General features: G+C 37.1%; 7 protein-coding genes and 1 long non-coding RNA gene across 29 annotated transcripts; 5 read left to right on the top strand and 3 right to left on the bottom strand.

Moving 5' to 3' along the window:
- Positions 1-6,948: 6,948 nt before the first annotated feature.
- Positions 6,949-12,097, top strand: LOC103415023 (agamous-like MADS-box protein AGL18). The gene is made up of 8 exons (XM_008353381.4): positions 6,949-7,300; positions 8,347-8,437; positions 8,558-8,625; positions 10,123-10,222; positions 10,404-10,445; positions 11,047-11,088; positions 11,218-11,369; positions 11,824-12,097. Exons 1-8 carry the CDS (start codon positions 7,083-7,085, stop codon positions 11,909-11,911), a joined length of 801 nt encoding a protein of 266 aa, XP_008351603.3. The 5' UTR covers positions 6,949-7,082; the 3' UTR covers positions 11,912-12,097.
- A 21,581-nt stretch (positions 12,098-33,678) lies between these two features.
- Positions 33,679-34,991, bottom strand: LOC103454433 (protein MIZU-KUSSEI 1-like). The gene has a single exon (XM_008394020.4). The coding sequence runs from the start codon at positions 34,778-34,780 to the stop codon at positions 33,941-33,943; it is 840 nt and encodes a 279-aa protein (XP_008392242.3). The 5' UTR covers positions 34,781-34,991; the 3' UTR covers positions 33,679-33,940.
- A 24,502-nt stretch (positions 34,992-59,493) lies between these two features.
- LOC139191583 (uncharacterized) lies at positions 59,494-62,075 on the top strand. Its single transcript, XR_011575665.1, has 5 exons — positions 59,494-59,670; positions 59,753-59,912; positions 60,018-60,086; positions 60,785-60,843; positions 61,885-62,075. It is a non-coding gene; the product is annotated as an uncharacterized lncRNA (long non-coding RNA).
- A 3,855-nt stretch (positions 62,076-65,930) lies between these two features.
- On the top strand, positions 65,931-75,130 carry LOC103415024 (short integuments 2, mitochondrial-like). Of its 2 annotated transcripts, none has more exons than XM_029092917.2 (7): positions 65,931-66,385; positions 66,481-66,558; positions 66,636-66,777; positions 66,896-66,966; positions 67,342-67,438; positions 67,886-68,103; positions 74,696-75,130. In XM_029092917.2, the coding sequence occupies exons 1-7, from the start codon at positions 66,104-66,106 to the stop codon at positions 74,945-74,947; spliced, it is 1,140 nt and encodes a 379-aa protein (XP_028948750.1). In that variant the 5' UTR covers positions 65,931-66,103; the 3' UTR covers positions 74,948-75,130. The 2 variants fall into 2 exon arrangements, with proteins under 2 accessions (XP_028948750.1, XP_028948751.1); XM_029092918.2 differs by having other exon boundaries at positions 65,951-66,385; positions 66,901-66,966; positions 67,382-67,438.
- Positions 75,131-79,014: 3,884 nt separating this feature from the next.
- On the top strand, positions 79,015-84,773 carry LOC103424357 (ABC transporter G family member 15-like). The gene is made up of 9 exons (XM_070812347.1): positions 79,015-79,670; positions 81,011-81,090; positions 81,289-81,750; positions 81,914-82,039; positions 82,120-82,251; positions 82,890-83,174; positions 83,376-83,648; positions 83,873-83,980; positions 84,156-84,773. The coding sequence occupies exons 1-9, from the start codon at positions 79,421-79,423 to the stop codon at positions 84,513-84,515; spliced, it is 2,076 nt and encodes a 691-aa protein (XP_070668448.1). The 5' UTR covers positions 79,015-79,420; the 3' UTR covers positions 84,516-84,773.
- Positions 84,774-88,687: 3,914 nt separating this feature from the next.
- On the bottom strand, positions 88,688-108,316 carry LOC103415032 (ATP-dependent RNA helicase FAL1-like). Of its 8 annotated transcripts, XM_070812104.1 has the most exons (11): positions 108,134-108,316; positions 107,956-108,017; positions 107,425-107,758; positions 106,918-107,153; positions 106,229-106,487; positions 105,923-106,094; positions 105,586-105,819; positions 105,307-105,346; positions 105,123-105,220; positions 102,211-102,331; positions 101,850-102,103 (listed from the first exon to the last, which is right to left on the bottom strand). In XM_070812104.1, exons 6-10 carry the CDS (start codon positions 106,016-106,018, stop codon positions 102,251-102,253), a joined length of 549 nt encoding a protein of 182 aa, XP_070668205.1. In that variant the 5' UTR covers positions 106,019-106,094; positions 106,229-106,487; positions 106,918-107,153; positions 107,425-107,758; positions 107,956-108,017; positions 108,134-108,316; the 3' UTR covers positions 101,850-102,103; positions 102,211-102,250. The 8 variants fall into 8 exon arrangements, 6 of the variants coding, with proteins under 6 accessions (XP_070668205.1, XP_017182227.3, XP_017182228.3 ...); XR_011575376.1 differs by lacking the exons at positions 101,850-102,103; positions 107,956-108,017; positions 108,134-108,316 and adding exons at positions 88,688-88,903; positions 89,772-89,848; positions 101,335-101,412 and having other exon boundaries at positions 106,918-107,580; XM_017326738.3 differs by lacking the exon at positions 106,918-107,153.
- A 5,920-nt stretch (positions 108,317-114,236) lies between these two features.
- On the top strand, positions 114,237-118,137 carry LOC103424358 (heat stress transcription factor B-3-like). Its single transcript, NM_001328864.1, is given in 2 exon segments — positions 114,237-114,458; positions 117,434-118,137. Coding segments are annotated over 2 exon segments (648 nt in total). The 5' UTR covers positions 114,237-114,299; the 3' UTR covers positions 117,923-118,137.
- A 14,901-nt stretch (positions 118,138-133,038) lies between these two features.
- LOC103415028 (pentatricopeptide repeat-containing protein At1g63330-like) lies at positions 133,039-141,285 on the bottom strand. 14 transcript variants are annotated; one of them, XM_070811901.1, is made up of 12 exons: positions 140,881-141,230; positions 137,491-140,019; positions 137,168-137,273; positions 136,979-137,020; positions 136,790-136,886; positions 136,327-136,405; positions 136,120-136,223; positions 135,025-135,171; positions 134,061-134,313; positions 133,676-133,792; positions 133,520-133,578; positions 133,039-133,435 (listed from the first exon to the last, which is right to left on the bottom strand). In XM_070811901.1, the coding sequence occupies exon 2, from the start codon at positions 139,713-139,715 to the stop codon at positions 137,571-137,573; it is 2,145 nt and encodes a 714-aa protein (XP_070668002.1). In that variant the 5' UTR covers positions 139,716-140,019; positions 140,881-141,230; the 3' UTR covers positions 133,039-133,435; positions 133,520-133,578; positions 133,676-133,792; positions 134,061-134,313; positions 135,025-135,171; positions 136,120-136,223; positions 136,327-136,405; positions 136,790-136,886; positions 136,979-137,020; positions 137,168-137,273; positions 137,491-137,570. The 14 variants fall into 14 exon arrangements, with proteins under 14 accessions (XP_070668002.1, XP_070668001.1, XP_070668003.1 ...); XM_070811900.1 differs by having other exon boundaries at positions 136,327-136,416; XM_070811902.1 differs by having other exon boundaries at positions 136,790-136,898.
- Positions 141,286-144,179: the final 2,894 nt, after the last annotated feature.

Below are 144,179 nucleotides of genomic sequence, written 5' to 3' on the forward strand. Positions count from 1 at the left end.
TGCATCTCCAATTTGTTGTATCAAGTTTGTTGATGCGCAAAACCGGAGGTCTTGGTACAACGTAAATCCGACTTTGAATCTGCATGAAATGTAAATAACACAAGATGTATCGTGGTTCACCTCAAAGTTTGGCCTACGTCTACACTGATTGTATTATATTTCTCTGAGAAGTGAGGGAGAGAGAGCTCTGAGAGTGAGAGCTTTGAGAGGGGTGAGGAGCCTTAGGAATTGGTCTCCCCCTAATTGTGAGGGTAAGAGGTCCTTTTATAGAATAAGGACTCCTCACTTATTACATATTTGCCCATTCCTTTATTACATAATTACATTTAAGTCCCCCGAGTATTTATACGAGGTCTAAATACGAGGCCCTAAATATGGTATAAACAGTAGTCCCCTAAGTCTTCAGTCAAGAAAGTCTTTTGGCTGAAGACTTGAAATGTAGTCCATGTGTAGGCTGAAATAACTAGATGTCGTCTAGAACTGATACTCGATATGAGGCGGTGCCCAATCTGAAATGATGCTCAACTAAAAGTAGCACGTGTTACGAGGCTGCTCGGCTTGTGGTTTATGTTGCCTTGGTTGGCTCGGCTTACGGTGCTTGAAAGTGAGGGAGTCTCTTTTATAGAATAAGGGCTCGCTCCTTAATACATGAATGATGGGCTAGAGTTGATGTTCTCTAATGATGGTGAGGGAGTCCCTTTTATAAAATAAGGGCTCGCTCCTCAATACATGAATGATGGGCTAGAGTCCCCCAAGTATTTTTCATGAGGCCCAGTTGAGGCCCAATATATGGTACATAATGTAGTCCCCTAAGTCTTCGGTCAATAGAGTTTGTTGGTTGGAGACTTCAAATTGAATCCATGTATGTGCCGAAGTGGCGGTTATTCGGAGGCGGTATTTGTATACCCTGCACTGAAGCTTTGTAGGAAGCTTTGCAAGTGAAGCTTTGAAGCTAGAGCTCAGTAAATGAAGCTTTTGAAGCTGGAGCTTTTGTAAATGAAGCTTTTGAAGCTAAAGCTCTGTAAATGAAGCTTTTGAAGCTAGAGCTTTGTAAATAAAGCTTTTGAAGCTGATCGACATGAGTGATGCTCATAAATGTTAACATGAGTGATGCTCATGAATGTTGACATGAATGATGGTCATGAATGTTTATGTATGATTGTCATGAGTGATGTTCATGAATGTTTATGTATGAATGACATGTGTAATGCTCATGTATAATTTGGAGTACTGGGCGTACTTTTGATCACTTGGTTGGTGGCATGAAGGAGAGTACGGGTTGTACATTTCATCACCTGGTTGGTGGCATTAATGGCTAGTTGCCAAATGATATTAGAGTACGGGTTGTACATTTCATCACCTGGTTGGTAGTAATAGCGGCAGGTTGCCGAATAATTTTGGAGTATTGGGTGTACTTTTGATCACCGGGTTAGTGCTAATAGCGGCAGGTTGCCGAATAATTTTGGAGTACTGGGCATACTTTTGGTCACCTGGTTGGTGATAATAGAGGGCCTGGCTTTTTTGGGCATATGGGCCTTCGCTCTCCACACAACATTCCAGCCCATTTATTTTGGGCTTTGTTGTTTTTTATACCATCTGATGGGGTTTTTACAGATGTCTCCGAAAGATAAAAAAAAAAAAATTAAATTATTTAGAAATAACAAAAGTAAATCACTTCATTTTGATGGGATGTTTATTCCTCACTTTTGTTTTCTCTTTTCTGCTTTGTTCCCCACTGCTTTTCTGCTTTTCTTGATCTCTGCACCCTTGTTGCTTTTGCCTTGCTTGAACCGACAAATATGGCTCATTGGTGACAACTTGCACCTCTTTTGCTTTTGTCTTTCTCTTTTGCTTTTGTTTCTACAGATGTCGTAGATGGCATCATTGTCAAGCAACACAAATACATCGGCGTGCTCCAGCAGAGAATAGGTTGAGAAAACGCTGTTGTAAGGCTCCACCACAGATGTAGAAACATGGGGAGAATGGTACATAGTGGATCCCATCTTGGATTTCTTTGGATTTCTTTGGATTTCTTTGGTGTAGATCCATCATTGAGTTCACCAGGCTTGCAGGTCCACACACCATACCTTGTCCGCATCAAACATTCTGTGGTTCCACTTCCAGACGCGCATAGTGCAATCGCCGGAGGCGAAGGCGAATACATCCGCCTGGCGGGGGTTCCATACGGCGGAGTAGATGCAGTATGCCTGTTCCTTGAAGGTTCGAATCGAGGCAGGTGATAGGAGCATATTTATGCGACTTAATTGGCTTGTTCTCGTGCTTTTACGTTGTGTTTCTTTAGTTATTTTAGTGTTTAAAGTCACTTTTGTGTGTTTTCAGATTCTAAGGCCAAAGTGTGCAAAATGATGTAATTTGGAGCCTTTTGGAGCAAAAGGAATGGACAAATTGAAGACTTGAAGAAATTAGGTTTCCTAATCACCGAAGGATTCCTAATTGAAGAAGGATTCCTAATTGAAGATGGATTCCTAATCACATGAGGATTCCTAGAAGAACAAGGATTCCTACTCCAACAAGGATTCCTACTTGAAGTAGGAAAGTTAAGCCAAGGTTTCCTATTTTGGTTTGACCTTTCCTAATTCTAAAAGTACTTGTGTTCCAGCCACTTTGAAGACTTCATATGCACTTGAAGACACAAAACAAAGGCCCTAGAACCCTTAGGGACCTTTGCCGCACCTTTCCCAATCTTCCATCCCCTTGTCGTGCAAGGAAGCCCTTCTCCCATCAGTTTTAGGACACTTAGACCTTCCTAAAGTCCTTGCCGCACACACCTTGCCCATTCCTCTTCCTTGCCGTGCAAGGGAGAGGGTTGTTTCCTGATTCCTTGCATTTAAACACATTCCTAATCTATTTTAACACCTTGTCGCACCTTTTAGCCTATTTCCTTTAAATTTCTGATTTGATTTCCTAATTCTAGAAGCTTTTGACTTAATTTCTGTTTACCTAAATAACCTAGGGTTTTAATTTCCAAAACCCTTTAAATAAACTCTCTTTTGCAGCCACAAAAGATCCATGCATTCACCATTCACGCCAGAAGTCATCCACCACTCTTTACCACATCCATACTTCACCATACATCATATTTTCTGCCCAGAAACAACCCTTGCCGTCCCCTACATCCATCCTAACCTTAATTCCATCCTTCTACATCATCCATAACTCCCCAAAGTCACCCCCAACCCTTGTGCCGCAGCAAAGGAGAGGAAGAAGAAGTGCTTGAAGGTTCTAGCTGTTCAACATTGAATCGTTGGAGTATTTAGGTGTTCTCTTTCTTATATTTACAATGTATAAATCTGTTTTCCTTTGTTTTGTGAACATGAAGAACTAAGCCTTTTTGGCTAGGGGGCTATTCAATACCATGATTATGCTTGCAAGATGAATTGATTACTTCTAATTGTTATTTCATGAATTGTGAATGCAATTTGCTTATCCGTTTGATTGATGACTTATTTTTGTGTGTTGATTAAGGTGGTCAACTTAGTTTTCATGCAGGAATTTGAAGCTAAAATATAAGGAAGCTTCACCTAATAGTTACAACCTTATATTTGCAAGTAGTGGAGGTCGCTTATAAACGATCGTGTTAAGTGAATTCTTGGTAAACGTTTCATGCTTTTCATAGTAACAATTGCCTCGTCAATGCTTATAGTTTTCATGAAGCTTAATGATCTTTGATTGTATCTTTATTGTGCTTTTCACGTAAGGGACTTTTAGAGAATGTTTTGAGTTGTTGCATGTGCATTCCCATCCAATTCAATAACTTAAGGAAGACTTGAAGGTTAAAAAAGTGCTATCACAGTTAACCTAAGGCGTTGAGATTCATGGTTTATTGAAAGAAGCAATTGGAAATCAAATTTGAATGCAAGTGTATCATGTGTGGAGAAGAACCCTCTAGTTACCCCATATCTCATCAATTCACCTAATTTTGTCTAAGAATCTGTTTACATTGTTCTTGTTTTAATTTACTTATTTTCGTCCAAAATCAACCCCACCTTATTTCCTTGAGTCATATTAGTTAGAACTGGTCTTAGATTATGTTTTTAAGCGTTTTAGGTCATTAGAAAACCAAATTTCGTCCAAGTTTGTGTTAGTATTCAAAACTGCCCAGAAAGTGTTTTTAAGGCAGTTTTGAGTGTTTTTGTGCTGTTTTGAGCCTTTTGGTTTGTTTTAGTGTTTTAAAGTTTAGTTTTGTATTCTTTGAGTCTAGTTTAGTGTTTTAAACTTTGTTTTACATATTTGAGTCAGTTTAGAGTGTTTTAGCAATCCCTCCTAATCCCCGGTTTAAGAACGATCCCTACTTATCCATACTACAATTGTCAACAAGAGGGTTTAATTTGTGTGTTTAGTTATTTTACGCATCAGTAGGGCGATCAACGGTCTAGAGCTTGGCAGTGTCGTCCCAGGAGGAGGTGAGGAAAGATTCAAGAAACATCAAACCGAAATAAGATGATCCCAGGAGGTATGTACAGAAGCGTACCACATCTCCTCTCCAAACGCTAAATCTAATAAATCGCCTCCCGGAACACCTTGGTGTTCAGCCTAACGCCGTCGCCGACGCCACCAAAATCCGATATCGAAATATTATCGTAGGGAAATCCTGAGGGAACCCATTTCTCGTGATTTCGAGCAACTACGAGGGCAATTGCGGGATTGAGATAAGCTCCAACGGGAAGGTTCCAATAGTTGAATTTTTGGTTGAGATGCAAAATGGGGTTCGCATTAATTAACTGAAAGCAAGAAACCTGCGGTTGAAGATTTTACTGGGGAGTGGTTGTGGGTTTTGAGAAGCTGATTTAACGGCTGAGAAGAGCTGTGAGGGTGGTGAGAATTCGGAATTAGAGGATTCTAGAACGGTGCTTTTTGTCTGTGAGTGATTGTCCAAGCCAAAATGGGGGACTCCCTCACCCTTCCTTGTGTTAGAGATTAAAAATGGAGGATTGTGTGGTTCTGCAGCAGGACCCACTCCACTTCGTCAATGTTCCCTCCAATGCGAGTACATCATCTTTAACCGCTTGCTGAACTTTGTTGAGATCAATGGAATATGCATTGGCGGTTGCTGATGGCTTTCCATTCGCAGGTTTGACATTACCTTTACGTTGCTCAGCCATTGACGACACTTCAGATATAGATTGTACAACCTTGGAAATTCCGCCTGCTCCTGCTGAGTGTGCTGATCAGCAGAAATTTGCGATGGATCGAAAAGATTTCGAAAACTTGTTCCCAACTAGTTTCTCAATCGCCCAAATGAAGCTCCCGATTGAATGAGGAGTAGGTAATCTTCTGGAGTCATCTTCTTGCTGTGGAAACTTGTCGTCTTCCTTTTGCTTGCACTCGTACGCACCATATCCATCTTCGCTTTGTTTCTGCTCCGTAGGTGGAAAATGGGGTCGCCAGGAGGAAAAGGAGTGTGCAGACATTTGGGGGTAGTTTATGGGTTTTTGTAACCGTTTGTTTGGGTTTTTCTAGGAAGTGGTTGGAAAAAAAAAACTGTGATATCTTTAAAATGAGATTTGGGTGTTTTGATTTGTTTGGTAGATGAAAATGGAGATCCGTAGGCGTTTTCGATTTTTTTTTGTGGATCCACGGTGGATAGTGGTTGTGATGAAAAAAAATGAGAAAGAACCGACATAGCTTTTCATGTTGATTTCCCACAGACGGCGCCAAATGTTGATGCACAAAACCAGAGGTCTTGGTACAACGTAAATCCGACCGTGAATCTGCATGAAATGTAAATAACACAAGATGTATCATGGTTCACCTCAAGGTTTGGGCTACGTCCACACTGATTGTATTATATTTCTCTGAGAAGTGAGGGAGAGAGAGCTCTGAGAGTGAAAGCTTTGAGAGGGGTGAGGAGCCTTAGGAATTGGCCTCCCCCTAATTGTGAGGGTGATGGGTCCTTTTATAGAATAAGGACTCCTCACTTATTACATATTTGCCCCTTCCTTTATTACATAATTACATTTAAGTTCCCCGAGTATTTATACGAAGTCTAAATACGAGGCCCTAAATATGGTATAAACAAAGTTCAACAAAGAAAAATCATGTAAATCAATTCAATAAAATAATAAACTAATCATAAAAAGAATGATTAAAACATAATACTCCCCTAATTGAAGATCAAACACTCTTTAGGGTAGCGTCAAGAGCGTGCTGATAACGTGTTGGATGTCTAATTTACTAAATCACTATAAAGGACAGAGAAAGAGGGTGCGGCAACTGTTGAGAAAAAAGAGAGAGATGTGTAATTCTGAAGTTTATTCCACCTCATTGTGCCTTCATTTATAGTAGTATGAAAGGTAAATTGCTTACCCTAATAGAATTACAACTCTAATATGATTATATCTAGTCTAAGATATATGGTAGAATCCTATTCTTAAACTAATAGGACTTCAACACACGCACAATTTTGATTGTATTTTTTGGAGTATGATTCTCTCCCCTCCAAATTTCCCTCCCCTTCTATTTGAACGGTCGCGATTAAAATACGTCAACATTTTGTGTTGAATTCTTTATAGAGAAAGAAAAACAAACAGGAAAGCGAGAAACAAGAGGAGAAAAAGGGAGGGTATTTGAAGGAGAAGAGAATCGTACTAAATATTTTTTCTATGTTTTGATAATCACTTATACTTGATATATATGTGCCCAATATCTTATATAAAAGGAAAAGGATAAGTGTGTAACTAATTCCATTAGCCTCCAAAGCTTGTTGGGAAACACTGCTGAAGTGGCAATACGTATATAACTTACTCCCCAAGTAATTAGATATATTTCTGGTTAGAGTCGGCAGAGAAAAAGGAAGTAATTTCTTCTCTGGCAAGGATTTTGCATGCCTTTTTAGGATGTTTGCCACCTTTAGTAATTCCATTCGTCACCGATTCATATTTTTGCATTCTAATTTGGTCCAATTTCCTTCCTTAGTTCCCTACCAAATCCATTCTCTATTTAAGAAACGTAATAATTGCATTATACATCCACAAGATACACGTTTCTTCTCTCTATATCTCATTCTTTTATTTATTTATTCTTTGGTGAAAAGACCTCGCACTTTGATAAGTCTGTAAACGATGAATACAGAAAATAGCACACCGGCAAGAAAACCTTTGGGCAGAGGGAGGATTGAGATCAAGAAGATTGAGAATCTGAGTAGCAGGCAAGTCACGTTCTCGAAACGGCGTAATGGGTTGCTCAAGAAGGCCAAAGAATTGTCAGTTCTTTGTGATGCTGAGGTTGCTGTCATCGTTTTCTCCAGCACCGGAAAACTTTATGAATTCTCAAGCACCAGGTTCGGTTATTGAATTTTATATATTTTTTACTTTTTGATTTTCTTTTATTCTGTTATGTATCACGGTTCAATATTGTTATCAATAGAAAAATCATAGGTTCGATGTGAGATTTGTCTACCTTTAATTTTCTCTTTAATCTTTTGTATGAACTTGTGTTCTTGTTTTTGTATTCATCAAGAACAATATTAAAACCCTTTAAATTCCCAGTCGTAAGTAGAAGATCTAGGGATGCACAATAAACAGTAGAAGATTTAGGTACTTGGAATTTACCAATATTTAAAAAAAAAAATTATTAAAAGCACTAGCGATTCTCAATTAATAATGCTTTAAATTAACACAACAAATACTCTCGAAAATTCCACGAATAAATGTTTTTGGTAATTCGAAAACTGCTCTCAAACACAAAAATTTCAAAACAATTTGGGAAGTTTTCACCCAAATTAGAAAAGTTTGAATTTTAGGGAGGAAAGATAAGGTTGAGGATGAAGTTTTCTGAAATTGGTAATTCACCAAGAGTAGAAATCTTAATCGAGTAAAAGACTGTTTGGCCAATTTATTTTGGGATATATATAAATCGTGCACGTAGATTGCAGAGGAAGATTGGGGTTTTGCTCCTCATTACCTATTTAATCTTTGTTTTATAAAAATCAAAGCCCATTAACATTGAGTAATGCACAATATGTTAATTAGAAAAAATGTTCCCTTCGTTTTGAACAAAAAAAAAGGGAAATGTTCTCTTGGTCATCTAGTGACCAAAGAATCTATAATTATACATTATTAGGTTTGACATTAGGGGTGAAGAATACTTGAGTTTGATATTAGGGGTGAAGAATACTTGAGTTTGATATTAGGGGGTGATGACTAAATGGATTTGCATTTAATGTATTAATCTCAATTCTTATATAATGATATCAAATTCAAGAATAGGTGATCATGACTCCTTAATCACCAAGTGACCAATAAAACAAGACACATATTTTGACTTACGGAAATATTACTTCTTATGATTGAAATTATTAATTACCGCCTCTTCTATTTCATGTAGCATGGACCACACTCTTTCAAGGTACAACAAGGGGGGCCTAATAGAGCATCCACAAAAAGAGCGCTCCGGTGACAATGAACCTGTAATGCAGGTTTGCGATGCATGCATGCCGCATATGTACATCAATTAGAAATTTAGAACAAACAGTGCTTAATTTTTTGTATTACTTTTACAAATAGAAATTTCTTACATCCTGATGTTGAACAAACAGGCAACCAACTCTAACTGTAATGTAAATGCACTACAGAATGAGATTGCAACACTACGCTTGACATGCACGTAAGTCATCTTTTGATCTTGTCACTTGCAGATACCTTACTGATTAAAATTAAGAATTAATACTACTTGAATGTTTCATGTTTAATAAAAAATGTCATGATTCTGTTATATATACTGAAGACATAGTATCATGTTGGATTAGTGTGATGTGCTACCAATTAGAATTTAAAACGGTGAACCTTGTTTGCCAGTACTATACAAAGGGAATGACTCATTTTACTCATTTACTAGTATGTATTGTATGATTTTGTGCATATGATATTTTTATGCTTTTATTAGCAATAGGATATAGTAGAATTTATTTTATATGCTGAAGCGACAGGTTTGGCATGTAGCAAAGGATATGTAGGAGTAATCTTTAGTTCATAACATATATGTAGGTTTACACAACTTATTAAATTGGTAAATACGTCTGGTTAGGGTGAGTAATATTCGAGGCAATCACGATTCACGACACACTAACACAAAATGCCACTGCCCTGGTCATGTTAGTATAACATTTGTTCTTATATTTGGAAAATAGTTTCTCATAGGGCTGCAAATTTGGGCGGGTTGGAAATTCTAATCTAGTCTTTACTATTCGGGATGGTTTCATGTGGGTTTAGTTGGGTTCAAGTTTTAATTAGGTTAATGTGTTTACTCGGGTTGGGTTTGACCAACTTTTTTTAGTTCAATTTTATTTTTGCATATTTTTTTTAATTTTAAACCAAATAATGTCAATCTTAAGTTAAAATTTCATTTACACATTATCATCCACACAAAAGTTAAAGTAAACAAGTTGGAGACTATTTCTACTGTTTTAACCATGCAAAGTTAAGATATATACCAAAGCTTCAACAAAAAAAATGTAAAGTAACACTATCATTCATTATCCATATGCAAACTGACAATAAACTTCAAGTATATTTATTTCAAATTTTATGCATAACTTATATAATATAAAGTGGGATGAAAAAAATATGTGCATGATCGAATTCAAACTCATAATCGAGTTGAGTTTGGCTTGATATGGGCTGGCAAGATATCAACTCACTTTAGGTTGACCCAACCCAAGTTGCACTCCTAGTTCAATATGCAAATTTGGTTGATTAGGTATGAGTGATCATTTAAATTTTATTGAAGCAAGTGGTGGATTATCTTTAGTGGTTACACCCTTTCTTTTCAACTCATCCCTCTCCCTTAATGTAAATTAGTGTAAAATATCATGTATACTAAAAAAAAACTAAATTTAACTGTAAATAAATTGTAGATAGAATATTTATGGAGTTTTTACATCTTAAATTCACATCTCTTTATTTGAATGTAAATTGTTTTTCTTTTTTGAACAAACGATATTGTCTACACTGAGTGGGGGAGTGGGCTAAGCTTCACAATGGCTAGTAATAATGTGATTTAAATTTTCTTTTGGTGAGAATCGAATCTAAAACCTCTCACTTACAAACGGCTTTGAATATAAACTCTTAAATTCGTGCTCCTGTGATATTTCTACTTGTACAGGCGGATGACGGGTAAGGAACTGGACGGCGTGAGTTTGAAAGACCTGCAGCGTCTAGAGGACCAACTAAGTGAGGGGATATTATGTGTCAAGGACAAGAAGGTAAACTTTTCGTAGCAAGTGAAAAGTATTCTTTAGTGCTTTGTTTATCTAGTGAGAAATGAAACGTTACCAAGATTTTCTCAAACTTTAACTCCTGCCAACCATTTTATTGTATTTTATTTGAAAAGACTATAAGTATTTCGATCCATAGGACTTGACTGAACATTTTCTACCATTGCAGGAGGAAATACTTATGGAGAAGCTCAAGAAGTCCAGATTACAGGTAAACTAACCACAGTAACCATCTCTGTTAAGCACGTTTCTTTTTCTTCCAATAATATTAGCTCCAGCATATTTAAGAACCCTAGACGTACGGATGCAAGATTCAGATGTCACAAATTCCCCTTCTTCATTATTCCTTGGCATTCTTGCATGACATGGAATAATATACATACATATACATATTGACATGCATCCTATACATTGGCCATGAAGGATTTCTATTTACCTGATGTTGCTCTTCCTGCCTTTAATTTTGATTGTATTGAAAACGGTTGTATTAGAGGTTTCATGCTTTAATGAATTTCTTTGCATCAAAAATAAAATAAAATAAAATAAAATCCACCTTACCTTGTAGAGCAAGGAACGATTGGTGGCATTCCATTAGACCTTCCAACATATAATCGACGTGGAATACGGTGCTTTTAGTTGTGCTTTCTTATTTTCTTTGTACTTTTTTCTTAAATCAAAAGATTTACAGAAATTTTCATAATTCAGGAAGATATATATTGGCCAAATATAAGTTTTTTTTTTTTTCTCCCTTCCTTTATAAACATCGTTAACTAATGTTTATTTTTTGTAATTAAAATTTGTATTATTCTCAGGAACAAAAGGCTATGGAAGAGAGCGAGAATCTGCGCAAAGAGGTTAGCATTAAACTTCATCCACATATAGACATATAGCGAAATCTTCTTCACAGAAAATAATATAAAACTGCTGCATCGTTTAATTTTTTTTTAATTTTTCACTAATTAATTTTATGATATATAAATTAGCTTGAGGAGATGCGGCAAAATAAGAGGTCGAATTGGCCAATTGTGGTTGCATCCCATCCTTTGGAGAGGAGGTTTTCCTGCACAAGCTCTAAAGCCGTTTCCAATTACGAAGCAGAAGAAAGTGACCATTCAGACACTTCTTTGCATTTAGGGTACGTATTTATGCTCTTCATTTCATTTCTTCATCCATATCCCACATTTCTCCTAAAAATATATTAGTTTCTTATTGCAAATATATTTTATTTTGACAAAGTATAATTTAACCTAAAATCTAATACACGAAAGGAAGAATTCAGATCTTTGGTATTAAAATTGCATTAGACTAAAAGGCTAGACATGTTTTTTTTTTATATTTTACTTGTTAGTAGGAAGGTCTCAAATGCAGCTTAATTGATGACGAGTTAAATACTGAACTGTTATGGGCCAATTGTGCGGCTTACCACAAGTCTCTATTCTTAAAATAAAATTTTATTATACAAAAAAAATATGTAACATTTTCTCTTTACAACAGAGCTCAAAATATCAAACTTTTACAAACTCTACTTGTTTAAAGTTCCAGAGAAATACATGATATTTATCTAGCAAACATTTCATTGGTTTTCTTAGGTTATCGTCAGATGTTCATCGCAAGAGGAAGGCAGCTAAGATTGAACACAATTCTAACGATTCAGGGAGTCAAGTGGCCTCAGACTAATACCGTTGAAAAGTTGCATGTTTTCCCATTCCAATTTTTCTCATTAGTTTAGACTTTCGTTGTTCTCCTTGTTAGTCTTGTAACTCTCCGTTCATGAGTTAAAAGTTTTTTCTTGAACCATATAGACATATATACAGATCATCAAAGATTCTACATAAAAATAATAAAGCGCTAACAACTTATATATATCCACTCCACAATGAGATCTCATGATTCAAACCGCACTTGAGTGCTACACGCACATATAACCAAAAGTATTAAACAGATATTGGAAAATAATAGCGTTTTTATGAAAAACAAAGAATTCTTTCTGGACACCCAAATTCATATGTTCATATACCCTTCACTTGTCCATCACTATAGCCCCACACATACTATGAACAACCAAGTTTTATATGAACAAAATATGGGTTGGGCCAGCTAATTAATCTAGTTTTTTAGGCTTCTTGCACTCATGTCAGAGCACGACATATTGTGAAGGGAGCTTAGCATATGCCCTATCATTAGTAGAAAAAACAGCTTGAACGACAAACAATACTTCGTCACACAAGAATACTTAGCGTGAAAAATACTTGTTGTCGTCGCATAAAGTCAACAAGAAAACACGGGGTAATTTTTTTTACGCGAAAAACTTGCACGACGAAAAGGGGGCATTTGTGCGACCAATGATTTGTCGCGCAAGTTCCTGTCAGTTTTGACCATTTACTGTAGCTCAATCAGAGGAATCAATACCGCATTTAATACAGATTCCTATAAATATGCGCTTTTGTTGTCCTTATTCTTCACAATTCTGTTCGTGTTGGGATGACGGATAAAAACAAGGATGAGAGTGTGCGCGATGCCAACCCACATGATTTGAGGGAACATTTTGAATTTGCGCATGCGATTGCTATAGCCATGGGGAATAATTGTCCCATTGCTAAGTGGCGTTCTTGGGAAGATGTGCCCGTAAATGTGAAGAAGGCTGTGATGGATGAACTATTAGTAAGTATATTGTTGATGGATCAATAATTAAGTTTGTAAAATTTTTAGTTATATGTTGGAATTAATTATTTGCATATATGTGTAACAATATAAGTATACTCTTGATGATGATATGAACGAACAATTGATGAAGTTGATGGATGATGCGTTGGAGAGAGGTTACAATCGGTGACGTTATGAAGTCTTGTGGAATGGACCAGGATCATCCAAATAGTAGTTTTAAATTTATGTTTTGTATGACAATATTTAAATTTAAGGTTTTTTTTTATAAGTTATGTATTTGAACTTAATTAGGTTTCAATTCCTGTTGGTTTTTTTTTATTGAGACCTAATGTAAGCACCCTATCCTCGATTTATATGTGTTTTCAATCTTCAATGAATATCATACTTATGCTAAAAATAATTGTATGGATTTAGGCATTAATTATTTATAGAATAAATATTTAAGGTATTAATTATTTATAGAATAATATTTCAAGTATTAATTATTTATAGAATAAATATTTCAAGTATTAATTATTTTTAGAATAAATATTTAAGGTATTAAATATTTTCTGAATATTTGTTTGTAATTATAAAGTTTATGTAAACATAGATATCTATGTTTATGTAAACTTTATAATTACAATCATTTCATTCATCGCACAATATATTGCGCGACGCTACTTTCGTCGCGTTAGACAGCTTTGCGCAACGAACATCATATATTTGTCATGCAAAGCACGGTCAGATTGCGTTCAAACCTTCCCATTTATTGTGCATTTATGACGCATTTTGCTCGACGAACATGGAGATTTGCGCAATGAATGGGTTCATCGCGCAAAGGTGTCCTAGTGCTATATAAACACAGTTTCAGAACACTATTTTTCAAAAAAAAAAAATTGTTTAAAAAATAATGGTCGATTCTGGAGAAGGTTCTAGCAAAAAGAAACTTGTAGTGTGATTAGAGAGGTATCAACGAAAGCAAGTGCCATACTTTGCGCGACGAATGTTTCTTTCTTTACTTTTTAATCTGGATTCAGCCATGTGCAAAGGCAAACTGCAAAAAAAATTGCAGATTGTGCCTCTGCACTCATCACTTCAATTTTGCTCGATCCGGCATTTGTCATTTCCATTTTCTCTCAATTTGATCATCTAATACTCCCTCTATCTTCTCTAGGTTGATCAAACTATCTCGGTGTGTCTGGTAAGCATTTTTTGTCGTTAGGGTAAAAGTATTAATGTAAATTCGTACTAACGCCATTAATTTCGTTGTCTATAGGGATATTGTGTGTGATTAGTGATTGGTGGAGAACGATTGGGAATGTATTTTCTTCGTTTTATTTTTTAAAAATATAAAATTAATTAAATTATGTTGAACTTAGTTTGTTATGTTTATATTGTGTTGTGAAATTATATTTATATTATTTTGTTAAATTTATACGTGACGTACAAATATGTGTTATGATGTACGGAGTTAATTGAAATTAACTTAGTACTTGTGTTTTATTTTTAGTAAAACTTAGTTTCCCATTCGAGGATTAGTTGGATTTCGCACATGGATGCGAAAGCATGACTGCAGTCCAATTAATTCTTGAATTGTCCCATTATTTGGACAGTTTGGGAATGCACAGTTATGACACGTAGTTTATGATTGAAGGATTAGGTTTCGGTTGTGGAGATTTCAATGTCATCTCTGTACGTTCTTCAAGTGGTACATAGGTATTTTATATCTACGTCGTACACCTGAAGAATTTGATGCGATAAAAGTTAAGCACTCAAATTAAACCCTCTTGTTGTCAAATTGTAGTATAAATGCAAGTAGCGATCGTTCTAAACCGGGGATTAGGATGGCTTGCTAAAACCTCTAAACTGACTCAAAAACGTAAAAACAAAGTTAAAAACGTTTGAATAGACTCAAAGGACTCAAAACAGGTTCACAAGACTCAAAACAACTTAAAAACACTCAAAACTGCCTAAAAACACCAACTAGGCAGTTTCTGACTCTAACACAACTTTGGACGACTTTAGTGTTTTGGCTTGAATCAAAACACTCAAAACACAAACAAAACAGATTTGAAACACTTTGAAACAAGAAAATAAAAGGGGGGTTTTGATTTGGACGAATTTGAAACAAAAAACAAGTATGAAAACTAGACAGATTATAAAAGGAATTTGAGAAATAAGATGATGGATGGATTAGTTAGAGGTCTGTTCTTCACACATGACACACTTGTACATGAATTGATTTCCAATTGCTTTTCAATAGATTATGATGCTCAACACCCGAGATTAACCGTGATGCACAAATTAACCCTCAAATTTTCCTTTACTCATTGGATTGGATGAATGCATGCAACAACCCAAATCATTCTCCATAAGTCCCCTACATGAATGCATAATAGAGATACAGTCAGATATCATTACGTTTCATGAAAATCATAAGTGTTGACGAGGCAATTGTAACTATGAATGCATGATACGTTTGCCAAGAATTCAATTAACGCGATTGTGACAAGCAACCTTCACTACTAATGAATATAAACTTGTAACGATTAGGTGAAACTCATTTATATTCTAGCATCTAATTCATGCATGAAAACTAAGTATGCATCCTTAATAAACATACAAGAATCAGTTATAAATAAAACAAAAAATTGAATTTCAATCACAACTTAACAAATCACAATTGGAAGAAATCAATTCATATCTCAAGCATGTTCATGGCTTCAAACTTCCCTCTAACTAAATAGGGGTTTAGCCACTCATGATTACAGCAAAATCAGAAAGTAATAACAAATTAAACATTGAAAACAAGAACAAAGTACACTTAAAACGCTCCAATCTGCAAGCATGAAATGCCAAGGCCCTTCTTCTTCCCTACCTTGCTGCGGAACAAGAGGCCAAGGATGTGTATGAATATATGAAAGGGTCAGAGATGGGTTTAGGTTAGATGGGGGTTGCGGCAAGGGAAGAAGGATGGCTGGAATTGTGTTTGGATGTGTAGAATGGTGAATAGGGTGCGGCTGATTATGTTTCTGAATGGTATGAGGGATATCTGCGACATAACCCTAAAATATGTATATATAGGCATCACAAAACCCTAGGGAAATCAGATTGGGACTTGGACTTAGCAGGAATTAAGGATTAAAGGCTTAGGGTGAGCATAAAGTTTGGAAAAGGAATTGTGGTCCAATTAATTTCTGAAAAGGATTTGTAGAACCCAAATCCCCAAGGAAAATGGCCTAACAAATCAGAATCCAAGGGGGGAAAGGCTTGAGAGGTGCGGCTGAGAGGATAAGGGCAAGGGAATGCCTTGCAAGGCAAGGAAAATGGGTTCTAGAAGGGTTTAGGTGCGGCAAGGGTGGAAAGTGAAAGGATAGGGCTTCTAGAACCTTTGGTTTGTATCTAGAATGCATATAAGGCCTTCAATGTTACTAGAACATTAGGGATATTTAGGATTAGGAAAGGTCAAACCAAAATAGGAAACTTTGGCTTAACTTTCCTACTTCAAGTAGGAATTCTTTTTGGAGTAGGAATCCTTTTTCAATTAGGAATCCTTCGTTGATTAGGAATCTTTCGTCTTCTAGGAATCCATCTTCAATTAGGAATCCTTACATCTTCAAGTCTTCAATTTCGTCCATTCCTTTTGCCCCAAGCATGTGTTATTCATTCCAAGCCCAATTTTGCTCCAAAATGCACCTTCTTGCATACTTTGTCCTTAGAACCTGAAAACACACGAAAATGGCTTAAAAGACTAAAAGAACTAAGAACTAACAATGTAAATGCACAAGAACAAGCTAACTAAGTCGCATAAATATGCTCCTATCAAATTCCCCCACACTTAACTTTTGCTAGTCCTCTAGCAAAACGAAACAAACACAACAAAACAAAGTAAACAAAACACACTCTAATCCTTCCAACATTTACCTTAGGGATTTCCAATGCACATGACACGTTAAAGATCATCATTCCCATAGATTTTAGTCATCTTCACACTTGAGCACATACTTAATCACAGTCATCACTTACTAGTTCACATTTAACTAATTAAAACGATGTTTTGAATGTATCAACATGCCTTAGAGAATTTGCTCAATTCCTTACAAGATACTCTCTATTTTCACTCACATTTTCTAACTACACACCCTACACTAGTTATATGTGAGAAGATTGATGTAAACATGAAAACTAGTACTCACATATGTGTAAAACAAATAAAGCAATTTTCTGGAGTTATTAAGCATGTTTAGATATGATCTCATGAATGGAATGCTACTACTTAGATGCGAGAACTAGTGACACCATATGCTCATACCCATTTCAAACTCCACAAATTGAAACACACAACACTCAAGATTGAAGTCAAGGGTTGTAACGGGGCTTGGGGTTAATGGCTAACAAAGAAAGGATAGGGATTACAAACGTTCTTAAAGTAATAGCAAGCAAAGTAATGAAATCGAGACTTGAAATTCACTTTAGAATGTAGAAATTAACATTTAAACACAAGGGGAATATTCATGCAACACTTAGGGCCGAATTCAACTTTTTGGACCCTTTTTTTCAACAACCAACATTTTTAAGCTCTTTTTCAAATATTTTCACTCTTTTTCATTCTTTTCACAACTTTTTTTTTTCTTTTTTCTTCTATTTTTCCACGAATTTTCTTTTCTTTTTCTTTTCTACCCGTGCCTCATTAAAGACTTTGGCACACACGCACACACAAGAATCACTTCCCCCACACTTGCTTTCTGCAATACATTAATAAAAAAGGAATTCATTTTAAGTCATGCTTTACTATGTTTCAAGAACAAGGGTATGTATGGTCCTAAACTAGGCTAGGTAAGAATAGTGTGGGTTAACATAAGTTTAACAAGGCTCAACGGGGTTAAACTTAAACACATAATAAAATAGGGGCACGACAATTTAGTTTTGGTGGTCACTACATAACTTCATCTTGAATATGTGTTATGCAAATCAATAGCATGCTTTGAATGAAATGGGCATGAGTTTTAGCGTTTGGAACTAAATGATGAAACGCCTTCTAAGCAGCAACTAAGCAAAGAATAATGAGATCATGCAACGACTTTAGAAAACAACAATGCACAGATTATTAACTCTCCAAAGAACGTTTAGGCTCAAGTCTCACAAGGTTGTAGCGTTAATTTGAGTTCCTTCCTTTAAGCATGTTACAAAAACTGATTTTTTCTTTATGTTGCATGTGAATTCATAAGTTATAACCACAACCAAGCATAAACCAAAGAGTAAATCAGACTTCTATCCATGTGTATAACTCTCTTTAATAGTCATGCAATTAAAAACCAAATCCTCATCATTGTGTTGGAAGTACCCTAAGACACAAACAAACACACAAAAACAACTCTTTTTGGGTTTTTCAAAACAATTTTTCAAATTATTATGAGATTTTTGGATTTTTATGTAAAACACACTAAAAAGCTTCAAAACACTTAAAAACAGTGAGAAACAACATTGGAAGTGATAGGTGAATAAAACCCACGAATTTGCATCAAAAACACTTATTTACCCCCCCCCACACTTAAATCAAACATTGTCCTCAATGTTTCAAACATAAACTCACAGAAAAACAATTAAACAAGCAACAAATAAACATGGAAAAATAAGGGCAGCAAGGAGAAAGGTTGAAAGAAAGCAAATCTGGATTTAGAGCCGAGTCTAGGTGTTCTTTTATTAGCATGGGTTGCCTCCCACGAAGCGCTTACTTTAACGTTGTGCAGCCGGACGACTACCATCTTTCAAGCATCTTTGGAGCCAACGGCATAGAGGGGTAGTTCCTCCACCACATGCTCCTCAAACAGGTTGTAATAGGGCTTCAAATGATGCCCATTCACCTTGAACTCGTGGCCGGTTTTCAAGCTTTAGACTTAAACTGCATCATGAGGAAAAACATTAGTAACAACAAAGGGTCCAATCCACTTAAAACGTAACTTACCAGGGAATAACCGAAGGCGAGAATCAAAGAGGAGCACTTTATGCCCCTTGGAGAATGTCTTTGTACGAAGCATCTTGTCATGATACGCCTTGGTCTTATCCTTGTAAATCCGGGCATTCTTGTAAGTTTCATGCCTAATCTCCTCGAGTTTATTCAATTCGAGCTTTCTATGAACTCCGGCGGCATCTAGATCCATGTTGAAGGTCTTCACAGCCTAATATGCCTTGTGCTCTAACTCGACGAGCAAATGACATGGTTTACCATAGATGAGCCGAAACGGGGACATGCCAAGGGGAGTTTTGTAGGCCGTACGATTAGCCTACAATGCATCGTCCAAGTGCAAGCTCCAATACCTCCTTGTTGGCCCCACGGTTTTCTCTAGAACTTGTTTGATCTCCCTATTTGAAACCTCGGCTTGCCCATTGGTTTGAGGATGATAAGGTGTTGAAACCTTATGCGTAACATTGTACTTCTTGAGCAAAGCTGAAGGAAATTTTGTGAAAAACATGTTCATTTGAGCAACATCTATGGCAGGCAATTAACAATTAAAGGCGGAATCATGCTTGTATGCATTCAAAAACAAAACATTACCTATGAAATTCAAAACCTAGTAGAAAGGTGAACCAAGACTCAACTCAAGAACAAAGTGAGTTGAGAAATCTTATACCTTTATTAATTCCTCTTTGCATAAGCAAAGGCTAATCACCCAAGGAGAGGGCCTTTATTCCTTGCTTCTTAGATCCATGGATTTCTTTGATGAGGATGGTTGAAAGGATTCTCCAAGTTCCCAAAGTCGAGAACCTCTAATTTTCCACACCAAGGATGGACTTGAAGAAGAGATAAGTGACCTTGGAGGAGGAAAGATTGCTAGCTAATCTCCTCCAAGGGGGCCGGCCTCCTAGAGAGAAGGGGAGAAACATGTTCTCTCCAATTTTCTCCAAAAGAAACCCTAAAAGAATTTTGGCTATAAAGTTCTTTATATAGTCCATTCAATTAAGTGACCTAGAGAACAAAAGGCCTTTCTTTCAAAATATGGTCGGCCATCTTATGGCTTTTGGGCTGTTTGGGCCCTCTTGAATCTTTATTCATTAAGTTGTCATACAACTTAAGTTAATGGGCTTGACATTCGAAGCCCATCGGGCCTTAAGGCCCAAAACTAACTCGAGGTCTAAAACGAACTTATTCGTTTGATTAATCATCATATTAATTAATCCTTGCCATAAATAATTAAACTATTTAATTATCCTTACTCATCTCCGTTGTTTCTTTAATCTCTACCTTACACGGTGTACGAACCATTAGGTTCCTTTTAGTGAGGCAGTGGGCGATTAGAACTCTTTCAAATCGATTGTGAATTGAAACTTACTTTCAATTCTCCCTTTAGTGATTATACACATTTAGGGCTTCCACAAACCATGAGTGACACCTAGCAGTATGTCATGGTTACCCAATCTAATCAGAAGAGGTGCAAAACCTATTCAGTTTAGGATTACAATGCAATACAGTCTTTCTCTAATACCATACTCTTGACCACATTGTTTGGTTTGATAGTTTATTCATGTCTACTATCCAATGTGATTCTCTTACTTATATGATTACCTTGAATGTGATTTGGAACGATTTCCTAAATTTCATTCATACTCTGGCCAGAGATTCTTAATCATATCATAGAGTATTCTCCCTCAAACAGTTTGAAGGTTAGAGATTCCTTGTTGCGCATTCACTTGCCTCCATGGCTAAGTGGCTTAACCCTAACTATGTCGTGGACACCCTCTGACGGAGTGACTTTGACATAGTCAAAGATCAAGAACCTAACCACAAGACAACTATGATGCCTCAGGTCAAAAGACTACTTTGCATTATCCCAACCATGAGTTCTCATGTGACATGAGTATGAGAACTCCTTGTTGATCGTGTTCAGTGGACTCATTCTCTATTGAGCACCTACATGCTTATCTTGGTGTCAGTCACACCAATGACTCGAGACCAGTCACTCTCCCTAAGAGAAGACATAACACGTACTGATCTTAACGGACTATCAATGCCCAATTGGTAATCCTATGATTAGGAATGTTTAGGATATGTATACGAAAGAGAATGGTCTTATGAATCTAACTTCTTTAGATCGCATTCTCCCAATTACATATGCCTTAGACTTATTGTTTAAGCGTATAAAATTTATATGAGACGGCTTCAAACAATAATCTTTGCCCTTTAAATTAAACTATATTAGTTTAACATGTGAAATGTCTGTAAAGTATCATCATATGATTGGTTTTAGGACACATTTCCAACAAAAGCCTCAATGGTTCGATTACAAAAATGGGAGCCTCCATCACTGATTAGAACTCTAGGCATTCCAAACCTAACAAAAATGTTAGTTTTCACGAAATCTCCAACCACCTTAGAATCGTTAGTACGGGTGGCTTTTGCTTCCACCCATTTCGAAACATAATCAATAGCTAGCAAGATATAAGTGAAACCATAAGATGGAGGGAAAGGACCCATAAAATCAATACCCCAAACGTCAAAAATTTCAAAAAAGGATAGGGGTTCTTGCGGCATTTGATCCTTGTACCTATATTTCCCGTTCTTTGGCACCGATCACACGTTAGACAATAAGTTCTAGCATCTTTAAACAAAGTGGGCCAATAAAATCCACATTCAAGAACCTTTAATGCGATTCTTTGAGTGCCAAAATGTCCACCATAAGCATAAGTATGACAAAATCTTAGAATTGAAAGAAATTCACAATCATGCACACATCTACACAAAATCTGATCAGAGCAAGACTTCCACAAATAGGGATCATCCCAAACATAGAATCGTGCATCTTTTCGAAGTTTATCACATTGGTGCTTGGTGAGAGTGCTTGGAACTTGTTTAGACGCTAAGTAATTCACTAGATCGGCATACCAAGGTTCACTTACCTCAATGGACAGCAGCTGCTCATCGGGGAAAGTTTCAGGGATAGGCATGGCATGCTCTTGCTCATCATGGACCATTCGGCTTAAGTGGTCAGCCACCACATTCTCGCTTCATTTCTTGTCTCGTATTTCGATGTCAAACTCTTGAAGAAGAAGCATCCAATGAATGAGCCTAGGTTTTGCTTCCTTCTTCGTTAGTAAGTACTTCAAAGCTGCATAATTAGTATAAACAATCACTTTAGTTCCAATTAAGTAAGATCAAAATTTATCTAAAGCAAAGACAACAGCTAGAAGTTTTTTTTCCATTGTGGAGTAGTTCAATTAGGCATCATTGAGAGTTCGAGAGGCATAGTATATAACATGCGGCTGCTTGTCTTTTCTTTGCCCCAAAACAGTGCCTAATGCATAGTCGGATGCATCGCACATAAGCTCGAAATGAAGGCTCCAATCGGGAGGAACAATGATACGGGCCGAAGTTAGCTTCTCCTTGAGTTGGTTGAATGTCGATTCACATTCCTCATCAAACTTGAAGGGCACATCTTTTTGAAGCAATCGGCACAGGGGGTTGGAAATCTTGGAAAAATCCTTGATGAAATGCCTATAGAACCCTGCATGGCCAAGAAACGAACGAACCTCTCTAATCGAAGTAGGAGAAGGTAAGTGACGTACAAGGTCTATTTTTGATTTATCTACTTCAATTCTTTTTTCTGAAACGATATGGCCTAAAACTATACCTTGTTTAACCATAAAATGAAATTTTTCCCAATTCAACACAAGGTTAGTTTCAACATATCGTTTCAAGATCAGGGTCAGATTATCCAAACAATTATCAAAAGAATCCCCAAATACACTAAAATCATCCATAAATACCTCAATGATCTTCTCAACATAATCGGAGAATATACTTACCATACATCTTTGGAAAGTGGCAGGTGCGTTGCATAGGCCGAATGGCATGTGACGATAAGCAAATTTTCCAAAGGGACATGTGAATGTGGTCTTCTATTGATCTTCCGGGGCTATCACAATTTGGTTATATACAGAATATCCATTAAGAAAACAATAAAAAACATGACCGGCTAACCTTTCAAGCATTTGGTCGATGAATGGCAAAGGAAAGTGATCTTTCCTTGTTGTGGCGTTTAGCTTCCTATAGTTAATACAAACTCGCCATCCAGTTTGAATTCGTGTAAGCACCAACTCGTTCTCTTCATTCTTGACAACAGTAACTCCAGACTTCTTGGGAACGACTTGAATTAGTGAAACCCAACTGCTATCAGACTCCACAATTTAAGAGCTTGATTATTTCCTTTTTCACAACTTCCATCATCGGAGGGTTGAGACGGCGTTGAGCCTCTCGGGATGGTTTAGTCCCTTCCTCAAGAAGTATATGGTGCATGCAAATGGTGGGGCTAATTCCCCTAATGTTGGCCAAGGTCCACCCTATGGCTGTTTTGTACTCTCGTAGCACCCTCACAAGCTTTTCTTCCTCATGTGCTGTGAGACTTGAAGAAACAATGACGGGCAATGTTTCATCATTTCCCAAAAACACATACTTCAAATGGTCCGGCAACGGCTTAAGTTCAAGAATAGGTGCCTGAACAATAGAATGTAACATCTTAGTAGAAACTGAACTTGAAATTGAGAGTGGAGCCTTACCATATTGTCGTGGAAGTGACTCAAGAGCAGCCACAACCTCCACAACTTCCTCATTAAAGGGCACGTCATTGGGTTCCTCAATCTGGCCGTAAGATTGTATTGCTCTAATGTTTTGGTTTTTTAGTTCTATGCCTTTCGTAATGGCTATTTCAAAGGCATCCTCGTTCAATTCCTGAAGATACTTCTACTCCAAATAATCAATGATATCAATCGAAAAACATGAATGGTCATCAACGAGATATCTCATAGTTTCAGAAATATTAAAATCGATAACTTCCTCATCGAATTCCATCATCAAAGTGCCCTTAAACACATCAATCTTTGTACGGGCTATCTTCATGAATAGCCTACCAAGGAGAATCGGCAGAGAGGTGGAATGGGTTGAATCTTCCATGTCTAAAACGTAAAAATCGGCCGGAAAGATCAAATGGTTCATCTGCACTAAAACATCCTCCAATACTCTTTTGGATAAACGTTAGAACGATTAGCCAATTTTATGATCACACCATCCTTTTTCAATTCACCCAAATTCATAGATTCGTAAATAGAATAAGGCATGACATTTATAGATGCACCTAAGTCAAGCATTGCATGTTCAAACCGAGTAGTGCCAATTATTCAAGGAATTGTGAAACTACCAGGATCTTTGCATTTAGTAGGTAGTTTACGTTGCAATACGGCTGAAACATTTTCACTTACCTTAACTATCTCTTTGTTCGACATTCTTCTCTTGGTTGTGCACAGCTCCTTGAGAAATTTGGCATATTTCGGGACTTGTTTAATTGCCTTAAGGAGTGGAATATGTACTTGCACTTTCCGGAATGTTTCTAGAATGTCCTTCTCATTCTCATCCTTCTTTGATTGCATGAATCTATGAGGAAAATGATCATTGGTCAGATTAGTATTTAGTGAATTTGAATTCAACTTACCTTGTTTGGCCGAATTAGGAATGATAAGGGCTTGCGGCAAGGGTTGTTTCACCCTTGCCGTAGGTGTGTTGGTGCTCCCTTCCTCATTTTACAGCTTTTCATCCTCTTTTTGGGCAGATTTGGGAGTGTTGGACTCACTTTCAACTTCTTTTCCACTAAGCAACATGATGGCTATGGCAGATTTGAATCCTCCATTCGGATTCACATTTGTTGAACTTGGTAACTTACCTTGTTCTTTACTGAATTGCCCCATGAATTCAACCATTTGTCCCATTTGTTTCTTCAAATCTTCCACCTCCTTGGCTTGATTTTGCATGCCATGAGCCACATTGGTTAGCAATTGAACAAGTTGATCATCATCCATAGGCGAACCTGTTCTAGATTGGGCTGGAAGTGGTTGATTTTGTTGATATGGCCGTGGGAACCCAGGGGGTTTTGCCGAAATCCCCCTTGTTGTGCAGGTTGTTGTGGCTCTCTCCACTTCATATTAGGGTGATCTTTCCATCCGGGGTTGTATGTGTTCGAGTATGGATCGTATTTAGTTTGATTCTGGCCTTGGAATCCAATAGCATTGGCAGATTCCCATCCACCATTCTCGATCAACTGAGGGCACTTCTCGGATGGATGCCCTTGGATGGAGTACACAGTGCAAACTTGATTTTCTTATGGTTTTGACCCAATTACAACCTGAGACACAAGAGAAGTAAGATTAGCTAATTGTGATTAAATTTCAAAAATTGTACTTACCTCATTCACACTATGTTGTCGTGGGCTTTCTCTTTGTCTAACACCCTCATATTGTTATGCATTGTGTGCTCGGTTTGCAATTAGAGTCTTGGTAGCCACCGGAGTCATGTCAACCAACGCACCACCAGCCGAGGCGTCTAGCATTTGACGTTCAATGGGGAGGAGTCCTTCGTAGAAGTATTGAATGAGCAGCTTCTCCTTCATTTGGTGTTGTGGACATGAAGAGACAAGAGTTTTAAAATGTTCATAATAAGTGGGAAACGATTCACCTTGATTTTGTTGGATGCCACTAATCCGTTTCCTCAAGAGAATGACTCTTGAAATTGGGAAAAATTTCTACAAGAATGCTCGTTTCATATTCTCCTAAGATGTAACCGTCCCAGGTGCTAGCTCATACAACCAATCTTTAGCTTTGTCCATTAGAGAGAATGGAAAAGCTTTCATCTTCAAGATGTTGCCATCGACATTCACTGGGGTCATGTTTGAACAAACTACTTCAAACTCCTTCACGTGCTTGTTTGGATCCTCCATGGACAGCCCATGGTACTTTGGTATTGGATGCATAGAGGCGTTGCATTGTCCACACCCGAGGCAGAAAGCTCTTCGATGGTTCGATTGTCCACTGCCATGTTTGGCACTTCCTCCACAACCTGTGCTATGGGGGTTTCTTCCTCCTCTACTACTTGTTCTTCGAACTCAGGTTCAAGAATAGGTGGATTGGGCACTTGTTGATTCCTATTCCTTCTCAAAGTTCGCTCAAAATAGTCGTCAAAGTCCATGATGTGCTCACGAATAGGTTGGGAACTTCGAGTCATAAACTAGTACCTAAAAACAAGAAAACAAAACAAGTCAGAAACTAGAATTAAAACAAACTAAACGAAAAGAAAATAACCAAGGGATTAGCAACGTTGCTAATCCTCGGCAACGGCGCCAAAATTTGATGCGATAAAAGTTAAGCACTCAAATTAAACCATCTTGTTGTCAAATTGTAGTATAAATGCAAGTAAGGATCGTTCTAAACCAGGGATTATGAGGGCTTGTTAAAATCTCTAAACTGACTCAAAAACATAAAAACAAAGTTAAAAATGTTTGAATAGACTCAAAGGACTGAAAACAGGTTCACAAGACTCAAAACAACTTAAAAACACTCAAAACTGCCTAAAAACACCAACTAGGCAGTTTCTTACTCTAACACAACTTTGGACGACTTTAGTGTTTTGGCTTGAATCAAAACACTCAAAAACAAAAACAAAACAGATTTGAAACACTTTGAAACAAGAAAATAAAATGGGGGTTTTGATTTGGACGAATTTGAAACAAACAAACAAGTATGAAAACTAAACAGATTATAAAACAAATTTGGGAAATAAGATGATGAATGGATTAGTTAGAGGTCCGTTCTTCACACTTGACACACTTGTACATGAATTGATTTCCAATTGCTTGTCAATAGATTATGATACTCAACACCCAAGATTAACCGTGATGCACAAATTAACCCTTAGATTTTCCTTTACTCATTGGATTGGATGAATGAATGCATGCAACAACCCAAATCATTCTCTAAAAGTCCCCTACATGAATGCATAATAGAGATACAATCAGAGATCATTACATTTCATGAAAATCATAAGTGTTGACGAGGCAATTGTAACTATGAATGCATGATACGTTTGCCAAGAATTCAATTAACGCGATTGTGACAAGCAACCTTCACTACTAATGAATATAAACTTGTAACGATTAGGTGAAACTCATTTATATTCTAGCACCTAATTCATGCATGAAAACTAAGTATGCATCCTTAATAAACATACAAGAATGATATAGGAGAACGATATAAAGAACGATATAGGACCACAAATATAAGAGAACGATATAGATTTGGCTAAAGTCTACTGAATGGTGATGCCCTACTTCGGCAGGGATGTACAAAAGGGCATACTCTGCTTTGGCAGTGATTAGGTAGGAATGTGGGAAAGTTAGTTGTCTTGATGAATGCGATACTACGTACACTAACTTTACACCTAAGTCACATCTCTAGCAATGACTTCAGGTCTATCGAACCTAATTAAGAGCATCGGCATGCCTTTCTTTATATGAATGGTACCAAATTACCATTTAAGAGACCTTATATTCTCCCTGTTCCGGAAGAATGTCGTTGAGTTTTAATGATATTCAAGAGAACAATGATCATGAATGAAATCACTAATAGAAAATAGAGTGGAATATCTTTGTACTACCTCCAAAAATGAGCCTGAAGCTTTGTTGTAGGGCCAATGAACTGTTTCCCAACTAGGAACACGCCACATGTGGCCGGCTTGGAGCTAGCTGATTCAAGCATTTTACTTGCTTTGGCACAACCTTGTGGGACACTTAGGTCGAACAATGATGCCACGACACATCTGCTTACTCGAAGTAAGGATCTTGTGCTTACAAACACACTTTGCCAAGCCTACTCATTGGGGAAATTGATTTCCTAAACCATCATTAGCAAAGATACGAAACGACTCTCTTTTCACAATGGATTCAAGGGAATATATGTGGACTAATTCAATAAAAATGGAGACCATAAAAATACTTATGGTTTTGGTTGATGAATCGACAAACTGGTCACATGTTTATCTACACACATTGCTGCTAAACCTCTTGGCCGATTTTAAGGGTTCATCACCCCACTTATCCTATAAAGTCTGGAAGATAATGCTTGAGAGTTTATATCGACAATTTTCGATAAGTATTGCATATCTTTTGGGTTTATAATTGGACATCGAATTCCCATGTTCACCCTAAAACAGCCTCGCACAGTGTTCATAAAGCGCAATTTAAATGATCGCCCAAATCTTGGTGAACGTACCAAGCTTTCGATTTCTGCCTTGGGCTATGCAATCTTGTACGCATCTATGTTGGTCCGTTTTGAGGCCCATTGCCAGCCAACCTTTTCAACGTTATAGTTGGTTATTGGGTACGAACCTAACACTTAATATTTACATGTTTTGTGTATGCATTCCATGTGCCAAGTTGCATCACCGCAACATAACAATATGGGTCCTCATAAAAGGTTATGAATCTTTGTCGATTACGATTCTCCTTTACACTAGCTTTTTGGTGCCCTTGCAAGCGATTTCTTTACCGCTCATTTGTGGATTGTCACTTCAATGAGATAGTTTTCCTTCTGTTAGAGGGAGATAAGAACGTCAACATTCTTATAGAACGGCGCGAATTTGCATGGACATTGCCCACTATGTCTCATCTCGATCCCCATACCGCATAAGTGTGATAAGTAAGTGCAATGAATTCTAGCTTTCAGAATGTTGCTCCAGACACATTCCTCTGATGTAGCTAAAGTGACGAGATCATATACTAGCTACAAACATGTCTACAAGGATAGACCTACTTAAAAAGCATCGAGTCAACATCCTCAAATGATGTGCCGTCCCTGTTGGACTGTTGGACCCTGGTACACTGGCGGATAGCTAATCAATATTTCTCGGCCTGAAGCACGACAAATCACTTGGTTCATCGGATTCACTTCCCTAGAAGATGAAGGTCAAGGCACAAAATGAATCTATACTTGATCGCTGTCTCAAAACATTTCTATCTCATGAGATTAATCCAGATTACTCTCGAGACTTGAAGTTCTTGGTCCAATATATTAGTTTGGATGAGATAATGGAATTGGAATGAGATTATCATCGATGATGTTTTCACTTATATGGTAGCTACCGACTTAAATGAAAATGATGATATCGAACCGTGTTTCGTTAATTAGTGACAATGTAGAACTGAATGGACAACTGAAATCACAATCTAGGTTAAATTCCTTACCAAAGTGTGTTTTGGTCATATTATTCCTTCATTGCCCAAGGTAACCCTGTTATGTTACAAGTGGGAAAGGAAGCATAATGAGATGAATGAAATAGTGCGATATGATGCACATCTTACCACACAAGGTTTCTCTAAAACGCTTTGTGATTGACAGCAACATTATGAAATGTGGTTAGTGTTTCTCCATAAGGATAGTAATACAGAGATTGACATGTAAGTTCCAGAATAATTACATGGACTGGTTCAAATAGTTCCAAACCACATAACACCCTCTTTACTTGTTTGAGGTGTTCACTTACGAATTGAAGCAATCTTACGGATGTGGTATTACCCATCTAAGTGATTATTTGATCAGTTAGGGATATGAATCATGCCTTTGCGTGTTAAACTATGAAGTCTTATTCCAAATTGCTAGAGTTGCAGTTTATGTCAGTGACATGAATCTCACTAAGACTCTAGAAGAGCTTGAGAAAACTACCTCGCACTTGAAGACATAATTTGAGATGAAGGATCTTGGAAAAACTCATTTATACCTTGAACTGAAGTTCCAGCATTGTTCTGACGGTACTTTGGTCTACTAATCAAACTACACCTCGAAGGTGTTACCTTTGAGTATACCTATGATCTTCCATACGCTATATGCAAATGAGACCCTTGAAGAGGTTATAGAATCCAAAATTCCATATCTAAGTTCAACTTTGCGCTTTGTTGTACTTAGCTCATTGTTTTAGATAGGACATCTCCTTCGCTGTTAATCTATTGGTAAAGATGCAACAATGCACCTACACGCAACCACTGAATTTGTATTAAAGACGTTTTTTCGCTATCCTGAAAGGTACTACAGATTTGGGCTAATCCCAACACATCTCGAGCAAATCTGACCCCATTGATCCTCAGAATGATGCTTGCCTTGTTTGTTATGCTGACGTAGTTTACTTATCAAAGCCATACAAGGCAAATCCCCAAATGACTATGTCTTTACCATTAGGGATATCGCAATATCTTGGAGGTCCAAATTTTGACTTTAGTTGAGAAATCTTTGAATTATTCCAAGACTCATCTTACTTCACTACGCCACACGTGAGACATGGTTGAGAGCTCTTGTTGAGCATATTCGAAGTACATGTTGTTTTCATCCATCGTTGAGTCCTAACGACGATCCATAAAGACTATGCTGCATGTATCAACCTGACCAATACATGATACATCAACGAAGTCAATGCCAAGACATATTGCGTCTACATCTACATCAGCAAAGCATCAGGAGATTGAAGTCATGCAAACTGATTCCAGACAACCTTGTCGACCTCTACAAGATGTCATTGCCTAAGTCAACCTTCCAGAAACTTGTCTGAGGAATTGGTATACCTAAATATTCATATGCAATGCTTGTAGTTCTCATTTGGAAGTTCTGTCAAACTCAGAGGGAGTATCCAGAAGTATACTCACTTGATCTTAATGTACTCTTTTTCCTTACGATTAGGAGCATTTTTCCTACTGGGTTTTCGCTACCTAATTAGATTTTGACGAGGCACCCATCCTGGGCTAGTCATACCCTTGTGAGCTCTTCTACTTGCATCTAGAAGACGTATAGTTTTGACTTATTGCAACTACTCACTTTTCTCCTTAGTCTATGAGTTTTTCTCCCACCTTGGGTTTTACGTTTTATGTATTCTTCCGTTGATCTGAGACTCGCATTCACTCATTGTGTCAACGGCTTCATCAACTGTACTTACTTAATCGCTACAGACCTGATGTGCTATTTAGTTGAGTATTTACACACTCAAGGAGGAGTGTTGCAGTCCTATTAGATTAGGATTGTAATTGTGTAAATCATAGTGTGTCTAGGGATATCTTGGAATATTCTCTAGGGTTATATATTATCTTATTAGAGTTGTAATCCTATTAGGGTAAGGATTTAACCTTCTATACTACTATAAATAAAGGCACAATGATGTGAGATAAAACACATCTCACAATTACACATCTCTCTCTTCTCTTTATGTGCCGCACCCCCCCCCCCTCTCTCTATGGCTTCTATAATTGTTCAGTAAATTATGCCTACAACATAAATTGTCTACTATGTCAACTAAACAAACGCTTTTTACAACCCAGATGATGGAATTGTGTAAAGTGGGGCACAAATGAAGAACACAAAGGATAAAGTGGGATAAAATATGGTATATGGAGTACTGAGAGTTTTGTGTTGTGCTTCTACTCCGTATCTTCATTTTCTAATCACAAAGCACTCTTTCAATTTACCTCTTGCATCGGATGTGGGGTTATACACATAAACACACGAAAGTAATTTTATTTACTTGAAAATATCGTTGTACACATGCATGAAGTACAAATCCATAAACAAATGAGAGTAAATTATACTTGATAATCCCACATATAGAGATGGACTACATTAATCTTAGGTCTGGATTAATCATCCCGTGGTACTTAATCTTAGGTCTCGATTAATCATCCCATGGTACTTCATTTGATCTAATTCTCATTGATTTTGATTGGTAAGTCTAGCTTATGTTGTAGTTGATTACTCTTGGTGAGAGGAGAAACAAATGACGTGTCATATTGTCATCTTTTGACTTTTTTTGGCGTGACGCTTCTTCATTGGTGTGTTCGGTTTTAAAAGATACGCATATCCTATTGGAGAGACTTTTTTTAATTAATCAATGATGCAATTAATTAGTTTGATTATTAGTTTCATTTGTAGAAATTAGCGGAATTAATAAATCAGTTTATCTTTTACGCCAAAATTTAATTTTCTGAATTTGTCAACTTTGTTTCTCATATGTGGACAGCCACCACTAATTGTAGGGACGTACAATAGTGGAGTGCACCTTGAAAATCGGATTTTGTTGGAGTCTAATTTAGTTAGAAATGCGATTGTGTAAATCCTATCGAGATTTTGTAGAATCTTTTAGATAGTTTTCTTATTGTAATGTAAGTCTAATTTAGTTGACTTCTAAGTCGCTAGTGCGGGATGCTCTTTTTCCTTTCGACCAGGTTGAAATTCCCGGCAAGGTTTTTATTGAGCCCTATTATGCACCATATTCCCAAGGCACAATAAGATGATAAATCACACATCAGAATTCACCAAATCTCTCTCTGCACCTCTGACGCCCCTCTCCTTCTCTCTATAACTCTTTAGTTAAATAGGCATACAACACCTTATCAGAAAGCTCTTGTTGTTGTGGTAGAGAGAGTTTGTCCATCTTATCAAGGTAATATTACGTTTCAATCATACTTATTATCATTAACCTTTTATTTATTGAATTGACCTGTATGCTATTAATTCAATTATTCTTTCTTTCAATGGCTATGTTGAATGTAGTACAACACATTTGAAGTGATATCTCAACTTTTGGAGAAGGATCTTCTACAACTAGGATTCAAAGACTTTATTTAGTTTTCAGCTAATCAGGTTCTTCTAAAACACATACTTGATTTTTTTATCAGGCCTTGTTTACAAAAAAACATTCCTCATGATGCATGAACCCAACCTATTATTTTATATTCCATCAACTGTAGGTTCATGCATCATGGTGAATGTTTTCATACAAACAAGACTTGGTATTTATCAAGTCTATGTTATAGAAGAACGTAATTGGCTAAAAATGAAATAAAGTCTTTGAATGCTAGTTGTAGGGAAATTCGGAATTTCATCTCCAATGCATTAATTGTATTAGGTTCAACATAAAAAGAGAAAATTGAATCAATAGTAAGTATATTGATTCAATAAAATAATTTTTTATTCATAATAATGATGATTGCTTTAGCGTAACATCAAGAGTGTGCTCATAATGTGTTGTAGGCCTCTTTAACTGAAGAATTATAGAGAGAGGGTGCGGCAAAGAGTAGAGAAAAGAAAGAATTGGTGAACTTTGCGATTTGTGTTATCTCACCTCATTGTGCCTTTATTTATAGTAATAGGAAAGGTAAATTCCTTACATTTTAGATATTACAACTGGAATAGGACACTATCTAAAATATAATGTAGAATCCCATAATAATTTACTAAGATTTACACAATCAAAATCCTAACTAAATTACAACTGCATTAAAATACACTGATCTGTCTCTCTTTTGAGAAATACAGTAACAAATAATTTAGTGTTCCTTGTAGGTTGTCCTCAAAGGCCTTATTTTTTTTTGTGGTGAGTATATATAGAAGTCGAATTCAAGATCTGAGTATCACTTTGATGAAGAAGATGAAGTCTCACGTTAAAATCAATTAATAATATAAAGAGTAATCTAATTATTTGTATATATGCAAAATTTCTTTTTTTTCTCGATATAAGATTTATACTTTTATACTCAACAATTACAACCCCAAATTTCACTAAATTGTTCTGCAAATAAAATAGTTTAGCGTGATCACCGACCACGGTTTCCGAGTCCAACACCATTCTCCTTCCTCAACAACATTTCCCCCCTCTTCATTTTCAAATTTAGTATTGGAAGTGCAAAACGAGAAGCGTGGCAATTAGTCATGCAATACTCTGTTAATTAAACAATTAGTCATGCAACACTTTGTTCATTTTAATACAAAACCTACATGCACGCACGCACGGAACCCACAGAAGGATACAAATAAAAAAGTTCCAGTTTTGTTTTGTTTTTTATTTTTCATTTTTATTTTTTTATAGTCTGATCTCAATTAACAGCTTAGACCAGAGAAAATTATCTACCCACCACCACCTTTTTCTAATGCCTAATATCATGTGAATGATATCAAGTCCAAGTGTATGTATACATACCAACTGTATATATATCAAGATAATTAGTAAGATACAAAATCACATGTTCTTACATTTTTAAAGCTGTAATATCACATAAAAGTAGTCACTAAGCTAGCATTCACTTTGCAAGTTGCGATTAAATCACCTAAAAACAATATATTTCCGACCACCAACAATTTAATTTCTTTTCCTTAAAACAATATATTTCTGTTTGCCAATAATTTAATTTCTTTTCCTTTTATTTTTCTTCACACTCATATTCTGAGTAAAAAGATACTGAGTTCAGGACCTCCATTACCCTCAGGGTTCAACATGTAAAAGGCCTCCGAGTCAAGGCTTCCCACAACTCGTTCAAACCTAGCTCTCATATAAAGCAACTCACCTTCAGACGCGCCACCCTTTTTTCCGTCGTCCAACACCGGAATCACGCCGGCTCCGACCGAAACACTCCGAACAGTGCTCAGCACGTGCCAGTCTGACTCTCCGCACGTGCGAGTCGCCGCATACCCACACTTCCTCCCATTACAATACATAGTCCATGAAGGCTCCTGAAACAGCTTCCGGCCATTCATAACTGCACGGGCGGAACCCTGTTGCTTTTCAGACTCGAGAGCAATGCGCACGAGCCCCGAAGACATCTCTTTAACGAGTGAAGACGTTGACATGGCTAGCTCGAGAAGCAAGACCGGCTCCGACCGGGGGTCCAGCTGAACGGCGAAGCTGACGTGACCACGGCGGTTTCCAAAGAGCGTGCCGGTGACTTTTCGGCCGAGGGAGGGGGTGACGGAGAGGTTGGAGGGGAGGGCGAGCCACTTGCATGTCGGGATAATGATGGGGAAGGAGAGGAAGCTGAGGAAAGAGCGGAGGAGGGAGGTGATCTTTGTTTGGGTTTTGGATAGGTGGTGGAAGGAGACTAGAGAGTGGTGTTTCGGAATCAAAAGGTTGTTGGGGACGTCGTCGTTTTGAAGATGGTTAAGTGGGAGAGTTGATGGTGAAGATCTGAAGTGGTTGGATGGGATGATCCTTCTTGAAGTGCTTCTTGATATGGAAGTAGTACTGGTGCTTCTGTGGAGGCTGAGCTCTTGGTGTTTCATGGTGACTTAAAAATTACAATTTGATATGATAAAAAATTGTCTGTAAGGTTTTGTAAGCTTGTACTTTCTAATTCTTTGAAGTATGAATACAAATCGAAATGTAAAAATATTTTTGAGAGATAAATTTAATTTAATCCTAACTTGCAGAGAAAGAATGAGAGGAATAGGGGGGAGGGGAGCGCGCTGTTCTTTTGAGAGAGAGAGAGAGAGAGAGAATATTGGCCGACAAGTGATGATAGTGTTCGGAGGTGGCCAATATAAAGGGAGACGATGGAGGCTTGTGATGATGATCACATCCTAGACTTTTTTTTTCAATAGTGTGTACCTCATGTGGACCTACAAACCACCACCTTATATATCTTCATAGCCACACCACTTTCAGCAACCTGCTTTTTTATGAATAAGAAAAGGATAATGTTAGAGATACTAAATTTGGAGATTAAATTTACAAATTAAATGATGTGTCACCATAGGAATGATCACGTTTATCAACACTTAAGTAATAAATCAATCATCAACTTTCATGTCCTTTAATTTTCAAAATTTAGTTTACAAATTTAGTTTCCCTAACATTACTCATAAGAAAAATAAAAAAATAAAAAAAGTGATTTCTCAATTTTATATTTATCAATTTTCTTTGTTCACAATTATTTGTAGCGACTGAAGGAAGTTGAACTTATGGAGCATCCCACCTCCAGGTTGAAGTAGTTGTTAGAATCAATTAATAGCTCTCCAAATCTTATGACTCCCATTGGAAGAGAACAACTGTCAGTATTTGGATACAATTCTTTTGTTTTCTTTTCGTTGGTTTCATTTTATATATTGATGGGTCCTTTCTTTTCTGTCGTGTCAATGAATACAATTCTTTTTTCAATTTATAATCGATTTATAACAAGCCTTTCGTTTTTTATAGAAAGCGACTAAAAGAAGTTTGAGCTTCACCTTAAACTCATTTAACATTAATGTCACAATAGAAGGAAGTCCAACATTTTATCAGCACATACAAGATTCTTAATTTTTTATGTGGAACAACACTATACATCCTAACAACAACCCAAATTTGATACTGGAATTTGAGTGCTGTCTACGATATTTTCTTGGTAGAATTGGACGATTTCATGGTCATCATATATATTATATTTCAAGATTTTATGCTTATATGTTTACCGATTAGATTAAAATCATGAAGATTAAGTGAGTTGAAAAAGTAATATTGCATTGAAAGGTTCTATATCTTCGTCTTTTCTCAAGGCATTTTTAGACAAAGATTTTGTTTTTTTTCTCTTTTCGGATGATAAATACTTCTTAGAATATGAAGTGTGAATCAAATCTATGCTTAAATTGAAATTGGTTAAGATATAACTTTCTTAAATTAGAAATAAAAAGTGGTCAAGTGATGAAACATTTTCTAAACTTATCTATATTCGAATGAATATATGCTCATGGAACCCACTAATTCCTTTATTTCTTTTAATTAAGTGGTAGTGGCCCAAGTTCATGGGACAGTCCTTAAACCCCAGAAGTTTATTATGCATTTGTCTCGTTTAGTATAGATCACCTTTAATTTTGAGAGGATTAGACGTGAATGAAAGTTCTTTCTTCTAATCTTATCATTTTGGCATGTGGTTCAATATCTTAGCGGATAGGTGTGGTAGGTTTCTACTTACGCATCCCGGGTTCGAAACTCTCTCATTTCCTATATTATTATAATAATTGCAAACCCTTCCTCTCCCCTTAAAATAATAAATTAAAAAAAAAGAATCTACCATTTGAGAAGGGATTGAAATGAATAAGTTTTCTTCAAGTTAGACACAATATTTTCATTTTTTTTCTTTAACAATGTCTTACTCATTCCAATCTAATCTTCTACACCAAACAAAACCTTATTTAAAATATAAGTAGGAAAAATTTATTTAAAATATAAGTAGGAAAAATTATACTTTGAAGAGTAGTGCAAGCAAAATGAATTTTTTTAGGGTACTTATAACGTGTCAGTTTTCTAAATGCTGTAGACATTTTGGAGAAGGGCTTATAAGCCTTGTATGATATCTGGTCAAAGGAAACTTCTCATATGTGATACAGAATATGTCTAAATCCAATGAACTTTCTTTCTTTGTATCATATCGTTTTTCAATCCGTTTTTGGTTTTGTGTAACTAATTCTTAATCTCTTGATGGTCAAATAGTGAAGATACTAACCCGTTGATATGTTTGCCCAAGTAGTGGAGAAGTAGAGGGTTCGTAGGTGAGCGTATATGTATAAGGAACCTCAACTATACAACTAATTAAAAGAAGATTCGTGTTGTAAAAAGCATTGGGGATGAAGGAGTCGACCCAAATTGTGAAGAACATGGAGGTGTGGAGGTGATTCTACACTGTATTGAGTTATAGGCTGCAGGAGGCCGGTAGGTAGAGTATAATTATTGTTCTAAAGATTCCCGCCTAATGCCGCTTAGGCTCCGTTTAGGCACTAGGCGGCTGGTCACCGTCCCGATTAATCTTTAGGCGTTTGAAAATTAAGTAAGTGGGCCTCGACCTGCTTAGGGGTCCACCTAGCCCACCTTGTTTGCCTAAATTAGTCTGTCTAGGTTGTGACTCTCACTTAGATAAAAAACTGATAAGTTTCATTTTGCATTTTATTTTGTCAATAAAATCTAAGACACTTGTTAAATACTTAGATGAACACTCATTATATGTTTGTTCCCCATGATTTAATATGTTTTAATACTTTATTTTTTTACTTCGGTTTTAGTGCAAATGAAGTGTAGATTTGTCAATAACATTTTTAATAAACTACTCCGAACTCTGATGCAAAGGAACAGGAACACTATCCTAATTATTAAATGACAATAGAAGAACTATTTAACCTCCTTACACCTAAAAAAAAAAAAAAACTTCTTAACCTAATAGTACGATTTTGCAATTTTGCACTCTCTTAATATCACTTGTGTTTAGAAAAGGTTTTATATTGATTCAATTTCAAAACAAGTTAGAGAACTATGTCAATTTTAGAGACCAATTTAATCTAAAAGAAAACCTTGAAAAAAAAAAAAACCAATCGTGAGATCAGATCATCTTCCATTTCTTCTCACATGAATATAAAAACAAAAATAAGAGAAAGACGAAAACTTCCAAATCAGAGTACTAAAATATAAACATGCACGGTCGTCAACGACGTAAACACCCTAACCAACATTTCGGCAAGCACCAGAGCCAATAGAAGCAATCGTTTCCAGCAAAATATCGAAAAGAACAGAGAACTACCCTATGAAAAATAATGTAAACAACTAAAAGAAAGTTATCATTTAGATGCTGAATCAGTACAATGATAATGTACATGGCCTTCATTGTATTTTTCCTCTATAAAACTCCATTTTTCAGTAGCCTGATACATACGATAAGCATTACGTAAGGGTGCATGCGATGGCAGTTTTTTTACTAAAATAAAGTGACCGAACTGAGGATGACGAGCATGACAATGAATTGTTGAGATTATTTTATCTCATATCGGAAAAATTAGAGACTTTGCATGTACTTATAAGTAATTGAGTTACTTTTTATATTCTCAATTTATTTTATCATAGAATATCAACTTTCTTCGTGGTATTAACATAAGTTGTTCCACATGTGAAGTCCAACAACAATATATGCTCCATGCCATGTGATTTGTATAATCAAAGTGCTAAGCTTGAAAATTTGCCACGCAACATGAGAATGCGTGTTAAGAGTATCAATCACATCGGAAATATAAGAGATCTTATTATGTATGCTTATAAATAACTGAACAATTCTTAATATTATTAATTAATTTTAATCAAATATGTTGTAAGGGAGGTCATAATGTCCCATCAAACTTCATCTTTCTTAAAAAGTTAAATCAAATATATATGTTGTGAGAGAGGACAATGTAGGCCTGTCAATTCTTAACACGACCCGATAACCCGACACGACACGAAATTAACAGGTGTTCGGGTCGACACGATAACGAATCGGGTCGTTATCGGGTAACCCGATAAGCACCTAGTAAGATAACAGATTGATTCGGGTATACACGTGGGTAACACGATACACGATAAGCAGAATATTAATTTAATAATTTTATAACCCTAAAAAATAATATAATTATATATATATATATATATATATTAAATTAACTATAATAATTATACCCCCAAAATATTAACTATAATAATTATATATATATAATTTTAAATTAAATTTTATACCCCTAAAAAACTATAATAATTATACGTACAAAATATATAGATTTAAATCTACTTAACAAATATATATATATATATATATATATATATATATATATATATATATATATATATATATATATATATATATATATATATATATATATATATATATACCATTGAACTTGATGAGATACAAATTATACGAAACTAATATCCAACCGTCAAACTTGTTTGTATATGCTTCGAGATCGCATCATTAAAAAATCGCAAAAAACTATATATATATATATATATATATATATATATATATATATATATATATATATATATATCATTGAACTTGATGAGATACGAATTATACGAAACTAATTTCAACGATCCAACCGTCAAACTTGTTTGTATATGCTTCGAGATTGCATCATTAAAAATTCGCAAAAAAAAAAAAACATTCAGATCAAGTAACCGAACAAAACTTTTCGACGGTTATAAAACGAAAAATCACGATTTAACTGTTATTTTAACTCCGATTTTTATGATTTTTTACAGCTACACTCCTTGACCCTATATGAATACAATGAATGAATTCGATCTTCAATTTAAAATATTTACACTAGTGGATACCACAAAATCTTATGTTATACTTAATGAAAGTATAAATAAAATCTTAAGTGTTAGTGAATCTATTGTTTTGATGGGATACGCATTCTATGAAATTAGTTTCAACGATCCAATCGTCAAACATGTTTGTATATACTTTGAGATCGCATATGCCAAAAATTGCAAAAAACAAACATTCAGAGATTAAGTAACTGAACAAAACTTTTTGACGGTTATAAAACGAAAATCACGATTTAACGGTTATTTTAACTCCGATTTTGATGATTTTTTACAGCTACTCCTTGACCCTATATGAATACAATGAATAAATTTGATCTTCAATTTAAAATATTTACACTAGTGGATACCACAAAATTTTATGTTATACTTAATGAAAGTACGAATAAACTCTTAAGTGTTAGTGAATCTATTGTTTTGATAGAATACGCATTCTACGAAACTAGTTCTAACGATCCAACTGTCAAACATGTTTGTATATACTTCGAGATCGCATACGCCAAAATTTGCAAAAAACAAACATTTAGAGATTAAGTAATTGAACAAAACTTTTCGACGGTTATAAAACGAAAAATCACGATTTAACGGTTATTTTAACTCCGATTTTGATGATTTTTTACAGCTACACTCCTTGACCCTATATGAATATAATGAATGAATTTGATCTTCAATTTAAAATATTTACACTAGTGGATACCACAAAATCTTATGTGAATAAACTCGTAAGTGTTAGTGAATCTATTGTTTTGATGAGATACACATTCTACGAAACTAGTTTCAACGATCCAACCGTCAAACATGTTTGTATATACTTCGAGATCGCATACACCAAAAATTGCAAAAAACAAACATTCAAATATTAAGTAACGGGATGAAATGTTTCGACGGTTATAAAAAGAAAAATCACGATTTAACGGTTATTTTAACTCCAATTTTGATGATTATTTACAGATACACTCCTTGACCCTATATGAATACAATGAATGAATTCAATCTTCAATTTAAAATATTTACACTAGTGGATACCACAAAATCTTATGTTATACTTAATGAAATTATGAATAAACTCTTAAATGTTAGTGAATCTATTGTTTTGATAAGATACACATTCTACGAAACTAATTTCAACGATCAACCGTCAAACATGTTTGTATATACTTCGAGATCGCATACGCCAAAAATTGCAAAAAACAAACATATAGAGATCAAGTAATCGGACAAAACCTTTCGACGGTTATAAAAACAAAATTCATGATTTAACGGTTATTTTAACTCTGATTTTGATGATTTTTTACAGCTACACTCCTTGACCCTATATGAATACAATGAATGAATTCGATCTTCAATTTAAAATATTTACATTAGTGGATACCACAAAATCTTATGTTATACTTAATGAAAGTATGAATAAACTCTTAAGTGTTAATAAATCTATTGTTTTGATGGGATACGCATTCTACGAAACTAGTTTCAACAATCCAACCGTCAAACATGTTTGTATATACTTCGAGATCGTATACGCCAAAAATTGTAAAAAAAACACCAGTCAGAGATCAAGTAACGGGACAAAACTTTTCGACGGTTATAAAACGAAAAATCACGATTTAACGGTTATTTTAACTCCGATTTTGATGATTTTTTACAGCTACACTCTTTGACCCTATATGAATACAATGAATGAATTCGATCTTCAATTTAAAAAAATTACACTAGTGGATACCACAAAATCTTATGTTATACTTAATAAAAGTATGAATAAACTATAATAATTATATATATTAATTTAACAATTTTATACCCCTAAAAACTAAAATAATTATATATATATATATATATATATATATTAAATTATGTGTTTTAATGTTTTGAAGTAATATTTATGTGGCAAAGTGTGGTATGTGCAAATTTAAGAAAAAAATATATTTTTCTTAACGGGTCATAATGGGTCGGGTCACTTTACCCGTTGGGTAAAGTGACCCGACCTGTTAAGGACCTGTTAAGATAACAGGTGTGACACGACACGACCCATTAAGATAACAGGTGTTATACAAAAATGACACGAACACGACAGACACGACCTGTTTGCCAGGCCTATGACAATGTCCCCGTCAATTTGGAAGCCAGACAATACTTTATATAAAGTATCTCTCCCTCAATACATGCGGGGTTTTTAATTAATCATCATTACTACAATTAAATATATCAACCAATTAAAATAGGGAACTTTAACAAAAGAAAAATTCGGTATTGTTCATTTTAATGAAAAATCACATTTTTACACTAAAAGTCAATCCAGGTATTGTTTGGGTTAATATTTAAACCTTGGGCTACAAGTGTTTGGGAGCCCAAAGATGCCAAATTAAAAGAAGACTTGCCTGAAGTCCGATATCAAGCCCAAAGACAAATAGGCACCTTTCCATTAATGCATATGTCATGTGCCTATGATTTAAATGTCAAGTGATGGGGACTAACTCACAATCAACCAAAAAACACTTTTCAGTGACAATACAAGTAAAAAGTTGATGACTCACTACCCTCCAAGTACTTTTGGGCAAGAGCAAAGTCACTGCAGTCGGGCTAATCGGCCTATAAAAGGAGGAAGACGCTTTAGAGACAAGGACACTCAACCAATCAAACAAGCAAACATACAAACTCTACTCTCAAGCCATATTTGCATCTAAAAGCTGTAATCAGCCCAGATCTCAGTCCTTTTCAAGATCATTCCCTACAAAAGTCATATTTTGTCTAGTTTAGAAGCTCTGCTATCACCCCTAGTGGCGTAGTATCGATTCCCTTATGTAAACTTGTTTCCCATCCATCTCTTTTTTAGCAAATAAACCCTATAAACTCAAAAGAGAAGTGATTGCAAGAAGTTTAACCTTGCCCGACAAGGTAAAATCTTGCTCAAAACTCTTTGTTTGTTTTACAAGTTAATAAATCTACTGCTTAATGTATTCTCCAACATGTATTCAAGTCATATCCATCTGTTTTCCTACTTTAAGAGTCATTTGTGTCTGAATCTGGTCACCTTAATGGATACGCCTTCATCTAAAACCAATCAAGAACCAAACAAATGACTTAAGGGATCTAAACTCCCCTCATTCGAATATACAAGACTATAAACTGAAAGTCCTTGTTCGCAAGGCAAGAAAAAGAACTTAAAGTGGACTTAACCCATCCACGACAATCCTTTGATAACAAGAAGTCCGAGTAACTTGGGGCGCACTATGCTAAGAGCCAAGGAGCCCTATCCGGAGAAATCTTCGCCCGAACATATATTATTCACTTTACCTCCTTTATTTTATCCTTATAGTTAAAACCCAAAGTTTTCAAGTCCTTTTCATTAGTTTTCTTATTAAAATAAGTATGACAGTTCCAAACTAGCAATGGTTGCCCCATGAATCATGACCTATACATTGGTGGCCTAACATTTTTTTTTTTAGAGTCAGAAGTTCGTCACAAAGTATTCATTGTGTACAGAATTAGCGTCATTACATTCATCGCATACATCAACACGAACTAATTATGTGTGTGAGATTTTTTTAAAAAGAGGTATGTGCAAGAATGACGATCCCACAGAAGGCAAGTGGAGGAATTTCACTTAAGACATGACTTCACAAGCCTAGAAGTCGGTGGCCTTGGGTTTATTGTTGTCTCAACCGAATTATAAACAATCATGAAAATGGAGAAATTTTTCATTGTGCCCTGTACACGAGTGATACACTATATGTTATTATCTAAGTAGAGAGAAGTTTGAAGTTGTTAAATTTTTAACAGAAGTATCTGGCTTGTATAGTGACACATTGTGTACAATTTTTCAACAGAAGTATCTCACTGCTTGTATAGTGACACATGATGTATCACCCCGTGTTCTGGACACTCTGAAAAATCTCCCATAGAAAGGAAAGTTAATGTCAATTTTTTTTTTATATTATAACAAATTTTCATATATTCTAATGCAATTTAACTTAGAGAGGTAATTAGGTCTTTGCATCAATAAAAGCCCTAAAAATCCAACAATTTGAAAATGGGTTGGTTTTACCCACTTCTACTATGAGCTCGTTTTAAATCAAACCACCTTTGAGCAATTGATTGTGAATCGGATGCATCTTATGCCCAAGCCCCCTTTGCCTTTTTCCAACCTCAAGCCTATAAATCTAGTTCTATATAATAGTGTTGTACGTGAAGTGAAAGATGATGTAAGTTGCTATGAAAAATTGGAAAAATCCTGTCTTCAGTTCTGGAGAAATTTGCAGAAAACAAAAAAAGTCTAAAAAATTATTGCTCCTAATTTTTCATATCTCAAAAACCCTACCGCAAGAATATCATCCATGGCTCCTTATTCTAGTACAAGTGACCATCATCTTGTTAGCAAGTATGGCAACCCTTGAGATCATCTTCTTCTACGTGGATGATCTGAATATGGGTATCGTTACTGAGATTCACTAGAATACGGTGGTGAAGCACTTGTCCAGCTGAGGTAATGGAACCAATTTTTCGCACAACTGTGGATGGTTGCAATAAACATTGAAATCATCCATGAACACGAGAAAGGGGTTAATAGGGATTGTTTGTGGTGGGGTGTGAATTCATGATGGACTGCTGACATATCTTTGGGAAAAAAAAAATTCAAATCACGGGTGTGGTTTTAAAAAAGAAGATGTGATGTGTGCTACTTTAGACTATATCCTTAACGAGTAAGCCTCTGGCGGGGCGTGTAGGAGAGATGAATCTCCATGATATGTGTGGATGCAAATTTTCGCCGTCTTCTCTTTTAACAAAAATGCACCTGCAAAATAATAACACCTAAGATTAAGGCCAAAAGCCTCGTGTGCATACGATGAATTGGGGGGCCTTTGGCCGAAGAATCTCTGATGCCAAAGTTAGAATTCTGAAAATAAAGTGTTTAGGAGTTTGTTGGAAGCAAATGACTTAGCATTTTAGTGCGATAATAAGGCTATTTATAGGGAAGTGACCGGCATGGCTATTTGGTTGTAGTCGGAATATGCGTCCAAGAAACTGAGCAACTGGTTCCTGGAAGTTGAATCTACTAATAAATTGATTCAAGGAATTGGATAAGGATCCTTCTGGCATGCTTTGTTAAGGTCAATGTAGTCCACACAAACTCTTCATTTGCCCATCTCTTTCTTCATCACTTGCACGACGTTGGCAAGCTATGCTGAATGTGCTACCTCTTCTATGAACCTGGCCTCCAGTAGCTTGTCGATTTCGACTTCAATGATCGTCACTCGTTCAAGTGAGAAATGTCTTCTCTTTTGGATTACTAGTTTGGCAACGGGATCGACGTGCAACTTGTGACAAGCTATCTTGGGGTCGATGTTGGCCATGTCGGAAGGTGACCATGCAAAGATGTCACGATTTTCCCTAAGGAAAGTTGTGAGTTCCTCTTTTTCCTTCGGGCTCAGACGTGAGCTGATTCTAGTAGTCTTCTCCAGCTATTAGGGATAAAAAGTAATGTGTTCGGCATCCTCTTCGAGTTTCCATCACATCTCGTCTACTATCGCGTTGATTTAGACACCATCTTCATGATCCACCTGATGTAATTGCTATTTGGTAGCTTCATCGTTCCTTTAGACCTTGGTAGCCTCTACGGAGGTAAATGTCTTCCTTTTTTACTCCTTCAGTACTTGCACAGTACATCTACAAAATTGGATTTTTTGATACTTGATGGAGGTTACGACATCCAGCTTTGTCAGCCAAGGTCACCCTAGAATCTCATTGTAGGGAGATGGATTGCGTACTATTATGAACATCTATTTTGAGACAATTGGCGGTGTTCTCACATCAAGTGTAATGTTACCGATGGCAGTCAAGTTGTGTTCGTTGAATCCGGTGAGTACCTCCACTCAGTGTATGATTTTGTTTTACAGGCCCATCTTCTAAGTTAATGAGAGCTAAAGTAGGTTGACTGCACTAATGAGAGCTGAAGTAGCTGAAGTGTAATGTCTTGATCCGTTGAATTCGAGGTCCTTGCGCTTGGCCTCTGGTTGCTTTTGTTCTTGTGTTGATTCTCGTCCTCATTCTTTTAAGCTACTGTCGATTCTTTTCAAGGCTGCTCAGTACCTTGTCTGCTAGTCGAGCGTAGTACCAAAGTGCATGCTTATCTGCCAGAGCGAATGAGTCTGCTAGAGTTAGATCTTTTTGTAGATATGTAAATTTCGTTGCATACAAATGATGCATCACAAAGCTCCACGTGGCATATGACTCATCACAAATGGACAACATGTGGCACAAATCAAGCAAATGAAGCTCAAAACTTCCCCAAAATTCGGCAAAATGGGGAAATATCCCTTAAAATCGGCTAAGGGTCCAAATTGCTCCTAAACCGAAAATAAAGCTAAAGCATCTTCACAAAACAAACAAAAATTGAAGATTACTTGCAAAATAGGCAACAAACCCTATAGATTTCGGCCAAGCAATGGAAAGTGGCTAAAATTAAGATATAAAACATGCCTCCCATGGACAAATCAATACACAAATCAAGGACAAATCCATCCAAAGGCATGGCTTTGAGAAGTCTATAAATACAATGTCCCAAGACACACAAAAGGGTCGACAATTTCTACATTCAAAGCTGCAAGTGTGGCACTTTGGGCGTCACAACCCGAAGCAAGGCAAGAGCTCTCTCTACCATGCCTTCCACCCCTACATCAACTATGTCGGAGGAGCAAGAGCACCCGAGGCACAAGCTTGTGATCACCCTGGCCTCGCTAAAGGCACCAAGGAAAAAAAGCTCGATAAGGTACTCCGAGTCATTGACTTCCGATGCTAACTCAAGCAGCAACTCGTATCCCGTAGCCATGCAAGTCATGATTACTGGTGCGATTTCAATCGAATAGTAGCTGGCACAAATGAATGAAGCAATCGCAAGGCTGACAAGGACCGTGGAGGAAAAAGACTTGTAGATTGCTACATTTGTCAACCGTCTGGAGGCGCAACACGACGAGAAAGCTGACTCGAAGGTTGATCCACCAAAGGAGGAAATTGACGAAAATGAAGAGCCTCTGATGGACAAAGTTGAGAAGAAGTTAGAAGTGGATTGAGCTGCGACACTCATGTGATCTCTCTCTATCTAAAAGCTACAAGAGATTATCACAAGCACGATCAAGGCGCAATATGAAGGAAGTTTGCATGATTCTGTGCTATACTTAAAGGCATACTCTAAAAAGATTGAAACCTTGATGATGCCAAAGGGTTATTAGCCACCCAAATTCATGCAATTCGATGGAAAAGGCAATCCTAAACAACATATTGCCCATTTCATTGAAACCTGCAACAATGCTGGGACGGATGGAAACTACCTCGTCAAGCAGTTTGTGCGCTCGCTAAGAGGTAATGTCTTTGACTGGTACACCAACCTTGAAAAGGAATTCCTCAACCACTTCTACAGCACGCGCCGCACAGTAAGCATGTTGGAGCTGACAAGTACGAAGCAGTGGAAGGATAAACATGTCGTCGACTACATCAATAGATGGCGTTCATTAAGTCTGGATTGCAAAGATCGACTTTCTAAAACCTCCTCCAATGAGATGTGCGTTCAAGGCATGCATTGGGGGCTACATTACATCCTCTAAGGCATAAAACCAAGAACCTTTGAAGAATTGGCAACTCGATCCCATGACATGAAGTTGAGTATTGTTGATCATAGGAAGAAAAAGCCGATCACCGACTTCAAAAAGGATAAGGTGTTCACTCTAAAGGTAGACAAGACTAGGAAAAAGCTTGCCAATGAAGCTTTTGCGATCCATACTACCCTCATCAAGACCTCCATCGCACCTATCAAGATCTTCTCCAAAAGTAAAATAAATTAGATGAAAGGTGAGCCTTCTCGCACCCAAGATAGATACAAAAACATCTTGAGAGAACTAGAGCAGAAGACGTACCCTTTTCCTGACTCTAACGTGGCTGTAATGCTAGGAGACTTGCTAGAAAAAAAGGTAATTGAGTTACCTGAATGCAAGCATCCCGAAGAAATGAACTGCGTTAACAATCCTAGGTACTACAAATATCATTATATCTTGAGTCATCCTGTTAGCAAGTGCTTCGTCCTCAAGGAGCTCATCATAAAGCTAGCACAATAAGGGTAAATTGAACTCGACCTGGAAAACACGGTCGCAACACACACTACCACGATTCTGTTTGGATACTTCGATCTTGTGCCTCTCCAAGTGATGCATGACCACTCCCGTCCATGTTCAAGCCACAGGCACCTTCCGTACAACCATCACTGGGGGCAAGCGACCAAAATGGGCCTACCGATGATGAAGAATGATGGACATTAATGACCTACCAAAGGACAAAGAAGCCAAGACCACAAGCCACAAGGCTAAAGGTGGAATAAGGGAGAAAGCACTGCCACCGCAACAGTAGGAAGCCCAAAAGAAATGTAAGAGCTGTTAACCCAACGTACGTTGGGGAACCTATGGAGCAAGAGCCATGCATTCCCGTCTCCTTGCACAAGTACTTCCCAAATGACTTCTTTCACCAGTGCACTACCGTTACTTGTCACATGGTTGAAGTAGAGACAAAAGAGCCTTCAAAAGGCAAAGCTATTGCCATCGAGGAAGAGAAGACCCTCACACCCAAAAGGTCTGCCAACATACTTTAGGATCGAGGAAACAAGACTATTGCCCAAGGAGATGCAAAAAGAACTAGTAACAGTCTTGGTGAGTCCTAAGAAAACAAGGACGAAGGCTTAAAACTTCATCCACATGAGTATATCACGTGTTGTGCCACCTATGACGCAATCAACTTCACTAACGAAGACTTGTTGCTGGGATTAAAGCCTTACAAATGTCTTTTCTTCGTCTCTGGGTACGTGGTGGAGCACAAAGTTAATCACATGCTTATGGATGATGGATCAGCCATAAACATCATGCCAAAGTCAGCAATGACTACAATCGGCATCAAGGTGGATAAACTATCCTGAAGTTTCCTTCTATTTCAAGGTTTTGATCAAGGAGGACAAAGAGCAATGGGCATGATCCGAGTAGAGATGACCATTGGCGAACTCCAATCAAGCACGCTATTCCATGTGATTGATGCAAGAACTTCCTACAGCTTGCTCTTAGGAAGGTCTTGGATCCACGAGAATGAAGTACTACCGTCCACTCTTCATTAATGCTTAAAATTCTACCAAGAATGAGTAAAAGTAATACAAGGCTACACCAAGCCATTCACCGAAGCCGAATCACACTTCGTGTTTGCCAAGTTCTACATGGATGAAGACTTAGTGCCCGAAGCATTTCCAAAAGAAATCAAATCCATAGGCAAAGCCGCACCTAAGAAACATGAGTGGCAAGCCATGCCCAAGAAGCAAGAATGGGAAGACGGGCCATCTTCAAACAAAGACGATGATGAGCTTGGCAAACCCACAACAACCAAAGGGAATGTGACGCCCTCAAAAGGACCAAACACACTGGTTTTCCAATACATCCTGATGTTGAGAAGAAAGAATAGGCAATCCCCGTTCGAAAATGGAACAAGCAAAACTGACACACAGTTGCATAAGGACAATGTAAAGCTACTCAAGACAAATGCAGTTTTACCACTAACATAACTAGGCAATGCTAAAGTTTCAAAACCATCACAACGTTTGGTAAAACCCTTGCCAAAGGGGGTGGAACCAAGCTCTGTTCCAACCAAAATGACCGAAGAAGGATTCGACCCAAACGCCTACAAACTCATGTCAAAGGCTGGGTACGATTTTTCCTTCCCTTCAAATCTTAGAAATAAGGTTTCAAACACCATAAACAACAAAGAATGTGACCTCACCGAGACTCAAAAGAGGTTGAAAGGGGCATGGTTACGAAGTTGACAACAACAAAGCTGGACTTGGCTTCACATAAAATACGCCCGTGAAGATTTCAAGAAAAGTGAAAAATGTTAGCACTTAACACATTAACGTGAGTGTTGAATAAAGTGAAAATGAGCCTAAACCCGCCCCTCGAACATTAATATTCGATAGGCTGAACCGTTCAAAACCCAGAATTTCGGCACTTGATCGCATTGGTGGTCAAAATCGAACCTCCATCTGCAAAAAGCTTAACACGTCAACACCCCAAAGCTCTGTTTTCGAAAGGTTGTCAAAACCCAAGAAACAAAGCAACACAGCTAGCCCTCTTCTACGACGATCGACCTTGGAAAGACTTGAAGAAACCAAGAAGCCTTCTAGAAAGAGGAAGACAACGCCCAAGGAAGAAAAGCTTAATGGTCTAGCAAAAAAAAAGATGACGTTTGAAGCTCCATTCCTTTAAAGATGATGTGGCAAGCAACCTTGGAAGTCAACACAAAAGGGAACTGAAGGTAAAGTAGCGCACCATCGTTTACACTGGCCAATCTTCACGCTAACAAGCCCAAGGAAACAACACTGAAGAGGAGGTTCAAGACGTTTTCCATATTATAATCCAAGAAGACAAAGAAGACGAAATCCCCAAGGAGGACGTGACTGCTGCTCTACCACAGCTCGAGGATGGGGGGCAAGCCACGATTGATGATCTCAAAGAACTCAACTTAGGCACAAACAAGGAATCGAAGCCTATCTTTGTAAATGCACCACTAAGTGTAGACGAGATTGAAAAGTACTATCAACTGTTCTTGGAGTACAAAGACGTCTTTGTTTGGACCTACAAAGAAATGCCCGACCTTAACCTACCATCGTCGTGCATCATCTTGCAGTCAAGCCCGGAACATGACCAATCAAGCAAACTCAAAGATGCTATCAATCCGAGCTCGTCCCATAAATTGATCTCCAACATCGTCATTGTCCTTAAGAAATCTGGACAAATACATGTTTGCATAGACTTTCGCAACCTTAATGATGTTTGCCTGAATGGCGACTTTCCCTTACCAATCATCAAAATCATGGTGGACACAACCAATAGCCACAAGGAACTGTCATTCATGGATGGCTTCTTTGGATACAACCAAATTAGCATAGCTCCTGAAGATGAGGAACCAACAGCCTTCCACACTCTAAAATGTATCTACTGCTACAAGGTAATGCCCTTTGGCTTAAAGAACGCTAAGGCTACATATCAACGCATAGTGCAAAAAATCATCAATGACATGCTACACAAAAATGTAGAATGTTACGTAGATGACGTAGTTATCAAGACCAATAAGAGATTCAATCACTTGAAGGATTTACGAATGATGTTCGAGAAACTACGGCACTACAACCTCAAGGTGAACCCATTGAAGTGTGCATTTGGCGTCACTTCTGGGAAGTTCTCAGCTTCATTATCAAGCACCGTGGCATTGAAATAGACCAGTCAAAGATCAAGGCCATTCAAAACATGCCTGAGCCAAGAAACTTACATGAGCTAAAAAGTCTACAAGGGTTGCTAGCCTTCATCAGACACTTCATCTCTAACCTTTCTAGACGTTGTCAACCCTTTAGGTGACTAACTAAATGGGTGTTGTTTCTCAATCCGTATTAGATCATCTATGTCCCAGCTAAAGCCATCAATGGACAAACGCTAGTAGACTTCCTTGCTGATCATCCAATCCCCGCTGATTGGAAAATCTCAAATGACTTGCCTGACGAAGAAGTGTTCTACATCGACATCTTTCAAACATGGACGATGTTCTTCGACGGATTCGCACGAGCAGACGGAGTGGGGGCAGGAGTAGTGTTCATGTCACCACAAAGACAAGTATTATCCTATTCCTTCCGACTAAACGAACTATGCTCCAACAACGTGCTAAGTACCAAGCTCATAATCAACGCTAGAAGTGTATGGCGACTCCAAGCTCATAATCAATCAACTCTTGACTAAATATGAAGTGAAGAAAGATGATCTCGTCCGATACTTCCAGTTAGCAACTTAACTACTACAAAACTTCAAGGACATGATGCTAGAACCTATGCTAAGAAAAAAAATCAAATGGCGGATGCTTTCACTAACTTAGCCTCAAGTATGGCGCTAGGATAAGATGAAGCTGTAGACGTGCCAGTTTGCAAAAGATGGGCAATCTCACTCGCCATTGAAATGCTACTAGATGACACAAACGTCATCTCAGTACTTTTAATCGACACTGAAAATTGGAGACAGCTGCTGATCAACTACTTGAAGCATGGAAAACTTTCGGACGATCATAGACACTGCTATGAAATACGTCGACGAGCACCTCGCTTCCTCTACTACAAAGGAACACTCTACCGATGCTTTTTGAAGGAATACTTCTAAGATGCCTAAGTGAGGAAGAAGCCAATCAAGCCATGGAAGAAGCACACTCAGGTGTATGTGGAGCGCATCAGTCTGGACCAAAGCTACACTTTCAACTCAAGAGAATGGGTTACTACTGGCCAAGCATGGTGAAGGATTGCCTGGAATACTCCAAAAAATGCCAAGTCTTCCAATTCCACACCAACTTCATACATCAACCGCCTGAGCCATTACACCCTACGGTTGCTTCATGGTCGTTTGATGCATAAGGATTTGACGTTATGTGACCAATCACACCGAAATCATCTACAGGAGAAGTCTACATCTTAGCTACAACTGACTACTTCTCCAAGTGGGCTGAAGTCGTACCACTGAGGGAAGTCCAGAAGGAAACTATTGTCCGTATCATCAAATAACATATCATCCACCGATATGGTGTGCCTCGCTACTTCATCACCGACAACAGAAAACAGTTCTCCAACTGACTCATGGATGAGCTCTGCAATCAAGCAGTACAGTCTTCCATGTATCAAGATCTGGCCAATAGTCTTGCAGAAGCATTTAACAAAACATTATGCAACCTCCTAAAGAAAGTATTTAGCCAAACAAAGAGAGACTGACACGAAAGAATAAGCGAAGCACTTTGGGTATATAGGACGACACATAAAATTCCTACCCAAGCTACGTCTTATTCTTTCATATATGGCATGGAAGTTGTTCTACCGCTCGAAAGTCAAATCCCCTCACTAAGGATGGATGTACAAGAAGGCTTAATTGAAGAGGAAAATGCAAAGTTACGATTTCAGGAGCTAGAAGCACTTGACGAAAGGAGGCTCGAAGCTCAACAAAATTTAGAATACTACCAAGCACGATTATCCAGGGCATTCAACAAGAAAGTCTGCCCAAGGTCTTTCCAAACTGGAGATCTTGTCTTGGCATTATGAAGGCCGATCATCATAACTCACAAAACAAAAAGCAAGTTCACATCAAAGTGGGATGGACCTTACATAATACAAAAGGTCTACACCAACGGCGCCTACCTAATCATGGCGAATATGGCTTAAAGATCGATCTCATCAATGGTAGATTCCTAAAGCACTACTACCCCTAAAGCAAACAAACAAAGCTTCTCGCCTGCATGAGCCTAAACTGCACACGGCATAAAGCTCATTACTTGTAGGCGAGCCTAAATTGCACACGGCACAAAGCTCCTTGCCTGCATGAGCCTAAACTGCACACGATGTAATGCTCCTCGCCTGCATGAGCCTAAACTGCACAGGACACAATGCTCATTGTTCGCACGAGCTTAAAAGGCGACACTCGACACTCCTTGTTTGCACGAGTTTAAAATGCGACACTCAACACTTCTTGTTCGCACGAGTTTAAAAAACGACACTCAATGCTTCTCGCCTGCATGAGCCTAAACTACACACAACACAAAGCTCTTTGTTCGTACGAGCTTAAAAGACGACACGCAATGCTCTTTGTTTGCACGAGCTTAAAAGGCTACGCTCAATGCTCTTTGTTCGCACGAGCTTAAAAGGCAACATTCAACGTTCCTAGCCTGCAAGAGCATAAACTGTGTACGACAAAACAAAAACAAAAACAAAAACAAAATCATTATCAAAAGCACCATAAAAAAAATCCATCACTCGTTTGAACTACGTCATGACTTTATCCCTCCTCAACAAAGGGTACTTAAGCAACTTGAAACTTCAAAACGTCAAGTATAGTCACATCACCAACAAAAAAAATGCAAACACTTTGAAGAATAAGGAACCACGAAACTCAGCTTCAACACTTGACCTAGCCACCACTTTTTGTTTCTTGCTTCTCCAAGTAACTAGATTACCACCCATAAAATTAAAGTATCTAGACGTAGATTGCCAGGTAGTGATAGAACATGCCCAATTTGCATCTGTGTACCCTTCGACATTCAAATGACCATTCTTGGAGAAAACCAAGTCTTTGCCAAGAGCCATCTTCAAGTACATCAAAATATGGATTACTGCATCCATATGAGCTTCATTAGGCAAGTGCATAAACTGACTTACCATATTAACCGTATAAGCAATGTCAGAGCAAGTGTGAAACAAATAAATTAATCTCCCCACAAGCCTCTGATATTGTTCCTTTTGCGTAGGAACTTGATATGGAAATAAGCCAAACGATGATTCTGCTCAATCGGAGTATTAGTAGGTTTGCAATCTAACACAATGATTCTGTTCAATCAGAGTATTAGCAGGTTTGCAATCTAACATACCTATTTCAGCTAATAAATCAAGAACATACTTTCATTGAGACAGAAAAATACCATGCTTGGATCGTGCAACCTCGATTCCAAGAAAATACTTCAATTCACTCAATTTTTTCATCTCAAACTTAGTAGCTAGGTACTTTTGAAGGCGTTGTATCTCTTTCTGATCATCACTAATCACTATCATGTCATCAACATAAATAATCAATGCAGTTAGCTTACCATTTTGTCGTTTTAGAAACAAAGTATGATCTGAATGACTCTGAAAATACTCAAACTTTTTCATTGAACTTGTAAACCTCCCAAACCACACTCTAGAAGATTGTTTCAAACCATACAAAGCCTTTCGCAATCTACACACAACACTTTTTTCAAGAGCTATTCCGATACCAAGTGGAAGATCCATATAAACTTCCTCCTCGAGATCACCATGAAGTAAAGATTCTTAACATCAAACTACAATAGAGGCCAATCCTGGTTTACTGCTAAGGACAAAAGAACACGCACAGTATTTAGTTTGGCAACAAGAGCAAAAGTCTCATGATAGTCAACCCTATAGGTTTAAGTATAACCTTTAGCAACTAGTAAGTTTGAGATGAATAACAACACTGTGATTATATTGAGTCATTTAGCTAAGCCACGAACAATAAGGGCACAAAAGATACATAGCGGAATTAAGACAATTTACTAGAACACTGTAGCTGATCATTATTCACGACACTGTAGCACGGCACAATTCGTGACACTGTAGCACGTCACTGTTCACTTCTTTTCTTTTCTTTTTTTTTTAACGAAGGAAATCACGACAAAAGTGGGCACAAAATTAAAGCACACACGTCACCAAGAGCGAACTACTTTGATGCCAAGTTAAATTAAACATGGTAATACAAAAATATATGACAATATTTGAGAATTTCTTCTATATGCATTAATCTCCAAAGTGGAGTATATATAGGAGTTACAATTGGTATTACATATGCATTTTGTCAATGTGGGACAACAGACTACTATTTACACTTTAACTAATATATGACTCGCAACACATATGGCATCCTACTTGTCACGCCATCAGAGTAACTTGCTTCAATCCAAACTAGGTAGCTCATCAGAGCAGCCTACTCCAATCCAGACTATATAGTGGGTCAAAATAACCTGGTTCTCCAGACTATCCTCTCATCCTGACTCTAATCGTCTGAGCGCCATGTGTTGTGACTGATATGATTTTTACCACCTGCAAAAGTAGGGATAAAAACACTTTAAATACTTGCAAGAGTACAAGGTAATCATAGTATATCAGCTCTAGCAAGGTCGTTCTCTACATGGATTGAATGAATAATTTATGTCAAATCAAATCTTAATTAATTACTTAAAACAAAGTTTTGGAAAAATGTGATTTTGTGATTTCAAATAATAAAAACGAATTTAATAGAAAATAATTAAATAAAGTCACAAAATAAAATAAACTAAAAGAAAATGGTTTTTAAAAATTAAATTGTAAAAGCCTAGGGTTCTGCGGTCACCTTAACAATCATATGTAGTTCTTCCCATTATTTATGAATTACACATGCATATTTGAAGGTTAGGTTTTCCTAATATATGCCTACTTGGACCCCCAACATAGAGCGTATATCAAACATGCAATTCGTCTATGGTATTTAGATCAAATCTAAACATGCATGACTCATTAATTTTTTGAAACCCTTTGAAAAACCATACAACCCTTAAGATGTGGTATTCATCCTAAGTGAACTTACACATATTAACCACAAGAAGCTTTCGTCAATTTCAAGGACCGACCTCAGATCAAAATTGCATCAAATTATTTTTTTTAAACATCCTAATGGTAGCTAAGCATTAAGACAATTAGATAGTTTCAATCGGTGATTAATAATTCAAACTTGCATGCATAATATCATAAGCAAATTGAAAAGAAACTACATATTCTTGTTAAGGCTCGGGGCTTTGCCCTAGCAAAAGAGAATTAGTTACGAACAATCATAATAAACAAAAATATTATTAAAAACATGGATAGAAAACACCTTGAAAATAAACTTGAATCGTCAAAAACTCCAAAGTAATGTGTTCTTCCCAATCCCCATTTTCCTTTTTCCAACTCCAAGCCTTCTAGATCTAGTTCTTACATCTAATCTTTGCCATACGTTATGTGAGAGATGATGAAAGCTGTTATGAAAATTGAGAGAACCTTTGTTGCGTAGAAATTTACAGTAGACAAAAACTTTTCAAGAATTATTGTTTCTAATTTTCCATATCTCAAAAACCCTACACAAAGATTATTAGACCTGACATTCGTGTCGTGTTTTCCGTGTTCGTGTCGTTTTCGTGTCATACCCGATATCTTAACGGGTCATGTCATGTAACACCCGTTAAAATAAACAGGTAAAATGATCCGACTCAAAACCGACCCGATAATATTAACAAGTAATATGACCCAATCCGTTACCTGTTATGGAAAATATATTTTAAACCAATAAATAATCAAATGAAAAACATAATACCAAATAAGTATATACATACCATATTATCACATTCAAAACATAAAAACGCATTTGTCTTTCAAGTATTACATATTTACATACCCAAAATAAGAGCATAATAAAAAATAAAAAAATACATTAGAACATTACAAAATATCAAATGTTCAAAAGATTTACAAAATTAAGGGAGTTATGTTTCAACGTTTGGAACCTTGCACATTTTCTTACAATCAAACTCTTCAATTTTCATCAATCACCATGGGAAATGATATTGGAACTTTGACTTGATATATTGTCTTCAAGAGTTATATTGATGATATTTTCAGTGAGGCTTTCTACATTAGCACTCTCTTCTCATTTATCTTATGGCTACTGTTTAAGTAAAGCCTTTAATAATTTTTTAATTAATGTAAAAGTGTGAAAAATATATATAAACGCTTGTAATGACAAGTTTTACAACTTTCGTGAAGGGCTTAACTTTGAAATGTTCCACTATAATCATATAAACCATAGATCAAAATTTAACTGTCGATTGTTGTTTACATTTATGCTCGTTTTTCTCACCAAATTTTGTTTTTTCAAATTTTGTTTTTTGAAAACATTATCTATTAGAGGATACAAGAATATGAACGGTTTGGATCGTTGATATTATGTTCAAAGTTTTACCGTTAGTGAAAATATTGTTTGGTGTTTATAACTAAAGTCTCTACAAACTATATAACATCGACTCATATTTCAATTTACCGTAAAAATTGAGACATGACATCAAAAATCTGAACCGTTCATCTTCCTACATCCCCCAGAAGATCATGTTTTCAAAAAAGAAAATTTTAAAAATGAAATTCAATATAAAGAATAAAGCTTAAACGACGATCGACGGTCAAATACAAATTTAAGGTTTATGGATTATAGTGTCGGATTTCGAAGTTGACCCCTTCACGAAAGTTGTAAAGCTTATCACTACGAGTAATTGTATATTTTTTTTTTACATTTCTTACACTTCTACAATAATTATTATTAATTTTATTACTTTTACACTCAAATAAAAAACACTATTCATGACGGTTTGGAGGGTTTTAAAAATCTAAACAATAATGTAAGTGTAACCATTGTCTACTCGTGGAGGAATGATGAATCACGAGTGTTTATATATTCTTTCACATTTTTCATACTTGTAGGGATGTCTTATTGCCTATACTAATACTATACTAGTTGATTTTAATTTTGGACAACAACATTTTAAGTAAAATTTATCTTATTAATGATAATAAGAAACTCTCATAATAAAAAAAAAAAAATAAATAAAACTTAATTTTTTTAAACTTATATAGAATAATAATACAAAAATATATATTTAATATAGAATATACCAATATATACAATATGGCTATTGTATTTTATAATAAATTTTTTAGTAATTAAACTTTAAAATTATAATTTATTTTTCTTAACGGGTAAAACGGGTTACCCACGTGTTACCCGCGTGTATACCCGTTAAGAACCCGTTATAATGACCCGATTAGTTATCATGTTGATCCGAAACCCATTATTTTCGTGTCGTGTAAGAAACTGCCGGGTCTAAAGATTATTATCATTGGATGCGTATTCTACTACAACTGATTATCATCTTGTTAGCAAGTAGGACAACCCTTGCCTTGATTTGTATTTCAAGGTAGAACTAGGGGATCAGGCATCCCATACATATCTAAAGCAAATTTCCCTCCGTAGCCTAGTCCCACTATCCCTCCCTTAAGCTCATCTACAACCTAGCAGACTGCATATAGATGGAAAGCACATGAAGACTTGTTCCACGCGACCTTGTTATGGGTTCACAGTCACCCCAAAACCCTAGCCTCCAACGTTGATGCTATCATCGGCGACTATCGTTTTGCGGTTGGTTGTTTGAGAGGTTTTGTTGAGGTTTTGTTGAGATTCTGCAACTTATTTTTTAAGTAATGCTAAATACTGTTTTTTTTGGAGACTGGAGAGAGAGAGTGATAGTCAGCAACTTATTTTTTTCCTTTAAACTTATATTTTCACGTGGACAACAAGGGCTCTTTCTTTCACGAATATATATATATATATATATATATTATCTAAACTAGACTTTTTTTTTTTTAGGAAAAAAAGATGGCTTTTTAGTCAAAATAGTCATTGAGATTTACATAACTCCTCACTTTGGTCCATGAGATTTGAAATCAATAGAATTGGTCCATCAATTTGTCCATAATTAATCATTTTGGTCATTCCATTAAAAATCTTCATAAAATAAGGATAAAATGACAAAAATGCCCTCAATTTTTGTCAAATCATTTTGGCCTATTGTTTATTAAATTGAGGGTAATTTTATCATTTTGATCCTTAATTAACATAATTTTTCACCAAATGATAGACCTGACATTTGTGTCGTGTTTTCTGTGTTTGTATCGTTTTCATGATATACCCAATATCTTAACAAGTCGTATCGTGTAACACCCATTAATGTAAACGGGTAATATGACCCGACTTGAAATCGATCCGTTAATATTATCAGGTAATATGATTCGACCCGTTACCCGTTAAAGAGATATATTTTAAATCAGTAAATAATGAAAATGAAAAACATAATTTGACCTAAAAAATGGAAATCATAATACTAAATTAGTATATGCATATCGAATTGTCACATAAATATTACTTCAAAACATAAAAAATAATAAAATAATAAAAAAACATTTGTCTTTCAAGTATTATGTCACAGCCCGTCCCGGAATTATTAATTCCGAGGACGTGAGATGACCAATGTGACCTTAAACGGGATTAAGGTGTGTAAATGTATGACATTTGTTTTACTTTAAGATCCTAAACTAGGGTTAGATTTATATTTGTATGTGTTAATTTGTGCTTGGACTTAGGTAGGGCCTCCTACCCTGAATTCCCTCCCTAAAACCCGTAACCTTTCTTCTCTCTTCTTCTTTCATTCCAGACTCTCTCTCTCTCTTATTCTTTTCTGAAAACTCTCTCATTCTCTCTCTTACTCTCGAACTCACGGCAACCACCAAGAACCACCACAATCTTGTACCAACGTTCCATTTAAGACCACCATCGTGATCCTGGGGACTTCACGAGCACGGGGATACCAATTTCAGGTGAGTTTCACTTCGAAAACCCTAGTTCTAAAGTTGCCGTGAGATGACACTGTTCATGAGCTTTGAATTGGTTACGTTTTAGGCTAAAACAAGATCACAGCGAGTTTAGTAAGGTCCCAAGGAAGCTCGGAGTGCTTCGTTGGAAGTTTTTGGACGTAAGAACACGGAGATCGACAAGTTCAAAGTTTGGCCGGAGCTTTCGAGGCGTTTTCCGGCGAATCCCCGGAGAGTTAGGAGTCGAGGTAGGTATCAATCTCTTTGTCTCGTCAAGTAATACAACTTTCCTTTTTGTTTCACTCAATTTCGTTGAGTATTGAAGAAGTTATACTCATTTGAAAAATACCCAGTTTCCGGCGACCTCCGAGGCTTTCGAGGCAGTTTCCGGCAAAACCACGGCGAACTAGGTGTTGTGCAAGGTACAATTCTCTTTGTCTCTTCAAGGGCTACAACTTTCGTTTTTGAATCACTTGATTTCGTTGAGAAATGACAAAGTTATGGCAATTTGAAAAACTGCCCGGAAAACGGCCGCCGGAAAAACCAGTCCGGCGACCCAAGGAAGAAGAAGGTGCTACAGTAAAAATAAAAAATAAAAATAAAATTATTTTAAAAATATGTCGACGTCCGTGACGTCGAGTAGATCACTGTGGTATATTCATATACCTAAATTGAACACCGTATGAGAAAGTTATTGAGGATTGTTGGTTAGGTGTTCAAATAACGTTTTATAGTTTTCACATTTAGGTGAAAATGTGAATTGATGATCCGACCGTTGGATCGTCACCAAAATTTGATACGTTGTAATACGTAATATTTGAGGATTATTGGAACTTACGGATTGGGAATCCGAGTTACGGATCTTCCGGAATTGGAATTGTAAGTCCATAATATAAAATGTTAACCGTCACTTAGTTTTGGAAATTGACGGAGATCCGACCGTTGGATGGTAATGAAATTTTAGGATGTTGTCCTAGAGGTATAATGTGGACCTCTGGAAGTTATGGATTTAAAATCTGAGTGGCAGATCTTCCGGATCGATCAACGTAGTGACGTATTTTATATAAGTTATGTATTCTATCGATATGAATTCTGAGCCTGGATTTGATTACTATTCTAGGCGGCGATCGTCATGACGCCTTGATGTGTGGTGCTAGGGAGTTGTTGGACGAACTCCAGGTGAGTGGGCAGTTTTGTTTTCCGTATATATATATACTTGACGTTTCCCAGAAATTGAATTGAAATGAAAATATGTTTAAAATGAAATGCATATGAGTTATGTGGAAAAACGGGAAGTGAAATACCATGCATAGAATTGATATGAAAAGTATATAGAAATGTGAGTTGAAATGCCATGCATGAATTAATATATGATGCATATGTATGAATTGGTGCGGTGGACGCACATGTAAGAATTGATTTATGATGCATATGTATGAATTGGTGCGGTGGACGCACAGGTAAGAATTGATTTATGATGCATATGTATGAATTGGTGCGGTGGACGCACAGGTAAGAATTGATTTATGATGCATATGTATGAAATGGTGCGGTGGACGCACAGATGAGTATTTAATTACTGTTATGATGATGATGATATATATTGAGCTCAAATCCTGCACCATGGTTTAGTGCTTATAGTATTCACCGCATCGCACGCTCGCCTTGGATCCAAGTAGATGCTAGTCGTACAGTCCACGCGGAGTGGGTACGACAGACCAGTCGCGAGAGTGTTAGTGAGATTCCGACTGGTGGGTGACCTTAGATTATGTGCACAGATGATTTATGAGAAGCACTAGAGCGTAACTTGCGTGCAGAAGGCCGGACGGGTCACAGAGGTGACTCCGGTAGAGTGATAATGATAGATTTTGAGCTCTAGGTTCAACCGTACAGGGCTATTAGAGGGCCTACGGTTGATTACTTTCTTGCACCTGATATGATTATGTTGATGCATTCATACCTTATTACTGTTGAGATGATGTGGCATGGCATAATTAATATGAGAAATGTTGAGATGACATGGCATGGCATGATTGATAAAGAGATAATGTTGAGATAGTAAAAATGAAGTTTTGAGAATATATATGTATATTTATATTTTACATTTCTGGGAAAGTATACAGGTTTTACGGAGAGGGGTTACAACGTTTTGAGAAATGTTTGGATTTGGAAAAGAATTGTTTTACTGACCCACTCAATTTTGATTTTGCGCCCCTCCAGGTTCAAGAATCACAAAGGTGTGGTGACTACGAGGAATTCGACGGTGTTCTGACAGATTGGACAAAATTAGGACTCACCTTCGGGTGTATCAATTTAAATTGTATCTTAAAGCTTCTGTACTGTGCAAATGGTTACGTCACTCTCACGTGACGGCCAGCATGCCCTCCTTCGGGACGGGGTGTGTCAATTACATACCCCAAAATAAAAGTTACTACAAAATACTAAATGTTCAAGGATATGCAAAATAAAGAGAGTTGCATTTCATGAGGGTTTCTATAGTTTTAAAAATTCAAACGATGATGTACCCATTCTCAAAGCGTAAAGGATGCGATCATGAACGTTGGCATATTTCTTTACATATTTTTCACTTTAATTTTTTTTAATATGTTTGGTATTTTTAAATTACTTGATATTTTTATTTTTAATGTGTTTTATAATTTTTTTAATCTCACTCTCTTTGCCTATAGTATACTTTAAAAATATATAAACAAATAAAACTTAATTTTTTAAAATTTATATAGAATAATAATACAATAGTACATATTTAATAGACAACATACACATATACACTATGGCTATTGTATTTTATAGTAAGTTTTTTTACTAGTTTGAAAAATTAAAATCATCAAAATACATTTTTTCTAACATGTTGAAACGGGTTATACACATGTCACCTATGTAAACCTATTAAGGATCCGTTATTAACAGGTTCTTATGATGTGACCATGATAACGACCTAATGAGTTATCGTGTTGACCCGAAACTCTTATTTTCGTGTCGTTTACGTGTTGTATGTAACAGGTCATGCAAGAAATTGTCAGGTCTACTAAAGGACCAAAATGATTGATGGTGGATAATCTCAGGGGACCACTTCTATTGATTTCAAATCTCAGAGACCAAAGAACGGATAACTACCCAATTTTTTAGTGTGTTTCAAATTAGTCTCACCTTTGAAAATATTTCAAATAACTACCTAACGTTTAAAAATTAGACATTTGTTGCCTTAAACTAATGAGTAAGGAAAAATGAGATATTTGTTGGGTCACCAATGTTAACTGATGACTTAACCAACATTAAGTGACGATTTTCTAACAATAAATGGTTAGGTGGACAAATACTAAGGTTGGTATTTACTAATTGTCATTTTTGGAGCTCTAATTCTTCAAATTGACTATTTTCAACCAAGTTAAGTCATAAATTTGCTCAGCTAAATTGCGTCAATTTGAAAATCAAAGCTTTATAGATGACTTGAGAATGAAACCCCCTTTAATAATGGGAAATTGCCAAAAATGACTCATTTTCTTAATCTTAAGACTGAAATAGGACAAATCGAATATGCACAGAGTATGCACACGCCATGTACAACAATAGGACAGAAATAGGAATTTTTTTCTATACCATGAAATGACCTAATTGCCCCTCCATATAAATGGATTACCTAGAAATTCCAACTCTCATTTCTCATTTTGTAGAGAAAGAAAAGGACAGAGAGAGAAACATCCAGTCCTCCTATGATGCGAAAAATTACTTGACACACAAATTAAACCCTCTTTTTGACAATTGTAGCAAAGTATGTAAGTAGGGATCGTTCTAAACCGGGGATTAGGAGGGCTTGCTAAAACCTCTAAACTGACTCAAAAACAAAAAGAAACAAAGTTAAAAATGTAAACAAAAGATTTTAAAACAAGAAAGTAAAAGGGGGATTTGAGTTTGGTGAAGTTGAAAGTAAAAACGAATAAACTAAAAACTTAAATAGATTTTAAACAAATTTGGGTTGAATGGATAATGGAAGGCTAGCTAAGGGGTTCTTCTCCACACATGTCTTGCTTGCATACAAAATGATTTCCAATTGCTCTTCGATAAGTTATGAATACTCAACGCCCCAAATTACCGTGAATTGCACTAATTAACTCTCAGTTTTTCAACAAGTTATTAGATTGGATGATTGCATACGACAACCCAAAACATTCCCTACAAGTTCCCTACATGAATTGCATAATAGAGATACAAGCAAGAATCATTAAGTTCTATGAAAAACATAAGCATTGACGAGGCACTCGTTACTATGATTTGCATGAAACTTATGCCAAGAATTTACTTAACGTGATTGTGACTAGCAACCTTCACTACTTGTGAATATAAGTTCATAACGATTAGGTGAAACTCCCTTATATTCTAGCGTCAAATTCATGCATGAAAATTAAGCGTGCACTCTCAACCAACATACACAAATTAGTTTTTATACGAACAGATAAGTAAATTGAATTCACAATTCAAGAAACGCAATTGGAAGTAATCAAATCATATAGCAAGCATAAACATGGTTTTGAATCCCCCCCTAGCCAAGGGGGGTTTAGTTCCTCATTATTACAAAACAAAGATAAACAAATTTAACCATTGAAAAACAAAGGGAAGAAAGCACCTAAACGTTCCAACGATCCATGTTGGATAGCAAGCGCGTCCAAGGACTTTTCTCCTTCTCCTTGCCGCCACAACAAGGTTGGAATGATGTTGAAGGGTTGGTTATTTGGAGGAATGGATGGGAAGGGGTTTAGATATGTAGGAGAGGCAAGGAAAGGCTTGAAGAATGGTTAATTTCTGGATGATTTGAATGAGGTTGCTGCCATGGTATTTATAGGAAGAGGATGGACATGTTTAATGCAAAAATCTGGTGGAATGAAGTAGGTAAGGCATGGCAAGGTGGAGAATTGTTGGTGAGGGTAGGTTTTGAGTCATCCACTCACATGTCATGGTGAGTTAAGCATTGCATCATCCACTCAAATGTCATGGTGAGTTAAGCATTACATCATCCACTCAAATGTCATAGTGAGATAGGCATTGCATCATCACTAAAAAATCTGGTGGAAGTAAAACAAAGGGAAGGCCACGGCATTGATGAATTTTATGGGGTATGCATGGTTTTGAGTGAAGTTTTGGCCAATCCTTCTAGAAATTTATCCCTTCTTGCAACTTGTATTTGTTTCACCAGAGTTTTAGCATGTTCCTAGCCTCTTTTTTTCTTCAAATTCGTCCATCCATCTTGCTCATATCATAAGTAATCCATTCCAAGCTCAAAACTGCTCCAAAATGCACTTTCTTGCTACCTTAACCCTTTGGACCTACAAACACACGAAAATGGCTTAAAGTACTAAAATAACTAAGAACTAATAATGTAAATGCAAGAAAACTAGTTAACTAAGTCGCATAAATATGCGTCTATCATCCTACACCCATAAATATCTTTCCAAGCTTCAATATTATTGAATATTGACTGAGCTGGGCACGCAACTCCTTTGTGTTGACGTTGGAAGCCAAGCACATGGGCGTCCTCCATGAAGGTCTCCAAGGAACAACTATGATTGTCCCACCAACATTCTCCACAATCTCATCTCTCTCTATATCCTATTATTTTTCTTAGCTCTTGTCTTATTGATGCAATGGGTTATTTTTTAGAATTCGAGTGTCACGGCAAAGATCGGAGCTTTCAATTTTTTAATTTGAGATTTTTTTTTACTATGAGAAATTAGGGTTCTTGATGCAATATTTGGAACGTGTATCGGTTTTGTTGTAGATGTGTATCATGCAATTAACGGTGTTGGGAGATATGTAAGGGCCTTGATTCTGGAAATCTCTCAAAAATCTATAGTTTACAAATATTTGACTTGAACCTAGATTCTGGAAATTCCATTAAAATTCATCTATTTCCAGCGACATGCACAAGACATGCACATGATATGCTTACAAATCTAAGTCAACCCAAAAACCCAGAGCTCACAGCTCTCTCTTCGAAATCAGAAAAATGACACATCATCTATGAGTTTGTACATTTTATATGTAGGTATTTTCGTCATTTCACTTTTGTGCATGAAGTTCATGGCCGATTTATCCTATTTCACTCCTAAAATTAAAAAAAATTGGTCATTTTTGGCAATTACCCTTTAATAATTGTCCACATCATCACACGAACCTAACAAATATCAAATTTTCAAAATATTAAATAATTATTTAAAATCTTTTAAAAGATTAGGACCAATTTAAAATCCCCCAGCGTTAAACGGCGATTTAAACCCTATGAACCATTGGCTTGAATAAACCTAGCTTAAACCCTATGAACCCTCCCTGAAACTCCCACTGAAACCCGCCCAGACTCGGAGACCGTCAACATTTCAGCAAAGTTTCCTCAATTCAGGGCTTGTAGAAACCAGAGAGAGATTTAGAAATGGGGTTAGGGTCAAAAGGGTTGGTGAAGAAGGGGATGATGGGGTTGGGAGAGATGGGTTTCAACACCGGAGGCGGAGCCATCAATTGGTTCCCAGGCCACATGGCTGCCGCCACACGGGCCATACGCGATCGCCTCAAGCTCGCCGACTTCGTTATCGAGGTCCGCGACGCTCGGATTCCACTGTCCTCTGCCAACCAAGACCTCCAGCCCCAACTCCGCGCCAAACGCTCCCTCATTGTCCTCAACAAGAAGGACCTCGCCAATACCAATATCATGCAAGTAATGTTAACATCAACTCGTTTTTTTTTTTTTTTGGTGTTGTTATAATCAAATTGTTGATGAATTTCGTGTTTGTATTGGTTTGATTGTTGTAGAAATGGACTCGGTTTTTCGAATCGTCCAAGCAAGATTGCCTTCCTATAAATGCACATAGCAGGAGTTCCGTTTCCAAGGTATTTTGATTTTTGGTTTGTGATTTTGATTTCTTTTTTGGGTTCTAAATCCTTAAATGTGCACTGGGTTATCGAAGCTTCTCGACCTGGTGGAGTATAAGCTGAAGGAAGCGATTTCGAGGGAACCTACTCTGCTTGTTATGGTGGTTGGTGTTCCTAATGTTGGGAAATCAGCTCTAATCAATAATATTCATCGGATTGCATCATCTCGCTTTCCCGGTAAGAGGTAGTTGTTGTGAATGCTATATTGGTGGTGGAAATGTGTTTAAGTTATTAATATCCCTGGAGTTCAGGCAATCCACATTGAAGAATGACAGTGGTCGGGTTTCTTTCATAGTTCAGGGGAAGATGAAGCGCGCTACAGTGGGTCCATTGCCTGGCGTTACTCAGGACATTGCTGGATTCAAGGTGAAGTAGTTTTTTCTCTTGATTTAGTTTTTCATATTCATTACACACCAAATTGAAAATGCAGACTAGCCGATGAATAATTTCTCTTTCAGTGTTTCGGAAACAAAAAAACTCTCTTGATCAAAAGAAAAACAGTCTAACAATGAATAATACCCACTTCTTTCTTATATTGAGTCTCTCAGCCGACTGTACACTTTCCGATATTTCTCATTTTAAACAAAATAATCAAGTGTCTCTGTTCTTAATTTTTTGTTTCTTTTGTCTTCTAATGCTTTTCTTGTAATTCTTTCTTCCCCTTTTTCCTCTATCTTGTTGATTTGAAATGGAAAATTCTCGTCCTTACTCCCTAGCTTTTTTTTAATTTCTTATGTACAGATTGCTCATCAGCCTAGCATATATGTTCTTGACACTCCAGGTGTTTTGGTTCCAAGTATCCCTGACATAGAGACGGGGTTAAAGCTAGCTCTAGCAGGTTTGTCCTTTCTCAAGTTTGTTGGCAATCACCTTCACATTCTCTCTTTTGAAACTTTCATCTTGTATCTTTGGTTCAGGGTCCATATATACGCTTAGGTGTATCCGGCTCATTGGATATGTAAATTGAATTTGTAATTTGTTAGCTTAGTTGTTTTTTTACTGTTGGCAAATGGAGAGAGGATCAAATCTTTGGACAATCTAAGCATAGGGTCAAACGCCTATTTATGCCGTTGAACATCCATGTTGAATGAAATTCTGATTAGCTAAATATAAGATTTTGAAGGGGGTTCAACTTCCATGTGTTGAAATAAGAATGAAGGTATCATGCTAATCTTGAATTGGGTTGAATAACTTCACTCAGAATTTTCTTAGGAACCAGGGGCATGATGTAGTTTGTTTGCTTCTGTCCATCTCAGTGAACCTTATTAGTCAAGTGAACATGCAGGATCTATTAAGGACTCAGTGGTAGGGGAGGATCGAATTGCTCAATACTTACTCGCAGTTCTAAATTCAAGAGGGACGCCTTTTCACTGGAAATACTCAAATACTAGGAGAATGGAAGGGATTCAATATGAAGCCGAGGGAAAAATTGGTTACAGCCTTAAGAACCTTCGACCTAATAGAAGGAAGGTGCCAAATAAGTCCGATGTGCTGTACATTGAGGTAACTGAGATTACTGTGGTCTTGTCTTTCCTTATATACAATGCGTAATGGTGGTAATGTCAAACTTAATATGCTTAGTCACTTTATTTGAACACTAACAGAAGAACATACTTTCTGAAACATACACAACAACAACAACAACAACAACAAAGTCTTTTCCCACTAAGTGGGGTCGGCTATATGAATCCTAGAACGCCATTGCGCTCGGTTTTGTGTCATGTCCTCCGTTAGATCCAAGTACTCTAAGTCTTTTCTTAGAGTCTCTTCCAAAGTTTTCCTAGGTCTTCCTCTACCCATTCGGCCCTGGACCTCTGTCCCGTAGTCACATCTTCGACCCGGAGCGTCAGTCGGCCTTCTTTGCACATGTCCAAATCACCGGAGCCGATTTTCTCTCATCTTTCCTACAATTTCGGCTACTCCTACTTTACCTCGGATATCCTCATTCCCAATCTTATCCTTTCTCGTGTGCCCACACCTCCCACGAAGCATCCTCATCTCCGCTACACCAATTTTGTGTACGTGTTGATGCTTCACCACCCAACATTCTGTGCCATACAACATCGCTGGCCTTATTGTCGTCCTATAAAATTTTCCTTTGAGCTTCAGTGGCCTACGACGGTCACACAACACGCCGGATGCACTCTTTCCATCCAGCTCGTATTCTATGGTTGAGATCTCCATCTAATTCTCCGTTCTCTTGCAAGATAGATCCTAGGTAGCGAAAACGGTCGCTTTTTGTGATCTTTGCTAGATTGCTCCGGTCATTAGTGTGGATAAGTATATAAATGGATAGAGATAGGAAAGCAAACACAAGATGTATGTGGTTCACCCAGATTGGCTACGTCCACGGAATAGAAGAGTTCTCATTAATTGTGAAGGGTTTACACAAGTACATAGGTTCAAGCTCTCCTTTAGTGAGTACAAGTGAATGATTTAGTACAAATGACATTAGGAAATATTGTGGGAGAATGATCTCGTAATCACGAAACTTCTAAGTATCGGAGTGTGGTGTCGTCTTGACTTGCCTTATCTGTCTCATAGGTAGATGTGGCATCTTCTCTGGAAGTACTCTTCCTCCATCCAGGGGTGGTATCTTTAACTGGTGGATATGCACAAGGTAATGTATCAATTTCACTTGAAGCTTACTTGTAGTTTCAGGCTTGGTCAAGCGCGATACAAACCATGTAGTAGGAGTCCCCCAAGTCGCCGAGTTAGGGGGTCTGCTGAAAGAGGTGACAGACAAGGTAAGCAATCAGAGCTCCGACTGATTGTTCACCTTCTCCCCATCTTGCAGCAGCATGAAGGATAAAGAGAAGAAAAATGAGAAAAGATGATATGAGATACTTTTGCTTTTGAAGAAGTAACTTTCCACAGGCTTATTCTTGAACTGGGCTGGAGGGTTTTCTGGTTTCCTCCAGAGTATTAAGGCCGACTGAAGAATTTGAGGGTCAAAACAAGTCCATCAAATCTAGAGTACGTTCCACCCTGCTGATATGGGATACTTTTGCTTTTGACAGAGTAATGGATGTATCGGCATGTGTGCTGTTACGCTTGTCTCCACATGCTTCCTTGTATCCTTCGCACTTGCCCTATCTGTTCCTCAAGCAGATGCGGAATCTTCCCTGGAAACATAAGATGTTGAAGATGAGTACTCGAGAGCAATGCCAGGTAAGTAATCAGGTAAGGGGTTCCAGGCAGTCAGTTCCTGGCTAGAAGCTTGATTCCAAGTGCTGACTGATTGCTCTTTTTCTCCTTGTCTTGCAGGTAAAAACAAGGCCAAAAGAAAAGACAGGGAAAAAGCATGATATGGGATACTCTTGCTTTTAACCCTGATGATATGAGATATTCTTGCTCTAGTATAGCTTGTTTGCAGAGGTATTATCGGGGGGAAAGAAAGCTGAATATTTCGAAAGGCTTCGTTGGGAGTGCCCTCTTAGATATGATGAAGGGTTGAGCATTTTTGCAGGTCTGCCTGTCCGTTGGGGATGGAGGTCGACATATATAGGAGTCTCCCTAACAAGTAGTAATGCTATTCCTTTACCCTGCTTGGTCATAGCACGGTAGTGGGAGCTGCCAGTTTCACATGTTTTAACTCTGTCAGAGCACTTTGAAAAGGTGGTCTGTGGTATCTGGCTCTCGAGATTCGGAGAACGATGCCTCTTCGATTTTTGAGAAAGTAATCATGCTGGGGGTCTGACTCTCGAGATTCGGAGAGCAGTGTCTTTTCGATTTTTGAGGAAGTAATCATGTTGGGAGTCTGGCTCTCGAGATTCGGAGGGCGGTGCCTCTTTGATTTTGGAGCAAGCAATCTTGTTGGGAGTGTTGTCTCGAATGTGAGTAAAGGTTGGGCATGTTTGCTAGTCTACCTTGCCACGAAGCACAAAGGTTGACACACAGGGACTTTCCAATTATCCAGCAATGGTACTGTTCCTTTACCCTCTCTTCGATTTTGAGAAAGTAGTCATGTTGGGAGTCTGGCTCTCGAGATTCGGAGGACGGTGCCTCTTCGATTTTGGAGCAAGCAATCTTGTTGGGAGTGTTTTCTCGAATGTGAGTAAAGGTTGGGCATGTTTGCTAGTCTACCTTGCCACGAAGCACAGAGGTTGACACACAGGGACTTTCCAATTATCCAGCAGTGGTACTGTTCCTTTACCCTTGTGGGTAATAATATGGTAGCTAGACCTTCAAAATTTATGTGTCTAAACTTTTGTTAGTGTTGTTTCTTTGCTATTCTTTTACCTTTCTTGGTCAGAGCGATGTAGTGGGAGCTGCAAGCTTCACGTGCTCAACTTTGGCAGAGAACTTTGGCAAAGTTATCTGTGGTACCCATGAGCTATTGTTGCGTGTGGGAAGTGGGTGATTGAACAGTAAAATTCATGTGCTTTCTACTTCACCAGAAGTCCTCGACAGAATGCCCATAATTTCTGCAAAGCTGAGTGTGCGTGTGACAGGTGCTGACAAGGCTAGAAAAGTAGGTGCCTCTTCGATTTCTGAGATCGGCCCTCGTGGTCTCTGAGTAGCCCAGCTTTTGAGAAAGCGAGCGCCTCTTCGATTGATTCGGAGAACGATGCCTCATCGATTTTGAGAAAGCAATCATGTTGGGGGTCTGGCGTGCCTCTTCGATTTTGGAGCAAGCAATCTTGTTGGGAGTGTTTTCTCGAATGTGAGTAAAGGTTGGGCATGTTTGCTAGTCTACCTTGCCACGAAGCACAGAGGTTGACACACAGGGACTTTCAAATTATCCAGCAATGGTACTGTTCCTTTACCCTCTCTTCGATTTTTAAGAAAGTAGTCATGTTGGGAGTCTGGCTCTCGAGATTCGGAGGATGGTGCCTCTTCGATTTTTGGAGCAAGCAATCTTATTGGGAGTGTTTTCTCGAATGTGAGTAAAGGTTGGGCATGTTTGCTAGTCTACCTTGCCACGAAGCACAGAGGTTGACACACAGGGACTTTCCAATTATCCAGCAGTGGTACTGTTCCTTTACCCTTGTGGGTAATAATATGGTAGCTAGACCTTCAAAATTTATGGGTCTAAACTTTGTTAGTGCTGTTTCTTTGCTATTCTTTTACCCTTCTTGGTCAGAGCGATGTAGTGGGAGCTGCAAGCTTCACGTGCTCAACTTTGGCAGAGAACTTTGGCAAAGTTATCTGTGGTACCCATGAGCTATTGTTGCGTGTGGGAAGTGGGTGATTGAACAGTAAGATTCATGTGTTTTCTACTTCCCCAGAAGTCTTTGACAGAATGCCCATAATTTCCGCAAAGCTGAGTGTGCGTGTGACAGGTGCTGACAAGGCTGGAAAAGTAGGTGCCTCTTCGATTTCTGAGAGCGGCCCTCGTGGTCTCTGGGGAGCCCAGCTTTTGAGAAAGCGAGCGCATCTTCGATTTCTGAGATCGGCCTTCGTGGTCTTTGAGCAGCCCAACTTTTGAGAAAGCAAACGCCTCTTCGATTTCTGAGATCAACCCTCGTGATCTCTAAGCAGCCCAGCTTTTGAGAAAGCAAACGCCTCTTCGATTTCTGAGCAGGCGCCTCTTCGATTTCTGAAGCTCCGTCGAGTACAGATTTTTATAGGGGCTGGCATTAAGTTCCAAAGCACACTTGAATCTCCACCAGTAGAAGCTTCATTCTTGCACTTCTAAGATCTTGATTTGTCCGACCTCTTCTCTCTTCAACACCTTTGAAAATGTCTGGCCCCTCCGACCGTCGTTTTGACTTGAACCTTGTTGAAGAGGCAGCCCCGCCTTCTCCAGACAACATATGGCGCCCATCCTTCGTCTCCCCTACTGGTCCTCTTACCGTTGGGGATTCCGTGATGAAGAATGATATGACCGCTGCGGTGGTGGCCAGGAACCTTCTCACTCCCAAAGATAACAGACTACTTTCCAAACGGTCTGATGAGTTAGCTGTTAAGGATTCGCTGGCTCTCAGTGTTCAGTGTGCAGGTTCTGTGTCTAATATGGCCCAACGCCTATTTGCTCGAACCCGCCAAGTTGAATCATTGGCGGCTGAAGTTATAAGTCTCAAACAGGAGATTAGAGGGCTCAAGCATGAGAATAAACAGTTGCACCGGCTCGCACATGACTATGCTACAAACATGAAGAGGAAGCTTGACCAGATGAAGGAAACTGATGGTCAGGTTTTACTTGATCATCAGAGATTTGTGGGTTTGTTCCAAAGGCATTTATTGCCTTCGTCTTCTGGGGCTGTACCGCGTAATGAAGCTCCAAATGATCAACCTCTGATGCCTCCTCCTTCTAGGGTTCTGTCCAGTACTGAGGCTCCAAATGATCCCCCTCCGGTGCCTTCTCTTTCTGGGACTCTACCGACTGCTGAGACTTCTCCTAAGCAACCTTTGTGAAGGCTCCCTCTTGTGTGTTTATTTTGACTCATGTATATGTACATATTTGTAGCTTATCGGGGATATCAATAAATAAGCTTTCCTTTATTTCAACGTATTGTGTTAAATACACCAAAGCCTTCTTCGCTAAGTTCTTTGAATTTTCTTTTGTTGAAGCTTGTATGTTGAAGCTTTCAGAGTGGAGCATGTAGGTTGGGGTAGTGTTCCCTTAATTTCCCGAGTGAGAAAACTTCTCGGTTGGAGACTTGGAAAATCCGAGTCACTGAGTGAGATCGGCTATATGAATCTTAGAACGCCATTGTGCTCGATCCTGTGTCATGTCCTTCGTTAGATCCAAGTACTCTAAGTCTTTTCTTAGAGTCTCTTCCAAAGTTTTCCTAGGTCTTCCTCTACCCCTTCGGCCCTGAACCTCTGTCCCATAGTCGCATCTTCTAATCGGAGCGTCAGTAGGCCTTCTTTGCACATGTCCAAACCACCGTAACCGATTTTCTCTCATCTTTCCTTCAATTTCGGCTACTCCTACTTTACCCCGGATATCCTCATTCCTAATCTTATCCTTTCTCGTGTGCCCACACATCCAACGAAGCATCCTCATCTCCGCTACACCCATTTTGTGTACGTGTTGATGTTTCACCGCCCAACATTCTGTGCCATACAGCATCACCGCCCAACTTTCTGAAACATACACGGATATATTTTTTTTTAATAAGCCTGGGACCAGTTTACTGACTAGGAGAAACCACATTGTAGATTAAGCACTAAAGCAAAGGTGTCTCACATCAAATCATGAACGTTTTGCTGTCATTTGTTTAAAAGTAGGCATTATAGGTGCAAGACAATACTCTGGTAGTTTTACCTGGATTAAACTGCTGAGGTAAAGGATTCTCACATTCATGTATGATACAATCTTCACTTGTTGGAGTCGCCACTAATACTAGCTCAATAGAGACTTGTTTTCTTTTGGTTTTTGGTTATGTCATTTGTAAAGGTACGGTCAATTCAAGATGCGGTTATTACAAGTTGAAGTTACTTGATGTTTGGTGCCACACCATTTGTGATTTGCAACTTAGGTTTGGATTTCTTAGTAGAAAGTAGATTGTTTGTTTCCCTGTGTTCTCTGCATTGTAATGCTTCTAATAGATTGGGTAATCATGAATATGGAAAAGAGAAGGGATAGTACACGATGTACTATGGACCTATGGTTTGATATGATGTCATGGAAAGTAAGGGGCAAGAAAGGTGTCCTTAACATGTTACGAGAAGCTTGGAGGTGAAGCCACTATTCTCCATAGGCTTGTCTAGACTCTGTTCCTTAACTTGTTACTTAGATGAGTAACTCATTTATGACCTTTCAAACGGGAAGTGACAACTAAATTTTTCATATTAAAGTCATCTGACTGACATTTCAAGTAAGGAAACAAATTGGGGAATTCCTATTGCAAGTAACTTTATTATAATTAGCATTTTTCCCCCGTTTAAAGCTTAAATTCGTAATTTGCAAGTATTGTCAGGAGTGTATATGAATTTTGAGCTTATCTTTTATTTTCTTTGGTCACTAACCCACTGATACTCTTACACTAGCAGTTAAGTTTTTCTCCCCAGATGTGTGGCTCATCAGTTTGCAGCTGACACTTTTTAAGTGTAGCTTAGATAAGAATCTCCGGCGTGATCAGCTAATATATTGTTATGATTTTATGTCTTCTAAAATTCTAGTATTGTTCATGTTGCTTTTCAGGATATGGTAACCGAAGTGCAACGTGCACTGTATTCAACTCTGTCAGAATTCAATGGCAACCCAGAAGATGAGAGCGACTTGGAGATACTTATTGAGCAGCAGTTTGAAGCACTGCAAACGGCCTTAAAGATACCTAATAAGGGGTCTGAAGCGCGTTTGATGGTATCAAAGAAATTTCTTACATTATTTAGGTCAGGCAAGTTGGGTACTTTCATCCTCGATGATGTCCCCGATGATAATCCGCCGTCATGAAAACATCTTATTTTACAATGACGGCCCTCATAGAGTTTTATTTCTCTCTTTTAACTCTTCATAGATACACTTGTACATGTGATCCCTTTTTAGCCAGAGACTTCTTTCTGCTGTAGTAAAACATGTATTATACTGAGTTACCTGTATCAGTGATCTCTCAATTTTATTCTGTTGTATTGACAAGACCGGTTTTGGTTGGATGGTTTTGGTGGACACTGTAAAGCGCAATTGCAATCCATGACAATCACCGTCCCACGACCATACCGGCATTGACTCTGCTGGTTAGATGGTTTTTACTGCCTTTTCTTTTCACCTAAAAAATCACTCCCCTTTTCTTTTGACAGCTCTCTTGCAACCCAAGATGAACATGGGTTCTTGAAACTCGACTTCAAATTACAGAATTTTTGGTTTTGTGTGCACATGTTGAGAACTTGACAGTATGAATCTTACATCGAGGAAGTAAATCATTGCATGAGAGAATGTTTGAATGATCTTGCTCGGTTACTCCTCTGGACATGTTTCAATTGGTTTTTCGTTGAATGCTCACGTCGCAACTTGATTAGCAGTTGTGATATACCCCAAGACATGGGCTCTAGATATGGTGTGGGACTTGAGATCAGAGAGCAGTTGGACTTAATTTATGAAAGACAGACAGGTGATAGATGATAGATGGACACCGAAACAAGTAACAGAGCAATTAAGTTAGGAAACGGCGTACAGTGCAACACGTATGGATATATATATAGAAAGGGGCCCTCTATGCTTTAGTGATGCATGATTGGTAATGCCAAATTTGATAGGGCTTATCCATTTTGTAACTTGTTTTTTTAACAAACGATACTATTTACATTAAGAGAGTGTGCTTAACCTCACAATAGGTTAGCAATAATGTGTTCAAATTTGTCTTTGATTAGAATTAAACTTGAGACATTTCACTTACAAGTACAGCAGAATACCGTACTAAATGGCTATCCATTTTGTATTTAAAGCACCCATGTGTCCTCAACCACAAGCCCCAAGTCTTCTGACGTAGTACTAAATGGCTATCCATTTTGTATTTAAAGCACCCATGTGTCCTCAACCACAAGCCCCAAGTCTTCTGTCACCATTGACAGGGCTATTCATTTTGTATTAAAAGCACCCATCTCTCCTCAACCCCAAACCCTAAGTCTTTATGTCACCATAGAGGGATGATTTTATAGCATTTAGCTTTAGTTTCAAAAAAATTTAGTTTTTTGAAAAACTGAAAACTTGTTTTCAAAACTCAAGAAAGTAGTTTTTATTTTTTTTTGGTTTTCAGATTAATTTTTATTGAAAATGAAAGTAATTATTAAATAAGTTTTTTTAATTCTAAGTTTAAAAAAATGAAGATGAAAATAAAAACAAAAAACAAAATAGTTATCAAACAACTCGAAGTGGCATATTTACTTTAAGAGAATAGGAATTAGAATTAATTTGATTCTAACTTGCATGTGTTTACTAAAATATGCTCATCAAGACTATTCTATTTTATAACTTTCTTTGTGTTTATTATCATATAGAAAAATCGAAAATAGTGTGGGTTTTACCTTAAATTCCGTAATCTCATATTCCCTTTCTTTGTTTCTCTTCCCTAATTCATGACTATTATAGCCTTTGCATGTAAATGAAAGAAGTATAATAAGCTTATCAAACCTTGTAATTTCTTGAGAGCACTTCCACCAGGGGTGAGATAGGCTGGCACACAGCCAAAAAAATGGCCTGGCACCTAGGGAAGTCTCTCCAGGCCAGCAGATTGCCTAGCACCCAGCCTAAGCTAGTCTCCAGGCTAGCCCAAAATTGATAGACCTTGGGACCACCCCATCTGACGCCATGCTGACACCAATGTGGCGTCGGAGGGTAATTCAAATTTCTTTTGCGCTAGGCGCGTGCAATACAGGCGCGCATGGGCGCAATTGGCCAACAAGTTTGCAGACGGGGGCCCGCATGCGCAGCACACTCAAACCTCAGCTAGGGAGGCCATGTGGCCCGGCCTACGTCGTTGGATTTCCAACGGCTAGTTTTTCTAGACCGTTGGATGTCCAATGGTAAAAAAATTTTGAATTTCAGTTTTGATCCGTACCGTCCAATCATAGATCAACGGTCCACGTTTTCCCCCCAACAATTAAAATTAAAAAAAAAAGGCCCAACGGTTAGAATTATAACCGTTGGCCATATGGCACCTTATAGGCTGTTGGATTTGAATATTTTTCAAATTCAACGGTCCAGATTAATTAACTAAATTAAAATTTATTAAAATTTATGAAAAAATACTGAATTTTTTTATATAAATACAGAAAAATTGTAAAAAAAAAAAATTCTTCTGTAAATACCTAACCCTCATCTTCCACCTTACACCACATTTCAATATTTTCTACACTTTCTACACTTTCTACATTTCAATATTTTCTACACTTTGAGAGAAAAAAATGACTTCGTGGAAGCTCATTGAAGATGTTACGTTGTGTGAATGTTTGGTTCACATAACTCATGACCCGATTATGGGTAATGAGATGGATAAGCGAGAAATGTGGAGTAAAATTACGAAAGTGTTTTGCAATATACATGGAAAAGACGCCAGAAGTAGTCAAGATCTTCAAGGTCGTTGGTAAAAACTCAACACATCATTTACTTGTTGGAAAAACGCCACCTCTCATGCTTCTGGTAATTTGCGTAGTGGGACAAGTTTAGTGGATCAGGTGTGCATCAATATTTTAATTTATTTATTTGTGTTATACTCACATTTTATAATATTGTCTTATCCCACATTTATAGACACTACAAGCATAAGCTCTCTACAATGCGAAGAACCACAACAAATTATTCAATAAATGGATTTGGCTATCTGACCCACAGCTTCCATGACACGGCGGGAATGTGAGGCCCTCTGCCTTCTATGTTCATCATCCTCATCCTCCTCCATTGCAAAAGCCTCATCTCCACCTCTACCTTCCTCAAGATTGATCAATTCTTCCTGTTGTGCAAACAATCCTTTCTATTGCTCCTCAAATTGTTTATGCACTCTCCTTGAAGAAGACATTGTAAAAAAAACTCAAGATTTGAAAACGATGAAGAAGGATTTTGAGCTAAAAAGTAGGATTGAGTTTGGTGTGAGGATGGATGTAGAGATGTAGGGTTTATACGGACAAAAAAAGAAAGGATGAAGTTCTGGACAATGCCACGTGGCACTACGTGATTGGTTGAAAATCTTGGCTAAATTATTGCAAACAGGAAGTGACACGTGGCACGTCAAGATTGGTTGAAAATCTTATCGAAAATCTATATACAAGATAGTACGTTCGGATAATGACACGTGGCGTAATAAGATTGGTTGAAAATCTTATCGTAATCTTGGCTAAATTATTATAAACAAATAGTAACACGTGGCGTGTCAGGATTGATTGCAAATCTTAGCGGAAATCTATTCTCAAAATAGTACGTTCGGATAATGACACGTGACGTGACGAGATTGGTTAAAAATCTTATCCGAAATTAAAACTATTTTATTTATTTATTCTTTTATAAAAAAAAATTAATATTTTAAATGGGTTAGGTGCCAGCGTATTTTGTAGGAATGGAGATCGTTTGTACCGGTGTATTTTTTTAGGGGTGGAGATGCATTTGGCCTATTACTGTTCATTGAGCTCTATCATTGTTCACTGAGTGGATAAATGCGCTGGATGCTAGCGTATTTGTGTTAGGGGTAGAATTGCTCTGAATGCTCTCTAAATTTGTTGCCTATTAATATTATGACAAACCTTAACTATTTCAGTAAATTAAAGAGATGGATAAGATAAAATTGAAAATGTGCTCTACATATTACCGTATTACCGTACGGTCCATACCCGTGTTCCACCTACATGATAAGAGAGAACGTGTTCTGAGTGTAGCTAGGGCCAAGGCCAGCCTTTAGGGTTGCCGGAGAACGTGACAACCGGTAATTTTTTTATTATTATATTTTATATATATATATATTAATGCTAGTTGCATGGTTGTTTCCGAATGCATGGGTTACTTTTAGTATTTTGTTAACTATATCAGTTATAGTTGTCTTTACATAAAGAAGTTTTTCAAAAGTTGATCAAATATGTCACAAGAAATATTGAATGAGTTAGTTTTTTTTATCAATTGAAAAAGAATTGGTTGAAAAAAGCTATGTAAGCTTAATTAGTATATTTACGTCTAAAAAGGTGAGACGTACAATATTTAAGTAATATATGTATATTTTTTTTCTTTTAATATTAATTTTTAATGATATTTAATGTAGAAACAGATTTTTTTTCATACTTTTTAACAAATTGCTTTTCACGCATCAATGTACAAAGGGTTGCCGCGGCCCGGGGCCGGCGGGGGGGGGGGGGTGTTAAAGAACTCTAGCCCCCATTTCGAAAGCTCTTATAAATGTAAGCAGGATATTTCTAGAGTTCTCAGTGAGCATTAAGCAGCACTGTAAAAATGGCAGAGGGGTCGAGTGATTATTATGGAGATCAGCGACTGAAAGAGAATAATAATAGTGGATCAGCTGCAGGTGCAGGAAAGTACTTGGTGTGGGAAGATATAACGGTGGCGGCGGCGAACTTGAAAAATGGTGCAACGTCGAGAAAGTTGCTAAATGGGATTAGTGGCTACGCTGAACCTGACCGGATGATGGCACTCATGGGTCCTTCTGGCTCTGGAAAATCAACCTTACTTGATGCCTTGGCTGGTATATATTCATACATCTCTCTCTCTCTCTCTCTCTCTCTCTCGATGACAAAATCCGAAAATATTGTTTTGTCGTAAAAAATGATGTTATTTGGCCAGGCATGCACATATGTTATCTTTCCTTTCAAAACAGCCCCGTCTTTTTGCATACCAAAATGCTTGTGTGCTGTCTCCGGACCAAAGTCTGAGTTTTCTGCCTTGTACCTTGAGTTAAACTAAAATATCATTTGAATTTTCCTGACCTGTGATACACACAAGTTGACTTAAGGCAATATGCTCATTTTTACAATCAAGTTTAAATTTTCTTCTTTGTAACTCAAATTAGATTGAAATATCACATGAATAAGGTCATTACAAGCGCCTCTAGTTAGCAAGATTTTTCATTGTTTTCAGAACACAAAGCGGCACACCATTTGTCACAAGGCTCTGTTGGTTGATTTGGTAAGCACCAAATATAATACATATAACACAAAGCAGAAACCAAATCAATTTTATAATTTTAGAGAGGTTATTATTAATTGAGGTGTCGTTAAAAATATATTATTATTTATTGACGCACACTTAATGAATATTGTATTTCCTAAATAGGATTCTTTGGGTAATAAGGATCTTATTTCTTGCACATATGTACTTGCAAACTCACAGCCGTGACATCAACTCTAAAAACTAAAGCATTGTTCCAAATAAGTTTAGATAAATATTTTAGTTCATCTTAAACTTTCATTTGTGATATTGCATATTTTTGTACTGATTGATAATTATTACTATGTGAAGGCGTGTTTCCTTACGATTGGACCAAAAAAAATTATAATTGTTACAATATGAAGTTTATTCTTATACATAACACGTCCCAAGTGGAGATCAAAATTTTTTATGACTTTAAAAAGGTTTTATTGTATCAAACTTCATGGATCATCATTGGTGATCTGGTCTCGCCTAATTTGTCAGTACACTTAGCTGATTCAACTTTTTTAATTGGGGGTCGAACTCAACTTTTAAGCCGGGTCAGCTCTTAATTCATACCATGTTTTTATACCACATTTGTATACCATTTTAGCTATACTATTTTCGTATACCACAATCATCATTTAATTAACTAGTTTTTTTTAATTATTTAAATAATGTGACTGTTCACATTAGTTTATTAATTTAAAAATCTGATTAATTCAAATGATGTGGCTGTTCACATCAAATGCCACCTAAAATGGTATGAAAATGTGGTACAAAAACATGATATGAATAGCATTACTCATTAATTATATGCCCAAAAGTTTGAACGGATTGCAATATTCTCTAAAAAATTTCTCATATGCCTGTGATGTTTCCCCTGGATATTATCAGGGAGGCTTCCGGCAAATGTCAAAGTGTCTGGGGATGTAGTACTGAATGGGAACAAAAGAAGCAGAAACTGCACAGATATTGTAAGTGTAACATTATATTGACTTAATAAATTGTTTTAGTCGTCTACGAGAGGTCAACTTAGGACATCCTCCAACAAAATAGAGATTGACTTTCACTAGATCAAATGAACACGCGACCTGCACATTTTCGTTTTTATAATTATATGAATTAAACAACCAATAATGTGTGTTAACTTTATCGTGCATGCAATATTTCAGTCATATGTAACTCAAGAAGATTTTTTCCTGGGATCACTTACAGTCAGAGAAACCCTAACATATTCAGCTCATATAAGGCTCCCGTGTAAAATGACTAAAGAGGAGAAGAATAGGGTGGTAGAAAACACTATCACAAAAATGGGGCTTCAAGATTGCGCTGGAAGCAACATCGGAAATTGGCATTTGAGAGGCTTAAGTAATGGAGAAAAGAGGAGACTCAGCATATGTATTGAAATACTTACACAACCTCATGTATTGTTGCTTGATGAACCCACCAGTGGCCTTGACAGCAGTTCTTCTTTCTTTGTAATATGGGCTTTGAGAAACATTGCTTGTGACGGAAGAATAGTCATTTGCTCTATTCACCAACCTAGTATCGATGTCTTCAATCTCTTCAATGATCTGCTCCTCTTAGCAGGAGGTGAAACTGTTTATTTTGGAGAAGCAAAGATGGCCATAAAGGTAAAAAATATTGGTTATTTTGGAGAACCAAAATATGGTCTTATTCTGAACCCTATCGTTTCCTTCGTAAGATATTGATCGACATTTGCATGATTTGGTGAACAAATTTCTTGGCTCTAGAATTCTTGCTTGCTAATGTTCTTACAATATTCTTATATTTCAGTTCTTTACTGATGCCGGATTTCCTTGTCCAACACAAAAAAATCCTCCAGACCACTTCCTTCGATGTATTAGTTCAGACTTTGACAAAGTTCTAGCAGCTCTTATGCTATCTCAAAGAATCAATTGTGTATGTGCACCCTTTTTGTCTTTTTCTTTAAAGAGGTTTAATTTTTGTAAGTTAAGATGTTTTTGTTATTTTCTTGGCAGGCATCTACAGACTCCTTAATTTCCCAAAAGAACTTGACAACAGATGAGATCAAAGGAAAGCTAATCAATGCGTACAAGTCGTCTGCATTTTCAACAGACGCAAGGAAAAGGATCCGAGAAATCTTGCTCACTGTATGCATGCACTTAACTCTAACTAATTACAAGAATAGCCAGCCCTGCTAAGAAAATATATAGAAGTTAATTACTGGACTGCTGTAGGAACGTGCAGTTTTTTGTTGTTGTGTGAATCGATGAACTGATTTTAGGAGTGCCTTCATGTTTTAATCTGAGTAAAACTCAAGCTTATATTGCCGACTTATTTGTTTAGGCGTAATTAGGCTTATTAGGTCTCATAAGGCTTAGTGAGTGACAATTGTCTTAATCTCATCGAAGTAAAGGATCGATGGCTAAGATTAGAACTTGAATTGTATCACTCTCTCTCCTCTCTAACGATTATATTTTGTCATGTACCGAGCTCACAAGTCAGCACTTTGGTTCAATGAAATTAGATTGCAGAGTCACATTCTCTGTGATCTTTAAATTCTCTCTTCTTCGAAGTTCTTTGAACATTTCTGAGTAATTTCATCATTCGTTTCTTCATCATTCTTCTATAAACATCATCAGAATCTGAATTTAACATTTCTTATACATGGTATTACTATCACGCGCAATAATTTCTCTTCTTAGTCATAAGTGAAAAAACATACATTGTACCTATTCACTCATACTTACTAATTCCTGACCATGTCCAACCACTCTTAACATTGCAGGAAAGACCTGCAGAACCATCAAACAAGGGAAGTAGTGCCATATGGTGGAAGCAGCTATGCACATTGATCAGTCGATCTTCAATAAACATGTCTAGAGATATTGGGTACTACTGGTTAAGGAGTGTGTTCTACATACTAATTGCAGTGAGTGCTGGCTCTTTCTTCTTCCACATTGGAACAAACAATCAAGCAATTGTGGCAAGAGGAAAGTGTGATGGTTTCATATATGGCCTCATGATTTGCCTGTCTATTGGAGGCATACCCTTTGTTATCGAAGAATTAAAGGTAGTGACTGATGAATTCTTATCGAAACTAGTAAAAGTTGTGACATGTTTTCTTGCCAGACGAATTTGTCATATGTTAATTAGACTGTGAATTTGGAATGTTAATAATGTGAGTTCTACTGTCCGACGACATAAATCTAGTAAGAGAGCATTACTCAGTAAAAGTTTATCCTGTCCTCTTAAAATTCTTATGCATGCGCAGGTATTTAGACAGGAAAGACTAGGTGGGCATTACGGGGAAGCTCTGTTTGTGCTTTCCAACTTCCTCTCCTCACTCCCTTTCGTGGTTGCCATGGCTTTCTCTTCTGGAACAATACTATACAACATGGTCAAATTTCACTCAGGATTCTCCCATTACTTATATTTTTGCATCAATCTTTTCTGCTGCATTGCTGTCACGGAAGGAACCGCATTGATTGTGGCTGCAGTGGTTCCAAACCTCTTGATGGGCATTGGAGCTGCAGCTGGCATAACTGTAAGCCATACCTCAATTCTCCCAGTCATAAAATCATAACAAGTTCTAGATAATGCTAGAGAAATCACATTTTACGGACGGGCAATACTAAAGATACTAATTACTTTCTCTTGGATCGGATATTCCTATCCGAGTTGCACTCCTACTGGTACTGCACAACATGATCCCTTTAGTATTATTCAATTGTAACTTGTACAACCATCTAATATGTTTTGTGCACATAGGTATTCATGATGATGCCATCTCTTCTTTTCCGGAGGCTGATTGACCTTCCAAAAATCTTTTGGCGATACCCAATGTCATACCTCAGCTACGCAGCATGGTCAATACAGGTACGAAGTATTAAATTTTTCAGAAATGCCACGGTTGGTCGTGCACGTGAATGATTCTTAATAGTTCATGCATGTACATCCCGCATCCCATTAACGATCTGAAACCGCTCACGCGTGCATGGGCAACTAAACTTAACAAAATCCTAAATCTTTTCCAAATGCATCTTAATTACAGGGTCAGTATAAGAATGACATGATTGGGCTGGAATTTGACCCTCTGGTGGCTGGAGATCCAAAGTTGAAAGGTGAGGATGTACTCCTTCACTTGTATGGGATAAGCCCTGATGTTTCCAAATGGTGGGACTTGGCTGCTTTGGCATGCTTGTTACTTTGTGTACGGATCATCTTTTACTTGGTGCTCAAGTACAAAGAAAGAGCCTCATTGTCTATACAGAGACTTTATGCCAAAGCAACATTCCAACACCATCCCAAAAGAGATTCATTGAAGAAGGAGCAATTTGTCTCCAATTCCAAGAGACACCGAACCCTAAATTCGTTATCTTCTCAAGAGGGTCTTGGATCACCACTTCCATAGTTTGATTGTGTCGTTTTATTTTGGATAGTGGCTTTCAAGTTTCAACCCAGTTTCTCTTTTTTTACTCATTCTCTTGTTTCAATCTCTTGATTCTCCTTTACTTTACTCAACTCAAGATTCAAACGACAGAAAAATGTAAGGAGTATGAGGAGAAAAAAAGAGTGCAAGAATCACTTCTCTTTCTTTTGTTTGCTTTTGTTTACTATGTGAACATCAAAATGACGATATCATGAAATAAGACGACAAATATTTGCCAAAGGAGCATTTTTGCATTGAAAATTTGAAAGAACCCTACTAAGCTTACAAAATGATGGAAATACAAGATCGGAAAATCAAATTCCGTAACGATGCATTGGCAACTCTGCATGTATGGAAATCTGCAAAGTCGTTGATTAATACATGATACAATAGTGTGTAAAATGAAGCCATCAGTGAACTAGCCTGTTTGGGAAGAACAAAATTGGACCACAAAATGAGGATATCAGGCAAACAAGAATCTTGAATCTTCTCATTTATTTGCTTGAATAAATCGTCTATACTCGCTCTTCATCATTTTAACCCTTCTACAAACAAGCATAGCAAAATTAGTGCCATGAAGATCCAACAACCTTGTAGATGTAAGTTATATGTTGCGAATGTAAGAATATGAGTATGAGATAGAGAAGTTTTGCATCGGCTATAGGTGTTCAGTTTGATAGAAAAGTCTTGTTGACAAAAGGAATGCTAATCCTTGGCAAAGAAGGATCTTGTATAACATTGAGATCAGTTCTTGTATAACAAGGAAATAAGTATTTGTTTAGGGAATCCTAATCTGTCAAGGTAAAGATTATATGTATATATATAGTGACCTCTCTTCTCACAGGAGATATGCTCATATTGGACTTAACCCTATTTAAAAGTCAAGTTCTAGACAATCTACAAGAGAAGAGAAGGTTCACTAGAAGCTTGGTGCTATGACTTCGGGTTCTGGAGTTGTTGTAGGTATGCCTTTCGTTTGGTTCTCATGCACATGAATTTTGGTTGGAGCTTTTAGACTGTAATTCATGTTTTGGTCTTGTATAGTAATTCTATTCTAACATGTGGTATCAGAGCCACAAGACACATAAAGCATGAGTTCAATATGAAAAGATCAAAGGTTTGTGTGTTTTTATTCTATTTAAAAAATAAATAAAAAATTAGAAAAAGGATGTCGAAGCCGGATTCTGGAGGTTGTAAAAGATGCGATGGTAGAAAACGACAAAATAACTCTATTAGATGAAAATTAAAAAATTTGACCATTGGAAACCCCAACCCATTGCTGAATGAGGGTTTTTCCCAGATTAGAGTCAGTTTTGATTCCATTCTTGAAATACGATCTGAGTTTTTTCCTTTAAGCATTAAGACCTTGTATTTTCAAATCCTAAATCGCTTCCGCTATTCCTTTTGTGAATTTGAAATCAATGATTAAAAGGTATGTTGTTAATTGCTTTTGATTCCCTCGAATGTCCTTGTATGCTGCAGTGCATATGAACAAGTTTTGTTGCTGCATTTTGTCGATTGCTGCAGAAAATTGTTGCAGAAACATATTAAAGATATCAGCTTTTAAATACAAATTTTGGATTTTGATTTAACTTTGATCATTTTAATATGTTTATCACATATATGAGACACCGTTATTTGGTGTCTAAGGATTATATGATTGCTGCAGCATATGAACTGAGTTCTAAATTATATCATTTACTCTATGTATGCTTATCAACAAATTGTTGTTAAGACTATATGTATGGGTCTGTGATTATAGTCATGATGTGCAATGGATGTTGAAATGAAATCAGGAACTAATTAGTTCGTGTTTGTGATTTCATGGTTGCTGCAACATCTGCAATATCACTAAGGACTACGAACTTGGCCAATATACCTATTCTCACCGGAGGAAGCTGTTGGAAAATATTAGGATTTTAGTTTATTTGAATATTTGGTTTTCTGGGCTTAGCCCGTTAACATTATGGTTTCGGTTTCTTATCTTTTTAGGTTAGGGTTAGTTTATTATAAATAGCATGCTTATTATTCAGTTTAGAATAAGTTATTCACAATGTAGTCTCTTAGGGTTTTGTAGCCGTTCCGGCATTCTCAGTTAGTTTAATAATATTCCTATTATTTTGTTAGTCTCGTTCGTTGCACACTCTGATATTCAACTTGGTATCAGAGCAGGTTTAATCTTTCGAGATTTAATCTGTTCTTAATAGGTATCCATGTTGTTTGTTTGATATTAGTTTTCAGTGTTAGTTTTGAAAAGAAAAAAATTGAACATGTTTGCTCGGAAGTCGCACCACCCCAGATCCCTGCATACCCGAAACACCAGCCACCAGCCTTCGTAGGTCTACCCCCGTCGTCCATATGTGAACCATTCCGCAATAGGCCATAGTTGCACCACTTGCTTGCCGCACCCACCATCACCTGCATGATCCTCCTCCGCTGCTGCAACAACTCGCATCTCCGCATCACTACCATGCCGCTTAATCAACCCTCACTCGACCCGCACTCAACCTGCACCAGTACCTGACCTGCCAATGTTGCTATGCATCCATGATTTCCCTGTTGTCACTTGTCAAAACCACCAAAGCTGCACCCTTGTCGTACCATCTTCGCAAGCCCATATCCCATGAACTTGTACTAGATCCAACTACAATCTGGGCATTTGTATCCGCCAGTCTAGAAACAAAATGAAAAGAGAAAAAGAAAAAAAAAACAGAATAAGAGAGAAAAAAGAAGGAAAAAGAAAAAATTGTTTGGAGTTTTTGAGGCCCCAGCACGGGCAAAAGAAAAAACATATGGTTTTCGTTTGTTTTAGGCCCGCATACTCTTTGGAATTGTTTTGTGACTGTCACTCAAGTGTTGAATTGTGACCACTCGAGTGATAGTATTTGTGTTTGTTTGATAGTTGCTAGAATTGAGATATGAAAATCTCGTCCGTTTATAGATGGGTTCTTTCCATACTCTTAACACTAGCCAATTTGAACCAGAACTAGTTTGCCAGTCAGAATCAAGAATCAAGTCAAGAATCAAGAATTAGTTTGCCAGTCAAGTCAAGTCAAGTCAAGTTCGTCAGTCAAGTCAAGTCAAGACAAGTTTGCATGCCTGCCAGTCCGCCTAACGGAGCCAGTCCGCATCTGCTTGTTTGCAAACCCATGTCGTATACCACCATGAGTTTGACGGGAGGTGTTGGAAAATATTAGGATTTTAGTTTATTTGAATATTTGGTTTTCTGGGCTTAGCCCGTTAACATTAGGGTTTCGGTTTCTTACCTTTTTAGGTTAGGGTTAGTTTATTATAAATAGCATGCTTGTTATTCAGTTTAGAATAAGTTATTCACAATGTAGTCTCTTAGGGTTTTGTAGTCGTTCTGGCATTCTCAGTTAGTTTAATAATATTCCTATTATTTTGTTAGTCTCGTTCGTTGCGCACTCTGATATTCAACTAAAGCAACTACAGGAAGTGGAGACGAGAGATTGGTCTCTTGTTGACTCTTAATGAGTTCGACATAGCTCTTGACATTCCCAAACCTGTTGCACCCCAAAACTTGAGGTGTGAGATTAAGTAAAAATAAATAGAACAAAGTGGTCGTTTAAGGATGCAAAACAATTTCATCTTAAGATTATGTTGACGAAAATTTAAATCCCCCAATTTCCATAAAGTTAAACTACAAAAGTCAATTTAAAGAAATAGAGTTAAAGGTCTCATGGTAATACAAACTACAAAAGCGACCTGAACCGTAAAATTCACCGAAAATAGCTCGTTCAACCAAAATGCGTGAAAATTTCCAGATCCAATGTAGACCCATGAAACTAAGTTGTGGCAAAATTTCATTGATTTTCGAGTTCGGGAAGTATAGGAAAATGTTAAAACTAAAACAGGAATGCTGCTGTTTTCCTGTAAGAACAATTTCAGCAGCTCCAAATTACTTTGCAAATAAAACTATCTATATTCCAAAGAACAAAAATCTGAATTTTTGCAACATACCACTTAGGTACACACCCACAGTTTTAAACATAACCAAGTTCATAGTGGTTCTTCAAGAGCCATTCATAAAACCTTACAGATTAAAATAAGTTCACAAAAGACCTTTAGGGCTTCTAACAAGAAAACATTTTCAGGCTATTTGAGGAAAATGTACATGAGCAAAACTATACAAGCCAAAAGACGAGTAGTTATATATAGATGGTTTTCATAGCCCAGGTAAGTAGAATCTCCAACCCACCGAGGTCGACATCATTTTAGTCTACTACGCCACAAAAGGATCATTTACAAACACTTTGGCAGCTCACCCAAAAGAAGTGTACACCTGGACTCCCGTCAACTAACCCACACTAGAGCTGCCAGTTGAAAATCAGCTAGTCAACTCTACACACCTGAAAGTACATGTGTAGAAAAACGGGGTGAGCATAAAATGCCCAGTAGGGGTAAGTCTGTAGTCATTTAAAATCTCTAGTGCATGCCAAAAGTAATAAAAGTGATTCAAAACAGTTTATTTTCACCACCACGTAATCCAACAATTTAAAATATGCTCAAAAATTTATGGAAAGTAACATATGACAGAGAAAACCAAAGGTTTCGGAGCATTAGCAGCTTGATAACAACGGTACAACACACAAGTTCAAAAATCACTTCTTTTGTCATAAGGATAACAAAGCCATTATCATTTAAAGAATCACTAGCACACCAAATCACAAAGATCTTCTTTTATCCCAAACAAGTGACAAGCAGACTGGAAAGAACCGTAATATACCTGGCCAATACACATATCACATGTATTTATCACTTTCGTAACTCATTCTCACAGCCCCACACATGGAGCTTTCCCCGGGGAACCTTGGGTCATTGTGCCCATAATCAAACAACTTCACGGGTCATTGTGCCCATTCATACATTTCTCAACATTTCAACTGCACAGGTATTATACTACTTTCCATCTACTTTCACAATTTGAACATTCGTATTGAGATGCTTCAGTATTTGGTATTGAGTAAAATAAGAGGCATGCACATCAAAACAAAATCTTGAAAAATCATTTCAATCACTTTAAACTCACCAAAGTTGTAGTAACGGAATTCGAATCATTAAGATCAAACCATAGTGAAATATTTTCTCCACTTCTTTCACATAATCGAAAAAGAAAACATTTTAAGTAAGCTTCAAATAATGTTCAAATGTCATCAATCCTTGATCAAGTAAAAATGAAAAACCAAAATATTTTATTTTTGATTAAAACTCCCCTACCTCAACACAATTTCTTGATATTCAACTTCCAGGGTGTTCGTCGACTTGTGTTGTCCCCTTGTCCTTCTCTTCCTTATCTATAAACAAGAAAAATCATTACACACCACTTATACAGATATCTAACAACATACTCTAATTCAAGGTTAATTGGGGACTTAAATCAAACACTTGGTGCTCAACTCTAAAACTATAACATGAACTATGATACCTTCATGTTCTTTTACTCCCACCCAAACTAATTCATGGGTTAACAAACCAAAAAAAATCAAATAGATCCCAAAGGTAAGAAATAGATACCTTAAATGGAGACAAAGGAAAGATCCTCACTTGTTCTAATCTTCACAAGCAAAGAAAACTAAACTCCTCTTCCTTAGATTTCCTTTTTGACAAGTGAAGAGCTAAAAGGGGTAAACCCCTTTCATTACTTTCGGCTGGAGGGAAGGTAAGAAGGAAAAATAGGGATTTCTAGAACCCATCCCTTTTTTTATATCCCAAACGTCAACTTTACCTTTTTTTTTCTTTATATATATATATATATATATATATATATATATATATATATATATATATATTTTTTTTTTTTTTTTTAATGGCCAAAGGCCAATTAATCTAACCTTAAATAAGGCAAAGCAATTTTTGCTAACAAAGACCACAAATGATTCACTCTTAATCCCCACTTAAAATTTTCGGGATATTACAAAGCCAATCCTAACTGATCAAAGTACTCGGGCTAAGAAAGCTGATGCAAAAAGATGGGTTAGAGCCAACAAAGTCGCACTTTCCATACTTGAAAGTGCCATGACAGATACTGTTCGAGGAGGGATCAAGAAGCATGAATTGTCTGTTGATTATTTGGGTGCAATTGAGAGGAAGTTCAAAGAATCTCAAAAGGTAGAAATCAGTCAGTACATAGCAATGCTTACCACATACAAAATTGAAGGCACAGGTTCCATCCGAGATCACATTATGAAAATGACTGATGCAGCTGAAAAGTTAATTTCTTTAGATGTTAACATTGGAGAGAAACAACTAGTTTTCATGATCCTTCAAGCTCTTCCAAGCAAATTTAGCCAAATAAAGGTGTCTTTTAACACTCAAGATAAGAATTAGGATGTTGATGAGCTAATAGCACAGTGTGTGCAAGAGAAGACTAGACAGAAACAAGAAAGAGCAAAGGATGTTGAAGCAGTAAACTTTGTGCAACCAGACAAAGGGAAAAAGGCTTTCAATTCGTTCTCCAGACACTCTGGTAAGAATTCCAATTATAAACCTACTTTTTTTTCAGCCAAATGCATCTGCTAAAGTAAAAGACTCAATTAGGGGATCTAACAATCTTAAAGTCAAAACTAAAAATATTGCCAAACTTAGATATTTCTTCTGCAAAACTAAGGGACATTAAAGGAAAGATTGTCAAGTTTTCAGTGATTATCTTAAAAGCAAGGGTGTAGAACATATCAATGTTTGTGTTGAGTCAAATTTGATTGAGATACCTGTGAATTCTTGGTGGTTTGACACTGGATGCTCAGTCCACATTAAAAATTCTTTAGAGGGCTTCATAATGTCAAAACAAACTGCATTTAAGAACTATAATGTCTTTGGGGGTGAAGGAACTAAGGTTGCAGTAGAAGCTATTGGAATGGTAAATTTAAGACTGTCTTCTGGTTTTATATTGAAATTAAAAGATGTGCTTTATGTGCCAAAGATAAGGAGAAATTTAATCTCTGCTTCTAGGATTATCAAAGATGGTTTTGCCTTTCTAGGTGATGATGAAAGCTTAAGAATTTTTTAAAAGAACCACCTAGGTTGTGTTTTGGGAAATGCTTATTTGAGAGACAACCTGTGGTGTTTGAATTGTTCCTTGGAGTCTAATAATCAACATGTTTTAAACACAAGCACTAAAAGGATGCACGACAATGATGATTCTTTCATACTTTGGCACAAAAGGTTAGGACACATATCCAAAGAAAGAGTTTTAAAATTGTCCAAAGCTCAGTTGATTCCTGAATTGAATTTTGATACTGCAACTGAATGTGTTGATTGTGTCAAGGGCAAGATGACTAATTTTAGGAAACTAGATGCTAAGAGAATGATTAGTTGGAAATTATACACACTGATATTTGTGGTCCTTTTCCAACCAAGAACATATGTGGAAATTCTTATTTTGTTAACTTCATTGATGATTTCTCAAGATTTTGTTATACTTATCTCATATGTGAGAAGTTATCAGTTCTTGATTGTTTTAAGGTCTACAAAACTAAAGTTGAAAAACAACTAGGAAAGGTCATTAAGATTGTTAGATCCGATAGAGGAGGAGAATACTTTGGCAGGTACACTGAGGCTGGACAAAAAAAGGGTCCATTTGCCCATTACCTTGAACAACAAGGTATTATGGCTCAATACACTACACCTAAGACACCACAACAAAATGGAGTTTCTGAGAAAAGGAATCGAACTTTGATTGGAATGGTAAGAAGCATGATGACAAGGTCAAAGTTGCCTGGTTTTGTTTGGGGAGAAGCATTAAAGACAAGAACTTACATGTTAAACAGAGTTCCTTCCAAAGCAGTTTCATCCACACCTTTCGAAATCTGGAATGAGAGGAAGCCCAGCTTTGATCATTTTCATGTTTGGGGATGTAAAGCTGAGGCTCGAATATATAATCCCAATGAGAAGAACTTGATGCAAGGACTGTCACATGCTACTTTATTGGTTATTCAGAAAAATCTAAAGGCTATAAGTTTTATTGTCCTCAAAGTCACACTCGAATTCAAGAAACTCATAATGCTAGGTTCTTTGAGGATCAAGATGTTGCAGAATTGTCACAAGGAAGATTTATCTTTGAAGAACATGATCATATTGAGGTTGCTTCTTTTAAAACCAATTATAGAGAAATTTTGATAACTCCCTCGTCTGCAATTCAGTTGGAAGAGAATTAGCCCAATCAAGACAGAATAGAGACATATCTCAGTTCACAAACGCAGACACAACAAGATCATATTTTCGGTTCTGAAGTTCAACAAAATCCAATAAATGAAGTTGTTCATAAACCAATAGTTCCATTGAGACAATCAACAAGAATCAGGAAAACTACAATGTCGAATGACTACGTTTATTTGCAGGAAAGTGAGTTTGACTTTTGCGATATAGATGATCCTCTTACATATTCTCAGGCCATGAAAAGTCCTCAACATGCATTATGGAACATTGCTATGAAGGAGGAATTAGAATCGATGTCACAGAATAAAGTATGGACATTGGTGGATTATAATCCCCAAATCAAGGCTATAGGATGCAAATGGGTCTATAAGACCAAGAGAGATGCTCATGGCAAAATTGAGAGGTACAAGGCTAGATTGGTTGCCAAGGGTTTCACTCATAGAGAAGTCGACTACAATGACACTTTTTCACCTGTTTCTTCCAAAGACTCTATGAGGATTATAATGGCATTAGTTGCACATTTTGATTTAGAGTTGCATCAAATGGATATGAAGACTGCTTTTCTCAATGGTGAACTCCAAGAAAACATATACATGTTACAACCTCCTGGATTTGTTGAAAAGGGGAAAGAAAACAAGGTCTGCAAGCTTAACAAGTCGATTTATAGACTGAAGCAAGCATTAAGATAGTGGTTTTTGAAATTCGATCAGGTTGTTACAAGATTTGGTTTCATGGAAAATAAATTAGATGATTGTATATACATCAAATGGTCAGGTTCATGCTTCATCATTTTAGTCCTATATGTTGATGATATTCTCCTAGCAAGTTCTAATATAAAGCTTCTTAATGATACCAAGGCCATACTAAGCAATAATTTTGAGATGAAGGATCTTGGAGAGGCACACTATGTGCTTGGCATTGAAATCATTCGAGACAGGTCTAAACTGTTACTTGGACTATCACAGAAGGGTTATATCGAAAGAGTATTGCTGAGGTTCAACATGGAAAACTGTAATAATGGTGAAGTGCTTGTGTATAAGGGAGACAAGTTCTCTAAATCTCAGTGTCCCAAGACATTGGTTGAGGTGGATAAAATGAAGAACAAGCCCTATGCCTCTTTAGTGGGGTAGTTTGATGTATACTACCATATGCACGAGACCAGATATAGCATTCATAGTAGGAATGTTAGGTAGGTTTCAAGCAAATCTAGGAGTCTCATTGGGTAGCTGCTAAAAAGGTTTTGAGGTACTTGCAAAGAACCAAGGGATATATGTTGGTTTATGGCAGAAAAGAGAATCTAGAGTTAGTTGGCTATACCGATTCAGATTTAGCTGGTGATGTAAATGACAGAAAATCTACAGGTAGCTATGTGTTTATGCTTAGTGGTGGTGCAGTTTCATGGAAAAGTGCAAAACAAACAATAATAGCCACATCTACTATGGAGGCAGAATTTGTAGCATGTTTTGAAGGGATGAAACAAGCTGTGGTCGATTTAAGGATTGTTGATTCTGTGCAAAGACCTGTTAAAATGTATTGTGATAATAACTCTGTTGTTTTTTTTGCTAAGAACAATAGAAGAACTTCAGCTTCTAGATTGATGGATGTGAAGTTTCTTAAAGTTCGAGAAAAGGTTAGGAAGGGAGCTATTCAAGTGGAACATTTAAGTACTAATGCAATGATAGCAGATCCTTTGACCAAGGCATTGCCAATTGGGGTTTTTAAATTTAAAGCTCATGTTTCTCGGATGGGGGTTCTTGAAACCTTTGACCAGTGGGAGTGATCTAGTGTTGCATATGGGCTGTTGCTGCTGTGAAGTTCAGAGAGCTGGTGCAGTGATACAAACAGGTTTATGTTTTTTTAATAAAGCTTGAAGCTAGTTTTGTTTTGGTTTATTTTATTCTCAAATTGAGACTTGTTTTAGTGGTCTGCTGTTTTTAAGAAATAAAATTTGAGATAGTTCATTTGATGCTTTTATGACAGTCTGCCTGTTTAAGCAGTTGACATTGAATTATTGATTCATGCATTGTTAGGGGCAATTATTTATCTTAAATTCTTGTTGTCAATGATGTGAAATAGTGGGAGCAAATTACTTTGCTCATTTGCTGATATTGATCTGGTTCACAATGTTAAAGATACAAATTGAATGTCCGTAACTCTTCAAAACTAATGTGCATTATGGTTGCAATAAAGTTACAGAGTTCTACATTTTGAGATGTATGTAAAATGGTTGTGATTGGGGATTTTTGTTAATAGGCTTAGTGATCACTTCTATCTAAAGAACAATTGAATAAGCTGAGCACTTGAAACTGTTCTCATACTCAAGTGGGAGAATGTAAGAATATGATTATGAGATAGAGAAGTTTTGGATCGGCTATAGGTGTTCAGTTTGATAGAAAAGTCTTGTTGACAAAAGGAATGCTAATCATTGGCAAAGAAGGATCTTGTATAGCATTGAGATCAGTTCTTGTATAACAAGGAAATAAGTATTTGTTGCCTATATGGATTTTAATAGGGAATCCTAATCTGTCAAGGTAAAGATTATATGTATATATATAGTGACCTCTCTTCTCACATGAGATATGCTCATATTGGATTTAATCCTATTTAAAAGTTGAGTTCTAGATAATCTGCAAGAGAAGAGAAGGTTCACTGGAAGCTTGGTGCTATGACTTCGGGTTCTGGAGTTGATGCAGGTATGCCTTTCTTTTGGTTCTCATACACATGAATTTTGGTTGGAGCTTTTAGACTGTAATTCATGTTTTGGTCTTGTATAGTAATTCTATTCTAACAGCGAATAGATCACAGAAAAGTGAAATTTTTTCCCAATATGTTATCTGTGAAGTTAGGAAATAATGGAGAGGATAATATAAAAAGAAAAGGAATTAGCCCTGGTTAGTTTATGGATTTTAGGATCATATAGAAAAGAAAAGAAAAGCAATATCTGTTGAGAATCGTGATATGTGATGAGCATGGCAGCAGGTTCATTGCTGCTTAAGCGATATATATAAAAATTGGGTTGTAGATGATGCACAATGTTTGTCACCGTATTTTCGGGTTTTAGGTCATAAATTTTACTAGGGTAAAGGGATATATGATCAAAATTTTCACCTGCAATTGGGAACTACGTATGCAATCGAATTCTGTACCTATTTCGGTATCTTCATCTAAATTTGCATTTGAATCGGCGTTTATTTCGACACCGGCTTGAAAATTAGCATCAATATATATATATATATGTATGTATGTATGTATGTATGTATGTATGTATGTATGTATATGTTAGTTTTTTCCCTTCTTGACCCCAAGACCCTTCTTGACCAACACGCAACGGCACAATGTAGTGTAATATGTATGTATATGTTAGTTTTTTCCCTTCTTGACCAACACACAACGGCACAATGTAGTGTAATTAGGATGAGGCTGACGAGCTGTTGGAATTAGCAATTTGTATATTTGTATGTTGCATCATAAGGTTTTGTAGCAGGGAAATGTTGGGATATCACATTTTTGTATCACATTGGTTACCATATTGTAAAACCTTCTATTCTGTGTGAATGGTTTTCATTAAGGAAAAGAGTAATAGGTACAAGAGACTTATACAGAAACATGGATCAGTCAAGATCTTGAAATTAAGGCCTATACAAGCCTATTACATGAGTTAGACTCATACATGAATGAAAAGCAATCAAAGATAACTTACAGTAACCAAGGAGATGGACTCCTTAAATCAAGAGATTGACAAACTTGCTTTACTCAACACATATGATATGGCAAGTGATGTGTACTTGAAACGTTAATTAATAAATTCTTCACAATGGCTAATGATTTTATGAATCACTTATCACATCATGTTGTACACCAATTATAATTTCTTTCCTCGTATTTACTACGTTTTTTTTTCCAAACTATTATTTACTATGTTTTTTTATTCCTTTTCTGCTTATTTATTGTTCATATTTATTCTTGTACTTCAATCTTTATAAATAAATCTTGCATCCAATTTGTAAGTAGGAGAAATTAGGTTTTCATCCTTACTTTTGCTGCTCCATTAATTAAAACCTCATTCCTTTTTAATTTTTGATCCAGATCCTTGGTATTAATAACATTATTCATTATTTCAATAATAAAATATTTTTTATTTCTAAATATATTCATTTAATGTTAAAAATGTTACAATTAGTATATTATATTTATGGCTAAATTTTTTATCATATATTTTTATTTTTAATTTGTACCCATTTTTAATTTGCAACCCTTTTTTAATTTGTACCAATTTTCTTTCCAGTTTTAATTTGTACCCATATATTAATTTCTTTTTGTGCCCATATTTTTTAAAGTTTTATTTGTATTTGTATCCATATTTATTTATTTATTTATTTGTACCCTTTTTTTTTGCTAAATGTACCCATGCTAATTATATGTCCCCATTCATGTAATTTTTTCAAAATTTTAATCTTAAAATGTACTCATTCTTAAATATACCAATTTGTAATATGTAACATGTACCATTTTTTTTATATAAAATCTATTCAATTTTTTTCTAATCCATTTTTAAACTTATATGAGTACATTCTTTTTTCTTTGATTCGAGAATGTATCCATGTTAAGGTTAATCAAAGAAATTTACTAATGTTATTAAGCCTAATATCCTTTTTTTTTTTTTTTGTGATTTTGAAGAATGTACCTGACACACCCCGTCCCGAAGGAGGGCATGCTGGCCGTCACGTGAGAGTGACGTAACCATTTGCACAGTACGGAAGCTTTAAGATACAATTTATAAGTTGATACACCCGAAGGTGAGTCCTAATTTTGTCCAATCTGTCAGAACACCGTCGAATTCCTCGTAGTCACCACACCTTTGTGATTCCTGAACCTGGAGGGGCGCAAAACCAAAATTGAGTGGGTCAGTAAAACAATTCTTTTCCAAATCCAAACATTTCTCAAAACGTTGTAACCCCTCTCCGTAAAACCTGTATACTTTCCCAGAAATGTAAAATATAAATATACATATATATTCTCAAAACTTCATTTTTACTATCTCAACATTATCTCTTTATCAATCATGCCATGCCATGTCATCTCAACATTTCTCATATTAATTATGCCATGCCACATCATCTCAACAGTAATAAGGTATGAATGCATCAACATAATCATATCAGGTGCAAGAAAGTAATCAACCGTAGGCCCTCTAATAGCCTTATACGGTTGAACCTAGAGCTCAAAATCTATCATTATCACTCTACCGGAGTCACCTCTGTGACCCGTCCGGCCTTCTGCACACAAGTTACGCTCTAGTGCTTCTCATAAATCATCTGTGCACATAATCTAAGGTCACCCACCAGTCGGAATCTCACTAACACTCTCGCGACTGGTCTGTCGTACCCACTCCGCGTGGACTGTACGACTAGCATCTACTTGGATCCAAGGCGAGCGTGCGATGCGGTGAATACTATAAGCACTAAACCATGGTGCAGGATTTGAGCTCAATATATATCATCATCATCATAACAGTAATTAAATACTCATCTGTGCGTCCACCGCACCATTTCATACATATGCATCATAAATCAATTCTTACCTGTGCGTCCACCGCACCAATTCATACATATGCATCATAAATCAATTCTTACATGTGCGTCCACCGCACCAATTCATACATATGCATCATATATTAATTCATGCATGGCATTTCAACTCACATTTCTATATACTTTTCATATCAATTCTATGCATGGTATTTCACTTCCCTTTTTTCCACATAACTCATATGCATTTCATTTTAAACATAATTTCATGCATTTTCAATTTCTGGGAAAACGTTAAGTATATATATATATATATACGGAAAACAAAACTGCCCACTCACCTGGAGTTCGTCCAACAACTCCCTAGCACCACACATCAAGGCGTCATGACGATCGCCGCCTAGAATAGTAATCAAATCCAACCTCAGAATTCATATCGATAGAATACATAACTTATATAAAATATGTCACTACGTTGATCGATCCGGAAGATCTGCCACTCAGATTTTAAATCCATAACTTCCAGAGGTCCACATTATACCTCTAGGACAACATTCTAAAATTTCATTACCATCCAACGGTCGGATCTCCGTCAATTTCCAAAACTAAGTGACGGTTAACATTTTATATTATGGACTTACAATTCCAATTCCGGAAGATCCGTAACTCGGATTCCCAATCCGTAAGTTCCAATAATCCTCAAATATTACGTATTACAACGTATCAAAGTTTGGTGACGATCCAACGGTCGGATCATCAATTCACATTTTCACCTAAATGTGAAAACTATAAAACGTTATTTGAACACCTAACCAACAATCCTCAATAACTTTCTCATACGGTGTTCAATTTAGGTATATGAATATACCACAGTGATCTACTCGACGTCACAGACGTCGACATATTTTTAAAATAATTTTATTTTTATTTTTTATTTTTACTGTAGCACCTTCTTCTTCCTTGGGTCGCCGGACTGGTTTTTCCGGCGGCCGTTTTCTGGGCAGTTTTTCAAATTGCCATAACTTTGTCATTTCTCAACGAAATCAAGTGATTCAAAAACGAAAGTTGTAGCCCTTGAATATACAAAGAGAATGGTACCTTGAAAAACACCTAGTTCGCCCTTTTTTGGCCGGAAACTGCCTCGAAAGCCTCGGAGGTCGCCGGAAACTGGGTATTTTTCAAATGAGTATAACTTCTTCAATACTCAACTAAATTGAGTGAAACAAAAAGGAAAGTTGTAGTACTTGACGAGACGAAGAGATTTATACCTACCTCGACTCCTAACTCGCCGGGGATTCGCCGGAAAAAGCCTCGAAAGCTCCGGCCAAACTTTGAACTTGTCGATCTCCGTGTTCTTACGTCCAAAAACTTCCAACGAAGCACTCCGAGCTTCCTTGGGAACTCACCAAGCTCGCTGTGATCTTTTTTTAGCCTAAATCGTAACCATTTAAAAGATCATGAACAGTACCATTTCACGGGAACTTTGAAACTAGGGTTTTCCGAAGCAAAACTTACTTGAAATGGATACCATCGTGATCGTGAAGTCTTCAGGGTTCCAATGGTGGTGTTAGATTCGTCGTTGGTATAGGTTTTAGGTGGTTTTGTGGTGGTCCGTGTGAGTTCGAAGGAGAGGGAGAGAGAACTGAGAGTAATCGTGAGGGAGGAGAGAGAGAGAGTGTGAAGGACAGTATACGGGAAATGGGGAGGGAAATAAGGAATGGGGATCCCACGTGGTCCTTTTCCATTCCCCAACTCTAAACCACAAAATTTTAACCTAAAAATCTAAGTTCCATCCTTATTAAATTTCATTTTATTTTCAAAACTTAGGAACTTAGATAATTATCAACTTGAGCTTCACATACTTAGTATTTCTTAAGGGCAATTTCGTCCATTCACAGCCACGAATGTAATATTTTGGAACGGGCTGTGACAGTACCCATGTTTTGATACAATAATTTTTTGGTTAATTTTGATGAATGTACCCATGTTTATACACACACACTAGTATATTTATATTTTAATATTTTTAATCCCACAAATTATGGTTTTTTATTTAAAATCTCATTAATACAAACAAATATAAATATAAATTTTTAATTTAAAAAATATAGTAACATACATAGAAATAAATTATCACATTAGTTTTAGGGACTTGATAAAAAATTGAAAACCAACAAGGTTTCACTCAAAGAATATTTATAGCTAGAGATTGCATCCAAAGTCTTCCTTGTAAGTATGAATTACGTTTTAGTATGATGTAGTTTTTCCACGTTATGTAATTATCTTAACAATTTGTAGCATTTTTCTTTGTCTTGGTTAATAAGATATAAGAGTTTAAACTTAGTTTTTTCTTCTTTTCCTGTCTTTGGATTTGTTGACAACGGAAAGCTCCTAGAAACCATTGTTTGTCCCTCTAAGAAAAATAATGGTGTAGCTCCCCTTTTGGCTATGTTTTCCTTGAAGATTATTGTCTGTTGTTTTAAAAAGCTAACTATGCCTCAAACCGCTTAGAAGAAATTAACAAAACATATTCGAACAGAACTGGTTTAAATACGTATTGCTCAAAAGTCAACATGTATACCAAGTGAATTCTATATGTTTTTTCTTTGGCGTTATATCAATATCCACGTAAAGTTAGAGAATTTTTTTTAACCCATATAATCTCATTATACACCCAATTTTATGCGTTTGCTTTGTTTCAGCATCTTAAATGTATAACAAAGATTGAAAAAGATAAATGTAAATTAGATAAAAGCTGAATAAAACACAGGAAAAAATATTGTTTAGCAAGGTGCTACCGCAAAGTTATATTCCTGTCCATCAATTAGGGTATTAAAAGTTGTAAACTGAGATTTCAATTTAAGCATTCTATATCACTGTGCATCATTCCTTTCCTAGTTTCTTTTAGGTCAATCTAAACCAATCAAAACAAATTATATATTAAATATGGTTTATTATCTCTCTTTGGAATTAAAAATATATGGTGTTATGCTAAATTGAATGAGAAAAAGAAACGAAAATGTTGAAGTTTATGATAGAAATTCAATTAGTAGAGCCAAGCTAGTGATTGTATGCATTTATACATTAGATGTACTCACAGATAAATAATGATCTTGGTATTTGCAAATGTGCGTATGCTGATCTTGAAGAAGAACTTGTAGTATTAGTCATGAAACCTGTAAAAGTACCAACAATTTGTTGGGGAAATATTATTTTGTTTTTTCTGTTAATCCAGATGAGGCAAACACATGCATAGGTTTAACAAATCAAAGACAAATCTACCTCATATTAGATCAAGGTTTAAAACTAAAACATGTCAAAAGTTGTCTCTTTGAAGAAAACCAAAGAGTTTTTTGGACCGTGAAAAGGGATTTTACACTATTGGATATCACAACCAGTTAGGTCAATAATGATACGGAATTTGCACAACATTGAGTGGCATATCAAAAGAAAGACAACATCAAAGCCAACAAAATAATGTTCCATAGCAAGAACAACATTTCCTAGTATCCTACCTAATCAACGCACATGGCTTGCGCTTCGAAAGGTGAGAATCTCTTGCCATTTTGGTGAGTTGAAGATACAATAGTTGCTCAGAGCATAACAATTTCGATTACTTAGAAATTAAAACGTAGTAATAATGTATTAATAAGTAGTGAATCATAAACTTGAGAACTCAGTGGCACATGTTTGGTTGCTGAGAAAAAAAAAAGGAAAATCTGAACAATCAACTAAAACCGACAAAGAAAGCTATCTAGCCAATTTGAATCGGGATTCGGGCACTAATTTCTGAAGCGATTAATGAGAATCTCCAAAGACCGTCCATTGCTAAGATCTTCAACCATAGGTCAAGTTAATTTTGGACACCTAAATAAATTAACGAAAAATAGGAAAATGGAAAATTAGAAATTAGTGTCTACTCAAAGAAATTGAATTCTGTATTCAAAATTTGGATAAAATTGGAATTATCTAACCTCTTATTTTTCTTGGTAGGGCGTGCCTGTAAGCTCCATCTCAAGTTCCTTCCCTCCATAATGCTTGCGTTTTGTAAAATGGAAGTTTTGAAAATAAATTGGCATTGGACATATTTATAAGCTGCAAAACCAAACCGTTAGGGTTTCGTTCAAATGAACACAAATTGAAAATAAAAACTCATATATAGCTGTTGTAGAATGTACAACCATAAAGTCTAAGATAATCCAGAATTTGAATAATGAAATCTTCAATTTTCTCAGATAGTGGCAGATTTTCCATCATTGATTTCAATAACCCCAAATTATTAATTTTTTTAATATAAAGGGAAAGTATGTCGGGTCACTTGCTTAGAAAGATCAATTACACTCGTGTAACTTTGATCCCATAAAAAAAGTGATCCTACTGAGATGACCCAATTAAGGCCGATTAGTCTTTGTAATGTGATTTATAAGATTTTCTCTAAGGTGCTCACTAATAGGTTGAAACCTATTCTCCCGGATATTATCTCACCATCGCAGAGTGCCTTTATACCTGGAAGATTAATATCTGATAACAGTATGGTTGCTTCGGAAATTGCACATTATATGCATCGGAAAAATAATGGATGGAACGGTGTTATGGCTTTGAAACTGGATATTAGCAAGGCCTATGATCGCATTGAATGGAATTTTTTGGAACAAATGATGAGGAAGATGGGTTTTGCAGACGAGTGGATACACTGGATAATGATGTGTGTTTCGACAGTCACTTATTCATTCAAACTGAATGGTGAGCCGGTGGGGCTAGTCTACCCAAAACGGGGAATTTGCCAGGGTGACCCTTTGTCACCTTTCTTATTTGTGTTGAGTGCTGAAGGATTATCGGCGTTGTTCGATTCATGGGAAGCTCAAGGCAGGATCCAGGGCGTTAAAGTTTGTATGGGGGCCTAAGTGTTCATCACCTATTGTTTGCGGATGATAGTTTCATATTTCCTAGAAGTTCTATTCATGAATGTTTGCAATTAAAGGAGTTATTATCTACGTATGAAAGGGCTTCGAGGGCATGCTATCAATCTGTCAAAAAGTAGCGTAGCATTTAGTAGGAATATCACAGAGATTGATTCCCAAGTACTAGCGGATTGTTTGGGGATGGAGCGTGTGGCTTTCCATGGCCGTTATCTTGGGCTTCCGATTTTCATCGGGAGGTCGAAAAAAGATACATTTGCTTATATTAAAGATCGGCTGTGGAAGAAATTGAATGGTTGGCGTGGATAGTTACTTAGTAGTGCGGGCAAGGAAATTTTAATTAAAGCAGTGGCACAGGCACAGGCACTACCTTTATACACAATGCAGACTTTCTTGTTACCCAAGTCTTTTTGTGATGAGCTAAATCAAATGGTGGCAAGGTTCTAGTGGGGACGAGAAATAGGTAAGCGGAGAATACATTGGGTGAAATGGCAGCGGCTATGTAAATCTAAAGGTGAAGGTGGCTTAGGTTTCAAAGATTTGAATGCATTTAATCTTGCTTTGCTTGCGAAACAAGCGTGGCGTATTCTTCACCAACCTAGTTCACTTGTCGCACGTATTTTCAAAGCGAGGTATTATCCAAATAATGAGTTTTTACAGGCGTCTGTTAAGCCTAATTCTTCCTATTGCTAGCGTAGTGTGGCTGCTTCCCGGTTCATTATTTTACAAGAAGCACGGTGGTGAGTGGGAGATGGTCTCCAAATACGTATTTGGGGTGATAATTGGTTGCCACAGGATAATATGTCTCGTGTTCTTAGTCCGGTACCGTGTGGGGTGCATCCATTTCTTACAGTACGATCTTTAATGGTGGAAGATGAGGGTGTGCGGTGGAATTCGGCATTAGTACGGGGGTGGTTTACGGAAGAGGAAGCTGCCCTCATTTTCATCATTCCATTGAGTTTATTTCATCCTCCAGATTCGTTAATTTGGGCTAAAACTTCTAATGGGTTATTCACAACGAAGAGTGCTTATTTTGTGGCTAGAGCATATCCAGGTTTGGGCGGTGAGGAGTCTACGGGTTTAATTGTTCGTGAGCGAACAAAATTTCTGTGGAAAGCATTACGGAGGGCTAAGGTTCCGGGGAAAGTGAAAATTTGTGTTTGGCGTGCTTGTATGAATGCATTGCCTACTACAGTGAATTTGAAGTCGAGACGTGTAATTATGGCGGCTACTTGTGGATACTGTGATCAAGCAAAGGAAACGATTGAACATGCTTTGTTAACATGTACACGAGCGGCACTTGTGTGGTTTGGTAGCCCGTAGGGAATTACATCTTTCCCTCGTAGTGAGTATGGCTTTCAAGGGTGGCTGGAGTGCATGGCGCAGGAATTCTCCAAAGAAAGTTTTGAGTTGCTTCTTATTCTAGTTTGGAGTATTTGGCGAGTACATAATGATTTTCTCTAGTCTGGTATTGAGGTTTCTCCATTGGATACCCATCTTAGGGCACAAACATGGCTGGCGGAATTTAGAAAGTGGAATGTAGTTGTTCATCAACCATCGTCCGTGCAAATAACTCGGTGGCAGCCCCCTAGTTCTGGTTGGATAAAGTGTAATTTTGATGCTGCTTGGGATGAAGAAGGTTCAATTAGGGGTTTTGTGATGGTAGTACGTGATGCTAAAGGTGGTTTTCTTGCGGTTCAGGTGAGCAGGGACGCATGAATCCGTTCTGCACTACATGCAGAGGCTGCTGCTGCACGAGCAGCATCTATGTTTTTATGCCGATGGAGCATGGAGCAAGTTCAGGTAGAGGGTGATCAGTAGCGGATCCAAGAAATAATGTTTGGGGGGTCAATAAGGATAGCGCGCGTAGCGCGCAATTTTTTTTTAACAGAAACGGCTATAAGTATAACCTGCGATACAAGATATGATACAAGAAATGTGGGAAACATACGCATTAACAAACTCACATGTATGGGCATCTCAGCTATGACCAGGTTGCTACTTTCTTCAAGACTTTTGAGAGTTACTACCTCACCCCCGACGACCATGTTGATTACAATCCCATCTGCACGTATTTGTACAAAGTTATCGCAAGAGAGCATACCCCATTAATATGCAACTAACAAAGTAGTACAACTTGGTAGGACGAACCTTCAGCCAAACAAGTTGTCATACGGCTTGTATATGTTTCCTGCACAGAGGATTGTAAGGAAGGAAGCATATATACATGAGAAAATAGAAGGGACGCAGTATGTAATGCATAAGGTAGCAAAACCACATGCAGTCCCATGTATACAACTGTTATAACATAGAATTCAATCATTAACGACCTTGAAATGGCACAACAAGAGTAACTGTCAGCATAAGTGGATGCGTGAAATTGCAGAACATCTAAGTCCCAATTCCCAAAAGGAAAAATGAGAACTGTACCTTCTTTGTCGGTAACTCATAATTTATAAGAACACGGGCAGCTATAGGTGACTCCCCAGAAGGAAGCAGCGGAAGGCATGCATCTGTTGCAACTATCATATGAGATTTTTGTTCATCTTTCACAGACTTATTATCAACTGCTGATTGAGCACTCACTTCTGGGTTCCATCTCATTGTTGCTTGCCGAAAATGCTCTAATATTAAAGAACGGTCTGCCTCAGCAAGGTCAGTGTACTGCGATACAAGATATGATGCACGGGCTATAAGTACAAACTTTATCAAGATTCCTTCAATGAGTTTTGAACTTTGAATAGAGATGAAGGTGGTTCTTTCAGACCTTTCGTCGAACACTTGGTGTGCAGCCAAGAGGTCTCACCAGCAACTCCAAGGGATTGCACCAGTAGCTCCAATGGATCTCTAAGGTTGTTTCCATGGCTTCCAAGGGGTCGTGCGACCCCTTTGACCCCACTGTGGATCCACCACTGAGGGTGATGCATTATTGGTTATTTCTGCAATCCAAAACAAAGGTGTAGCTCATAATGGCCATTATGGTCTTTTATTTGATGATACCAGGAAACTTTTGAATGAGTTCAGAGCGTGCAAAATTATATTTGGGCGAAGAGAGACCAATAAGGTGACCCACCATCTGGCGCGAATGGGTCTGACTGTTGACCATCCTGGGTCTGACTGTTGACCATCCTGTTTCTTGGTTTGAAGAGCCTCATGATGTAATCTCTAAACTCTTATTCGACGATAGTCTTATTAATTAGTTGGTGCGGAACATTTTTTTTCCCTTCGATCAGGTTGAAATCTCCGGCAGGATTTTTATTGAGGCCCAATATTATGCACCCTATCCTTATTTGTACGTTTTTCTTTTCAGTATTCAATGAATATCGCACTTTCTTCAAAAAAAAAAAAAAAAAATTAACTCTGCAATATCAAAAAAAAAAAAAAAAAAAACATAACTACGTATTGATCCTTATTCATAAATCTGAAAGGTTAAAAAAAACCATAAATATGTACTAATCTTATAACCAAATTGTTTGATGCATTGAAAAAACGGAGAGAATTAAAAGGTGGTGATTGTAAATATTGTAGCTTTGTTACAATTCTTAATACACTGAACTCCAGCACAATTTCTAATGGCAGAGTTTGGCTGCTTAGCTTCAATACCATTGCATTATTAAACATCCAAATATGGTAATAGTCATGTCTACATTTTTCCTCTAATCGACTACTTGTACATTCATGTAACATGAGAGTGGATCTTGTAAACTTTATATGTATATTCTCATCTCTACCTAGCATAAGGCTTTTTAAGAGCTCACTTACTTCAGGTTTCATCGGAATTCCGAAGTTAAGCGAGTTCGCGCAAGAGCAATCCCATGATGGGTGACCCATTAGGAAGTTCTTGTGTGAGTTCCCAAAAACAAAACTGTGAGGACGTGGTCGAGACCCAAAACGAACAATATCATGCTATGACAGAGTCGGGCCCGGGATGTGGTGGGAGTCCGGGCCGGATGTGACAATTCACAAGGTGTTGAGAGAATAACCTCGAAAATAAAGCACTACATATACAGAAAATATGTTCAGTAATAAAAGCAGTAAGAAACTAATGTAGTTTTCATGAAACTATTGTAATTTTTAGTTTCTAACTCATTCATTTGATCAATACCATCTGAATCAGTGTAATTTCGTCAAATTCTAATCCATAGGATTACTTGTGTGCCTAAAAACTGATCGACTCTTGACAACAACACATAAAAAATACTTGGGAAAACAAAGTTGTGTGCCTAAAGGCTTCGTTTTAAAAGACGGAGAAGAGCAAAGGAACTTTACCTTAGGAATGTTCTTGCCTCCGCTCAACCTTTTTACCCACCCTAAAAAATACTTGAAATCCAATCCACCTGCTAAAACACATCCCCAAAAAAGAAATAGCAACCTAATAAACTTAATTAGATATGATCATTTCACCACATAATTCAAATTAATTGGTGGACAAAATTAATTATTAAACTGAGTTAAAAATTAAATATAAAACCAATAATAATTGTGATTGTCCATTTTCTGCTCCTTGGGCTTTCCACTTGGAGTTCAAGATAGCACGAAACCACCAAAAAAACAACCATACAATTTCTAAGACCAGAGCACAAAACCAAGCAAACACCGCCACCTGCAACAGAAACAACATAGTAAAACAGAGTTCTAGAGAGAAAAAAACAGAGGACTTTAATTTTACATCGATCAAGCAATCGATCTAGACGAAAACCCCAAGATTTCCTAAAACGAAAAATCGAATTAGATGGAACAGCCACACACAAATCATCGAAAAAAACATAAGAAAAGATTTGAAAGAAAAAACTCACAGACCTTAATCAGAAGGGGTTTGCAAGGTTGTACACAAAAACCCTAAAATTCGCACACCAATTTTCCTGAAACAAAAAAACCCAATCCGATTAAACAACCACACCGAAAACACAAATTGTCTTCCCAATCAAAGAAAAGACAAAAAAAAAAGAAAAAGAAAAAAAAAGAGCAATGAAACCACCTGAAACAGTGCAATCAGCCGGAAAAAGAAACTCTTCACACGACACACAATCGACGCAGAGAGAGAAGCAGGGAACTACGAAGGGTTGACGCAGGGAGACCGACAGAAGAAAATGGAAGAGGCTTCGAGCACCTTCCCCACCAAAAACAAAAAGGAACGGTGGAGACCTTTTCGAATCAAACTAACGTGTCAACATCGCTTAGCAGCAAACGTGCAATAGGCATGCGCAGCACGTATGATGAAGGGTAAAATGGATAATTTACTGCACAATCCCACTAAAGCCGAAAAACCATGAAGAAAATGAGGGACGAAACCGGAATGGAACTGTTAATGAACAGTACCAATCCGCTGAGTTTTAGGGGGTGTATTCAATTGAGAATACGAGAGATTTTAATGGATTTATAAATCCATGGATTTTTATGGAGTTTAATTGATTTGTAGAGATTCCATATAAAATTTTGATTCAATTCCCTCGAAATCTCATGGGAAGAGGTGAGATTTGTGAATGCTTAAAATACACTACGAAATCTCTCCAATTCCCTCTAATTCCTCAACTTTCTCAAATTCTTTAAAATCAATTTCTAATTGAATACACCTGGAATGTTATAAACTTCTTTAAAATCTTAATTGAATACACATGGATTTATAAGGGTTTTAATAAACTATTTTAAAATTCTAATTGAATACACCTAGAATTTCAGAGAATCACTTAAAATCATGATTGAATACCCCTAGATTCATTAAAAGAATTAAAATCCCTTAAAATCCCAATTGAATACATCCCCCCAGTAGATATATATATATAATTTGAATTCAAATTTACTACCTAAACTACTTCACAAACCCAATTTAATATATATGTAAATTTATCTTTGCACCTATCTAAAAGAATCCAAAATCAATATTTTCTCTCTTTTTAGCTGGTTCGTTGTCTTTCCTTTCAATTCTTCATGATTTAGTAGAAATAGAAATCAAAATCAAAATTAATAGGAATTGGTGAGAATTAATTCATCGTTTGAGTTTACAAGAGGGTTTACAAGAGGATGGCAGAAGGATGTTGCCAACACCAAAACACTTGGCCTTGATGGAGTCTCCGTCACACCGTCTACAGGGTTGTTCTCAATAAATCTCAGGTTGCCTTGCGTTGTTCAAACTTGTTTTTGATGGAGTCTCCATCACCCTTTACAACATTGATCAAAGTACACATACACATACATACATACATATAAATAAATAAAAAAACCAAACAAACAAACGAACGAACAAAAAGAAAAAGAACTACTTGTTTTATCTAAAGTCTTCCGGTTCGTTAGTTTTTGATACATAGGAGAATAATAAGCAAATGTAAACAGACCAAAAAACATCGACAGATATTTTCAAAGAAAGAAAAATCTCAATACAAAGAAAGAATAGAACGTAGAAGAAAGATTGTGTGACGGTAAGCGTTTGATTATTGTGTGTTGGGTTTTTTTTATAAGTTTTAGTTTTATTGTTAATTTCATCTTGAATTTGATGATAACTATACACTAGAGTAAAAAAGACAATTCACATCAAAATTTAAGTTGAATGTAGAATGAAATTTATGAGTTCAAATAAAAAATTTCCTAAATTATTTGGCACCATAGCCGATCAGTCTATTACATAAACTTCTTGTGAAATAAGGGTATTTAATTTTTTGGATATGTAGAAGCCAATGGGTTTTTGAGAGCCGGACTTACGTTGTTTGTAGATTTGCATGTACGGTGGGTACAGGACGAAGTCGAGGTTTTAACTTGTCAATTCAAAATTGAGATAATATTCCAAACTTTTATAAAGACATGTAAGATTATATAATTTTTTTAACGTGAGACAACCCTTCACACCATACTGCATCCTCAATGGGGACACACAAACTAAACACAGAAAGTATATGTGGTTGTTGATTTTTTTTTTTTACGTATGACAACTTACTCTAAAACTAATAAAAATGTTAAAATTTTATCTTAAAACTAATCAGCAAGATAAAAACTAAATCAACAGTCCACATCCTTACGCGTATTATGTTACCACGTGAATGCGTGACCAAGCACCTACACCCGACCTTTTCACGACGGTATATTCAAATAGAAAAATTAACCTTGTGGTTGGTGAGGGACTTTTGAGGACAAAACCAGCAACAAATTTCAAAATGTTTTTATTATTATTATAAATATTTTTTTTTTTTTGAAAAAAAAAAAGAGAAAATTTGATTACGGTCAAGTCAAGAAAGGCCAGCGCCCAACTATACCAAGAACCTTTCCTAATTGTTCAAATGCCCTGAATTCTTCAACCTCCCCCACTCCTTAGAAGAGTGCGTGGATCATACTCTCCCATGACAAGTTAAGATGCTAGTTTCTTGTAAAATACACATATAAACCACAATAATCTGATTTCATATCTGTAAAACGGAGCATCTTACAACATTGCTCCTTAATTTCACTTGCAAAACTTTGCTGAATTCCATTGTCACACCCATAAAAATCATTACCAAATCGTTTTGCATTCGAATCTATACTTTTATCAAAGAAATCTTCGTGACACACCCCGATTCTAGAATCAAGGCGTGCTGGGTGATCCACTGGGAAGTTGCTCATGAGTTTCCAGAAACAAAACCGTGAGGGCGTGGTTGGAGCCCAAAGCGGACAATATCGTGCTACGGTGGTGGAGCGGGCCCGGAAAGTGATCCACCCCGGGCCGGGATGTGACACTTCGTCTATCAATCTTAATAAAATGCTCGAATAAGTCCTCTATATGCTCTTACCGTTATTATTTCATAGTTATGAGTAGGATGATACTTGTAACCAGTTCACTATTCAACATGTTGGAATTTTCTTCTTTATATTTTAACTTTGAACATATATATACTAAGAGTCTTTAAAAGAACGGATCTGCATTTGTTTTTCCAAAGGTGGGGATTAGATGTGGGCCCACACCACAACGAACTTCAACGATCTGAACCGTCTATTTTTCAAGTTACACCTCATAAATCATCCCTACAAAATATTAGCCAAACTTGAAATGTTTGAGACATCTAATTGAGTTCAAAGAAATTGACCAACACTATGTTCTAAGAAACATTGAAATTTCATCGTGACAATTAAATAGGTAAATAGTTTGGATTGAATTAAATTTTTGCAAGGATGATATATGAATTGAGACTTACAAAATAGACTGTTCGGATTGTTCAAGTCCGATGTGAAATGGATCTCACAACTAATCCCCATTTTTTAGAAAAAATAAGGATCCCTTCCCTTAAAGGGCATATGTATATATACCTACTCCTAAGTGCACATTATGAGAAACAAGTACAAATAATATACATTTGGTCTTTTTGCAAGTGATGGAGGAGAAAGTGATATCGAATTCAGGACTTCGAGTTAAATGAAAATTTTTAATCAACTAAGCTGCAAACCATATGCAATGTCTAACTAGCTTCTTAGAAATGCAAAGTGTACACATCGGTTAGAGTCGCCTCATCAGCCGCACACACTTTTGCAGTTGATCATTTTATTGCCAAATGACTAGAGCGTGTTCTATACGAGCTTAATATGTGAATGTTAATAACTTGAAGAAATTGAGACATGAAAAACAGAAAGTCAAAAACGTCACTTCCTTCGTAGAAAAAGACCCTAAAAAAGCATTAGATGATTGCGGAAGAAATCCAAAGAATGAAAGAAAATAAGGATAGAGGAATTAGTACGTTAAATAAAGAATGTAGAAACTTAGCTATTCTAGAAAGTACAGCACACGTAAAAAGGACCTTAAACAAACCCTTGCCAGCTTGTTTGAGAGGAGTGATCCAAAAGTCAAAACACTCTCATGCACCCACGTCGACTCATCTTGACCGTTCAAAAACGATTAAGGTCATCACAAAAATGTTATTGGATATAATTTTTTTTTTCTTATAAAAGTGTATGAGTATGCTATTTAATCAATTATGATCAAGTGATTGAGTGGCTTGGTTGCAGACGCACTGGATGTGAGACGTTTGTTTGTGGTCGGAGTAATATTCCATGTCGATCACATCTCTTTGATAACAAGTTTAATTCAACACATATATACATCAATTTATAAAACGATGTGGCAATAAGTATAGTACAAAACCATCTATGTTTAAACGAATTATGTTTCTCACTTAACCATTAAAATTTTGATAACGTTAATCGAACGGTTAAAACAATATATAATTGAGTTGATTTTTTGTACAGTTAGTCTTTAAAATGTGGCCCAAAAATTAGACAGCTCCAATCATTAAGCAACATTATAAGATAAAGAAAGCGGACAATACGTTTAGTTCAAATAAGAAGGTTTATAAATAGCTATTTTATTCTTGTACAAATAAGGGTTGATTACTTTATGGAATATATCAAACTGAGAGTGAACATGTGTGGCAAGATAATGGTATCACTTAGTGAATTATATTAAACTGAGAATGGTAAATCGTCAAAATTGTCTCTGAAATTTGCATAACTCATCACTTTGGTCCCTGAGATTCCAAATCGATAAAAGTGGTCCCTGAAATTGTCCACCATCCATCATTTTGGTCATTCCGTTAAAAACTCCGTTAAGTGTCCCAGAGCTCTTGGCCGGAAGTATGGGCAATTTTCAAAGTTTCGTAACTCAATCGTTTCTTAACCAAATTCGACCCATAATATATCAAAATGAAGATAGGAAAGTGTAGAATAAGATTATACCGATTTCAAAGCCCAATGATTGCCGGAGATTGCCAGAAAATAGCCTCAAAGTTGACTGGTCCGAGTGAAAACTTGAAAACTCGCCGGAAACTGGGTAAAATTTAAACGTTTATAACTTCTTCAATACTCAACGAAATCAAGTGATTCAAAAACAAAAATCATACTTCTCGACTAGACAAAGAGAATGCTACCTTTTTTATGGATAAATTGCCGTGGTTTGGCCGGAAAACTGCTTGAAAGTGGTCGTCTTGGTCTCGAGTTAGCCAATTTCAAGCCGTTTTCAGGCCAAACCACGGTGAGTTAGCCATTGAAAAATGTACCATTATCTTCGTCTCATAGAGAAGTATGATTGTCGTTTTTGAATCACTTGATTTCGTTGAGTATTGAAGAAGTTATGAATGTTTAAAGTTTACCTAGTTTCCGACGAGTTTTCAAGTTTTTACTTGGACCAGTCAACTTTGAAGCTATTTTCAGGTCATCTCTGGCAACCATTGGGCTTTGAAATAGGTATAATCTTATTCTACACTTTCCTATCTTCATTTTGATATATTATGGGTCGAATTTGGTTAAGAAACGATCGAGTTACAAAGTTTTGAAAATTGCCCAAACTTCCAGCTAAGAGCTCTGGGACACTTAACAGAGTTTTTAACGGAATGACCAAAATGATGGATGGTGGACAATCTCAGGGACTACTTTTATCGATTTGGAATCTTAGGTATCAAAGTGATGAGTTATGCAAATCTCAATGATCATTTTGACGATTTACCCAACTGAGAATGCAAATGTTGGGTAAGATAATGGTTTGTGTCTTTAGTCATATGGTCAAAGGCAATAACCATTAAACCCTTTATCCCTAGTCGTCCAAAATGGTGATGAAGGTTTGATCATAATCAAGATCGGGTGGTTGACATCTTAAGATCCTAATGATTTAAGTATGCCAATTGCATATATAGTACGCATAAAACTATGAATAAGTCATATATATTACGTGTATATATATATATATTTTTTTTTTTTGGTCGGAACATATATATAATATTATATAATCGAATGTGATGCGCATGTCATGAATTTTACAAAGTATATAAGGAGGGGGTAGGCTAGGCAGAGAGGTTTTAACCATTTCTTTCTACAACTTTGCATAGAGAAGGGGAAGGAAAACCTTGCATTTCTCATGAACTCTGGAGTTGTGTTGGGTTTCTACTGTTGGGGTTGGGAGTTCTTAACTGCCCTTCTTCTCTTTTCCAATTAATTATCATCCTTAATCTTCTTCTTAATCCTTCTTTTAATTATCCTCTTCTGTTCTTCTAGCTCGATCTCTCTATCTCTTTCTTAGAAGTAGTTCAGTTTCCAGTATTAGATATTAAGTAATGGAGGGTGTGTGTGATGATCAGAAGCGTTTGTTGGAATATGTGAGGAAGTCAAGCCCACCACCTTTCTTGTTGAAGACCTACATGCTGGTGGAGGATCCGGCGACGGACGATGTGATATCCTGGAACGACGATGGGTCGGCGTTCGTGGTGTGGCAGACGGCGGAATTTGCCCGGGATCTCCTCCCAACACTCTTCAAGCATAGTAACTTCTCTAGCTTTGTCAGGCAGCTAAATACTTATGTACGTATAAACTTATTAACCCACATATTATGTGTTAGATTTATTTTTGGAATCATACATATCTTAGATTAAAAAGGAAATTATTAACTTTAACTTTATTTGATTCATGATAAAAATTAAAAAAAACTTAAAAAAATAAATAAATATCTAATCAGGAACAAATTCTTGCACTTTACCATTTTATATGTTCTATGTTCTTCATCATCATCACATCATCATGACAAAAAGAAATTGAGAAAATAAATATAACAACAATAAATGAAAAGTCCATTTGGCCAAGTTGACCCAGCTTTCTTAAATATGATATATCTAGTCAAACTTTTTGGGTTAGTATGAAAGGATCTAATGGTCTTGTCTCACCTAACTTATATAATTTTTTATTTGTTATTTGATGGACTAACCAACTTAAATTAATATGATTTTTGTAAACAAAACATATTTGTTTATTTATATTTTTAACAAATAATATTTTTCTACATTAAAAAAGAAAGTGAGTTAAGTTTCATATTGAATTAACTATAATAATGTGATTCAAATTAAATTTTGATGATAATCGAATCCAACAATTTCCATTACAAATAAAAAGAAATACAACTAAATTGTAATATCAAATAAAGCATATTTGTGTTGAGTCTAAACTCAGAACTTTCAAGACGTTCCAAAACATGAAATTGACATATTTCACGAGCTTTAATTTCATTATAGTCCACTAAGTCGTAAAGAATGATAAATTAATATGGACTCTGTAGTATGACAGGGGCCTGTCATGAAAAGAAAAAATGAACTTTGATTAACATATTTTTTTTTTACTTTTTGCACTCATTATATTATTTTTTCTCTTAGAATATTTTCTTTTATTTGTTCAATCCAAAGAGTAAGAAGAAAAAAGAATGTGGAGGTGAAAAAACAGGTGCAGAAATTATTTTTTTTCTTTATACTTTTTTTTTGTTGAATATTTATAATAAAACTTTTAATTATCTCTTTCAATTTTGGAAAGAAAATGTAACTAAACAAAAAGTTAGAAAGAATCTCTCCAATTATGCTCTTTATTTTTAAATGCAATTTTAATTTTAAAAAAAAATGAAAACTATCTTAGAGTCTCTAGGGAATATTACTCTAACCACACTCTATAGTTTAGAGAATAATAAGAGCATTTTTCAATCATGCTTCTATTTTAAACAGTAGTTAAAACGACTAGAAAGTTATCTAAGGAGCTCTTTATAAAATAATTACTCCAACAACAGTCTTTAGAAATAATGACCATAAGTTAAAGAAAAGAATCTCCAATTATGTTCTCTATTTTCTGTTGAATAAAAACTAAAATGACTAGAAAGTTATTGTGTAAGTTTTTATATGAAATTAATACTGTAACGATATTCTAGTTTAGTGAAAAATAATTAATTACTATAAGCAATAGAAATAAAGTTTGTATTTATATAATTGTAACATCCCACATCGACTAACGGAGAAGGGGTGATGTGCTTTATATGTATATGTCCTCCCTATAGCACCGAGGCATTCTGGGAGCTCATTAGCTTCGGATTCCATCGGAACTCCAAAGTTAAGCAAGTTTGGGCGAAAGCAATCCTAAGATGAGTGATCTATTGGGAAGTTGCTCGTGTGAGTTCTTAGAAACAAAATCGTGAGGGAATGGTAAGCCTAAAACAGACAATATCGTGCTACGGCGGAGCTAAGACTGGGATGTGACAATTTGGTCTCAAAGCCACTCTGCCGTGTGGTGTGAGTGTGCCGACAAGGACGTCGGGCCCCTAAGGGGGGTAGATTATAACATCCCACATTGACCAATAGAGAAGGGATGATGTGTCTTATATGTACATGCTCCCCTTCCCGATAACACGAGGTCTTTTGGGAGCTCACTCGCTTCGGATTCCATCGGAACTCCGAAGTTAAGCGAGTTTGGACGAGAGTAATCATAGGATGGGTGACCCATTGGGAAGTTGCTCGTGAGTTCTCAGAAACAAAACTGTGAGGGAATGGTAAGTCCAAAGCGGACAGTATCGTGTTACGGCGGAACCAAAATTGGGATGTGACAATAATATTACAAAAAGTAGGAATACAAAATAATGAGCTAATAGGAGCCTTTTTTTTTAATTTAACTAACAACCTCCACCCATGCTATGCATGTGCATAGGGCAAAAATTGCTTTAGATAATTGATAAGGAGAAAAAGTACAGAGTAAGAGAAAGTAGAAGTAAATAAAATTACAATAATGCCCATGATTTTTAGGACAAATTTTTAAATTCTTTGTCATTTAAATGCTCTAATATTCATTTAACTCTCGTTTTAGTTCACAGAGAAGATTATCTTAATATATAGTATAGGTTAATTCATACTAAAAATATTTAAAATAAAATTTACGATTGGGGACACTCATTTTTTGAGACACAATTTGTAGGCATACTCTGTAGCTTTTTCAACGATCTGAACCGTCTATATTTCAATTCATCACTCATAGACCATCCTTGCAAAATTAATTAGATAAATCCAAAATTAGGATATTTATTTGTAGTACAGAAAAGACGAACATGGTTGTGCAAAGAAACACTAAAATGACTATCATGGTCATATAGTTTCAGATTTAGTAGACATGATCTTTAAATGAATGCCCAAAAATAGACTAGGATTGTTGAAATACATTACATCTCTACCAAATGTATCAAAAAATGTGTGTACCCCAATCCTAAACTATAAAAAAATATATATATAAATTAATCCTAAAAAAATAATTAAAGCCAAACATGGGTCTTCGACTCTTATATGTATATGTTGTCACTACAAGAAAAGTTTGACAATAGCAACCGAAAGTCGTTGCACATAATGATGTGCATAGATCAATGGCTAATAGCTAGGGAATTACGTACGGACGTAGTGTGTGTGTGTATATATATATAATGAACTCTTACAATGATTTGGTATATAACCCTCGTGTAATCAAATGCCATGCGTATATACAGGGATTTCGCAAAGTTGCCACAAACAGGTGGGAGTTCTGCAACGACAAGTTCCGAAAGGGCGAAAAGGATCAGCTATGTGACATCCGTAGAAGAAAAGCATGGGCCACCAAACAACAGCCGATCAACAATGCAGTAACCCAACAAGCTGGAGCAGCTGCACTACTACCAAATGAGTTTGATGAAGACCAAAGGTCCTCCTCAACTTCATCATCATCCGAGTTCAGCTCTCTCGTCGACGAAAACAAAAGGCTGAAGCAGGAGAACGGGGTTTTGAGCTCGGAGCTGACGAGCATGAAACGGAAGTGCAAGGAGCTTCTTGACTTGGTGGCAAAGTATGGAGACTCGGCTGAGAAAGAGGAGGAAGATAATGAAAGAGTGCTAAAGTTGTTTGGAGTGAGATTGGAGGTTACTGGAGAGAGGGAGAGGAAGAGAAAGAGAGCTGAAATTAGTGCAACCGCAAACGTTTTACTATCTCAAGCATGCAAATAAAAAAGGCGTCGTCCATTTATTTGTCTAGAAAAATAAAGTGGCTTAGGTAGACTAATTAAATTACCATATGTATAAATTATTCATGTATGAAACGTCTGTAAATTCTTATATTTGCAGTGCTAGAACCAAGGGGAATAAAAGAGGTAATCAGACTTGTAAACTGGTGTAACATATTTGAAATATTTCCATTTATTTAAATTGAATATTTTCTTTAATCCCTTCATGTAGTGTTTGTTTAATGTTTATGCATGTGAGATGAATTAAGCCTAGTTTGGTACTGATGTGATTCTAAAAAAAGCTAGTATAAAAAAAAGCTGGGAACTTTTTTGTGTTTGGTAAACATTCAGGTTCAGTTTTTTTCACTGTTTTGGATGAAAAAAAAGCCAAAAACAAGAAGCTGCAAAACTCAGCTTTGAAAAACCGGCTTTTTTTCACATATGTTTTACATAAAAGTTTACCAAACAATACTGCTTTTTTATTTTTCAAAAGCATTTTTACAAAAAAGTTTACCAAACACTACAACTTTATTTTACAGCCGTTTATTCTTACAACACAGCAAAAACAGTTTTTTTTCAAAGCACAGCAATACCAAACCAGCCCTTAATTTATCCTACAGTTTTACGTCCTCCCAACTAATACACTATGAATATCTGGTTTGAGGTTTGAAACGTAATTTAGAAAGATTGTGATTTTGCATAAACTAAACCCATCTGTCAGTTCACAAAAAAAAAAACACTGGGTTCATTGTTTGGACTGAAAATAAAGATTATTGGCCAACTTATTTATTTATTTCAATTACAAAGCTTTGGATCTTTAATTTTGAAGAGGTTAAATAGCCAAAATAGTCTCTGAGATTTGCATAACTCATCACTTTGGTCCCTAACATTTCAAATAGATAAAAGTGGTCCCTGAGATTGTCCAACATCCATCATTTTGGTCATTCTGTTAAGTGTTCTGGATCTCTTGGCCAAATGTTTGGGTAATTTTCAAAACTTCATAACTCAATCGTTTCTTAACCAAATTTGACTCATAATCAATGTATTAAAAGCGTGAGGCGTGGGCGAGGCGTCCTAGGCGTGAGGCGTGAGGTGAAGCCTTACGGGAATAATTTTTTTTTATTATATATGTTTATGTATTATACATATAATTGTATAAAAAATAATACTATGTAAAATAAACATTCATTCTCAATTTTTCATTCAAATCCATAGTCATTCAAAAGATAATATCATCTAAATTCATCATTCAAAGGTAATATTATCCAAATTCATCATTCAAAAGGTAATACAAACAAAGAAAACAATCATTCATCCAAATCTTTCCTAACTGCATGCTATTAAAGAAACAAAGTAAGAAAAAAACAAAGTACAACACATTAAGCAAAATCTTTCCTAACTGCATGCTATTAAAGAAAAAAACAAAGTAATTCCACACAAAGGTTTGCAAATAAATAAAGAAAAAAACAAAATAATTCCACTAGAAGCATCGATTCATTTCTGCCTAAACACATAAAACTTTATCACAACTCACAAGTTCTATAAGTTATAAAGGCCCTAAACAATAAAACCCAGCCCTACAACTACAAGTTATACGATTCTGTTCTGCGGCTGCCTAAATAATAAAACCCTAATCTTAAATTGGGGATTTCTGGGCTTCCTAATGGTGCTGTGGCGATGACGGAGGGGTGATCACGGTGTGGGGATGGTGGCGTGGCGACTGGGAGAGGACGGCGCCTGGGGTGACAGCGGCTGTGTTCTGGGCCTCTGGTGCGCGGGAGAAGAAGGTGAAGAAATGTATCGAAGCCTTCGAAGGTATGGGGTGGAATCTGTTATCTGTATTTTGTACCTAAGTCTAAAAACCCTTACCCCAAATGGCGTCGTTTTGGGTTTGGGTGTTTTTTTTTTTTTTTTTTTTTAAAGGGCAGAAAGGCGCCTTGAGGCTTGCCTCCGCCGCCTCGGCGTCTCCGGCGAAGCATTTCGCCTACACCAGCAAAACAGAGGCATTTGCCTCACCGCCCAGCCTTAAAGGCGCCCTAGGCGCGCCCTGAGGCGAGTTCTTTAAAACATTGCCCATAATATATCAAAATGAAAATAGGAAAGTGTAGAATACGATTATACATATTTGGAAGCCCAATGGATGCTGGAGATGGTCGGAAAATAGCCTCAAAGTTGACTGATCCGAGGGAAAACTGGAAAACTTGCCGGAAACTGGGTAAACTTTAAATATTCATAACTTCTTCAATACTCAACGAAATCAAGTGATTTAAAAATGAAAATCATACTTATCGATGAGATGAAGAGAATGGTACCTTTTTAGATGGCTAAATATTTGTGGTTTGTCTGTAAAACGGCTTGAAAGTGGCTAACTTGAGACCAAGATAGCCACTTTCGAGTTGTTTTATGGACAAACCACGGAGAGTTAGCCGTTTAAAAAGATACCATTCTCTTTGTCTCGTTGAGAAGTATGATTTTTGTTTTTGAATCACTTGATTTAGTTGAGTATTGAAGAAGTTATGAACGTTTAAAGTTTACCCAGTTTCCGACGAGTTTTCCAGTTTTCCTTCTGACCAGTCAACGTTGAGGCTATTTTCTGGCTATCTCAGGCAGCCATTGGTGGTATAATCTTATTCTACACTTTCCTATCTTCATTTTGATATATTATGGGTTGAATTTGGTTAAGAAACGATTGAGTTACAAAGCTTTGAAAATTGTCCAAACTTCAGGCCAAGAGCTCTGGGACACTTAACAGAGTTTTTAATGGAATGACCAAAATGATGGATGGTAGACAATCTTAGGGACCACTTTTATCGATTTGAAATGTTAGGGACCTGTGAACACGAAAATTTCCTGAAACAAAAGCGACAAGAACAACGTGCACAAACAAAATATTTGTATTTTGATGATTTTGGGTTACAATCTCTATCAAATTTGATCCTCTGATTCAATCTTCGTAAGGTGTGTATTTGTGGATGTGTGATTGATCCAAGGGTCGTCGAGGCTTGATCTTGGATGAACGTTCTTTAAGGGCCGTGGTCTTGATCTTTGAAAGTGGATTTAAGCGGATCTTCAAGGGCCGTCGGGGCTTGATCTTGAATTGGTGGATGATTATTGATCCAAAGGGCCGTTTGGGCTTGATCTTAGGATGAACGATGAACGATGAACGAAGAACGAAGAGAGCTTTCTTGATTCTTCGGGAACCTGGATGCTTGAGAGCTTCGGAGTTTCAGAGCTTCAGAGCTTCAAGAATTTTGCCTAATGATTTTGGTTCCCCCTAAATGAATGAAATTGGCTTCTATTTATAGAATTTTCCAATGCCTAATTTTGAATATAATATTCCAGATGAAATAAGTCGTTTCTGCCAGGTGTTGACATGTGTCATGTTTGATGACTTTTCCAACTTATTTCGATTTCTTGTTTAGACATACGCTACGCGTAAAATTTATGTAATACATGAGCGTTAAAACTTTGATTTATCGGTCAACATTTATTTACCGAAATTTCGATGTCTACAAATGCCCCCACTTCAAGGCGCATCGTATACATGTGCTTGTCACGTGTAGGAGATGCGTTTTGAAGTCCCTTAATGTAGATGTCGATCCAAGGGCCGTCGAGGCTTGATCTTGAATTGGGCTGGAGATTTCTTCAAGGGCCGTTGAGGCTTGTTCTTGGACTTTGTTTGAGATTTCTTCAAGGGCCGTTTGAGGCTTGTTCTTGAACTTTTGTTTGAAATTTCTTCAAGGGCCGTCGAGGCTTGATCTTAAAGGTTGAAATTGGACCACAAGGAGCTTCATGTGGTAGATGATCTTTGGCTTTGGTAGTGGATGAATCGGCACGTATTTGTTTTTGCGCTTTGTTGACTTTCCACAGCTTTGATCTTGAACTGGGTTGGAGGATTTTCTGGATTCCTCCAATTGTTGATTTTCCACAGCTTATTCTTGAACTAGGTTTTGATTCAAGAGTGGTAGACACTTGATCTTGAATCAGACTTGTGATTTCCTCAAGGGCCGTCGAGGCTTGATCTTGAATTTGGTTGGAAGCTTCTTCAAGGGCCGTTGAGGCTTGATTCTTGAAGGTTGACTCGAATATATGGCAAGCAGGCACGAGGTGAAGGTGACGACTTGTTGCTTTGTTCAATCTGTCTAATTCACACCTGAGCAGTTTGGTCAGCGGTATGATCTTCAAGATTGATGGGCTCTTCTTCCAGTTGGTGACTTGATCTTTAAGGATTTGATTCAAGAGTGGTGAAACGGCACATGCAGTCCACAACGCCTAGTAAGCCGACCCAAGAATTTGAGGGTCAAAACGAATTCATCGTCCAGAGTGATTGCAACCCTGATGATATGAGATACTTTTGATTTTGAAGAAGTAGCGGACGAATCAGCACGTGCTTTGTTGCACTTGTCTCCACATACTTCAAGGTATTATTTTCATTTCCTTTATCTGTTCCTCAGGCAGATGTGGCATCTTCTCGAGTTCCTCATCTCAGACTCCTTCTGCTGAGTTGACTGTGCAAGCTGCATTCTTTTCTGCTTGTTTCTTCTGCACGTTGTCTCCACGTGCTGCAAGGTATCATTTTCACTTGCCTTATCTGTTCTTCAGGCAGATGTGGCAGCTTCTTTGGAAGTACAGCAGCAGTGGGAGACGAGTATTCGAGAGTAGTGCCAGGTAGGCAATCAGGGAAGGGTTCCAAGCAGTCGGTTCCTTACCCGAGTTTGAGTGGAGGTTTTGGCATATTGCTTTCTTTATCCTTGTCTTTGCAGGTAAGAACAAGGACAAAGGAAAGGACAAGGAGAACGCATGATATGAGATACTTTTGCTTTCTACCCTGGTGATATGAGATACTTTTGCTTTGGTGTCATTTGTTTGCTGAGGTACCCCAAGGAATAAGGAACACTGAGTGACCCGAGAGGCTTCGTTGGAAAGGCATTCTCGGAGATGAAGAAAGGTTCTGTATGTCTGCCTTGCTATGAAGGGTGAAGGTGGACATTTATATGGATTAATAACCGGTACTGTTCTTTCACTCTTGTCGGCAACCGTTGGATGATTGAACAGTAAACTTCACGTGCTTTCTCCTTCACCGAAAATCTTCGACAAATAGCCCGTGATTTGCGCAAAGTTGAGTGTGCATATGACAGGTGTTGACGAGGCTGAAAAAGACTGGTGCCTCTTTGATATCTGGGATCGGCGCTTCGACAAATTACCCGTGATTTCCGCAAAGCTGAGTTTACGTGTGATGGGTGCTGAGAAGTCTGGAAAGGAAGATTGCCCGTGGTTTCCGAGCAAGCCCAGCTTTTGAGAAAGCTAGCACCTCTTCGATTTTTTGAATTGGCCTCTTCGAATTCTGAGCTCGCCTCTTCGATCTCTGAAATCCCGTCGAGTGCTGATTTTTATAGAGGCACGCTATTCGTTTCAAAGCACACTTGAATTTTCGATTGTGAAAACTCCCTTCTTGCACTTCTAAGATCTTGATTTGTCTGATCTCTTCTTTCTTCAACACTTTGAAAATGTCTGGACCCTCCGACCGTCGTTTTGACTTGAATCTTAGTGAAGAGGCAGTCCCGCCTTCTCCAGACAACATATGGCGCCCATCCTTCATATCCCCTACCGGTCCTCTTACCGTTGGGGATTCGGTGGTGAAGAATGATATGACCGCTGCGGTGGTGGCCCGAAACCTTGTCACTCCCAGAGATAACAGACTACTTTCCAAACGGTCTGATGAGTTGGCTGTTAAGGATTCTCTGGCTCTCAGTGTGCAGTGTGCAGGTTCTGTGTCTAATATGGCCCAACGCCTATTTGCTCGAACCCGTCAAGTTGAATCATTGGCGGCTGAAGTGACGAGTCTCAAACAGGAGATTAGAGGGCTCAAGCAGGAGAATAAACAATTGCATAAGCTCGCACATAGCTATGCGACAAACATGAAGAGGAAGATTGACCAGATGCAGGAATCTGATGGTCAGATTTTACTTGATCATCAGAGGTTTGTGGGTTTGTTCCAGCAGCATTTGCCTTCGTCTTCTGGGGTTGTACCGCGTAATGAAGCCTCAAATGATCAACCTTCGGTGCCTCCTCCTCCTGGGGTTCTGCCTAGTACTGAGGCTCTGAATAATCACCCTCTGGTGCCTCTTCGATCTGGGGCTCCGCCGAGTACTGAGGCACCATCTGATCAACCTTGAAGATCCCCTCCTGTAAATTTGATTTGTCTCTTTATTTATTTTTTTTTTATGACATGTGGAATGCGAATTTATGTAAATTTTTAGAGAAATAAATAAAAGATGGACTTTACTAAATGCATTATATATATATATTTGTATATGTTTCTCATGGTGCCAGATGCACCATCACCTTCATTTTCTTTTTTTTTTTGTTTTTTTTAATCATGCACCTATTTTATATATATATATATATATATATATATATATATATATATATATATATATATATATATATATATATATATACTTTAGGGTGATGGCTAACACCATCATTATTTTTTTTAATTTTTTAAATTTTTTTTAAATTTTTTATTTTTTTATTTTTTTATTTTTTTATTTTTTATTTTTATTTTTTTTCTCGGTGCCGGGTGCACCACCATTCATTTATTTTATTTTATTTCTTTCTTTGCTTTCGGTGCCTGGTGCACCATGTCTCTTACTTTCCTTTTTTTATATTGTAATTTTTATATGCACACATACATACATACGTACATACATATACATACATACATACATACATATATATATATATATATATATATATATATATAGGGTGCAGGATAGGAGTTTGGAGGAGGAAGAAGGAGGAGAACGGAGGAGGAGGAAGAAAAAGATGTGGCGGATGACGAGAGACGGGAGATTTGCAGAAGGAGGCCCTCGTGAACACCAGCACCGCCTTGTACACAGTCCCCAGGCTTCATTTCCCCAACATCTCCGCTGATGCCCGCAGCAAATCCTCCAGCTCAAACTGCTTCCTCCGGCAAAAAAAAGTTTGCTTCTGTCGGTGGCGTTTGTCCCGTCGTTGTCCCCGCCGCCCCCACTGTTGGCGTACACCCTCTTCTGATCGGCTCCGTAGCTGCTCCCGCTCCTTCTCTTCCCGCTCTCGCTCCCAGCCATCGAGCTAGAGCTGTACCGATCTCTCGCGCAGTAGTGGACCATAAGGAACGACACAACCACCAGCATCGCCACGCAAATCACGATCACTATCGCGATGATCACGCCGGTGCTCAGCCCCTTCCTCGGTTGCTTTTTGCTCTGCTCGTTTGGGGTCTTCGTCTGAGGCAATTGGCTGGGATTAGACGGCACCGTTTCGGATGAAGCCGCCGAGGGCGGATCGCTAGTGCCTGTGAATGAACAAGCCGGCAAGGGGCTCAGTCCGCACAGGCTGCAGACACCCTTAAACCGTTGCAGGTGACTCCATCCCAGCGCAAACCGCAGGGATCGTTCGACTTTGTCCCAGCTGGGAGGTGTAATTTTCCATGCTCCCTTCAAGGATTGGAGTACATCAGCATCATTAGGGTCTGTAACGGAGACGATCACATGAATCCCTGCAGAGTAGACTATAGCAAAAAAAAGCAGCATTCGCACAGTTGCCATGGTCAGGACTGCTATACTCAAAAGCCCTTTTGTCAGAAGCAATCAGCAACAATTCACTTCCCTTCACTTCACCCTTCCTCTATGCATTCATGGCATGTTACATGCATGTATTATCCATTCGTTCCCGGAAAAGCTTTTGTCGTCGAACTTCTTCAGCAGACCCTCCGGCAGCCGTCCGTACAATTCGTTGTTAGTGAAATTGAGCTCCTTGAGGTCGGCAAGGGAGGCGGAGAGGTCGGGGACTTCACCGGAGATGGCGTTGTTCTGGAGCCTGGACTTTACAGGAAATGAAGGCTGTAAGTCCAAGAACTGGGCCTGGGCTTTTGGTAGTTATGTATATGCATATATACACACACATATATATATATAATACTTGTATATTCCTTTTTTTTTTCCTTTCTTTTTTTTTTTTTGTAAATACATAATAACATATGTATTCATTTTTTTTTGTAATAAAATTGACTCTATTTAATAAAACACTTATATTTTTTTTTTATTTTGATGTGACTGAACTTGAAATTGAATATTCAAGCTGCCTACGTACCCTTCCAAAGAAAGAGATCAAGTCAAAACGTAGTTCAAATGAGTGATGAATTTAACAGTGATTTTGATAATGATTTTGCCGTACACAGTTTATGCTCTTGCGGGCCAGGAGCTTTGGTGTTGCCTTTTATGCTCGTGCAGACCAGGATCGTTGATGTCGCCTTTTATGCTCGTGCGGGTCAGAAGCGTTGATGTTGCCTTTTATGCTCGTGCAGACCAGGAGCTTTGTGCCATGTAGTTTAGACTCGTGCGGGCAAGGAGCTTTGGTTCGTGCAGTTTAGGCTCGTGCGAACAAGGAGCATTGGTTCGTGTAGTTTAGGCTCGTGCGAACAAGGAGCATTGGTGTTGCCTTTTATGCTCGTGCAGACCAGGAGCTTTGTGCCATGTAGTTTAGACTCGTGCGGGCGAGGAGAATTTGTGAATTTTGTCAAGCAATTTTGGAGAGGCGTTCCTCACAATCTTCATAGCAATGAGCCTTGACCGAGTGATTGAAGAAGTCTTTGGGAAAGAAATCGCGCATTGTGATGGCAATGGACGATCTTTGTGTCGCAATTTCATCATCTTCAACACGTTCACGTTGCTTTGAAGGTTGACAATAGTTGCTTGGCCCCCTTTCTGATTGGCGGACTTGTGGAGGAGACGTATGCTTCTTGTGCAATTTCTTAGGAGTGACTTGAGTCCATCCTTCAACTTTGCTCGTCTTAAAGGATGCCCCCGGAGGTTGAGGTAAAAACTTTGAATTGAAAGAGCCAGAAGTGACGGTGGTATAGTTTGACTTCACCACATCGTCAAGATCTAGCTCGATGATTCCTTTCTGAGCCAGCTTTATGATGAGATCTTTCAGCACGAAGCATTTTTCTGTTGGATGACTGATGAAGCGGTGGAATTTACAGTATCTTGGACTGTCGGTACGATTCATCTCTTCCGGCCATCTGCACTCAGGCAAACCGATCACCTTCTTGTCCAACAGGTCATCCAACATGGCAACCACATCAGAGTCGGGGAATGGATAAGTCTTCTCTTCAAGCTCCTTCAAAGTGCGTCTACGCATCTCTTGATCACGAAAAGCTTCCGTTTGAATCGCTTTGCCTCGTGTGGAGATTTTGACGGGAGCTGTGTTGACCGTCATTGTCTCTTTGGTGGGTTTCCATGCAGCCTTTTCCACCTTTGTCCCAAGAACTTTGTCGTCCTTATAGTCGGCGATCGGTTCTTTCTTCCCATGATGGGCGATGCTCAACTCCATGTCATGGGCGCGGGTGGCCAATTCCTCGAAGGTCCATGGTTTAATGCCTTGAAGGATGTATTGCAAACCCCATTGCATGCCTTGGATGCACATCTCGATTGAAGAGGTTTCCGAGAGCCTGTCTTTACAGTCGAGGCTTAGAGTGCGCCATCTGATGATGTAGTCAATGACTGGCTCGTCCTTCCACTGCTTTGTACTCGTTAGCTCTAGCATGCTCACAGTGCGGTGGGTGCTATAAAAACGGTTGAGGAATTCTCGCTCTAATTGCTCCCAGCTGTTGATGGACTCAGGCTCTAGGTCCGTGTACCACTCAAATGCGTTTCCTTTTAGCGAGCGCACAAATTGCTTGGCAAGGTAGTCCCCTTCGGTCCCTGCGTTGTTGCAAGTTTCAACAAAGTGGGCAACATGCTGTTTCGGGTTTCCTTTTCCATCAAACTGCATGAACTTTGGTGGTTGATAACCCCTTGGCATCTTCAGGGCATCAATCTTCTTAAAGTAGGGCTTCGAGTAAAACAAGGAGGTATGTGAGCTCCCTTCGTATTGTGCCTTGATGGTGTTGGTGATCATCTCTTGCAGCTGCTGGATAGAAAGAGATCCCATGAGTGCCGTTGCTTGGTCTGGCTCCGGCTTCGCATCAATTCTCTCCACCGTAGGCTCATCTTCTGGGTTAGGGTTCTCGCCGTCCTGTGGCTCCAGTCGGCTGACGAGTGCAGCGATTTGCAAGTCTTTTTCTTCCACAGTTCGGGTTAGCCTTGCGATTGCTTCATTCATTTGAGCCAGCTGCTCATCGATTGAAGTTGCTCCAATGGTCATGACTTGCATGGCTGAACTGCCGCTCGAATCGGCATCGGAGAGCATGGATTCGGAGTATTTCCTTGGACTTTCGCCCCATGGTGCCCTTGGTGAGGCTAAGGTGATCAAAGGCTCATGCCTTGGGTGCTCTTTTTCCCTTGGCAGAGTTAATGCAAAGGTGAAAGAGGCGGCGGAAGTAGCTCTTGCCTTGCTTCGAGTCGTGATGCCTAAAGTGACACCACTTGCGACGAGGACGCTCTTATTCTTTGCGCTAGTTGCGGGAACAGTTTGAGCCTTCCTTGATGCCATTAATTTTGGAAGTGTGCTCGAATTTCTTGAACAGAGAAAGAGATGAGAGGTAGAGATGGTCCCACTGGGCGTGCCAATTTGTGAACACGAAAATTTCTTGAAACGAAAGCGACAAGAACAACGTGCACAAACAAAATATTTGTATTTTGATGATTTTGGGTTACAATCTCTATCAAATTTGATCCTCTGATTCGATCTTCGTAAGGTGTGTATTTGTGGATGTGTGATTGATCCAAGGGTCGTCGAGGCTTGATCTTGGATGAACGTTCTTTAAGGGCCGTGGTCTTGATCTTTGAAAGTGGATTTGAGCGGATCTTCAAGGAGCCGTTGGGGCTTGATCTTGAGGATGAGTGTTTCTTCAAGGGCCGTTTGAGGCTTGATCTTGAATAATGGTGATGAGCGGATCTTCAAGGGCTTTTGGGCTTGATCTTGAAGAACAGTGATGAACGGATCTTCAAGGGCTTTTGGGCTTGATCTTGAAGAACGGTGGTTTGTTGATCCAAGGGCCGTCGGGGCTTGATCTTGGAAGAACGATGAACGAAGAACGAAGAACACTTTCTTCAAGGGCCGTCGGGGCTTGATCTTGAATTGGTGGATGATTGTTGATCCAAAGGGCCGTTTGGGCTTGATCTTAGGATGAACGATGAACGAAGAACGAAGAGAGCTTTCTTGATTCTTCGGGAACTTGGATGCTTGAAAGCTTCGGAGTTTCAGAGCTTCAGAGCTTCAAGAATTTTGCCTAATGATTTTGGTTCTCCCTAAATGAATGAAATTGGCTTCTATTTATAGAATTTTCCAAAGCCTAATTTTGAATATAATATTCCAGATGAAATAAGTCGTTTCTGCTAGGTGTTGACATGTGTCATGTTTGATGACTTTTCCAACTTATTTCGATTTTTTGTTTAGACATACGCTACGTGTAAAATTTATGTAATACATGAGCGTTGAAACTTTGATTTATCGGTCAACATTTATTTACCGAAATTTCGATGTCTACAGGACCAAAGTGATGAGTTATGCAAATCTCAGAGACAATTTTGGCTATTTAGCCTTTTGAAGATTAATAAACAGTGGTAGATTTTAATAGAAATTGTAGAATCCACTACTTTGGTATGGATTTGTAAGTATTTGTACAGTTTAGAGAGAGAAAGAGAGTGTGTATGTGTGCGCGCGCGCAATGACTAAGATTATTGGCCAACTTATTTATTTATTTCAATTACAAAGCTTTGGATCTTTACTTTTGAAGATTAATAAACAGTGGTAGATTTTAATAGAATTTGTAGAATGCACAACTTTTATATGGATTTGTAAGTATTTGTATAGTTGAGAGAGAGAGAGAGAGATGACTAATGAGTGCAATCCGAAAGGTAACGTTTTTACAATCAAATTAATGGCACAAAAAAATCAAACCCATCTCCCAAATCTTCAATTCAATAGAAATACAGAACTCATCCAACGGAAGAAAGACGCATATCAAATGTGTTAGAGAAGAGCTGGAGGCTAGAGGTAAAATCTTGCTCCTCAATACGATGATATAGCCTATTATTTTTTTTTAGGATTCTAACTAGGGCTGGAAAAAAATCCCAAAAATCCCAAACCGAACCAAAAAATTCCCGAAACCAAACCGAAAAAATCCCAAACCGAAATTCCCGAAAATTTCGGTACCCAATACCGAACCAATCCCGAAATTTCGGTACGGGAATTGGTCTCAAGTTTTTGGGATTTCGGTATTCCCAAACCGAACCAAAAAAAAAAAAATATATATATATATATATATTGTTTAATTTTTAAATATATATTTAGATTTTTAATAGCTGTCGGATTCTGTTGAGATTTAATCTCAACCATTGAATATAAATTTGATTATTTGATTATTTGATACCTTGCCCCTCCTTAATAATTCTTCATCTGGATGGTTCACATATGCATTGAGATGAAAGATTCATGTGCTATATAGAAATTTAAGCTGGCGTATTATTTTTTATGCTACAATTGTACTTACTGGTGTACAGAGACTTTATTTTTCCTTCCATCCATTATTAAATCCATTTTTACTTACTGGTGTACACGGACTCAAATTTGTGCACAAATTAGTACAAAGCCTTGCCATTTGATTGGCAGATTAGTAGAAACAAATTGGCAAATTGAGCTCAAAAGCATAATATGTCAAATTTTAGTCCAAAAGCCCAAAAGCCCAAAACCATTTCGGGATTCCCGATTTGTCCCGAAATCCCGAAACTATTTCGGGATTCCCAAAAATTGGGATTCCCGAAAATTTGGTTTGGGATCGGTATTGAAATTGGGATTCCCGAAAATTTTGGTTTGGGAATTGGGACAAGGGTTTCAGTATGGGATCCCATACCGAACCACCCCTAATTCTAACTATTAAGTGGATTCTACATTGCCGAAGGTTTAGGCTGAGGTTAGTTTGTCTCACAAGATGCCTAGACTTCAATTTAACTAGATAAATTTTGTTTGACTATATGTTTGGATGATGAAAATAAACTTGGAATTTAAATTAAAATCAGAATTTATAATTGATATGCACCTATTCCCTTGTTTGGATTCATAAACATAGAAATTTAGAATTTCCACGTGGAAAAACAACTTGGAATTTGGGACCTCCAATTCTCAAGTTTAAATTCCATATAAATATGTGTCATTTTCCAATTTCTATGATTGAGAGTTTAAAAATAACAAATTCTGAATTCAATTCCATTATTCCTTTAGATTAACCAATCAAGAAAATTCACAAATTCTAGAAAATAAAATCCCGTCATTTCAATTTCCGCCATTTTAAAATTCCATAGTAATCTTAAATTGTTTAATCCAAACATAGTGTAAGTTTTTTTCATTTTTGAGGCAAGATTAATTATCAATTTACCTAGGCCATAAGGCTACCATTACTCTAAAGTATTACCACTTCGTATTTTAAATTTCATCGCCAATTTTCTCCTCCAATCGTCTATGATATTCATTTTCGTTTTACTAATCATAATCATATAGTCTTTAACCTGATAGCTGAAGGATTTTCTACGAAATCATATTTTCTCAAGTAGACATGCGCGCAGAGGTAGAGGCTGGGGAGGTGATGGTGTGAACGGGGCGGAGGATGGGGATATGGTGGCAACGGGGTACCAAGGGTGCCGATGAGAAAATGTTTTTCTTTTGTGTTTTAATATTTTTTAAAACTTGTCACTTACTACTAAGATCTAGTGGTATTCCTCTTCATTTATAAGTGAAAGGTCTTAAATTCGATTCTCGCTAAAGATAAATTTGAACCACATTATTACTGACCCATTGTGAGACTAACCCCAACCCCTTCCCCTTAGTGTAAATAATATGGTTTGTTCAGAAAAAAGAAAAAAAAATTAAAAAAAATTACCTAGATAAGTCACACTGAAAATAATGTATATGAAAATTTAGGTCTGGAAATTTTTCCCAAAAATCCCAAACCAAACAAAAAAAATCCCGATCCCATACCGAAAAATTCCCAAACCGATAATACTGAAAATTTTGGAATACATACCGAACCGATCCCAAACCTTTTGGTATAGGATTAGGATTGCATATTCAATTGTTCGGGAATCCCGAACAAACTGAAAATATATATGTATATTTATTTTGGTTGCATGCATGTTGAATATTGAATTTAAGTAATTTGAGAGTATACTAGAAGTATGAAATTAAGTAGTTTGAAACTTTGGAACGTCAATTTGACTTGGTAAGAATGATTTGCTATTTCAATTGGTAAGAAATTTCAAATTAGTAATAGGTAAAAAACCTAACGTTCAATTGATATGAAATTGGGCAACAAAATTGTAAGCCGAAGTCCCAAATTTTAGTCCACAACCCAAAAATCTCAAATTTATGACCAAAAGCCTAAAACCCCAAACGCAATCCCGATCCATCCCAAAATACCGAAAATATTTCAGGAATCTCGAAAATTGGGAATATCGAAATTTTAGCTCAGGATTGATCTTCAAATTCCCATCCCGAAAAATTTTGGTTTGGAATTCAGAATCCCATACCAAACCACCCCTACGAAAATTCACTAAAATCTATAAACAAAAGTCTATACCAAACTTCAAAATCCATATACGAGGTATGGATTCAACAAATCTTATAAAATCCACCACTTTAGAAATTAGATTTGAAGACCCCCTAAATATTAATTTCACAACACGCCACTTAGTTTATGGTCGGAAACTATTTAGGTATTCTTATGGAACAAGAAGTTTTTAAATTGATAACACGGTGGTGTCAAAATTTGACGGAGTCTGAACTAAGTTCAACACGTATTGCACAAGTGTTGCTTTAGATCTCGATGCCGACTCGAGAGAAAGAGAGAATAGGCATATCATTGTTGGAGGCGGCCAACAGACACTGTTTTTGTTCGAATGCGTGTGAAAGCTGCATATAAATCTGGCTTCTTACAATCAAAATAATGCAAACAAACGCACATCTCTCGAGTCATCGTTAATCCCATTTTGTTAATCCCATTTTGTTTTCATTAATCAGACTCTGTTGGTTGATCAAATGCATGGGCTGATTTCGGGGCCATGGCAGCTAAAGCTTACTCGAACGGTGCAGTTTTATTTTTACCTTTTACGTAGGACGTGCCGTAACACTAACCGGAAATTGCAAAGGAGTTGGCCGTTTTCCGACTGTTTTTCTATTCAGCTTTAAAATCCTTGTTTTTCCATTCGACGACTAATAGAATGGTAACAATATGATGGGTATAACTCTCAATCTGTAATTTCGTAACAGATTACATTTCACCCAAGTTTGAAATTATGTACTTGAATATACTGTTTCTGAGATTTACAAACCGTCTTATGATGGTCTCAACCTTGAAAGCGGGGGCGACGCTTATGCCTGGTGGTGATTTGCCGACTACTGCCCAACTATTTGAATTAGATTTGCCTCAATCCACGATTAACATGTCACGAGTTAGCTGCAAAATGGTTGAATATGGTTGAATATGGTTTCGAGAGTGGACTGGCTAATACTGTATTCTGCAATGCCAAGTTTACTTCTGGAAAAGAGAAATTATAAACAGCACTGGTCAGATTGAGCGTGAAGAAATATGAACAGACAGAAAAGGTATGACGAAATTCACCTGTTCCGTTCAAGGTGCCCGAGGACATCTGCAAGCGAGAGGCCCTGTCCATATGGCAACTGCAAAAAAAGTTGAGATAAATTACTAGTTGCTATCCATACTTAAAATACACACATTATTAATCTTATTATAGCCACAGGTGAATCCCAGAGATACCCGATCCACATGTATCCTACTGCCCATCGTTAAGTAGAGAGGCTTGCATCGCCCCAAAGAAAAGGTATTTGACCTGGGAATCTAAAACACTCCAAAAGAGACGTAGCTTGCCCCACCCTGACCAGAAATCAAGAATTCAGGGCCAAGAGTGAGAATATGAGATGGATTATGGTCCAACCTCCATGCATTTTATCGTACGGCTTTCAAGAGGACTGCTTTGCAAAACAAAATAGAAGAAACTGAATCTTGCGTTTTCAAGATTTGAGAATGTCTACTTTTCTATGAAATGAAAACAGTGAAAACGAAATAACAAAAGTAGGCAATGTGCAACTGTGGACAACATTTTTGAGAACCACCAATATCATTTAAACCATAATAGAAATACCTTCCAAAGATTCCGCAAATAGATTATGGCATTGTCAATGGAACCTGAAAGAACCCTAGTTCTTTCTGTCTTTATCTTCATCAAGGTCAAGAGTAACAACATCTGAGGAAATCTTCAGAAGGGATTCTAGATAACTTGGAGTGCCATGTTTGATACTTCCAATGCTGTTCCAACATTCCTTCAGTGTGGCTAGTGTCCACTTGTTAGAAAGTAAGAGTTCAAGCCCAAGTGTCAAAAGGAAGTAACAAATGCTCTGCCACAGGCGAGACTTTGAATCAGATCATAATAAACCATATTTTCCATGCGAATTACAGTTAGATTTTCAATAATGTATTTAAACATGTAACAAATAGCAAACCAAGACACAAGGTGTTACACTTCTTGCTCTAAATTTTCAGTTGATTACAATGCACGCACGGCACATGCTAAATGTAATTGCCAACCTTGTACCACTTTCTCATAAACACTAGTGTAATAAGAAATGAACAAGTTAAAAAAAAAACAAAAAATTAAAAATCAAGTTCAATTTGTATGGAAGGCTGCAACCACAAGAATTCATACCCAAGATCTCCTACTTTCATATAGTTTGTAGTGGGAGGTTCCGATCCAGGATATCTAGGACCCCGATGTCTGATCCTAGGTTATACTACCAACATATCCCAATAGCTCAAGCTGTTAGGATGTGAGTAACATAATCTTATACATAAACAACACGTGTTGCTCCAATATCTAGCTTACCTTTTGACACAATGAAAGAAACAGGTGACTCTGTAAAGTTTTAACTGTAGGGTTTCGTCTTGCTGACATGTAAATATTGAAGTGGTCAACACTTGAGCAAGCCAATACTCTAAGAATGGTTATTCCTTGTTACCATTATATATTCATTGAAACTTCCACTTCTCAAGAAATAACTTTTTCAGCAGACGGTTGCAGAAGATTTCCTGCATAAGGCCAAGATATGTACCTCAATACCAAGGTAACAAATTGAGCCACCAGTAACATTCCAACCAAAGGCCTGATTGCTGGATTTATCTTTCATATCTTGCTGTAGAAGAGCCAGTGACGCAAGTCCATCAGCAAAGCAAAAGCCTGGAGATAATCTGAAAAAGCTCTGGAAGCATAGATCTAAATGTTAGGGAAGATTGCTATTCTCGACACGTCATCAGCAGCCAGTTTTGAATCATGACATTCACTAAGGGGCAAGCTAAAATTTCTAGAACATCCCCCCATAGTTGATAAAAAATTCTAGACTTACTGCTTCTATTATATTAGATGGTTCACACCAACACAATGCTACCAAATTACGAATTAAAACAGAAAAATTTGGAAACAATAGTAAGATCGAGTACAAATTCAATTAGTCCTACTTTTCCAAATGAATCAACATCCTGAAAGTAAATTTTAAAAAGACTCACTAAACTTCCTTCAAAATAAAGCCAACATTTACCTACTAATCACAAATTCCAAGAGTGGTATTCTCCCCCCCCCCCCCCTCTCAACTAAAGTATATTCTTATTATTAAAAAATTAAAAAAATTTATTTATAGACAAGTTCTCTCATGCCACATGGCGCTGACACGTACAATCTTATTTGAAGAACACCTTGTGGGACCCACTCCACATTATATCTTACCAATCCAAACCATATTTTTTAAGTCTTCATTCAAAGGCTATCCTCACAAAGATTAATCTAAATTTAGAGCCGTTAAGGCATCTAATTGTGACAAAAAAAAATATATTTAAATGGTGCTTCCAAGAAATACACCACCTTTTAAACAAATGGTCATAAAAATTTCAATTTAAGTTTTTTTGTTGGTAGAGATGATCTTTGAGGAATGGCTTAAAAGAAAGACGGTTTGGATAGTTCAAAGTCAATGCAGAGTGTGCCCTACATATATACATATATACATATATTTTCCACAAAAACCAAAACTTCATAAGAAAAGTTAGACGGATTAGTAAGATATAAACCAAAGTATTGAAGTACTAGAAGAAGTAGTAGTAGTAGTAGTAAGAGGACTATTAATAAAAGATAAGTTATATGCATGTAGGAATAAAACCTTAAGAAAAGAATTTGCACTTGCTGTTGTCTTTATAAGCCCCATGATGAATGAGATAACCATACGAATGAGTCCCGTAAGAAGTGGACAAAGAGAACCACATTCTGGATATGAATAAGCATACAAGTACAACATTAATAACCAAAAGTTGCAAGGTTAATGCCGTGAATGTGAGAATAAGAGAATGACAAATAGAAAATACACCACCTGAGGAATTGCTAATCCATACGTTAAAAACATGATGACTGTCGAGTCGACAATCCACTTCCAATGAACAGCTCCAGACCTACATACAGTCTTCTCGTAAAATAAGTAAACCTGAAGAATTTTTCGATGTTTGATGGAACTCAAGAAAAAATAGAGTAACTGTGGAGCTTAATGCCCTTGGTTGGTGTCTACCCATCGTGTAGAATATGTTTATGTTATCCACCTCATAGTACAATTTCCAGTGTCGAAATATTCTCCTATATCCGCAGACATTAACCAAACAAAAAAATGCACATAAACATTTTGAATCCTACTAATTTTCAGATTTGACCAAAAGAAATGATGACGTTCCCACAAATTATTTTACAAAAAAAAAAAAAAAAAGAACCAGTGATGAACTGAAGTTGGAAGCTCAAATTCGGACAAGAAAAAAGTGTGAAGAACTACATGTTTAAAGACATACCAAAGATGTAAAAAGGAATTATTGCTAATGATGAAGGAAAAAGAAAGCTGATGAAGTCCCATATGAAAGTAGAAGCCCAATATTAAAGAATAGAAACCTGAGGATGAACCTAATACAATTATGTTAATCTTATGAGTATCAGTAACGAAATTACAAGCGGATGGTTATTTAACCAACAGACAAACATACCCCACTAATCAATTGTTGGTTTTCAGCTTTTACTTCATGCTCCTGCATCAGTCAACAAAAAAAAATTATGGGGTAAGGAAATACTCAGAGCAGTAAAGAACATACACTTAGGTAGGTATGTAGTTTAATTGACAGATTGATAGAGGTTAAAATAATTTTGGTAGGACATGACCCAAATACAGAACATACCCGCCATATGTGCTCCAACGAAGGCCAACATGAGCACACTCATAATCAGCAAAGTTAATTGACCCTAAAGCAAATGCCATGGGCAAAAGCAATGACCTTTAATATCCTGAAAGAGAAAATGTAAATGAAACCCATCTGCACTACAGAAATCACAACAGTTTCTGTTCTACTTTTTTTTTTTGATACATTTCTTTAATCGCAATGCAAACAGTTTGTGATATATGTTTTGTACAAAATAAGCATAGATAACAGAAAGAAAAAAAAAAGTAAAATCAAGATAAAAGATCCTAAGCAGCTAAATATGAGATAAGAATCCTTTGTACCTGACTGAATATTTTAATCTTCTTGGGATAATTCTTCTTTGCCCAAGAGAAAGGCTTTACACTGGGTCAGTGACCCTAAATCAATTAACTTTGCATTCATGCACAAGCTCCACAAGATTTGAAACCTCAGGAGATCTCTTTATCCAACTTTTGAATACTGGTCGGCTAAGAATCTCGAAAGTTACCTCATTAGGTTGACAGCCTTCCAGTACAAGATTTTTCAATAATGATAAAATGTCCGAAAAAGCACCACTCTTGAACATTGCCTCCAATAAGGTATTGTAGATTGCTATGCTTGGAGTAAGCCCATTCTCTATCACGTCATCCCTCAACTCAAGAGCAACAGATACCTTTCCATCATTGCAAAGGCCACTAATTAAGGACCCATAGGTAAACAAATCCGGTTTTAGTCTCTGGTTGTACATATCACTAACCAATTGATTAACCATCGCCTTATTGCCCTCTTTAATGAAGGCGTGAATAAGAATATTATAAGAAATTGTATCAGGAAAAAATCCAGTATTCCGTAGTTGCTTAAAAACCCGTTCTGCAATTCCAACTAGACCATTCTTACAAAGTCTGTCTAGCAGCAGATTAAAAGTGACAATAGTGGGACTAGAACCACTACACGTCATGTAATCCAAGAGCTTCAGACATTCAGAAAAGTTTTTTACTCTACAGAAGTACTGAATTAAACAATTCAAACTAATAACATTAGGCTGAACACCACCATTCTTCATATGACTCAAGACCCTACGGATCACTGAACTCTTTTTCTGTTTGCATGCCACAGACAAAATCGTATTGAAGGAAACCACATCAGGCCCATTTTCGTCCCACTTAAAGTAGTCCAAGAATTTCAAAGCCTTGGAGAGGTTATTTTCTCTACAGAAACTCTTTAAAATTGTGTTATATGACACATTACTTGGCATTAAACCTTCCCCAATCATTTTCTTCAATCGATATAGCGCTTCTTCTGATCTATTCTCATGACACAAACAATTGAAGTATATATTGTACACAACAACATCCACATAGTTGCCCTCTGTAATCACATCAAGCAGTAGTTCACAAGCAATCCCAATGTTACCTGTTTTTAACAGGCCTCCTCCCAAGGCAGCATATGTGTATGCGTTGGGAGAAAATCCTTTGTTCTCAATCATCTCAAGTAAGCTGAAAATGTCATTCGCTCTATCTTGAATACAAAGTGCATGAAGGATCACATTGTATGTGGTCATATCTGGTTCACATCCTTCCCTTTCCATCTTAGCCAAATATTCTAACGCCTCTGCAATCCTCCCATCACCACAAAGAGATTTAATAACTATAGTGTATGTTATCGCACTAAGCTTACACCCATCAGTCTCCATTTCATCTAAACAACACAGAAGATCTCTCCACAAACCTTCTCTACCAAACCCATAAACTAAGGCAGTATAAGAGCACACATTGTGTACAACGCCCTTCCTCTTCATCCAATAAAACAATTGCAAAGCATTATTACTCTGGCCGGTTTTACACAATGCCCAAAGCATAGGGTTATAAACATAAGCACCGAAAAAATGACCCTTACGCATAAGAGCATAGCACACAAACCACGCCTCTTCGGTCATCATGGCTTTACTAAGCTTAGAAATCAACAAACACAAACTGGGTTCGGTCGGGAAATACTTCAACCTCAACATAAGCTTAAAAACACCAATTGAGCTAACTAAATTCCCAACTCTAAGCATGTTTTTCAAGATTCTCGACAAAGAAGTAAAAGAGGGTAAAAACCCACAATCAAACATCTCTTCAGCAATCATATAAGCATCTTTCAGACGACCAAGTGATAGCATACCATTCAAAAGTGCATTGAAAGTGGAAGCATTTGGGGCGGGCCCAAATCTCTTCATTCCGAGGTAAACCTGAACCACATTGTCTAGCAATACAGTCTGTGACTTCAAGTAAGAGTAAACCAAAGCATTGAAATCATACACAGTGGGTTTGCCGGGCACATTGCCCATGGAGTTCAAAGACTCGAGGGCTTTCGCAAAGTTACCGGAGGAGGCATGGCATTGCATACTGAGCTGTAATTCACGGTAGTTACAGTCATCGGAATTGCTTGCTTCATAAGTAAAGTCTGTAGCTTTAAGTGCAGATAATGAAGAAAATTTGACAAAAATAGGAGGAAAATAACAGTTGCAAATTCTGCGGTGTGAACAACTAACCGCGCCAAGTGTCATCAAGGATGAAATTTAAGTTGAAGATTAGAAATTTGAGTTGCTTGTGTTGCTTATATACCATCAACTACCCACACTGTTCAGCAAGGCTGGTCCTGAGTATTTTGGTGCCCGGGGTGAACAATCAAAATGTGCCTTTATGAAGCATACCTTTGAGAAGAGGATGGCAGCATCAATCAATTCCATTTTCACCTCCTTCAAGGCTTGAGCTGTAGGTCCAATATCAAGCATGTGCAGAATTACAGGCTGGTCAGGGCCTAGCATTGCTCCCCTCACAATCATCCAAACAATAGCATACTGTATTGCCCTGTTCAACATCAAGCATGAACCTCATCAAGTTTTCAAGAATTCGGAACTAAGCAAGTTTTACATTTAAAAGCATAATTCTTTTCATAATGTATGCCAATTACTTTCAATATAATAAAATTGGACATCAAAATTAAGCTACAAATTCAGGAAAACATCCAAGACGGGTTTATCGATATGAGAATATATGGCATGCCTGCAGCACCAGTGACCAAAACAGTCACAGGATCCTTCTCATACTCAAGAAGCTCCACATGTATTTTATGAGCGTCCAAAGGAAGGCAATAGCGAACAGAACAGCCAAACTTTTCTCAATCAGTACAACATTCATATTCTCATTTTCTAAAGAATTACAACAATATTCTCCATTTTTCTCAGAAAACAAACAGATGTGCAACGAAGAATTCCCGTTAAAATCAGAACAAATCCAATCATATGTTTATAGGTCTGAAAATACCACCAATCAAACAAAGAATCTACAGCCTAAAGGGGCACCTCTTCAACAAGGCAATCAGATACCAAAACAAAGTCCACAAGATAATATAAATAAAGAATTTTTAATTATCTATTCCAAAGAAAAGAACCTGTCCTTCTGTTTGGTCTCCTCCAAAACCAAGTAATACATGAAATTAATAATAATAATAATAATAAGTTAAATAATCGTGTTAGAATTTGGAAGGAGGTTTGTGTTTTCTGATCATAAATTAGAAATACCAATTTTAATGATTTCGTAACCATATCAAATACATAGAAGTTGGGGTCTTGCTTTCCCGGATTTGCAAAATCCAATTCAAGCAAATTAAGGTGAAAAAAAATAAAAAATGAGACAATTGAAACCGAAAAGAGATGGAGGCGCTGAGACCTCTGAGAGATTATCGAACGGCGGAACGGCGGAGCGCGGAGGGTCGGAGGCGGAGGCAGGCGGACCGTTGGGTCTGGGTGTGGGTGCACTGGGTGGATGGTGCAGCCGTGCAGGTCTATGACTCTGTGACTCTGTCGATGCGGACCGTTGGGTCTGGGTCTTGGCAGCAGGTCAGAGATTCCCTGGTCGCCAAGAATACGAAACGATTTGGGCTTCAAAGAACGAAGGGCGAAGACGCAGGGCACTGGAGCAAAAAACACTTTAGGGTTTAGGGTTTAGGGTTTAGGGTGGTGGCTACAACAGAGAGGAGGGGTTTTGGGTTAGTAACTAGTTGTCCATGCAAAGACAGCACCGTCACAGCAAGACATGTTCTCTTCTCATTGAAAAATTTTGCCGTGTGACCGGAACACGGTGTTCAAACCAAGTGGTGAAAAAAATTATTTTTAAGTTATTTGATGGTTTTTTGTTAAAATTTAGATTTTAAAGTCCATTTCATTAATTTTTCTCTTAATTAATAATCTTTTTATTTTTTATTTGTTCATTAAAATTAAGAATTCGTACCTTAACTTCCTATCGAGTTTAGAATTCATCAGTGAAGTAAAATTTGTTAATTTACGTCCCTACATTTAACAGAATGTGCATCATTAGTTTTTGTCATTAACTTTTGTGAAAAAATTAACATATTAGTTAAACATATCATCATCCACCCAAAAGTTAGGGTAGTGCTATTCACACACTTATTTTTACTTCTCACACTCTCTAAAATTTTGGCCGTCGGATCAGTGAATTGAAGAAGATCAATGGTAAAAAATTAATAAAGATGTGTGGAAAATAAAAATGGGTGTATAAATAGGCTACCCCAAAATTAAATAAAATAGTATGGCGACCACTTCTAATGTTTCAACCAAGCGAATTTGAAATAAAATTATAAGAGAAATATCAAAATTTCAACAACAAAAAAATGTAAAAGCAACATTATCATCCATTGTACAAATAAAAACTAACAACAAACTTCACATCTTGCTTAAATGCTTCTACAATATGAAGAGGAATGTGTGCATAAGAGTATTCGGGCTAGAAATCAGGTTGGATTTGGATTGACATAGATGAGTAAAGAATCAACCCAACCCAAACCGATAAATGATCGAATTGAGGTGGAGTTGGATTTGAGCAAGATTTCTTTTATTTTAACTGGCTTGATTGAGTTTAAAACATAATTAAATATGAGCAAATTCGGTCTCAGATGGTGAGGTGAAGCTATCAATCTCAGACTCTCAGACTCGCAGCCTCAACCTCAACCTCAGGGAGTCGAGTCTGTCGAGGGGTGGTGGGAGAGAGAACGAGAAATGGTGGCAAGTGGGGGGAGTCGAGACTGAAGTCACTAAACTAAAAATGAATGAAAAATAAAAACCCTAATCCAATATGATGGTGAGGATTAAAGAATTACTGATGATTAAGTTATTTATAAACAGGGTGTTCCGGGGCCCGTGGTTCTTAAGTTATAGACCAACCCTGCCCCATAGTTAACTTTAAACCTGCCTTGCCCTGTCCCATTTCATCTCTGCCAAATTTGGCCCTGACTTGAACCCACCCCAAATCGCTAATACCCGTCCTAACCCGCTAGTACCCGCCCCAACCGCAGGTCCAGGACCCATTTGCCTACCCATAGTACTAAGGATGCGGATGAGAAAATGTTTTTCTTTTGTGTTTTGATATTTCAAAAAAATAAAATAAAATAATCTAGATAAGTGACATTGTGATAACAATGTCTATAAAAATTTATAAACAAAAGTCTATACAAAACTTCAAAATCCATACCAGTGTTGTGGATTCTATAAATCTTATAAAATCTCTCAAAAAAAACAAAACAAAAGGAGAGAAAAAGAGTTGGTCCAATTACAATGAATGACCATCCTCCAGAAGTACATAGGTGTCAGGAGGGGTATCTAACCAAAGACAAGGACTAACAACACTAAGTTAATAACGGGCTAGGCGATGGGCTACACAAAAGTTTTAGTGATCCTTGGCAACAAAGCTTTAGAATCCTCAATAGTATGTCCAATAGGAGACATATTAGTGACGATATTCCTCATCACGGAAATGATCTAAAGCTAGTCACTCTCGAAAGTAACATTGTGAAACCCCTCGTCAACACCAAAACCAAGCCTTCCCTAAAAGCTAAAGTCTCTGCATGAAGAGGGGAGGGAACAAAACTGAAGTTCTTCGCAACTCCTCCAACAAAATTTCCATGTTAGTCATGCACCATAATTCCAGTACCTCCCATCTCGAGATCTTTGCTCTAGGCACTGTCAATGTTCACCTTGAGCCGCCTTATAGGTGGCGAGCTCTTCAGCTTAGAAGGCCTGGGTTTTAAGGGGCTTGTCAAAAACTAATTATGCATTCTTGTGGAACAAGAAGAAGTTTTTAAATTGATAACATTGTTGGTATCAAAACTTGGATGGAGTCTGGACTGGGTACAACGCATATATGCTCCGAGTGTTGTTGTATGTTCCAGTGCTATGGGTAGGCCTGGCAAACGGGTTGTGTCAGTCGTTTTCGTGTAACACCTGTTATCTTAACGGGTCGTGTCGTGTCACACCTGTTATCTTAACGGGTCCTTAACAGGTCGTGTCACTTTACCCAACGGGTAAAGTGACCCGACCCGTTATGACCCGTTATGACCCGTTAAGAAAAATATATTTTTTTTCTTAAATTTGCACATACCACACATTGCCACATAAATATTACTTCAAAACATTAAAACACATTTGTCGTTTAAGTACTACATCTACACTCGAAAATAAGAGCCTAATAAAAAAATAATACATACACTACTAATCTATTACAAATTTTAAATGTGCAAGGATATGCAAAATGAAACAGTTTTTGTTTTCAAGGTTGTGAAATCTTTCTCAAAAGTTTAAACCTCAATTTACAAAATCCTCGATTTACATCGATCATCATGAAATTGCATTGGAACTTTGGCTTGATCTATTGCCTTCAAGAGTTATGTTGATGATGTTTTAATTAAGGTTTTCCACGTCATAACTATCTTCTGCATAAACTAAGCATAGAAAAACCAAACATTAAAAATCATTCAAATTATGAGAAGTTTACCAAAATAATTATGAAAAAAAATAAAACAATAGTACTATACCATACTTTTATTAAGTATAAACATAAGATTTTGTGGTATCCACTAGTGTAAATATTTTAAATTGAAGATCGAATTCAATCATTGTATTCATATAAGGTCAAGGAGTGTAGTTGTGAAAAATCATCAAAATCGGAGTTAAATT

The sequence above is a fragment of the Malus domestica genome, chromosome 14 (assembly GCF_042453785.1).
Source record: "Malus domestica chromosome 14, GDT2T_hap1".
NCBI lineage: Eukaryota > Viridiplantae > Streptophyta > Magnoliopsida > Rosales > Rosaceae > Malus > Malus domestica.

Bases quoted from the DNA above. Each gene is read 5' to 3' on its own strand.
- LOC103454433 (XM_008394020.4), bottom strand. From the start codon at position 34,780: ATGAAACACCAAGAGCTCAGCCTCCACAGAAGCACCAGTACTACTTCC.
- LOC103415023 (XM_008353381.4), top strand. From the start codon at position 7,083: ATGAATACAGAAAATAGCACACCGGCAAGAAAACCTTTGGGCAGAGGG. The intron at 8,626-10,122 runs GTAAGTCATCTT...CTACTTGTACAG, and splicing joins ACACTACGCTTGACATGCAC to GCGGATGACGGGTAAGGAAC. The intron at 10,223-10,403 runs GTAAACTTTTCG...CTACCATTGCAG, and splicing joins TATGTGTCAAGGACAAGAAG to GAGGAAATACTTATGGAGAA.
- LOC103415032 (XM_017326738.3), bottom strand. From the start codon at position 106,018: ATGGAAACAACCTTAGAGATCCATTGGAGCTACTGGTGCAATCCCTTG. The intron at 105,820-105,922 runs GTCTGAAAGAAC...CTTGTATCGCAG, and splicing joins CACCAAGTGTTCGACGAAAG to TACACTGACCTTGCTGAGGC. The intron at 105,221-105,306 runs GTTCGTCCTACC...AAATACGTGCAG, and splicing joins GACAACTTGTTTGGCTGAAG to ATGGGATTGTAATCAACATG.
- LOC103415028 (XM_070811905.1), bottom strand. From the start codon at position 139,715: ATGACACTTGGCGCGGTTAGTTGTTCACACCGCAGAATTTGCAACTGT.
- LOC103415024 (XM_029092917.2), top strand. From the start codon at position 66,104: ATGGGGTTAGGGTCAAAAGGGTTGGTGAAGAAGGGGATGATGGGGTTG. The intron at 66,559-66,635 runs GTATTTTGATTT...GGGTTATCGAAG, and splicing joins GCAGGAGTTCCGTTTCCAAG to CTTCTCGACCTGGTGGAGTA. The intron at 67,439-67,885 runs GTTTGTCCTTTC...GTGAACATGCAG, and splicing joins GTTAAAGCTAGCTCTAGCAG to GATCTATTAAGGACTCAGTG.
- LOC103424357 (XM_070812347.1), top strand. From the start codon at position 79,421: ATGGCAGAGGGGTCGAGTGATTATTATGGAGATCAGCGACTGAAAGAG. The intron at 82,252-82,889 runs GTATGCATGCAC...TTAACATTGCAG, and splicing joins TCCGAGAAATCTTGCTCACT to GAAAGACCTGCAGAACCATC. The intron at 83,175-83,375 runs GTAGTGACTGAT...ATGCATGCGCAG, and splicing joins TTGTTATCGAAGAATTAAAG to GTATTTAGACAGGAAAGACT.